Below are 113519 nucleotides of genomic sequence, written 5' to 3' on the forward strand. Positions count from 1 at the left end.
TTTAATCTAAATTGGCTCAAGGCCGGGGCCAGAGAACTTTAAGCCATGTTTACATTACATATATTTAGCATTTTATTATATTGTTTATATTTTTTCTATGATCTTTTATTTATCGTATGTCCTCGTCCTTGTGGGTTGCATCTAACTTCCAAGACGAATTTTCCCCCCCAAAATTAAGCACAATAAAGTTGAAAGTTTAAAATACTTAAATTCAATTTCCAATAGTTTCTTTCTGTCATAGTCTTAAATTCGTTAAACTCTTAACCTTCCATAATAACCTCAAAAGCATTTAAAATTTTATTATATATATTTTTTTAATTTAGCCTTTTAAAATACACGGGTGTGTTTTGGTCCGTACTGGACTCGATCGTCACACAACCTTGAGGTATTCTAGGATCCCCACATCAGTGGTTCGGACTTGTGGCTGTGGCTTCAAAGTGTTTTCCCACACAGAAAGTACTGCTACGGGACTTTTTTATGCCAAAAAATTAAATTAAATTAAACTAAACTGAACTTTGCTTCAGTATTTCTCATACTCAGTTTGACTTTTTGGCTGTAAAATGTCAAGAGTTACCTTTCCAAGCAGACCATGGTCATGACTGTAACCAAAAGGTTTGAAGAGTTGTTAATTATTATGATCTAATTATTATTTTGTGTCCATTGGTTTTCAGCTTGTGCACAAAAACGGGGCGGGATAAATTTAGTTCACTGAGGAGTGGTTTTTTGTCCAAAAAGACAAAAGACGACAGAGAATTTTTTCAATTTGAGAATTTATTTGACAAGTTCACCACCAAAATTTAGTTTTTTCGTTGCTGGGGGAGGGATTTCTGAAAATGCAAATGGTCGTCTACTATGAAAAGACTATAAATTTTCTTCTTTTTAAATTGGAGGGTTATTAAAACTTAGCAAAAGTCATAAAACACATGTCCCCTATCTATCTAGCGGATTTTCTAATATCTAAGTAGTTTTATCTTTGATACAACAAGACTAGGCAAACATTTCATGCTTTTTGTTCATGAAAATTCAGATTTATTTAAAATAATGAAGAATTAACGAATGAGGAGGCGTGAGTTGCCTGCGGTAGATGATTAAAGGAAAAAGTGGAGCAGAGGAAGAAATGTGGCTAAAATAAAAGCTAAGAAAAACAGAATCAAGACAAAGTGAAACAACATTCAAGTACTGATTTTATTATTTCCAAACACCCGCTAGTTCCAACATTCATCTTTCAATACAGAGCAGAGTTTTCCACATCTGTAATTATTGCTTCAGCTGTTGTTATGTTTGTTTTTTTTTCTTCCTGTCTTTAGAAGCTTATTATCAGGAGTTGTTTAGTTTGACAAACCAGGCCACTGACACTCACTCAAGCTGTTGGCACTCAACCGTCAAGTAATAGTACAAATATCCAAGGAAAAAAAAAGAAAAGAAAAAAGAAAAAAACAAAGAGGAAAAAAAAAGAAAGAAAGAAAAAAAACTAAAGTGTCCAAAAAAAACCCTGCTAAAATAATAAACAATAAGGAAAAAAATAATACTTGTAATCATCCATACATTATCAGAATAAACCGTTATTTCCAAAACAATGGAAAAAAAAAAATATTTATATAAGCAAAGTGGAATTTTAGTTCATTTTAATGGGAAATACCCTCAGTTTAAGGATTTGAATTGTTATCAGCTCGGCACAGTACAATCAGCGTTAGAAAACATTAAAGAGTCTCTACACAAAAACTAAAACCTATCATACAAATGTATGATGTATCATCGATTATCCTGCCTTAAACCGACACCAGAACGTACTAACTGCGTAAAAGAAGAGTGGGAAAATCGAAGCTCGCATCATTTTTCATCGTCTTTTACATTTTCATGTTTCTGGAGAGTGAATTTAAACACCGACTCGGGAACAGGAGGATTTCCTGAACGGCAGGCCTGATTTTTTTTTTTCTAATTTGAAAATGACAACAGCGACATCAAGCAAAAGCTAAATTGTGCGAAAAAAAAAAAAAAAAAAAAAATCCCTCACACAAATCCAAAAGTTACTGTCTGTGAAGCGGCTTAAACACACCTGATGGTTCGACTCATGACATTATGGATTCCAGACTACGGATCGGAGGTTTGTTCACGTCAGCCAAAGAAACACTGCTAATCCGCTGCTGGCCAGAGGAGCAACACAGGTGAAACCTTTAAACTGAGCGGTATTCCCCTTTTAGGCCTCCCGGAGGCGCCGGCACACCAACGAGCACTTGAGGTTCCAGTCGGGCCGGGAGGAGAGAGAGAAACAGGAGTGGACAATATATGAGGAGGTCATGTGTGTGAAATGTTCGCTCCTTAGCCACATCTGCTGTAACAGCATTACCCATGGGAGTAGAAAAGTAGATTTCAGAATACAAACTTTCCTGACACCCTGGCCCAGCCAGAAAGTGAGAAAAAAAAAAAAAAAAAAAAGCAAAAACGCGTCAATGAAGAGACTGAGGGACACGAAAGGAAGCTTTTCACACAGTTCGATTGAAGCCCTGGCCCCAAACCTTCGGCTGTGTGGACTGAAGTTTCAGGATTTGACTGGTCTTGAGCAGAAAGACGGGAAATATTTTAAGGCCTTTACAGTCAAATACCGCGGCAGCTGGACGTTTCAATTTCACACGCGAAAAACAAGTGAATAAACCGGGTGAAGACCGTCACTGATGATGCTGTAACATGAAGGCGTTTCGAGATTTTTTATTTTTTTTCCTGCGCGCGCTGGAAGGTCAAACGCAGAGCCAGGACAACAGCGATTCCTCGGTTCAATGACAACTTGGAGCATTCAATCACAGATCGATATTTCTGTCCGGATAAAACCTTTAACTCTGGACTTTCGGGCTGTCGCCCATCTTCGCCACCAGAAGCGGCGCCCTCTCTCCGTTTTGTGCCATCAAGCGAAACAGCGGGGTTTCCCCGTCACGACTGAAAATGCAGCACAGAGGCTCGTTCGTTTGCAGCAAACACGATAATGTCATGTCGTACTGGTTTACTGATGTTAGAAACTACACATGCGACACATTCGACGAACACTCTGCATTGGCGGGTTCCTGAACAAACGGCGTTGAGTCCCCACCGACGGCGTCTGGCGGTTCGGCGGCGTCCGAGTGTCTGGTTCAGGATGCGACGTCAGGGGAGAGGAAAGGCAGCGTGACAGCAGAGAAAAGGACTTTTGTGAAGACGAGGCCGTGATGACGATGCCGGGCACCGTTATGTGCAAATGTGTGCGTCTGTGTTTTGACTGCACTGCTAAATGATCACAGTTTCCGTTGCCAGGTGAAAAACCCCGTCACCGAAAATGTTTTTTTTCATGTTGCCAGACATTTGGAGGAAACTCAACCAATTCATGCTCCAACCGAACAGTTTGAATTATTTGTCTCTCACAAGATTTCGGAAAGCGTCGCTCTCCCCTCGATGGCAACGACGCCGAGTTTGCAACTTCGCCCGTCGCTCTTGTTGTTAGGTTACTGCGAAGATGCATGTCTGCGTTATTAACTACTGCATGAACACGTGTGCAAATGTGTGTCTGTTGTCTTCTAGACTGCCGAGCAGAAGTCAGTAAAGCTCCACTGAAACGTTAATTTGTGACTTGCCAGTTCTACTCTACAGCGATCAGAGTCTTTTATACAGATGTGGATGGAGTCAGGTTACAGTCATCACTCAGTAGCAGATTATCATTACGTTTATTATTGTTATTGTTCTTTTTTAGCAACAACACTCTGAAAACCCTCCAAAAGCACTGTTGACCTTTGATGGTCTACAGGGCCGCAGGGAATGTTGTTTAAGTGGGTCACGTCTCTCCGGCGTTATTTTCCGCATGAGGAATGTGCGATTTCTCCACCTGCACCTCCTCGTGTTTTAATCAGACTGGGTGCCGGTAAAAAATATATCACTCCTGCAGTGTCTCCTGAGCATCTAGACTCCGGCGGAGAGGCTGTTCCTCCAGCGCGATGTATTTTTTGTCTCAAAGAAAGATTTTTCTAAGCTCACTGTGAGTCCAGACTAACTTTGCTCAGTTGAAAATGTACCGACAGCAGCTTGGCAAGAGGACCGCTTGCTCGGTTTCAAAATTCCCCGTTTTTTTTTTTTTTAAAGAACTTTATTACTTGGATTTTGTTTGATTGAAGGAGCCATTCTGCCCCGCATAATTATCCAGAATGTTTTTTCTGTTAAATGTAAATCCACAAACTGTGCCTAGTTGCATAAAAACCGTAGCAATAAAACAACTTTTTTTTGGCCACTTTCAAAGATAGCTGTTTTTTTTGTATTTCTGGACTAGGTTTCCATTACAGCAGGTACATTTGCAGTGGAAATGCCAGAAATTAATTTTCTTTTGTTAAACTCGGGTGGAAGAGTTATTGAAAGAAGACCTGAAAAACGCCAAAATTACTTCTCCAGTTAAATGCAGACTTTCCAGACAAAGCAGGACGCTCGGCAGATAAATGATCACAACGAATCTCACAAAATGTAACACAGAAGCATGATCGACAGCTGCGTTTACTGACCAAACAGGGTTCAGATTTCATAACAGCTCTTACACTTTTAAGGCTTTTAGCATTTGTGTCGGAGGCTTTTGAGAGATTTTAGAATTTTTCAGATGGTGGTTGTCAGTTTCAGTTGTAACCGTGACTCCATCCACTGTTTGCATCTTTAAGGGATCTGAGATTCAAACATCCCCACTGCTCAACCTGCCTCCTCCCACTAATAAAACCCCCTTTCCCGGTTAGGAGTGTTGTTCAAATGTGTTAGTCATGTTAAAGTGACACGAATCTATGATGAAAATAAAGCCTGTGTCCATACCAACACCACACCCACATTAAGTCACTATGGCTGAAGGCACTGTCTAAACATGTGTCTACCCCCCGCCCCCAACAAGCCCCAAACCCCGACCCCGCCCCCCTTCGGTACTCCCTCCCTCTGTTCCCGTCTGGGTTTATCTCTTCCCCGTCCACCTCCGCTTCCTCCTCCTGTTGTGGCGTCTATAGCAGGACACAGCGCTTCTTGGGTTTGTTGTCTGGAGGCTCCAGAGCTGCCAGGATGGCCTCATCAAAAACGTTCTTCAGTCCCCTCTGAGTAAGAGACAGAGACGGAGACAGAAAACAATGATGAGCTTTGTTTGCTCATTAAAAATAAATAAATAAATAAAACACTGGGTGGAAATGCCAGAAATAGCAAGAAAAGACAAAATGTCGCATTTTCCGTTGGGCTGAGGAGGAAAAGTTGGCATATCATAAAAGACAAGCTGTGATAAAGGCTGACGCAAAAGCATTTCACAAGGGCACTTTGACAGTCTCTTCCTCTACTGCAGACAAAGCATTCGTGTCACTCTGCTACCGATCGTCACACGCCTCTTCTCCATTAGCGGCAGATGTGTCAGGTTGGTGCCTAACGGAGGGTTTGACTCCAGACAGGGGCTCCTGTCCCATGTGCAACCGCGCGTCTTTGAAACAATTCGGAAGGGTTTTTCAGTAAATGATCAGTAAAGGTCATATTGTCCAATTTTAGCTAATATAACTAATGATTATTTTAATTATCAATTAATCTGCCAATTATTCATGATTTGGTCTATAAAAAATATGACATTGGTGAAACGTGTCCATCCCCATTATCTAGACTCCAAGGTGACATCTTTGTTATAAAAGGAATATTTTATCACGTATTGGCTTTTCTTATTTGATACAAGATCATTAACAAAAAAACATCCTTGTATTGAAACTCTTCAGAGTCAGAATTGTTTTCCTAATAAATAAAAAAATTCAGAATGTTTCCTGTTTATTCCGACACCGCGCAAAGCAAATAGAGGGTGTGATCGATCGGTCACTAGTAATCAGTTTAGTAGCTCCACATTACCACGCTCACGACACACATTTGCTTTCGATGCCTGACTTATCCGCTTGTTGATTCACAAAGGTGTAATGATTTCTTGTGACGTTATTAGTGATGAAGACGCATTTTTACTTTTACGAGGCTCCTTTGATGACCTGACCTATAGGTGACCGGGTGTAGATTCTTCCCCCTGCACGTACCTGTGTGAGGGCTGAACACTCCACGTATTTGACGGCCTTGAGCTCACGAGCCAGTTTCTCTCCGCTCTCACAGGTCAGGGCTCGCTGTTTGTTCTTGGCCAGTTTCTCCAGAGTGTTGCTGTCGTCTCTCAGATCCACCTGAGTCCCGACCAGCAGGAATGGCGTCCGCGGGCAGTGGTGTGAAATCTCTGGCACCCACTGTGAAGACACACAGTGTGTTTGTTTTGTTTTTCCGCATGTTGTTTTACACGTTGCACAACTCCGCTCCGACATAACACACTCTTCCCCAAATGTTCTCGGCTATCCTGCTTGACGAAGGCAATTTCCCTGGACTTGTACTGAAAGTCTACTGAAACTACCAAACAAAATTCCCGCTCCAAATCTGGATGGTTGAATAGCTTAATGTAAATGGAAAGCTAAATCATCCACATGTGGAGACAGTAATTTGCACACATTTGGACAGTAAATAAGAAAGCAAGTTCAAATTAAAGCTATTTCTGTAACTTTATACAGCAAAACAATTATACAAACAAGGAATTAAAAACGGATTGTGGTTTTACTCCACTTTTTGGAGTTGCTGTCTTTCTCATTGGGGGATTACTCATTTTATTGTTGCCTGGACACAACACAAAACTGAACAGGATATTAATGGTTATTTTTAGTGACTACGTATCGCTGCTCGAGTTGCCAGAAATTAAATGAAAAGGTAACCGGGTGACAGAGACCAACTAAACAAACCTTCTCTCTGACGTTCTCAAAGGAGGAGGGCGATACGACGGAGAAGCAGACGAGGAAGACGTCGGTCTGAGGGTAGCTGAGGGGTCGCAGCCTGTCGTAGTCCTCCTGACCTGAAGGGGGGAGATGCAAAAAAAAACTGATGGACAGCAAACGCCAAAAAAACGCTGAACAAAATATTCAAATATAAAAGCGGCTAAAGCCCTTTAGTGCTGCAAGAAAAGCATCGGGACGTTAGTGGATGAAGGAGATGGGAAACTTTCTCTGCCTTTTCAGGATCTAATCCCACAGCTTTCTGGTACTACAACGGATACTGCTGCTATTATACGAATACTACTGTTACTGCTACTCTTCCTGCTCCCACCGCTTCTCCCGCAAACAGTATTAATCCACACAAGACTTTTTATGAACTACATGCGGGCTTTATTTTTTACCTGCCGTGTCAAACAGTCCCAGAGTGTACGGCTCCCCACCGATCATCACTGTCACTGCATAGTTATCAAACACCTGAGAGAAAGAGAGAGCGAGGGGAGAGGGGTGAGGGAGGGAGAAAAGACAGAGGAATGATAAGAGGGTACAGGTTGGAGAGAGAGACAGAGACAGAGCGCAAGGGTCGGAGAAAGTAAGAAGTAAAAATGTGACAGGGCAGAACAAAAACACTAAAATATACTTCTCTTTTTAAGAGGCTTGTGAGTGTCCAACATGCACAGCTGTTCTTTACCATACTTCTAAGGACCTTCAATGGCATAAAGCATTCCTTAACCACAACCTAAACCTTCAATCAAACAGCCTTTGAAAAAGTGAGGACCAGACCAAAAATGTCTTCACTTTCCAAAAAAATGTCCTCTCTGTCAAGTTCTGGAACTCCTACTGGTCCTCACAAAAGATGGAGGTACAACAGTGTGCACGTGCACACACAAACACACACACCACCGTGGCCCATAAAATGGTAATTTCAAGTAAAAGTGGAAACACCAGCAATATGCTGAAACATATTGCTGGAATACAGAGGAATGCCATGTAACTGACACTCTACCAACCGAGCCGCACTTCTGTTACCGAGGGGAAATATCCTGTTATGATAACATTAGAGCCACGTTGTCGGCCTTAGCAGATTTTTTTGATTGCTGCACAAATATTCTCTCGGAGACTCAGAGGTAATAAAACGGTTGCGTTGACGTTGGAAACCTTTTCCCCCCATACGGAAAATTGATCAGGATTCGGTCAGGGAATCAGACCAGTGCAGTTGTGGTTTAATCACATTTTACCGTGACAGTGGTGTCTCTCTGGCAACATGAACAAAGAACTTGACAACTGTCAGATTGCAATTATAGTCCTATATTCCTAAATTGTCATTGGCCGGTGGAAATAAGTGACGTAACCTGTTACCAATAACGCCCTGCCTTCATCAAACCAGAAATCCTGTGAAATAACCAGCATTATTGTAACTTTTGGACGTAATAGTGTGGTAAAGTATCCCATCGCTTATGGTACAAGGCTGATTACAAGAGAGGGCCTTCAATGAACCAATTAAAAGGCATTTAAATGACAAATTCAGTAGCTAAAATTGCCTTAATCGGATCATAACCATTTTAATGTGCCTGTAAATACTGTCATTACAGAATGATTGGAGAAGCTGCGTTGTGTTGTGCTTCAGGGCATGTAAAAGTAATGTAGACAAGCTGAATGCTCTTGGTAAAGGGAGTATTGTCTTGCTGCTGTTCAGGTGAACAGACTCGTCGTCTGTCAGTTCACTCCTCCCTCCTGTTTCATCACCCTCGTACCTTCAGGCTGCTGCCATGTGCAACGAGGAACAGCACGGTCCCAACATGCCCGCTAACCTCAGCTTTGTGAATGTGGAAGTGAACTGAAGCAGGGAGTGATTTAGAGTCATTGTGTCTGCTTGAATATACGGCACGGCTTCAACATGTCCACCTGCTGTGTCTGCTGTAGCCTGCAGACACAGTTTGATTTTAATGAAGCTCCGTAAGCACGGACAGCTTGCAGATAAACTGAAGGATGTAGACTGTAGGATAGGAAACTACATCAACTACTACAAACATGGATTCAAGCTAGGTTTCCTCCTGCATCGGTTTAGTCTTTATTTAAACAGGCTGGCTCACAGCGGGTGACTGGAAATGCTGGTTGCGTGATATATTCTAGTCTCGGCATCCTTAGTCCAACTGTGTATTGGATCTCAGTATGATGTTTTGTTACAGGCCAAAAGCTGGCATCAAATGCCTGGTGCCACAGTGCTCTTTAGGTATTCTGGGATCACGTAGTCTCTGATTTAAGTAATTATTTTGCCAGTTTAAGACTGTTTTGTTTGGGCAAAGTTCTTGTGCACTTGCTAAATTTGAGTTCTGGACAAAGCTGGATTACCAACTGGGCAAAGCAGGCAACTTACTCCATTTCATTTGGGTCTACAGAATTTGAATAATTGCAAATTTGTTGGAAATTTTGCACCACTGAAGTAGAATATAAACCGTGACAGGTCCTCCATCTTGTTGCCTTCTCTTCTTGAGGGACCCTCCCCGTGTCAGAATCTAGTTTTGCGCTCCCTTGTTGTAAAGTGTTGTTTTATGAAACTACAATATATTTATTTACATTATCAATTATTTTCATTATTAATACATCTAACAAATATTTTCTTTAATGGCTGATCGATTGTTTAGTCTATAAAATGTCTGGAAACATCCACTGAAGCCCAATGGACATATTTAAATGTCTTTATTCGTCTGACCAACACTCAAAAAGCCCCAACATTTTGGTTTTACTAGCATAGAAAACCAGAGCACGTTCACATTTGAGAAGCTTGTGCCAGAGGAATTTTGGCATTTTTTGCTTAAAAAAAATGACAACGATTAATCAATTATCCAAATTGCTGCCAATTGATTTTCTGTCACCCGATAGGCCATGGTATTGGCACTAGTACTTAAAATTTCCAATGCCTTCAAACTAGGCCCCGACTTTTTTAAATCCAATTTCAAAGGAAAAGGTTATCATCGTGGGATATACAGTATGCTTGTTTGCTTTCTTGCCGAGACTTTAACGAGAAGATCCATGGCGCCAAATGTTACAGGATCACTGACGTTGATAAATTTCGTCCTTGGGGACCACAAATATCTGTACTGAATGTCATTTCAATCCGTGATAGAGTTGTCAAGATATTTCACTCTGAACCACAAATGTCAATCAGACGGTGGTGCTGGAGGAAACGTCATGGCATCACAAAAAGCCAGCCAGATTTGCCCTCTGGGGATTTAGAATGTCAGTACAAAATTTCATGACAACACACCAAATAGCTGTTGAGATACTTCAAACTGGACCAAACTTGTTGACCAACTGACTGACAGACAATGCCATCCTTAGAGCCGCAGCGCTAGCATGGCTTAAAAAAAATAAATAAAAAAACTAAAAAACAAACCAAAACATTATAACCACTTTAAATAAACTTACGGGTTTTGTTTTTTTTCAGACTAAGAGACAACTTCAGACTTCACTCGGACAGACTGACAAGACAGTTCAGGTTGCAACACATAAACAGGCACAGTAACAAACCTACAGACGATGGAGTGTAAGTCAGTTCAAGTTTGGACGAAACCATAGTGTGATATGTTGAGGCACGGTGGTGGGGTGAGGCACCGAGGCACACATACAGTCTACACACTGTATTTCAATAAAATACAAAGTGCACAGACATGCTCATTGTTCAAACACACACACACATGCACACACGCACACACACACACACACACACACTCACACACGCACACACGCACGCACACTAAAGCAGATACAGTTTTGTGATGATAATGTGTTTGGACGAAGCTCGGAGTACAGAAGCTGCTGGAAACAGTCTGATCACAACACACACAGTGGTTACTGTGGAAAAGACCTGCAGCCACGCAGAACAGAAGGCAAATACTATTTGTGTTATTTAGAGCAACAATATTCCAGATAAAAAGTTACAGATGTGACAAAAAATTCTTGTAAGGGTGCCTGTTTTTGAGCCATTATTTCCTGGAGGAGACATCATCTGTCCTGATGTGTCATTGTGGTGGTTATTAGCCTACTGACAGGAAACAACACAAGCACACAATTACGTAAATATGAAACACAAAGTTTGTGCAGGTTTATTGTGATAGATCTATTTCCGCAAGAGCTGTTCACACTCAAGGAGAATAAGCGGTTGTACGTGTCTTCCTCTAAAGCTGAGAAAGGAACCCTGATATTTGTGACTGTGCTGAGCGTGCAGACGACCAGCAGAAGGACAAAGAGGAGGACCGCAGTGCGTTAAAATATCAGCTCTTACTAAATACAATAATATTATTTAAAGGGTGAGCAGCTTTAGATTGCAAGTTTTCGATTTCTTTGTTCAGCATCTCTGGTTATTCAGCTTAGGGCTGCACGACAACCAATCAAATCATCAGTTGTGATTATTGGTTTCAAAAGGTTTAAGATAAATCTACAATGTATAGCATAAGGATGTGAGTAACAACGGCCTCATACAGGAAGGAGCAGGACGGTAATGTATGCAATATTAATGCGCAATAAAAACAAAACAATAGGATAATAAGCGATAAACAATTACATCATTTTTGCTTACTGACCAAAATGTTAAGCAGCCTGGATGAGTGGGAGGTTTGTAATCATTAATCATATCATTTGATGAATTCCACAGTTGTTACTTACTATGACAAGTATTGGAGTAGTTAGTTTTAAAAAAAATATATTATTATTTATATTTTGGGAATTAAGTCATCATTTAACAAGAAAAAGTTTAAAATGATTGATTTATTTTTAATATTTCAAGAATAAAGTTGTAACATTACAGGATGTTTATTTTAATACTCAACTCACAATGAAAAATGTCTTAATATTTTGAGGATAAAGTAATAATGCTTCAAAATCAGCTGAAATGTTTTGAGACAGAAGTTGTAATGATATGAGAGTAAAGTCGTAATTTCAAGAAAAAAAGAAAAATCTCATATTACAACTTTATTCTTGAAGCGTTACGACTGTCGAAATATTGCGACTTTATTCTCTAAAGATATGACAATTCTAATTGTTTACTCTGACAGAGTTTCAAAAATAAACATCCCCTAAACCTCAACATCAAACCTTTTTCTTGAAATAACATTACAACTACTTCATCAAAATATTTCAACTAATTTTTTTTAATATTTCAAAATAGTGTGACTTTATTCCTGAAATATTTAGACATTTTTCATTCTATACAATGACAGTATGAAACTAAAACATCCTGTAATGTTACAAATTTATTCTTGAAACTTTTTTTTAAATTATTTATGTTTTTGGGTTTTTTTTTTTTACTTTTTATGGTTAAATCCAATTCAATTCAATTCACCTGAAATGTCATTTGGCAGGTATTTATTCACTATACCAGCCATAAAGACACGCTCCCATCTGCTTATGTTTTTCAATTTAATTTCCCAAAAAATGATTGTATTACAATATTAAGGCATATTGTGAGAAAATGTACTTTATCTAGCTGCCTACCCCAAATAGTATCCCAATAAGTAGTCTAAGTAACATGTAACATGTTTAAATCAATATTTTAATCTATCAAAGGATGAATTTATCACGAATGAATAAGAAATATAAAGCAAGTGTTGGGAGAGCGCTGATACATTTGTACCAAATGGTTAAAAATATCGGTGGGGGGAGGGAGGTGTGAGAGACAGTCGGACAGTAAGAGGAAGATAAAGCTGAGTCAGCACTGTTGGTTCTGCAATCCACTGATCAAACTGTGCTGACTACTGACAGACAGAGCGATGGGCTACCAATAGAAAACAGTAGAGAATTACTCATTGGTTAGCAGCCACCAGCCAGTGAAGCTGCCCATCAACCAGGGATACTTCAGATATTTCCAGCAGGACGGTCCTGCTTGTCAACAGTCAGTCAGCTGTTTTCTGATTGTCCCAAACCAAAAAGTCAGAGGTTGCAGGATCGATCAGGCTGAGGTGACAGTCTGGACTACATTTTATATCAGTCTGCAGAACCTTTGAGACCACGTCCTCATTGTGCTGCTTCAGCATGACACAACACTTCTGAACAGTGAAGAATCAAAAAGGAAATGTAGGGAGACCGACTCGAGAGAATTATTTAACTGGCTGGTACATGAAAAATAAGCGACCACACACGTGCACACAAGCAAATATACAGGACCGTACAAAAGATTTGGGCACTTTAGGTTTTTATCCATCATCAGTACCGTCAGGGAGGCGTCTGATCGGTCCCAGATTCATTCTGCAGCAGGACAACGGGCCCGGACACACAGCCAGAGTCACAAAGACCCATCTTCAGAGACGAGAGGAACAAGGAGTCCTGCAACAGATGGTCTGGCCCCCACAGAGACCTGATCTCAGCATCGTGGAGTCAGTCTGGGACCACATGAGGAGACAGAAGACGCTGGGACAGACTAAGTCCAAAGAAGAACCATGGCAGGTTTTCCAAGATGCTTGGAACAACCTTCCTGCCAAGTACCTGAAAAACTGTGTGCAGGTGTACTGTTTACTGCACTTTGTATGGAGTTAATTGATAAAAAAAAACTCTTCATGGCATTATTTCTGAAAGCATCCTCACTTTCCTTTAGTGCCTAAAACTTTTGCACAGGGCTGTACATACACATACCTATACCCACACAAACGTACAAAAACACTCACAGAGGGCCGCAATCCGAAGAATTCACCAAAACCGCAAGAACCAGATACACTGGGAAACTATCGACAACACACTTGGGAGTACGAAACAAAACAACAACCACCTCTTTTTGTCAAACTGCTGTTTCATAAATGCATGTCTGTGTCAATAGCACTGGCAGGGTCCAGCCTTCTGAAAAATGTAACATTGAAAGGAACAGTTCAACATTTTGGGACATGTACTTAGTCTTGTTTAAAATCAGTGAGCTTTGGAGATGCTGATAGATGTTTTTTTTCTACCTTTGGACAGAGCACGGCTAGCTGTTTCACCCTGTCTCCGGACTTTATGCTAAGCTAAGCTAACTGGCTGCTGGCTGTGGATTCATAATGAAAGTACAGACATGAGGGTGGTATCGATCTTCTCAATTAACTCTCGGCAAGAAAGCAAAAAAGTATTTCCCAAAACGTGGACCTATTCCTTGAAAGGTAAATTCCAGTCTATTACAAAGGGGGTTTTATTTTTGTAGTGCTGTAGTGCTCTAGAGGATTTTATTTGAGGGTGAAACTAAAAGCGAGTGCATCTGAAATGTCAGTAACAATCCCTCACTGAACAGGAAACTATGTGCATGCTGTAAATACAGCAGTGTTGGTACCGCTTTGATTTACTGTAAAGGCCTTTTTTAGTTTCAGTGACAGATCGCTGCTCATGTAAACTCACACTACACGTACCTCTTTATGTCTGTACAGTCCAGACAATCTATAAACAAGCATGAGTTCCTGTGTGAAAGGAAAGAGCTACAGGGGCACTGAGTGTTCAGAACAGTAAATGGAAAACTGAGTGTGTCCCTTTCATGTGAGTTATGATCTGATTTGCTGCATGAAACGAAAAGTGTCAGGTGATTAGTTTGTGTTATTAAAACGTACTGACCGTGGGGACGTATTCAGAGGGAAACTTGTTGGTGGTGTAGGAGATGAGCAGGCAGGTCTTCCCCACCGCACCGTCGCCCACCACCACACACTTTATAGTCTGCATCTGGGGAGGAGGACGGTGGGTAATGAAGGACAAAGGAGAGACAGAGAGGGAAGGAGAGGAGGAGTGAAGGTGAGGCAGGGAGGCCAGGGAAAGAGAAAATCACTGGTTATCAACAAAAACACTGGAGGGTCATCCACACTTTTTGACCGAAAAACTCTGAAGAGACAAAAGTTGTCCACACCTAGGACTGATGTACAACTTCTTTATTTTTTGATTACCGACTGAAAAGCGTCAGTGGTTCAAAGTATCAAAAACCATCAAGTACCAAAGTTGGCATCAAGCGCTCGGTCCCATGCTGAGATAATTCCTGATTTAAATTATATTTTTGCTGCTTTGTGCCAATAAAAATTATAATATTCCTTGATCTAAACTATCAAAAAATCCTTTCTCTGATGTTGATACCGAAACTCAGATATCGCGTTTCTTCTGAGAAACCTCCAACAATACCCTGCCCTATCTACACCATTACTGAACCAACATATATTTTATTTTTTTATTTCATCTAATGTTTTTTTATTTACATATGCAGAATATAAGACACTTGTTCAGAAATACATGAAATATCAGTTATACTGATGAAAATGAGTTCAAGTGAGTACCTGACTAACATTAAAATTCCTAATAAATTACAATTTTTAATGACAAAACATTTAATAATTACAGCTTCACAAAGGGTTGATTTTTCAAGAAAACAGACAATTTCAGTTCTCTGGCATTTGTTTTTGGTTGTTTTTTGTTTTGTTTTGTTTTTTAGGCAGTTAGAAAGAAAAAACAAGATATTCAAAAACTATATTACCTGTAATAGGAATTTTGCTTTTTATTGTGATATTTTTGTAAAAAACAATCAGAATAATCAAAAGGACAATCGTTGGATTAACTGATAATTGAATGCAACACTGTGCCCAGTGTTGTATAGTTTCTGTGTTTTATTTCTTGGCTGTCAAAATATCCCAGACTCTCTCTCCAAATCCTGCAAGCTCATCACAGACAACATTTGTAAGTTTAAAGCAACAGACTGTCCTGCTGTGATTCGACGAAGTCAGCTCCGGCTTTAAGAAACTGTTTTGAGCTTTTGTTAGCATTTTCTTACATCTTACGCACCGAACAATACATTAGTCGATCAAGAAAATAACTGGCATGTAGAAACATGTAGTCTTTAAACAAAAAGAAAAGAAATCCTGCTTTTCCTGGTCTTGTATGTTTCAGTTCCATGTAAACAACCCCCAGCCTTCTGCCTGTATGTATCAAGTAGCAGGTTAACTGGGATGCCATGAGTGCAAGTCCATAAGCAGACTGAGCGTGAGACAGCTGATGAAACAGTGGTAGCTGTGTAACACAGTGTTTACTACACACTGTCTGGAGATCCTGTGACCACTGAGACGCTGAGCAGCTCACATACCCACGCTGCCGCTTCATTAAGGGGGACAATGGTAAAGGGGTATGGTCTGCCACTTCATCACTGGCTCTTTGTTTGGGCCACTTGGCAGTGGCAGCACTCAGCTGAACTCTGATGAGTCATGCACAAGGTAACTGGTCATCTGCAGGGACGATGACACCAGTTATGTCAGGATAATTCACTCCACAGAGATGTTTTATTTAATGAAGCAATTGGTGGTAACCGTGTCTTTTAAATGCACTAGTGTTTCTTGTACACACTGTTGCCTGCATTGAGTTCGTCCTGTTTTGCAAACAGCAGCCTTAAAGATGCAGCAACAGATTATTTTCACCACTGGTTCAGTTTTTATTTGAATTCATGAACCACTTTTATACTGGTTAGGGGGTCAGTTTTTGAGATTGAACAACCACTCTTAACTCTATGAAGTTTCATCTTTAACAGAAGCGTAAATGCTATAAAATCACAAGTTACCAGAGGCTTACTTTACTGCTGTAAAGATTAGTTGAAGAATCAATTTGTGCAATGACAGAAAATGAACTGCCAACAAATATGCCAATTGTTCTAAGTAATTTAACAAGGCAAAATATCGCATTTGTAGTTTTCAGCTTCTCAAATCTGAGGATTTGCTGCATTTTCTGCATGTCTTTGGGTTTTGGACTGTTGGTTGGACAAAATAATGACTCTTTCAAGACTTCACCTTGATGTGAATTTGTGACTGAAATTGTTCCACTCCAAAATCGATCATGAAATTAATTTAGGATTATTTTCTTGATTAATCTATTTGATTGATTTCTCTATAAAATGTCAAAAAATATAATTCCCAGGGTCCGAGGTGATGTCTACACAATTTGTTTTTAAGAAATTTGAATTTGTCACCTTGAGTTCTGCGAAATTTTAATGGGCATTTGTCACTATTTCACAAGAAAATAAGCAGCTGATTAACCGATAATGACAATAATAATAATAATAATAATAATAATAATAACAAAATTGTAAGTTACAGCCCAAAAGCAGTGCATGTATCTGCACCATTAAGGCTGTGAGAACAAAATTCCCTCCTGGAACAATAAAGTCTATCAATTTAAGACCAAGACATATTTAGTCTACAATTATATACAACAGAAAAAAACTGAAAACTCATGTTTGAGAAGCTGTAACCGGAAAAAATGTGGCATTTTTGCTTGAAACATTATTGAAACAATTAATCGATTATCAAAACAGTTGCTGATTAGTTTTCTATCAATCGACTTGTTGAATAAACAACCAAAACATTTTCAGCTCTAATCCGACGCCTTCATTTAGGGCTACAACTAATGATTATTTTCCTTATCAATCAATCTGTTCATTACCTTCTCAATCAATCGATTAATCGGCTAGTCTATAAAATGCCAGAAAATAGCAACAAAGAAAAAAAAAAAAGCCCCATAAAATTTTCCCAAACTCCAAGGTGATGTCTTCAAATGTCTTATTTTACCTGACAGACAGTTCAAAACCTGAAGATATTCAGTTAACTATCATAGAAGACTGAGGAAACGAGGAAATCACATTTGAGAAGCCGGACCCAGAGAATTTTAGCATTTAAAAAAAAAAAAAAAAAAAGATGACTCTAAATGATCAACAGACTCTAGTTAGATAGTTGCTGATTAATTTTCTGATCGATTAATCTTTGCAGCTCTACACTCATTATGAAAACAGGAAGCAAATGTTCACAATGTGAATTGAAAGCAAGCGTTTGGCATACTACTCTCCATAGAAACATGAAACCAAAAACTGGAGACAATCACTTTGCTGTATGGTTCTGCTTATAGGAAACAAATAAATGCTGTCATTCCTACATCATTGCTGCTAACTGACAACTAGCACATCGCCTAAGAAAGTTAACAGTCCCACAGACGGCTTACATTTATTTAATTTTGCTTCTGAGCTAAAAACAATTGTGATATCCATCTAATTTTAACCAAGTATTACTGCTTTCCAGTCACTTCCGCGTAGAAAACTGTGGTAATTATCTACAAAAAACATGATTAGCGTCTTTATCGCACGCCAGTTTATCAGTTAGTTTGTTTGCACAGATTTAAAGTTATTAAAGTCTAATGTCATAACCTGTTGACAGGATTTTTTATAAGGAACTAAATGTTGAAAAGTTTACCAACCTAACTTGGCTAACTAGCTGACGTTAGCCAAGTTAGGCTGATAGCTAATGTGAAGTTACATCCGCCAGACCCCCACCCACAACAAAAAGGCCTGTTTCAAATGAAAAATAACGAGGAAATATGGCAGCAAAATAACACCTTTGAGAGTTACATAACTGCTGCTTGACAGAGAAATCAGCCTTGTAGTTTCCGTGGTTTACCACTAAAATCGCACCGGTAACTTTCAGCAGAGATTTTACAGCCCAGCTAGCGGAAAGTTAGCTAAAGGAAACGGTTTGTTTTGACAGCTGCCGGTTAGCAGAGTTAGCTGTCTGCGGGCAAACGGTCGCAGTTTTTACAATGGAAAGAGTAATTATTATAGTAATGATCGGCGTTTTAGCGGTGATATTTCAGTATTTATCGTCGGTAAATCACAGTTAAATACAGTGACAGCTCCTACCTTCTCCGTTCACAGCCGCCGGAGTGCTAGGTATGCTGTGCAACGTTCAGGTGCTTCCTGTAAAGTCCCACTTCCCCCAGTGCGGAAGTCGGAAATATGACTCGTGGTATGTTCGAGATCCTCGGGTTTTATTGCAGCCAAAAACAAAACAAAACAAAACACAACACAACACAACACAACACAACACAACACAACACAACACAACACAACACAACACAACACAACAAAACAAAACAAAACAAAACAAAACAAAACAAAACAAAACAAAACAAAACAAAAACGTAATGATTTTGCATTTTCAAAATGTTTTGTCTGGTTTCCCTTATTTCTAAAATCTAAACACAAATAATTTTACCTTGTAAATTCTTAAAAGTATTCAAACTTTATGTTTGTTACTGAAACTTCTGACGTTAAAAAAGACTTTAAACAATTTATCCGTCTGCCTTTACTTTGTCTAAATCAACAATCCCCCATATTGATTCTTCTTTCTGTCGACATTATTGGTCAAGTATTTGTCATGGACGATATGCTCGGTATCACTTACTTTAAGTTCCCCTACTAAGCTTTTATAAGCAGTACATAAACATTTTATATTATAGTTTTAGGACCATTTAATGTACATGTTTGTACGTTTGAAAAAAAAGAAAAGAAAAATAGATGCAGATGTAGTTTCTGCCGATACAAAATATAGTCAAAAGTATTTGGACTCATAGTTGCCAGTTTGATTTTCATTTTTTGTTGAAACTGTTTTGGAGAATTATTTATTCAACATTATTACCATTTTTTGAGACCGTAGTTTATGGTCCTTTTGAATTCTTTGACATTATACCTAAAGATGTCTCTAATATTTTGTCCACCCCATTTATATCAACAAGGGTAAACTAAAAAAAAAGAAAAGAAATATAAGGCGACTCGTTGTTCTTACATGATGACACCAGAGCAAGTTCTGTTTACTGAAGAAGGAGGTGGGGTATGGAAAAAGCTAGTAAGGGAAACTTTCCTGTTTGTACATGACAAAAATGCCCCTGTGCACAAAACAGCTGCATAAAGAAATAGTTTTTCCCATTTTTGTGTGGTTGAACTTCCCTGGAGACATTCTGGACAGTCCCTGAAGGCAGCATCAGGGCTGGTGGGATCAGCAGTATCTGAGGGTCCATCTAAGGTTTTAAAGGTATCGTGCAGGTTCACTTAAGTTATTTCAGCCAAATATTTCTGGTTAATGGCTCTGGTTATCGCTCAGCTGACATTGGACATTAATAATAAGCCTTTAATTTGTTTTTACATTATATCAACTATCAACTTAGCAAAACCTGGCATTTGCAATATTTCCGAGACAATCATTCTCATGCAGTATCTACCGAGGACAACTGCAGACTGAAAGATGGGCTCGTCTCTGAATGACCACCAGATGGAGGTGAAGCGCGCCTCTGTTGTTTTTAGGGCTCCTGCGTGGCTTAAATCGCAGACAAAGACATTTCAGTTGCTTAAACACAACCCGAGGTACGTGGCATTGATTTGCCATCGGCTCTGTCCCTCCTCATCTGCTTCGGGCCTTTTTGCACACAGTCAACATTTTTGCACACGACGTAATTTATTTTTGGATTATTGATGATCAGAATCTGCAAAGTCATATAAATGTAGTGCAGTAAAAAAAAAAAAAGTTCAGTGTTTGCCTCTAAAATGTGGTGGGTTAGAAGCAGAGAGTAGCAGAGAATGCAAATGCTCAAGTCAAGTACAAGAACCTCATAAATGCACTTAGGTACGTTACTTGAGTAAATGTACTTAGTTACCTTCCACAACAGAATAAATCTGATAGTGTTTATTGCAGGAAGGCATATAAACATAGCTTCTGGTATATTGTAGGAAATAAAAGCCAAATAAAGATCTGATCCCCTGGTGAGCTTCTCAGGTGGGTTCTTTGGGTTAATATTTATTTAGGACGAGCAGTGATCGCGTGTTCGTCGACCGGGAATCAGTGGAGCCCCATGAAAGGCAGACACAGCGTAAAGAAGCGCCTCTGTATCATCTCTTTCGTAGGGATGAAAGTGCTTGTTTTGGCTGGCCCGGCCAGCAGTGACGTGCCGTAGGTGGAGGGGGAGCTTGCTGAGGGAAAGGCCAGTCGACCTTCAGTGATAACGCAGCAGAAAATGAGATAATTACGATGCAACGCACTTCTCCGTTACCCTCTCCCTCTGGAAGGCTTCTCTCTTTCTCACACTTCACAAGCATTTATTGCACTTTGGTCCACTCACTGTTCGGTTTTTCTTCTTTTTCTCTTTGTTGCTTCCTCCTCGCCCCTTTCTTGTTATCTCTCTCTTCCCCTCTTCCCCCCCGTCTCTCTCTCTCTCTCTCTCTCTGGGTTTTTACTGTGTGTCTCTCTATTAGTCGCTCACCCGTGGCTAACCAGGGGGGATGGATGTCAAGGACGTTGTGCTGCTTGTCTCCCATAGATAATCCCATTAAACTCAGGAATTTAATTATAGATTATCTCACACACTCTCACACAAACAGACACACACACACAGTCACACACACACACGCACACATGCACACCCAGAGTCGAGCACACGGCTTAATTTATGCGCCTGCCTGTGCACACAAACGCACAAGCATGCACAAAAACGCAGAGACTGTTACACCAAGATAATACTCACCCATGCAAAGACATTTTTTTTATCACACACAAATGTAACACAAATGTCAGACATGTAGACACACACACACACACACACACACACACTAAACACACACTGGCTTCATCCCGTTGCCCTGTCAGTGTGTATCAGTGTCACCCTCCAGTGGGCAGTAACAACTTCACCGGTCTGTTTTTAGAGCAGCGAGGGATGCAGCACAACACGATTCTGCAGTGAACAAAGGAGGTGAAACAAAACAGGCCCGAGCTCCACAGAGTTCGTTTGCAGTCTCTGTAAAGTCACTGGCTCACAGTAACTGCAAGTAACTAGTGTATTAGTAGGCCTATGTCATTAGTATTAGTACAGCAAAGCCGATGGGACGTACAGATTTCCAGTGAGATTGTTTCAGGGCGCACCCTTAAATGTAACTCTAGTCAACAGCTCAACCAAAATAGTAAGTCAGTGACCAATATAATGGCCTGCAGATTACCATGGCAACAGTACTTTATTTTCACGACGTGTTAACGGTTAACCGTCAAATGAGTTTGTCCATTGATTAAACTGACAAAACTAATAAAAAAAAACAAAAAAAAAAAACCAAAGCCAGTTAGCCTCTTGTGCTAGCTAGTAGCTAGTAGGGTCTCCTTCATCTGTCCTTCAGAAAAGATAAAACGAGTGTCTGGCTTTTTCTGTCCAAATGAATCTCAACTACAGTACTGGACAGTAAAACCAGAGCCGCTCCTGATCTATGGATCCGTTTTGTGTTTTGTTTACATGAATCTGCCAATGGGCCTGACATGACTTACAGAATATGACAGCTGGGTAGTGTCTGAGTGAAAATTTGATTATGCATATTTTTCTTCCGTGTTTTCTGCCGCCAGGAGCAAATTCTGAACAGCAGGTGCCCAGCTATATCTCATCAACTGTAAACTGTGGTGATCAGTTTCTGAAAATCTAGTGAAAATTTTTAAAAATCCTGACTATACATAAACTATAAGGGCACTTAGGCTGGAACATGCTGTAAAAGAGCAATCTGGGGGTCGTTCAGACAAATCTGCATGGCTCCTTTTTTTTAAATACTTGTATGGGTGTTAAGTACACTGTTAATGTGTTTTTTCTTTTCCATTACAGACCCGCCTCCCAACAGGTGTTTGATCAGCCTACTGGTTTGCTTGACGTTCAGTCTTGCACAACGCGTTTAAGAGATTTGGGCAACAAACGACGAAATATGTCCATTGGCCTCTGAAACGACCCACACACTGTCAACAGAACAACATCTTTTGTCTGCGCCTTCCAAAACTCCAAAATCACTGGTTAGGGGAAAGATTATGTTTTGGGCCAAAATAAGTAGTTGGTTAAGGTTAGAGGACTGTTGTTGTCGCGCTCGACCGCAGTGATGGCGCTACAGGAAAACCAGCGTCGACTGTCAATAGGACACAGGAAAACAACCAGCGGTCTCCTGTGTAAAAGTTTTGTTTGTTTTCCTTTGGTCCCAACAAACAAGAGTCACGATTCCTACGACTTCTTACGAGTCGAGGGCTTTGTCACTTGAACGAAAACATGCTGTGTGTCGTTTTTGTCGATTTTGGGCACTTGCTTAAATGGCAGATGCTCTCGCTCTTCTTGGTAGGACATAGTGGCTCCTCTGTAAGCTCCGGTAAACCCATGAGGTCACTGACATACTTGCTTTACACTACGCGTCCACATGCACATTCTGGCAACCTAAATCCGCGTGAGAGGGTAAGGTCAGCAGCCGTTTTGGAGAGAAACTCGTAGAGCTCTTCCGCCCCACATACTGCCTCCTATGTCGCCACTGTGCAGTGATCTACTGTGATCTCCTCGAGTGCCACAGCGGTTTCCGCGTACATTACGGAAAAGCGGAGGTTCACAAGGAGGATATCCCGTTTTTCGGCCGGGGATCATTAGGCCCTAATCTGCCCCCTAGTGGACGTACTTTCTAATCATCCGGACGAGCACAAAATTGGCAAGCAGGTACAGGGTCAATGGTGCTGCTGTTGCAGGCGTTGTCCATGTCTAAAAAGGGAAGTAAAAAGCAAGTCATATCAATGACCCTCCTCTGTGCAGACCTGCAGTCACATTTACGTGTATATTTGCAGGGCCATAGTTTCAGCATCATGAATGATCCTTTCTGAAGATTGTATAAAGACTGTCATGCTAATTATCACCCTTTTTGGACGTCAGTAGCTCACCTGGAATAGCCAGGGGGTTGAATACCTCGCCAAGGGTCACACTGAGCACGACTGGCCACAGTGGGACTGACAGAGCAGCCTGGCAAACCCAGAATAAATCGATCATTTTCAGCGTTAAAGCACAGCTCCATTTTTCTGCTTGTTGTTTCCAGTGCTTGTGTGGGTAAATGCTCACACACACACACACACACACACTGAACATCGTCATGTCTCAGTATGGTGGAGTAGGATGGTTTATGTAACTGTATATACATCCACTGAACCCCGCTGCAGCACCAGAGAGAGACAGGGAGACACAGAGAGAGAGAACGGGTCCTCCCTTCGTCTATTTTTACCTCCTCTGTCGGGTGACGAGCCTCTGCACCCCATCCTCACGCCTTCATCCCACCCTCCGTCCGTCTCCTCCTTTTTAATTAACCCTCCTCTTCTCCTCCTCTTCCTCTGTCCATCTCCCTCTGAGTCATCTCCCCTCCCCCCTCTGTCAAACATCTCACCCCCTCCTCCTCCCCTCCTGTTCTCCTCTCCCTCTCTCTTGCTCTGCCTCTCCAGTATTTTCTTGGTCGCTGTGAAAGGCAGAGCACACACACAGGCGGCAGGTAAAGGCAGGAAACCCTCTCTTCCTCTTTTCATCTGCTCAAGAGGTTTTGTGTTTTTACATCCATTGTGTTTTTGGTTTTTTTTTCCTTCTTTGATCCCATATTGATCGGTTGCTGCTCAGTGCAGAAAGGATGCAGAAGGATGCCGCTTGTGTGTGTGTGTGTGTGTGTGTGTGTGTGTGTGTGTGTGTGTGTGTGTGTGTGTGTGTGTGAGTGAGAGAGAGAGAGAGAGAGAGAGAGAGAGAGAGATAGAAATGCTTCAGTTTTGGATATTGCTCCTGCATTTTCTCTGATTCCTTTGAAAATGGTCAGGTGTCAAGTGTGTGTACATGTGTGTGAAAAGAAGCAGGAAAGCATACATGTGTGTGCATACATTACATGTGTGTGCCAGTTTTAGGTGTTACTGTGTGTGTGTATGAATGTGATTTTGCTTCCTGGCTGTCAAATGTGTGGTTATTTGTGTGTGTGTGTGTGTGTGTGTGTGTGTGTGTGTGTGTGTGTGTGTGTGTGTGAATGGAGGAAAGAAAAGATATGAGTGTGTGTTTTGGCATTAGTAACATTAGGTGTGTGTGTATGAGTGGATCCTGCAGTCAAGTGTATGTGTGCGTTAGATGGTGGATGTCTTTTAATATGGGAGGCACAGGAACTGCGCAAAGTTGTGTGTGTGTGTGTGTGTGTGTGTTTGTGACTGTGTGTCACACAGATACAGTTTTGGGTGTTACCGTGTGTGTATGTTGGACGGTGGATGGGAACGTGTGTGTTTAAGAGAGAGGGAGATACAGTTTTAGGTTTCACTGTGTGTGTGAGATTTTTTTTCCATGTACTTTCTCGGGTACTTTGGACAGAGGACTGTGTGTTTGTGTGTATGTGTGTGTGAAAGATGTGCTTTGGCTGCAGAAATATCGCGTGTGTGTATGTGTGTGCGAGGGATCATGAAGTCGACAGTGGTCGAGTCCTTGGAATATCAAGTGTGTGTATGTGTGTCTCTCATATGGCAGAAACAGGAATGTGTGTATACTGTATACGGCTCGCGCTGGGATTTACTGTGAGCGCGTGCATGTGTGTACGTGTGTGCGTGTCAGAGAAGTAAATGCTTCAGTGTTTGTGTGAATTAGCTTCATGCATTGTGTGTGTGTGTGTGTGCGTGTGTTTGTTTATGTTTGTGTGTGTGAGCTTGTTTATGTATTTTTTGCTTATGATCAAGCCCCCAGCACCTCTAACGTGTGTGAAGTGGTAGATTTCTTTCAATATGGCAGGCGCGAAAAAACATGTATGTTTATGTGTGTGATGTGTGTGTGTGTGTGTGTGTGTGTGAGAGATTTTGCTTCATTTATTTTCTTCAGTCTTTTGGAAAATGTGTGAGTGTGTTACATATCAGACACATAAATGTGTGTGTTTGATGTCTGCATCTTTGACACTCTATGTGATGTGTGGGTCCACGTGAAGTGTGTGTGTACACAGAATGTGTTCGGTGGGTGTGTGTGCGCGCGGGCGCGTGCGCGTGCGTGACGGTACTCGTGTTAATTTGCGAGTCGAGGCTGTAAGTGTGTGTAAATGTGGACTCATTATTAGCGTCATGGACATCTAAGACTGCTCCACTTCCTCCGTGTGTTTGTGTGTGTGTGTGTGTGTGTGTGTGCTCATGCGCGCGCGTGTTTGCCTGTGTGCGCGCGTGCGTGTGTGTGCCATACGTGCGATAATCAGCCTTCTGTTCCCTCTCTTCATCTTCTACCTCCTCCCTCTCTCCATCCCTCCATTTATCCTCCCCTCTCCAGCCAAACAGGGTCATTTAATTATTTATCTCTCTCTCACCTCATCTCTTTATCTCTCTATCTCTCTCGCCCTGCCTCGTTTCCACTCTCCATTTCATCCTCCATAGCTTCTTTCCTCCCAGTCTTTCTCTATGTCCCTCTCCCTTTACCTTTGTATATATTTATATTTAAATCCATCCCTCATCACTCCTTCCTTCTTTCTGTCTTTTTCTATTTGCTCTTTCGTATCTTCGTTTGTCTCCCTAACTCGCTCTTCCTTTTTCACCACGTACATTGACTAGATTTTCCAATGAGTTGAGATTTTTTACGGAGCCCCCACCTAGGGTCAACTGAGAAAAAAAACAGAGCCATGTGTAAATCTGTAATGTCAGTTTACAAATCCGGTTTATAAACCGTGCCCACAGATTTGTAAACTGTGCAATGGATTTGCGAGCGACTTCTTTCTTTAGAGAACAATGGTGGGGAAATACAATGCTACACAATGAAAGCTGTCAAATGGCCGCTACATAACACAAAACAGCTTTACGTCCGCCCTTAAATCTAGATAAACTGGACTTGCTTGGCGGATGCGGGCATCGTCAAAACGCGCCATTCCTTGTTCTCTTTCCCTGAAGAAAGAAGTCGTTTGCGAATCCGTGGGCACAGATTATGAATCTGAGAGCATGGTTTATAAACCGTGTGCACGATTTGTAAATCGACCCTCGAGGGGGGGGGGTTGCTCCATAATTTTCAGTTGAATGGTCCGATACTGGCTCTTAAAACCCCAGGATTAATCTTTGCATCATTGACCTCTCTCCATTCAGTTTTATATGTAGGCTATGGTCACTTGCTACAAATGGTGCAGTTTTAATGATGGGGTGGACGGAGTCATTTCGGACAACAGGGCCCACAGAGATGAAAGTCCAGTTCATTTTCCGCATCTTGTGATGTTAGATGACGGACAGTTGGAGCATTTCAAGGCTCGGGTAGCCAAAACTGCCCCAGACGAACAACTGATGTGTTGGCACGTACCTGCTTCTTTGATTTAAAAAAACAAAAACGAACTAAAGCTCCCAGGGTGCATCTTGGTAAGAAACATCATCAACACTTTGTCATAAGGCACCAGCGTTTTGACTAATGCCTTGTTTACAGGCTAATAAATCATTTTCCAGTGCCCTCTATAAACCCTCTATAAAGGTTGCCGTTGATAGAGAGCGGCATCAAAACATCCTGCCCCAGAACTTTACACTAGCTGCGAGTGGCAGTGAGGGATTACACTTTTAGGAGACGGGGCAATGCACTCAACACTTAAATACCAGTTTACGTTCAGATTTTGGGTCAGTTTTGGATGCGTTTAGCAACTAGGGCGTTGTGTGTCGTACAAAAAGGCTAAATCATTTTGAGGGACGTTGAGGGCATCATTTAAAAGAAAACGTAGAAATGGAAATCTGCAGTGGGGAAGAAATACTTGTTAAACCACCGGCGGCTCCCAACTCGCAGGTTTTTGCTCTACAATTTCGTACATTTATTAGTTATTTGTAAGTGAACAGTGTATTAGTGAAATGTGTTTACTTTAAGCATTTTTATATTCTAAAGAAAACAACGGGGCTGCTGACTTGAAGATTAAAAAGAGATGGAAGTTCCCAGAACAAATTCGGAGAAGCTCGTTGATGTAACACGTGTTTGTCTGACTCCACTGAGTTATTATTGCACTTTCATAAAATCCAGGGATTTGCAAAAACAGAATGGTCAAAATCGGTGAGGCAGACTTTTCTCCTCTAGTATAGCGAAAGCTCCACACAAAGGGGTCCTACGCTTCCCACAACGCAACATGCTGCATGGAAATCGGCCACATCTTTAAAAACTGCGTGCCCCAGTTTTCTAAGGCTTTCTGCTGTCAAGGTTCCGAGCTGGCTTCAGGAAGCTACGCTCGGAGCTCTCTCTGAACTGTTCTCACGGTCTGAGTGATTCTCCTCGCGACGGGCTAACTTATCTGGGTGCGTAACGCTGGCGGATGGCCCCTTTAATCTTCAGGACTCGAATCAAAACAAATCTGGAGATCAGCGCCAATATCCAACCTTCATATCAACTGCTAAACCGGATTTCATTAGTCTCTCTCTTGCTTCATCTGTGACTCTTTTCCTTTCTCTCTCTCTACCTTTTCACATCATTTTTCTCTACTGTATCGTCATTTCTTTCCCTCTGGGTCTTCCTTCCTCTTCATATCACCTAATGTCCTCACACACAGCTAGATGTTATACTGTAAACGATGTGTTCTCCCCGTTCTTTCTCCGCGTGCCTCCATCCCTCTCTCTCTCTTTCTCCCTCGTTCACTCTCTGCTTGTCTTGCCCGCTCACTTTTTGTTGTTTGTTTTTTTTTGTTTTTTCCCGATGCTGGTACATTTTCTGCTGAGCACTGCAGTCTCTGGTAGGTGTGGTATGGTGCGGTCATGGGCGTCCTCCCTCCCTCCGTCGCTGCTGCCGCCGCCGCCGCCACCGCTGTAGGGCTTACGTAACACACAGCAACGTGCACCAACAGCACTGGGCGAGAGACACGGGCGGAGATGGAGAAGGAGAGAGGCGCTGGAGAGACGGAGGGCTGGAGAGGAGAGTTATGAGATGAATTTATTGAGGGTGGTGACAGATTGTGGAGGAAGAACGACAGGCAGACAGTGCCCTATTAAATTAAAGCAAGTTTTAAAGTAAGTTTTACATGATGATAACACCCTTTTATAACCAATACTGTATTTAAGCTTTAATTTTACCAGACCTTTTCCAGCTTGAAGACAAATACGTCTTCGAGTGCTTCCCTAACCTTTACCAAATTAACTTTACTTGGCCATTGGCACATTTTCAGACTGTTGCACCCAGTTGTTCACGTGAAAAGTGACAGAAATAAGTGTGTAAAGAATGAACAAAAGAGGAATGGGAGAAAGAGGGTTCCAACCCTGGCTCCTTTCTCACCAGCTGGCCACAACCACGCAGAACATCAGCGCGTCGGTTATATCACTGTGAGCGTGTTGGCATGCTGATGTTGACGATGTTGTGCCCGTTTGAAACTGTATCTAACGTACCATGAAGATATTTAGGTCCAGGTGGCATTTAGAGAGATTCTCACAGGCTGTCTAAAGTTTCATTAGTGCAGAGAATGAATGAATATGTATCAGCGTACTGTCAAAGCGCTTGCTTTGATGCTTTGAAGCTGTGGCGAGAAACCAGAAAAAGAGCAGAAATAGCTGATTTTCTGATATGTTGCCGCTGTACCGCTGCTCCACCCTCAGGAGATGCTGTTTGGAAGACTGCAGCACTGCAGGGTGGGGCATCAAAACACCATCAAAAGAGAGAGAAAGACGGAGAAAAAGAGAGAAACTCAAATGAATAGAGGCCGGCAGCGAAAATCACCCACGTATCAATCCCTTGACTCTGAGGGTGTGGATGTTTCTGAGTCAGGCACCTTGTGTGCTCTCTCTTTTGCTGAGCACCATTTACACATTAATGCTGACGCTTTTATCCCCCGTGACTCACAATGAGCGTAAGAACCCAATAAGCACAAATTCGTAGGTCATCAGCGTGGTGATCGACCGGCAGCGAGGGGAACGCGGCTGCTGGGAAAATGGATGGAAAATATCCCTGAGTCGCCCGGAAAGACCTCGTAGTGTGTGATAAGGGAGTGCTGAGTAAAGGTGTCAGAGGACAGGAGCGGAGGCGGGAGGAGGGAGGTGATGCTGTAGCAGGGGGGGGGATTTACATGGAGGAGAGAAACGGTGACAGGGAGAGTAGTGAAAGAAAGAAATGCGCGGTGTCTAATGTCTTCAGGAAGGTTTCACATACGTACAATGTGTTTGCATTCAGGCTGAGAGAAGGATAAACACCGGACGGAAATTATGGAGGAAGTAAGACAACAAAGCAACACAGGTCACGCAGGGAAAGAGAAACTCAAAAAGAGACAAACCCCAACGAGACTGTCATTAGTTTCAGGTCACGACAACGCTGTTTTAATATCCATAAATATGCGTATGTCTTTGTTGTTAGTCAGGTTGAACGGACCAAAAAACATCTAAGAGACAGAGAGAAAGGAAAAAAGAGACGGCGAGATTACGTAAGGGAAATATCTTGCACAAGAATACAACCCAAGTTTAAGATATTTACGTAAGAATGTACACTGCACATTGGCTCAGTAAGGATTTTAATGGGTTTAGAGCATGTAAGAACAAAATGAAATGAAAGAAAGTTAGGAGAGATGATTTCTTCTGATAAAAAGGGACACGTACTTTAACCAACTGAGAGCCGATGTGAAGTTCAAGCACATTCTGGCTTTAAATCCTCTTATCATCGCAGCTCAGACGTAAATTCAGAGGCCAGAATAGAAACGAAAGCGACGAGGAACCGATGTCTTAAAGTCACTGAAGAAGATGGAGGAATTTCAGTCTCTTTTTATGAAGTGGCCAAAAGTTTGTCATTCAGAGAACAAAGTTTTGTTCAAATTGGAAGCTTCTGTCCTCTCAGTAACCGGGAGTCACAAAATCACAGCCGGACCTGCAACAACTAATGATGCTGCTTCTCAGATTTGAATATTTGCTGGGTTTTTTCGTCCCCTGCGACAGTAAATCCAATGTCCGTGGGTTTTGGACTGTTGGACAGACCAAACAAGATACTTTTAAGATGTTGTCTCGGGCTCTGTGATGTGCGTTTTTTTTCTATTTTCTGAGATGATGATCCGGCACAGCTGAGCACGATGGGGAAATTTAAGAATGGGGCTTTCTTCCTGGTCACTTCCATGATAAGCTAAACTGACTCGGCCTGGTCCTAATGACGAGGCCATCCCAGAATGGCCCTGTTGCCGAGCAGGACCGGAGCGGTGGCCAAAAACCCAGAAACATTCAACCAACAGACATCTCAGCCACATTTTGGTTTGTTTTGCTGCTCAGTGATAGTGAGGGGGGGCAGTATAACGTGAAGAAATGGAACTGAACCATTATTAATAAACTACTGTTATTATCTACAGCTGCGCTTCATAGATCGAAATGCTGAGAAATGTCTTCAGAACGCTCTAAATCGTCACCATCAATCACCATGAATTAATCGGCCTTCTTCAGTCAACGCAGCACAGAGCTACACCGATGAAATGAAAAAGAAACATCTAAAGCACGCGACGCACCCTCTGCTCCGAGTCTCCATCTCTCCCTCGTCGTATATGGAAAGGACAGCCTCAGTACCGTGACAGGTTTTCTGCAAGCTAGCAACGAAGCCAGATTTAGCTCCTCACAGATCAATAAAATATTCATACGGCACGGAGACGAGGATGGCACAAAAGGCCCTTTTTTGACATATTGTTGCAGCGCTGCGTGCCTGGAATATCAATGAGGAAAAAGAGGGAAAACACCCACGGAGTAGATTAGCATGGATGATAGTGAAATGACAATGAGGATGGAGCTCCTAATGCTTTGAGTGTAGGCTTTGTCGTGGCGCCCCAGACATTTAAAATGCATCTTCAAACAGGACAAATGCATTTTTAATCCCGTGATGTGGAGACGTTCAGGACTTGAGAGAGAGAAAAATGAAAGAGAAATGCCTCCTTTCATGTTGTAGAGAAGAGGAGGTTGTTTAGGACATAAAGACAAAGTCGACTTCGGAGAACACATCATCTTCTGCTCCTGAATTTAGACCAGCATGTGATTCCTGGCCAGGATTAGGTTGCACCACTAGCTGGTTCTAGATTGACTAAATCAAGCCGCACCGTCACAATGTGAAAAGATGTTTATTTATTATTGTGTAAAGTAAAAACATCAGTGGTGCTGTCTCATCAAAACCAATCAACTGCATGAACAGAGGGTCACAGCAGCATCACAAGCTGTAACGTAACTGCCGAAACTAGCAGTTTTAGGGGGACAAACATCATAAAAATCTTAACCATGAGTCTGGAAACGTAGGTGTGACTTTGTTATACTTAAAAAAAAAAAAGCCGACTCAAGCACAAACACGGAAATGCAGCTTAAAATGGAAAGGTTGCTTAAAAGCCCGTAATTGTTGCTGCTTGTCGGGTGGTTTTTGTTTTTAAAAAGGCCGAGCGCTCGTGAGATTGGTGCTGCCGTGCACTGGCCTACTTAGGGGAATGCGCCTGTGGTCGAGCTGTTTTTCAAAGGATCGAATGGCACCCGGAGATGCATCTTTCCTGCGTTAGCGCTGCAGGATTTTTCCGATCGGTCTCTCCTGGGAGAGGAGAAGCAGCAACAGTAAACAGCAGGGATAGAAAGAAGCACCTGCAATGATTGTGAAAGCAGTACCAGGGTCAGGCTGATAAAACGTCGCCTCAGAAACTCTCTTCTCGAGTGCTTTGACTTTATTTAACCAGAAAGAAAGTTTACTTTAGAGAAAGACCTGGTCAAGAAGGCAGCCGTAAGAACAAAGACATCATAAACAGACCAAAATAACCATCACATACTGCAAAAGAGCATAGAGAATAAAGGTGTACATGAGTATTTGAATGTATTCTTGACTGCAAATGAGGGTTTGCCCCCAAGCACAACAGATACCTAAGGTAGGGACCATACACTGATGTAAGAAATACCAATGTCAGGTAGGTTTATGTATATGAAGCAGTTCATGCACGGCCCATTTCAACATGTTTCACATGACACAAAGGGGCTATAACTTCTAAGGAAAAGACTTTATAGGGTGTTTAAGGGTCCAGTTTGCTCACAAACTACTTCATTGCTTCATCTAAAGCGCAACCAACCACGTCTAAAGGCAAAAGTTTTTATACCTGTCTGCGGTGGGTACAAAGCAAGCGGTGAGACGGGATGAATCGTACAAATGAGGGTGATGACGCAGACTTTGGGACAGTCATTCGTGGTGTTGCCCTCGGTCGAGGTCATTAAAATAGCCGTACAAAGGCTTCAGAGAACAGCTCAAACCCGGGCTACCTTCCCACTTACAAACGCCTAGCCAGTCGCCGCCCGAAGAGGCCGTGATTGCTGCTTTCCGAAAGTCATAAATGTTGTTGGACGGCGCCCCTCAGCACTGGTTGAGGTGGATGGGGGGGGGTTTCAGACGCCGGGTGGCGATCTGACAAGCACTTAGCTGTCGTGTAACTAAAAGGTCACTGGTCTGAGTTTGTAGCAACAGTCCCGTGTCCTTTTCTAGCCAGACACTGACCTGTTACTGTAGCTGATCATTCAGCGCAAGAGCTGCAGGGGAAATTCTGCAGAGTCATAAGAAAACAGCATTTTGACAGTTTCATCCACCCCTAATCCAGTATAATCCCTGTTTAGACACGATGTCTGGGTTGGGACCACAACACAGGCAAGAACAGTATGAAGTGGTGAATGGAGAGGTTGGACTGTAAGAAAGAAAGAAGGCTGGTTGGCTGGTTTCTACCTGAGGCGAGAGGGAGCAGCGGTGGATTGTTTCGGAGTCTGTGCTGGTTTTATTCGCTTCTCTGGCGCAGCGTGTGAAGATACACTGTTGGCCCGAAGGACAAGTTACAGTACATTTGTTATGTAAGACAAAAATACAGATAGAAAAGAAACTATTTTCTGAATAAGGGGAATGTTTACGACGTGGAAAAGTAGCCAGCGAGTGAAAAAACAACCAAACAAAACAACGTATTTTTGTTATGAATTTTAAGATGCACTCCGAGCCCCTTGGTTTCTATTGACCATGTAAATCTAAATGCGGCTGATGGATATATGGTTTCGTTTTTAAGGGTCCGGTCATTTCCTGGAACAGCTGACCGCTGTGGTTTTTATCAAAGGCTACTCAAAAAGGACTAAACAGTGCATTTGCTGGGGAGTATCTTAAGCGGCCCATTAATCCACATTTGGTGCTCAGTGAGTATTTGGGGCAGCAGGACGGTGTGTGTGTGTGTGTGTGTGTGGGACTGAGTCAAGATAAACTACAGTGTGTGTGGGAACTTGTCACCCAGCGCAACAGTGAGGCTCATTGACGTGTTTTTAATAGTTTTCGGAAACAATGGAGCTCTGAGGCCCAGAGGAATGAGATTCATCAGGCTTTGGATACACACACACACACACACAGCACTCGTTAACAGGACACAGTCGTTGTTGGTTTAGTTGACAGTAAGAAAAATGGAGACTATTTTAAATGCAGACTCACCATATCACGACCAACTGCAGATTCCAGTCTGGATGAAAGCTGTGCCAAACTGATGCATAATTTACGACTCTCTGTTGCTGAAGCCTTTTACTGCAACCTGCTTCCAGAAACAGCAAAGTAACTGCAGTGTGTGTGTGTGTGTGTGTGTTTATTTGTACTCTACATGTGTGTGAGGCAACTCAGTCCTCTGTGGTGAGCTTTGATTTTCAGAGGGAGTCTGCAGTGATGTTTTCACAGGTTTTTCTGTGTTTTCTGTGTTCACCCGTGAGGTCTCTGCTGTTCTCGCTCCCTCTTTTTTATTCCATCTGAAGCTGACATGACCACGATGACGATCAAAAACTAACCATATTTCCAGCAGAGTCCACAGCGGTGCCATAGCCTCTTTCCCTCTGTGTGTCTCTGTGTCCCTCAGGATGTCGATCGTCAGTATCGTTGCCAGGGAGATCTTGGACTCCCGGGGAAACCCCACTGTGGAAGTGGACCTTCGCACAGAGAAAGGTGACCGCCGATGAGCCTCTCTGCAAATATCAGAGGGAAAAAAGCCCGCAGCCTTCGCCACGAGGACGTCTGTTCAGCTTCATCGTGTCAGACGTTTGCCGAAAAAGTGTTAAGAGAGCTTGGAAACGCAACAGCGTCTCTGCTGTAATTGTAGATTGTTTCTGACATCAAACGACCTTCATTTGACCTCTGTCCAGATCGACCGAGTCTCCGTTGAGGGAGGACTGGGGCTTAGACTCTTCCTGCAGGCCGACAGTATACAGTATAAAGATGCTTCCATAACCCCAGCGAGATCAAAACAAATAATTATAACAATACTAACAACAGAAAACAGCCACAACGAACTTTCAAAAGAATTAAATCAGTTTTCCTTTAGATTTTACTCACTAAAAACCACATTACAACTGGTGTAGAATCAGAATGAATACACAGTTGAGGATGAAATCGCTGCCACTGCCACGCAGGGAATGACAAAACAGCCCTGATCCCGAACCGTCATATCACGATAATGATGACGATACTGGCTCAGTGGGAGGGAAGCTGTCCTGCTAATGAGCCTCAAGCTGCAACAAGGCAGGTGTACAGCAACAAAAACACGATTCAGACAGAGAGGAGTCTTGCATTCTTGTCACGCTAGGCTGGTTTGAAGTAATTACATTAATTGCGAATTTGTTCCCCAAATTCTGAAATCTGTGCCACTCATCGCACAACATCGACTGAGAGAACCGCCTCTCCCTGCAGGGGGCGCTGGTGCCCTGCAGCTCTGCGGCTAACGTATACTTCAGTGCACAGAGGGTGGGGGTGCTCATATAGCGCTCAACTTTTTTCTACCATTTTGAAAAAAAGGCGCTAAGAAAATTGCCTCCGCTGAGCTCGAAGTTAATGGGTCTGGGTTAATTACACCGGCGTAGATGGTCGCACCAAAAGCAGCCAAAGCTCAAAAAATGACAAGCGATCGTTTCTGGTTTCGGACACTTCTGTGTAAAATCCATTCCATTTTTCACGCGTGAGGAGGATGTTGCTGAAAATAGCTGGCGTAGCCAACGTAGCCAGTTGCTGGAGAGAAATCGGTTCACAGCGCGGACACGTTGACGAAAACAGGCGTTGATTTCGCATATAGCTTTCAACAGAGATAACCGGCAGTGGAAAGAAAAACAGGCAAAAGAATGGTTAAAACAGCTGTAAGTAAATAAGTAAGACTTTTAAATAGAGAGGCAGTGTGTGTCCTATATGTATGAATAACTGATCGCAACATGTTGGCAGTCAGTATTATATTTGTTGAGTGGGTTCGGCCATTAAATCAGTGAAACAAGTGTTGTCTGCATCAGTTTGAACGTTGTACAGTAAACAAAGGATTCGTGTTTACTTCATAAACATCACATTACTTCAAAACACCATAACGATCTATGATTTTATGATTACCACAGATTAGCGCATGGAGGTTTACTCTTGACTAGAGCTGCAATGACCAGTTTATTTTAAGCAAAAATGTTAATTACCAGTTGTCGGGGAAAATTTCCTGGACCCAGTGTGTGGGTTCACAAGAAAGGTTTCGGATCTCTGGCTTGTGCTAGCTTGATTTGACCAAAAAAAAGAAGACAAACCCTGGAAAGAGGAACATACACTTCAACAGGCGCTTAAAAAATTTGCTGAACAGATTCTTCGCTAGAGGCGTTGTGTCATTGCAGTCTTTCATATTTCTCAAAAATCGTGGGTTTAATGTGGGCGGATCCCTTCCACAAGGGAGGTTGGATGTTAGAGGGTACAGCTGTTCCCACTGAGCTTTGATTCAAACAGAGAGAAAGGAATTAAAACTACTTGCTACCGTCTTGGTTTCTGACTCTCCCCCAAACTTGCTGTCTTCCAGGTCTGTTCAGGGCTGCGGTGCCCAGCGGAGCCTCCACGGGGATCTACGAGGCGCTGGAGCTCCGAGATGGAGACAAGAGCCGCTTCAAGGGCAAAGGTGCGAGGACAAATCAACCGTGCGGGCTTGGACATTTGCATTCTTTAGAAACGTAAAGCTGAACGTAAGGAAAAAAATCCGGCTTTTTAGCTGCTACGTGTTCCACTTCCCCGACTAGTCGCTGACTTTGTCTGCTGTTTGGTGCTGGGCAGGTAGTGTGCGGCGGGAAGGAATCATGTCATACTGTGGGACACTGGACAGAGCTGGTCTTTATGCTAAGATAAGCTAATTGCCTGCTAACGGTAGTTTAATATTTAGCGCATCGTAATGAGAGCGGGTATCGATCTTCTCTGCCAGAAAGCGTACAAGCATTTTTTCCCAAAATGTCAAACTATTCCTTTAAGATAGCTTGTCTGTTGAAAATTGCTGCGTATGCTGTAATACTCGGGATTAGCCAGGGACAGAAGGAAGCTGAAAATCCAAAACATTTAGCTTTGAGCTGCGGAGCTCGTTTCAATTCTTTGTGGAGTCTCCGAATGCTGGCTTAAGACAAAGAGTCGATGTACATGACCAATGCTCAAACATAAATGTCCGGCTTTACTACACTCCCACCACATCTTTGTTTCTCTCTTCTAGTCGCCGCAGGGTTGTTGTTTTCCTCCTCTGACTCACTTCCTTTCATGTGTTCCCTCTTCTAGGTGTTTTGAAGGCAGTTGGGCACATCAATGATACTCTGGGTCCAGCTCTTATAGCCTCCGTAAGTCACCAAAGGTCTTCGTTCACTACATTTGTCAACAACCATATTTAGAGCAACAGTTTCTCTGCAAATTCTGAAGGAGTCTGAGATTCAAAGAGGGAAACGGGTTCCGAGTTGTTCCCGTCAAAGGAATAACTTTTTGGAATTGGCGAGTTTTCTTTCAGGCTGTAGCTACAGGTTGTGAAACATCGGCCCACACAAAACTATAGTGTTTGCAGTGCTTCTTTCCTTCTCGGTCAAAAAGTGATCATGCAAGTTTTGTTGGGAGCTAAACATACCAGAGATTCATCGGGGGACCGTGATCAACGTTTCCAATGTTCCCTCTGCGAAGTCAAAAACTTTTTAGTGCCTTAGCAGATACAGATAGATGCTGCATTCTGGCTAAAGGAAAAGAGGCCTTTCACCTGATGACACTCAGTCCTGGGGGTTCCTCTTCCCATCTCAGCTCCAGCCAGGAGCGATACACCAACACATCAGACTCCAAACGTCCCTTTAGAAACCTGTGGTTGACACCTGGGGTGTTGCATCGGTGTTGCTTTACCGTCTATGGTCAGATTGAAACAGCTGCATCGGCTAGTGAGGCTGAAAATGTCCAGTTTTGACTTAACATGTGAACAAAACAACCTTGCGCAGCACGAGACACGAAGCCCGGGTTCAGTTGATCAATGTGCAGGTGACTATCACATCTGGATGGGCAGACAGGAAGCTGTGAGAATAAGATGAAGTCTACTCAGCTGTCAGACATGATGGAGAAAAGTGTGTGTGTGTGTGTGTGTGTGTGTGTGTGTGTGTGTGTGTAAGGATGTCGTGAATGAAAGATGATGACAATGTGTCTGTGTGAGAAAAAAAGTGTGAGTGAGTGAGAGAGGAAAAGTGAATGAGGCGTTCTGTCGTAGCGCTTGTGTTCCCGCGTGCGTTGGTGCGTACAAGACAAATTGTATCGTGTGCGCGCGGGGAACTCAATGGCATTAATCAGGTATCTGCAGCAGTGCAGTATGGGTAATTTCCTCCTTTAACGGATGCAGGGAAAATGTGATCAGTGAGGCGGGAAAAAAACCAGCTGAAGGGCTCTGAGATCCTGAATGTGACGTCAGAGCACATCAGAGAGACGGACCGCTACGGCTGCACGGGTGTGTGTGTGTGTGTGTATGTGTGTGTGTGCGTGTGTGTGTGGGTGTGGTGCCATAATGTTGATAATCACACTACGAATTTTATCCATAGAGCACTCGTCAAAAAATGAATAAAAAGATACTTCACAGACCAGAAACAATAGAAAACAACCAGAAACTTGAAGATCTGTCAAAATTGAAATGCAAAGATTAAAATCCTTGTAGATTTTTGCCATGACTTTATAATTTGTTTTCGTTTAGGATATTAACTTTTCTCTCACCTCCAATGAGCTTTTTAAATTCACATTTGCACAAAGAGCCATTTCTGTTCTCTGTGCCATGTCCGGGATTCAGTGGACTGCGGCTCCACATGCAGTTTCCTCTTGACCCCGGATCAAGAAGCGACATCCAGTCAGGGTTTGAGGGGAATTTTAAAGGATCCGTGCAGGCGCTACACTTCGAGCAAAGAGGCCTACAACGTGAACATTACGTGTGAGAGTAAGAGTTACACAAACAAGCAGTTTTTACATCCAAACCTGAGTCTAGTTCCAACTTCAATCAACAAAAACAGACGCAACATTAAACCAAGTCGGCGTCTGGGAAAAAAAATGTAAATAAATGAATTTAGAGGAAAAATAGTGTCAGGACATTTTGGGAATTTCATATGAAAGATTTGCTTCTCAAATGATAACTAACTTTATACGTTGCCCCACGTGTGTGTGTGTGTGTGTGTGTTCTTACGGCGTGTTCCTGTGTTTGTGTGTCTGCAGGGCATCAGCGTGGCGGAGCAGGAGCAGTTGGACAACATGATGATCGAGATGGACGGCACAGAAAACAAATGTGAGTCCAAACGGGACGGGAGCAAGTCGCGATGACTAACGCCGCACCGTCACAGTCCACCGGCCGGAAACGTTTCCTAAGAATGTTTCTCACCAAAGGCTGTGACAAAGGGGCGTAAATACAGGCGGAGCAAATAGGTCGCTTTGGCAGGATCCAAGCCAACTCACATCCTTAATAAATAAACGCCCTGTTCATTTATTTCGATCGACGCTCATGCCAACTAATCGTTTCAGGCAGGAGGGTAAACAGCTGTGGAAGTGATGGTGCCGCGCTGACGGTGTGAATTAATTTCAGCCAGCACAGGAAGCCTGTGAGACTGAACTGCAGCTGAATGCGTTGTGAGAAGACAATGTTTAATTCACTCTCTGCCCGTGTAGAAATATGCACGATCTTATCCAGGTTTACGCAGACTTGGATCTCTTTTTCAACTGGCAGAGAAAGTTTATTCTCTTTTCTTACTAAACAGCTTTTTTCATTTTTTTCCCCTAAATTTTCTTTCTACAGTCACAGTAACACGTTTTTATCTCAGTTTATAATTTGAGGTATGAATGGGAAAATAGCAAGTTACCGAACAACCAGTGTGAAAAATCCTCGATAAAATTAAAAAAAAAAAAAATCTTCCTTGTCATTAATTTAGGTGACTACAATCCATGGTAACAAGTTCAGGATGGTTAAAGAATTTCTCCGTACGGGAAGATTAGTGTCCTTTATTACCACTTTACAACTTAAAGGAGAATTACAGGAAAAAAACTGAGCTGCAAACTGTGTTGTCTGGTTTTAAAGATAAAATAGATTTTATTACTTCTAATTAACATAAATTCTGAACTATATTTTCTCTTTAAAAAAAAATCACTTAAATAAGAATCACACAGACACACATTACACATCTTTTCTGAACATCCATTGTGGCAACTCTTGCAGCTCCTAGAAAAAGGTTGAAATTAGACCTGACACTAAGCAAATCTGATCTGCAAAATCTGCCTCATAAGTTAAATCAAACTGGAATTGAAATAGATAGAAAGAATGCATTTAAAAATACCAATAAAAGTCCAAAGTTTTACTAAGACAGAAAAAGGTAATTGACAGGAGGGGGAAAGAAAAAAAACAAACTAACATGAATCATTTCCTGTATTTTGATCTGTCGAGCAGCTCAGTTTGGGGCCAACGCCATCCTGGGAGTGTCTCTAGCCATCTGTAAGGCCGGCGCAGCAGAGAAAGACGTCCCCCTGTACCGCCACATAGCCGACCTGGCTGGAAACACAGAGCTGGTGCTGCCGGTTCCCGTAAGAACTCAAACTCACGGCACAACATCTAGGGACGGTCCTGTCCGAGTCCCTGTACGGCTACGTTTTAGGCGCAGTCAGTTCCAAAAACAAGCTATTTCATTTCCCTGACAGAAAGCGGTGAAGCAATTGATCAAATAATCAATTGCTCTACGGGCGGAAAATTGGTAGCTATTTTGATTATCGGTTTTTGAGTCGTTCTTCAGCAAAAATGCCAAAAGTTTGCTGGTTCCAACTTTACAAATGTCAATATTTTCTGCTTTTCTCTGTTTCTTTTTTGTTTTTGTTTTTTTGGAAATCACGAATGATTGGGGGTTTTACCTGATTCTGAAAATAACCACTCGTTACAGCCCAACTGACAAATACAGTAAACAATGTTTCCTGTTCCAGGTAACTAGTAAAAAAAAACTACAATTATGCCTTTGAAGTGATAAAATCCACATTCACGTTGGGCGTGTACATATAAAAACACCATCAGGGGATATATCTGCTAACTGTGACGATGTAAATGTGGCGCTCGCGCAACGACTGCAATCCACATATTTATTAAATATCACCCTTTTTAAAAGTTGTTTTTTCAGAGTTGGAGTTTCCTTCGATGAAATGTCCGACCCGGATCAAGCCAAGCACAAGCTTTTCATCAGACGTTGGTTTTTTAATAGGACTGCGTCTAAAATAAGTCTGATGATCTTTTCTTTCTGAAAAATAGTTGATCAATTCATGTGATAATTCTTTCACATCCTCTGCAAAACGACCCTCAGGCTCAGTTGCTTCATGCTGCGATGAACCCAGTTTCCATAAACATATTTACATATGTGGAGTTGTTCACTGTCGTTTCCTTGGCTTTTTAGGCTCTTTCGGGTTAATTAAAACATTATCACCTGGTCATCCTTTCTGCTTTTTTCCTCCTCTCCGCTCCTCTTCAGGCCTTTAACGTGATAAATGGAGGATCTCATGCTGGAAACAAACTGGCCATGCAGGAGTTCATGGTCCTTCCTGTCGGAGCCGAGTCTTTCAAGTAAGAATTCATCTCCAAAACAATTTTACAAACTCCAGCTCCACTCTGTGAACCACTGACCTTTCGACAATCTGTTGTCCTGCTTCTTTTATCCCTCGTCATTTCTTTCTGTCCTCCCCTGTGTTTCCACCCTTCTTGACCTCTCCCCCTTCCTGTCCCTCAGGGAGGCGTTGAGGATAGGATCGGAGCTGTACCACACGCTGAAGGGCGTGATCCAGGAGAAATACGGCCAGGACGCCACCAATGTGGGAGACGAGGGAGGCTTCGCTCCCAACATCCTTGAGAACAGCGAGGGTGAGGAGGAGGAGGAGTGTTCTTGATAAAACATAAATTCCAACCTAAGATCCTCGGTCGCTGTTACGTGTCACCGCTGGTGTTCTGCGTTTACAGGAGCTGTCGTGCGCTGAAGTAAAATTCACATTTTAGGTGAAACCAGACAACAGGTCGCTGAACAAGCTGGATAATATGTGGAAAAAGAGAATTAGCACATGAGTCTGGAAGAGAAGCTTTGTGTTTAAGAGCCTGGCGATAAAATCTGACATTTCAGCAACGGAAAACGAGATTTTTACTTTGCTTAAATACGTCACCATTAGTTTGCATAATGAAATCAGTCATTGCAAAGATTTGAGACTGAAATATTCATAGTCACCAGAAATAATTTCTTGTCTCAGAAACACTGTTTTATGACCTTTCCCCCCAATAAACTCGTGAAGTAGGGTTTTTTAAGCCCCCGCCAAGCTCCACCAATCAGAGGGCTAGGGATGCCTGTTTGTAGCCTGAGAGACAAAGCCCAGGGCAACCTCTTTCATTTCTTACCTTGCCTGTCCTTATGACTCCACCTCTTCTCCATCCTCCTCGCTCTGACGCCTCAGCTCTGGATCTGCTGCAGACGGCCATAGAGAAGGCCGGCTTCACAGACAAGGTGGTGGTCGGGATGGACGTGGCCGCCTCAGAGTTTTACCGCGAGGGCAAATACGACCTGGACTTCAAATCCCCGCCGGACGCAGCGAGGCACATCACTGCGGAGGAGCTGGCCGACATCTACCAGGGCTTCGTCAACAACTACCCAGGTGGACGATTTTTGTTGCATTTGTTAATCTTCAGCCAGAGACACATGATGATAGTTCTTCACAAAAACATATTTTTTAACTTTTCCCCTCCACTCCCCCCTCCCCAGTGGTGTCCATCGAGGACCCGTTTGACCAGGACGACTGGGAGGCCTGGTCCCGTCTGACAGCCCAGGTGGGGATCCAGGTTGTTGGAGACGACCTGACGGTGACCAACCCAAAGAGGATAGAGAAAGCTGCCGAGGAGCGAGCCTGCAACTGCCTGCTGCTCAAAGTCAACCAGATCGGCTCCGTCACCGAGGCCATACAGGCGTACGGCTGCTTTATTTAAAAGTTGTCGAGGTTTTAAGATGCAAGGAGAAGGTTCCAGATTAGAGTCTGGACAACTGACTATCAAGTCTTAGATGTCGGAGCAGTTAAAAGATAGCTGAATGGAAATACTCAACATTAATTCAAAAACAAAGGTACAAAAACCCATTCTCCCTCACCTCTAGAGGTATGTAGCCATGCAGGTAGTTTTGGTTTTATTTGAGCAGGTTCCTGCTTCCACCCCCAGAAGGATTGGAAAATGAGATTTAAAACACAGCTTCAGCAGTCATGGTAGAGACTACTCACGCTGCAGACGGTACTGCCAGACAAACTAAATCTTGGGATTACGCAAAAGTCCAGTGAGACATCACTAAAGTGGGTCTGTTGATATATATCACCCCGTGTCACCTCCGGGCTGCTCAGCGGCAACGCACAACTTTTAAAGTTTGGTGTTTGTTCAGTATTCACAGGATACACGTCGCTGAGGGGGGATTTCATAGTGTGCTGAGAAGAATGTTGCAGACACCTCTCAATACAACGCAGTCCAGCACAAACTATGGATCACTATGGAGTTGTACTGGATTGTATTAGACTGCACAGGTTTACCCAACAGAGTGGCCCCTGAGCGTATATTGAAAGTTATATAAATATGATTGGAAGAAAAGGTTAATTCATTAAAAGTAATGGAGGTTCGTATAAAATGGTTTGAAGCGCACAAGAAGCACCAGCACTGCCTTGTAAAGCGAGGTTTTGTGACTGCTGTGACGCGCCCTTCCATCCAGTCCTGTTGTGCGAGTGTGAGTTGACTGGCTGACGGAGATCAACAGCCGGTGGAGCCGGTTCTCCGGTCGCTGCCCTTAAACCAGTGCAGAAGAAGAGGTCACTGAAAGAGCCGCAGTCGGAACTCAAACGAAGGGAAACGGTGCGGAAAACATGAGGGAAATCGGACATTTCTGTTTGTCTCACGTGTTAATTTGACGGTTAGAGGCCCCTCGTCGCTCCGCGCAGATTTTCAGTTCTTGTCACGGGCTTCGCGTACGTCATGATTCATTCACCAAGTCTGTTTCCTGATTTTTCTCATTTTGTTTGAATTGATATATCAAATTCTCCGTCTCAGTCAAACGTACAAAAAACTTTTTAAGCACTCTTTTTGACTTTTCCAGGATGTTTGGAGCGAAAAAGTGCACAAAACCACTTCATGTAGAAAAAGGTCAAATATATTGCTAAAGTGATGAATCCGCCTCATTAGGTGGCAAACAGGCTTTACAGATCTACAAACACTCACCGCCGTCAATCCGACATGAGGCGAACACAGCTCCAGTGCTCAAAAAGAAGGACTTAAAAGGCACTAACATGGCCGCCTAGCGCGGGCCGGTGGCCTTGGACTGGCCAGAGAAGGTCGTCCATCTCGGTTGAGACGACAGGGAGTCCGATAGGGAGAGTCAGAGAGACACGGCCGCCCCGTCATCGGTCACACATGTGGAAACGCACACACACACACACACACACACAGAGGCAGTCAGCATGTTGTCAGTCACAGCAGTCGTTACCTGTCAGCCATGTTGACCTTGTGCCACGGACGAGGCGCGATAAACGAGGAGCAGGAAGTGACATATGAAGATTAGCTGTCAATCACATGTACTGACTGGGAGCGTCGTGTGCACGCATCTCATGCGGTACTCGTTGATCTCTCTGTGCCGAGAGTGTGCGCTCCGGTCTTGAACGTGTGTGTCATCGGTCTCCTACTTGACAGAAACGTCACTCAGGGTTATGAAGCTATCGGTCACGACAGTGTAGCTGGATTACAGCGGGAGGGGAGGAGGAGGAGGCGGGAAAGATTAATTGATAGAAACAGAGCTGACGACCGTAAAGTTGATGTATTGCGTCCATCACATGAAAAGCTTCCCGGGTCGTTAATTTGAATTATTAGCTTAGTAGCTACGAGGGGACGGGTTCCTTTTCTAACAGCTCACATTTGACCCGAGGCATCAACACGCGTCCTCATTTCCATGTCGTAAGCAGGTGAATGTGTCAGGTGAGCTGCCGTTAGGAATAAATCACAATCAGACGAATGAACTTGTGCGGTAAACATGCAGCGATATGTGCACGTCACCCAGAGAGCAGAGGGAAGACGAGTGTGTTCCCCCGACCTTGAATTTCACTCAGAAACGCAGTTATACATCTTGTTGCTGCCAGTGCTACGGGCTGATGTGCTAGTTTTCAGGGATTTATCAAACTGTCGGACTCTCTGACGGTGGTAGAGTCAGGTTATTTCCACCGTATTTTTATCTCAGCATTGGATGGCTTATTTGGAAGAGAGATTCACGGTCCCCGGACGATGAATCCCGGTGACTTCCGTGATCCCTTGACTTTTCTTCTAGCGCCCTTGTGGCGCTGACGTCTCAGCAGCTACCGGAGGGTCAGAACGTACACAGGGTTTTAACAAGCGTCGGCGCATCCTCGGGCGCTCCAGCCCCGTGTCCTTGGCTCATCTGTCGGTGCGCCCGGTGTGGAAATGAACTCCACATTCCCCCCAAACGGCTACGGCCCGATCCACCGCAATGTGCAGCTCGCATACACCTGACCGTCGCTGTGATGTCATTGCGGCCTCTCGCCTACCACTGCCTGCACTTCATTTTTGCATGCTATTTTATTTTGTGTCACTCTCTTTATTATATCCTACGTTTTGTTTTGTTTTTGGTCTTATTCTGGGGGTATTTTCTCAGCCTCTTGCTCAGCTGCTGTGAAAACACCCGAATTCCTCTCTGCCTCTGTCTCTCAGGTGTAAACTGGCGCAGGCGAACGGCTGGGGGGTGATGGTCAGCCATCGCTCAGGAGAGACAGAGGACACCTTCATCGCTGACCTGGTGGTGGGACTGTGCACTGGACAGGTACACACACACACACACACACACACTGTCTTTGAGGACATCATATTGACCTACCTTTGTTTTCCTGGAGGCTTACCCAAACCATAACTGTAACCACTACATACTTAATGTAAAAGTATCATTTGGGCTTCAGATCAGCAGAAAAGAAAGTAGCATTCAACACTTCTTTTGTTGAAGGTTCCCTGTGTCTCTCTGTTGCAGATTAAGACCGGCGCCCCCTGCAGATCCGAGAGACTGGCCAAGTACAACCAGCTGATGAGGTCAGCGCACTGCAGGCTTATGAATCTCCCTCCCTCCCTCCCTCCCTCCCTCCCTCTCTCGCTCTGAAACGCTTGCGTAAACTCATCCGTTCATTTCGCTTCAGTTCTTCAGCTCAGCGAAGCTTTATCGGGATGACGTTTTGGAACGACTGACCCACTGGTAGGTCAGTGAGGTTTAAGGGGTAAACGAAGCGAGAAACGTTCAAAATGAGAGCGAGGGAGAGTGGAGTGTATTTCGGTAAATAAAGTGAAGAAGAACGACTAAATAGCAAATGGACGGACAGGCGTGTAGCCTCCTGTCTGCTCCGGTAGATCTAATAAGCTCTTCTGTTGGAAGGGAAAATTGAAATCTTGGGGCTTTAATTTCTTTTCTAAATCTTTCAGTATTTGGCCGTTCTATATGAAAATTGGTGTCTCTCTCCACATATTGGGTTCATTGGGCACAGAATCCTTCGTCCGGGTCAAACCTCCTTTGTCAGCAGGTTTTTACTGTTTTCAGCCCATTCCAATAGCCACTTTACCTTTACACGTTCGTTACTTCATGCTTATCTTCTGCTTGCTGTTTTCTTTGCCTCGTTACAAACCCCCCACACACACACACACACACACGATTTCCTGTTGCCAATTCAATTTACCAAGCGAAGAAAATATAATGAGGTACTGCGAGGTGTTCAGGGTGTGAAAAACAAGTGATTGGCATAACCCAGGTGAAGGATGAGGAGGTTGTCTAGAAGAACCCGGGGCGGCAGGCCTCAGGTACCCATGGCCACTCCCCTCCGTCAGGTGCAAGCAGTTGCCTTGACGACGCAGCAGGCACAGCACAGGTGGACAGAGACTGCTATTATATTAAAAAGAAAGGAAAAACGTGACAGCAGGTATATATTCTGCCACGTGACCTTTTTGATCAAACCACGGCTCGAATGAGTTCTCCTCTCAGAGGGAAACGGACGACTGGGTAGAATTTAATCTCTAAATATTTTAATTCGGGCATTCTGTGAGAAAATTGTTCTCCAAAACCAGTTCTGGATCAGTTTTACCCAAATCCTTCATGTTTTTATCCTATTATCCTTATCACATTAGCCTTATTTTTTTCTATCATAGAAGACGTTGTATGTACTTGAAGTCCAGGTTACAAACTTTGTCTTCACAGGATCAAGACTCATTCAAACTTGTTAAACCATTAAAAATCTTTTTCATCCATCAAAGGACTCTCATTGGAAGCTTGGTATTTCTAAATCATATCTTTAGCGCTATTTTTGAAAGTACCCTGCCAGATTTAATATATAATTCTCACTTTCTTGGGTATTCAACATTCTCTCTATTCCCTTTTGGCCCCAAAACCTGGCAGCAGGCGAGCTACAAACGTGCTCCTCAGGTGCCCGCTCGGCCTCAGCGCTTAGCACCAGAGAGCTAATTGACGTGACAGGCGACGGCAGCGCCGGTGTCACCCCATGTGTCCGAGCCAGTCAGCAGCAGGGAGAGGAGGAGGAGGTGGGATCAGCTTAGCGGTGTAATCCTATCGGACTGCCGAGGAGATGCAGGAGAGGTGGAGGGTGGGGAGACTTAACAGGGGCATTAACCAGCGATAAGCGCTAATCACTGCAGTCAAGCGCGCGCACACATACATGTGCACAGGCACATGCACACACACCAGTAAGAAATGTACAGTAGGGAGCTGTCATACAGTGGCAATTATGTGAACACATATTAAAAAAAAACAATCACTAAAAGGGATGAAATAATCTGAAATTGACCAAAATGTGACATTTAGCGCCACATGGGCAGGTGCAAACAAAAGGTCGCGGGAAGAGACTGAAAACAAAACCAATGTCGGCTTTATTCTTGTGGTTCTCGCCTCCTGGGGAACAGTGATATTCTGTATTTTGCTTATTGTCAACAAATCCCCTGAAAAGAACCAAACTAACAGTGACTGTCTCCTACTACCAAGTGCTGCCGGCTGTGTATCCAAAGCCAGATCATTCCTCTGGGCCACAGAGCTGCACTGTTTCCAAAAAAAACCTCTTAAAAACACATCCGTGAGTAACACTGTCACACTGGGCGACACGTTCCTTCATCACCGTGAACTCAGTCCCACACACACACACCGTCCTGCTGCCGCAAATACTCACTAGGAAAACAAATGTGGATTAATCCGCCGCTGAAAATAGTCCCCGACAAATGCACGGTTTCTTCCTGTTTATGTAAATTTAATAAAAACCATAGTGACGAGCAGTTTTAGGAAATTACTGAGCTTTTTTCAAAAATGAAACTTTATAATTGTGAGCCCTTTTTCTAAGGATTTACGTCTTCGGTGGGAATGAGTGGCCTTGGAGCTGAGAGCCACAGACAGACTAGAGAAGTCAGAAAGTATTGAGAGATGGTCTGACATGAAGTATTTCCACTTAAAAACGTCTCGCACAGCATTGACTAACTTCCCCCCCCCCCTGTCTTTTCGTCTCTGTAGGATTGAGGAGGAGTTGGGCGACCAGGCTCGCTTCGCAGGCCATAACTTCAGGAACCCCAGCGCCCTGTGAAGCCAACGGACGGACAGACAAATGACCCGAGCACACATGCACGCAAAACACACAAACTGACGGGCACGACAAACAGCGAACGAGCCATGTACAAAGAAAAATCACACAGAGTCATGAAATGAAAAACACACTGGAGCAAAAGAGCCAAGCCAAACAAAAAAAAAAAAAGACAAGAGTAAAATATGCACTGGACTTATAGGTAGGGAGATGATGTTGTATGCACACACACACACGCACAGAGTACGCAGATGCAACGCTCACCCACATGCAGGGGAATATTATAAAAATATAAGATTTATAAGCCAGACATGCACTGTTACCGTAGTTTTAAAGGAATAGTTCATGTACAGGCAGAGGACAGACCTGCAGAAATAAAGGTTGCTGCTGTAAAAACAGAGAGATTAATAAGTAGAGATATTAGAGAATAATGTAGACAGAGAAAAAAAAAAAAACACCAAAAAAAGGACAATGCATTTGCAGAAAGAAACACAAAACGGCAGTTTCGGGGACTGAGTGAAGAAAGCCACAAAAACTACACAAACACCTAAAATACTCACACACTCACCTGGACTCTGTGGTACCTGCACTCCCCCCCGTCCACTTCTGTCCTGCTCCCTCATTCTTCTTCTCCCCTTTTTCTTCTTGTAGTGTCTGTTTCTCAGTTTCTAACTCACTTTTACTTCCTGCCCTGATGCGGTTCTGATTATTTGTCCTTCATGCTCAAAGTCCCAACTCTGTCCTGAAAAAAAAAAAAAAAAAAAAAAAAAAATCTAACAGTCCCTTTGTTCCTTCGGTTCCTCCTGAATGTCCATAGAATAGCTGTGTTGAACGAGAAGAAAGAGAATTTTAAAAATGAAGTGACAGAACGCTTGTCATTGAATATAATGTGGAAATATGTGAAATAAAAAGATGCTAATTTACAATTTCAATCACAGTTAAAAAAAAAGCTCTTTGTCTTTTTTTGTGTGTCTGTGTTTGTTGTTCAGAAACTTTCCCTACAATGCATCCAGTGACACCTCTGCAGAAATCCAGGAATGTGGGATTTCCTTCCTACAACCTAAACTGACTGAGTTTGCAGCTGCAATTCCCAGATTCTGTGCAGATTGAATGTTTTTAAAAAAAATTGTGGTCGTACTTTAAACTTGCAAGTCAGAATTTTAAAAAACTACAATTGCTGAGGAAACTTACTGGCAATCACAGAATGCAGCACATAAAGTCACGGTGAAAGTGAAGGAATTTGCAAATATAAATGTGTGCAAATATTTTTCCCTCCGAAAGTTTATCTGCTGGACACAAGATGTCTCCTACTTCACTGAAAACTCTATTCTCAGTGTATTTGCCCTGGAGGTTTTAAGTGTCCACATCACACTTGTGTAAGTTGCATTTTGGGACCAAGATAGTTGTAATGTCACAAATCCTGCTCATACACCCACATGTTACACTGAGATTTAAAGGTGCTATACGTAGGTAAAGCCTTCAAAAAGCAACTCAAATTATCAACAGATTTGGACTAAATAAGAGTTTTGAGGCCACATCAAAGACGTTTGTGTATTGTGTTGCAGAGAGATCTACTGAAGTTAGCGTGTCGACCAGCCAGCCCCGGCCCCGTCCCGTCTCGTAGTACCACTTCGCACCTAGAGGCGATAGTGAGTCACCGTAGCGTCCCGCCTGCCCTCGGTCCAACATGAGAGGATGAAGGGGTGGTAAACCCGTGTTGCAGCCGTCCTCCCGCGGAGAATTCCTCAAGCTCATTTCCTTGTTTCCTAAGATAGGGGGCGGACACCCCAACTTCCTGGTAATATGCTGCCCCCTGCTTGTCCGGAGTAGGACTCTTGACAGTTGGCCGAATTCTGCACTTGCGACTTTCGTCACTCTGCACAGTGGAACTCAAAGATCCAAGCGAAGTAATGAGCGAAACCCAGTTTTTGAGGGGATTTGAATGTTCAAAACTAGGATTTGTCTGTAGCGGCGGCTTCATGCTCATGTTTTATAGTGTAAAACACCTGTCAGATTCAGGGCTGCTGTAGTTACACGTCGTGTCAATTAGCAGTGAAGTCGCTTGCATTTGATCTCTGGTTTCATAAAACATTCGTTTCACTTATTATTTGTGGGCTTCGCCTTATTTATTGGGACAGTACTGGCCCTTTATTTTATCGATATTATCAGCCATCGGTGTCGTCCACTGACGGTATGAACAACATATAAACCAGTGGTTTCCAACATCTGGGGCAGGGCCCCGAAAGGGGGTCGCGAGTGAGTTCCGAGGGGTCACAAGATGATTAATGGGACAGAACAGAATCAAAAACATCTTGCTTCTCCGACGCAAAATTATCTCGTTTACAAAAACCTTTATATAATAATAATTGGTATTTTCTAGATTCTCTTATCTTGTAATAGTTTTAGACTTTCAAGCCTGTAAAAATGACATAAACAAAAAGTTTTGAAACGTGAAAATGAATCATTAATTATAATTATGAAGACTAAAGAGAGAGATACAAACAGCCAATAAAACAGAAAGAAACTGTACTTTTTCCTCATTGTATTTATTTGTTTACATCGGTCAGACATCCCGATCCCCTCAGTAATCGGATGAGCAAACATCAGCCAGTGTTAAACATTCAGCAGCGGAGAGAGCAGCACGAAATTCTGTAGTGCCCATTGTGACACCTTCACAATAAAAGCCCCCGACACTTCAAAACTGAGTACCAGCGGAAAGACAGATTTTGTACACGTGTTATGCTATATATTTAAGTACATTCTGTCCAGAGCTTTTATTGTCATGGACCCTGAAGTAACAGTTAGTGCAGTAAGGTGAGACAGACTCCATCGGTTATACAACGTGACAACAGTGTTATCATTCTGCTGGCGAGCACACAAAACCACCTGGGCTGACTGATCCTCAGCTGGAAATAATAGCTGCTACTTTGCCCCGAATTAACGGCAGGTAACAGGCAAGAACGGCTGACTCTTCACTGGTACCGAGGTTTCGTGTCACTCAGACACCTAAACATCAGCTCCTCTCTGGTCCTGCCCTGTTTGTCCCTACTACAGAAAAGGTTCAAGATGTTTACTGACGATCTGATGCCTCTTAAAGCCTGAAAAATCAACGCCGATAATAGCTGCAAATGTATTTAATAACCCAACAGTGTTAAAAGGAGAAAAAAAATAGTAGTTTTACTGTATCATGTGACAAAAAAAGGTCAAGCGAAATTCCCACAGATTACGGCAAAACAAGACAATATCTAATATTTACTTAGGGTGAATTCTAACACCCTGTGTTTTGTAAAACGTTTTTCTATTCCGACACACGTCTGTCTGGGGATCAGTCGGCCCAGGCTGCAGACACATGGTGACACACGACGATCTAAAGGGCAAAGTGGGTTTTGATTGGTCCTGTTGGAGCTGTTGTCTGTGTGCGTTACGCACGTGCGTTGATGATGTCCACAAACTCCGGTTTCAGAGAGGCTCCGCCAACCAGGAATCCGTCCACGTCGCCCTGGGACGCCAACTCTCTGCAGTTAGCTCCCGTCACTGAACCTGGAGGACGGGGAGAAACAAAGGCCGGTTACGTGGGAAAGAAAGCCTCAATTCAAACCACCTTTTCGGGTCAGGTCAAAGTAAGAAATCAACCAATTTCTTTTCATGACACACGTTTCTTTTGATAATGAATTTACCACAATTTTGACTTGAAAAAAACAAAAAACTAAATACAAGGGCATAGTTTCTGCTGGGACCAGGAGGACAAGCACCTTTACTTGACAGAATTCTACTACTGACATACGAGCAGCGGACTTGAAAACACTGAATCTATTGAATCTTATAATAATACACTGTCAGCTGTAAATAACATTCTGCTAAAAAGATCCGAGACCTAAAAAATTAGTCAAAATAAGCCAGTGAAGGACTGTTTTCTTCTGACGCAAAGAAATGCGATGAAACTAAAAGAGATTTCGATTAGGGCTGGGAAAGCATGATGTCACGTCAGTGTGTTATTTGCTAGATACATATAAGTTCATGCCTATAAATGCAGGAAATATCATTCACATAGTTGCATTTTTTTTTTTGCTGAAGAACCCATAACCTGAACCTCCAAAACCAAACCTCCCCCACAGAGCAAACGTCCCATGACATCGCGAAGCTCATTAAACACCAGAAACATGAAAGTGTTGAGTAAATTCTTGAAACCACACCAGGGTAAGGAAAAAAAAATACCGGTATAAGTGGCTAAGAAAAACGACCCAAAGACAGACATGATACAGAGTCACCGTCGTTTCAATCCTACACACACGGGGGCTTTGAAAGTATAACTGAATCACCACCGACCTCCGTAGATGATGCGCACAGAGTCGGCCACGTCGTCCGAGACGTTGGTTCTCAGCCAAGCCCTCAGCTTCTCGTGGACCTCCTGAGCCTGGACACACACACACACACGATTGACACAATGGGGACTTGCTTTTTGACCCCCACAGCGTAGGAATGGGTTGCGATAGAAGATCCCCGGATGCAGCCAACGAAGGAATCGCTCATCGAAGCTCCCGTACGCATTCCCCCGTTACGTCTCTTTTGCCTTCTGTGACGCTACGGGCACGGGGGCAACGAAAAAGACGGGTGACGGACACAAATGCACGATAGCTCAATGATGCTGTTTGCTAGCAGCAAACATGGCAGGCCAGCCATTAAACGTTCCAAAGTCAGAGTATCTACCACTCCAACATGTTAAGGTGAGGATGAGACTATAAACTATCAAATCTGACAGTTTGCGTGAGCGACAACAAACAATCTCTGAACCTGATTTGTGAAACCTCTACACACGCGCTGGCTGACCGTCCTCTTTTGAGTCCCTGAACCCAGAGGCTTTGTTTGCCGTGAAAGTGCAAGAGTCGCCAAACCTCTGGGAAGGACAGCGGCCGAGCGTGCAGCCGGCGGTTTCCCGCACGTTTTCGGGGTTGCGGTGGAGGAAGTGGTGGCAGCCGCGCCGAGTTTTTACCGGAGACGCTGGATCTGCCGGACTCAGGTCTCTCAGCGGTGATACTGACAGGGATGACCACAAAAATACTGAACACACCCACTGTCACAGAAAACACACTGCAATGGTCGTCCGAGGACAGTCTCTTAAAGTCTGTCAATATGATGTTATTCAAAAGATTTTAACAATAAAAAATTATGTAGAAATAAGTGAAAAAATGTGTTAAAAAGCCTGGTGTTCAACTTCTGACCCTGTAGTTTTCATTCACTTCTGACAGGCAGGACTAAAAAATGGTGGCCGTGTGTGTGTTGCTCTGTCTTTCTTAGCTCGAATGACCTGGGTATCAGTCCAACTGTGAGTCATCTTCTTTTGATTTATGGCTATTTTGGCTTCAACCGCGTCGCAGTAAAGCTCGGCGCTGCCCGCCTGCCCGACCGGACCAACCGCGCTTAACAGGGGAAGGCGTCCGCGTTACCTGTTCAGGTGAGGCTGTCTTTCCGGTGCCGATGGCCCACACGGGCTCGTATGCCAGCACCACTTTCCCCCAGTCCTTCACGTTCTCTGGAACACAACAACATCCCCCCATCACATGAGAAAAACTCCGAAACTCTCATTAAATTACACGGTTTACAAACCAAAAAGCCATTTCCCGACACTGAGGTTAAGCGCCCAAATCAATGAGGAACCTCTCACAGGACAACAGAGAAACATTTGGACTAAACAGCTAAATACAAGCTCTAGCAAAAAACCTCTCTAAGCCTTTCCCATCTAACAGCTTCGTCAGGACAAAGCAGATTCGGCTGAAGCACAAAATAAGGGCGGAGCAGCGCTGCAAAGATCTGTCAGGTCTGCAGGTCTCTGTGGCCTCTCAGACCAGAAGATCCCGCACTGAACGAGGAACACCGACCCACCGCCGACCCGTAGCCTACTTCCAGTCCAGAGGGAGGCTACGACAGGCCAAGATGTAGCCATGGAAAAGATCACCAGTAAAATCTTGGATGCAGAAGCAGCCTGAACGCACTTTTGCAGATTTATAGAAACAATATGGCCACGATACGACCCAGTAGTATGAGGACTGAAGAGCTGGCCATTACTGTTGTTTTCATTATCCATTATTCTGTTGATTATTCTTTTGATTGACTGATTTAATTTTTTTCGGTCTATAAAATGTCAGAAAATAGTGAAAAAAGGCCCGTCACAATTTCCCAGAGCCCAAGTTGACGTCTCCAGATAAACTTGTCTTTTCTAACCAACATGATAAAACCCAGAAATATTCAATTTACTTTCACAGAAGAATTAAAAAAAAAAAACCCAGCAAATAGAATTTGGCATTTTTGCTTTAAATGACGCAGACAGTTAATCAATTTTCAAAATGGTTCCTGAATTTCTTTTTTCTTCTTCCATTGATTAATCGAGTTATTGCGTTAGTTTCCCCCCAAAAATATGTTTAGGAAACAGGACGGCAATTCAATAATAATGAAGAAAAATATTTTTAGGAAACTTTATTTGTAACCAATAGATGAACAAATCTTTGAACACGCTTTGGTGTGAAGCTAAAAGAAAAAACGAAAAGAAAATAAAATCATATGAGATCATATAGAAATTCTATAAAATGAGAAGAAAAGGAAAAACAGCAACAGTAATAATGACGTCGATGATGTCGCTGTTTACCTGCGATGACCTGCGTCTGAGCGTACACGACTTCCTCCGTGGTGCCCGACTCCCGCTCCTCCAGCTTCTCCCCGATGCAGGCGATCACACCCAGCCCGCTCTCCAGAGCATGAGCCACCTGAGGATCAACACCAGAACTTCACCGGCATCTGAACCACCGGGCACGTGTGCAACGCGGATTCGGTTTCCCGGAAAAACACCAATACCTCCCGCAGAAGCTAAGACACGTTCGAATACCGACACTGACGGGTCATTTGTGATCTGGAACTTTAGTCCAGGTTGCCAGAAGTGATGGACCGCGTGTCGCCGTAGACTTGAGACTGGAAACTCCAGTTGCAAAAACGAGGCGTCGCAGCTCGACTGGGACTCGTCTAACGTGGCGGTGAGGGTAAACAAGCGGAAGAGGCCGGACCTCAGATCAATCGCGGTGCCTGAACACCGGCAGGCGCGGCGGCTGCTGTGTTCTAAGTGGGACTGGAGATGAACGTGGCGGGAGGAAGCGTCTCACCTTCTGGCCGATCAGCTCGTCGCTTTCCCCGAACACATGGCGGCGCTCGGAGTGTCCCAGGACCACCCAGTCCGCTCCGCAGTCCTTTATCATCGCCGGGCTGCAGGGAGACGAAACATGTTAAGTCTGACGTTTGAGAGGCTGCGACCCCGAGAATTTCCGCATTTTTACTCAATAACTGACTTCAAAAACGGATCGATTGTCCAAACTGTTGAGAGATTCATTTTCAATTTACCACCACGACGATACATGTAGGCATTTATCCTTATATTTGGTTCATTCTGTCGATCCCAAACGCAAATTCTTCGGATAATTACCTGTCAGGCCAGCCTCAACTACATGCACGGTTTCCCAAGATTGTTTTTGTTGTTAAGTATAACTGGCCTCACAGTTCTTTGTGTGAATTTCCTTCAAAGCCTTAAAATGAAGAATTGTACAACGCAATGTCCTCAGTGACAAAAAGGTCTCTCGTTATGCATAAGTCCCCGGTCCAGTTAATAAAACTGGACCGGGTTCTAATACCTGATCTCCCCTGTGAACGCTCCCTTGGCCACTTTGTAACAGTTCTGGGCCGCGACGCCGATCCTGGGATCCAGACTGGACCGGGCAAAGTCCAGGTAGATGGAGGGAGCAGCACACACCACCTCTGAAAATGGGAGAAGAACGGTTTATTTCTGGCTTCTGAGCCGAGTCTCGTTCTGTTTGCGCTTTTTTTCCCTTCTCCTCCTGAACCCCGACCGGTCCCGCCGTGATGCCCCTGTACCATCTTCATCGTCGTCATCATTTGGGACCGGATTTTTTAAAGCAAACCTTAATTCTGCGTTTATTTACCTGTTATCCTTCCTAAATCTTCAATGCAAATTTTCCCAGCGCTGCCCTGAAAAAAGCAAAGGTGCATGACCCCTATTATGATGCACTTGAAGCTAATAAGAGACTGTGTGTGAGAGTCAGATCAATGGAATTGAATGAATTGAATAGAAATTTAATTGGGTTACATTAATGTTGAGGGGAGTTCCATCGCTAGCAGTTGCAGTGTGGCTGTAAAGCTTCCCCCGGTTTGAAACACTGGAACAGCACGTTTTACGTTCTCCTGGTTCCAGAGTCTCCCTGTGCTCATTTTAACCGTTAAATAAAAGTTTCAAGTGGTTTTCCGCTCAGCCTCGTGAGCCCGATGACTTGATTTTAAATAAGCTCTCCGGCTGCAGCTTCTCGAATGTGCGGATTTGCTGCTTTTCTCCGTTTGATATCATAGGAAACGATAAATCTTTGGCTTTCGGGCTGTTGGTCGCACTACGCCGAACGTCTGAAGACGTCACCTCGGGCTCTGAGGTACTTCGGGGTTTTTTTTCTTCTTCTTCCCATTTTCTGCTGTTTCATGCTGCGCCGCATTCCAGAGGCGAATATTTTACTTTTGACTCCAGCTCCAGCGACGCGGCAGTTTAAGACTTTACATCATAAACTTTATTAGCCTGTGAAAGATGATAAATTAGGATCAAACCACCCAAAAGCAGGTTTTAAAGCAGCAGCTCTCCGCCCCGACCAGTCACAGCGGGAATAACGACGCACGTGTGGGAATCTAGTAAGAAAAGACGTGATAAGAATAATAACACTGACAGTTAGACCTGTCAATATACCTGCTGAATAATGAGGAAGAGTTCGTTTTGCTGCCACAAATCAAACTGAGTAAAAATATTGAATGCAGGACTTTTATTTAGGAAAAGTGCACGGACGTGTAAAGATACTCCAGCAGTACAGAAGTATTAGGTTATCGGCCAAATATGCTTAAAGTATCCAAGTAAAAATACTCCCTCTGCAGTGAAATGCCCCCTGGGCCTGATACGTTTGAACCTATTTTACATAATTGGATTGTTAACCCTGAGTCACCGAAGCTCGCAGCTGTTTGAGGCGGAGCTGGTTTTGACCACTTTTATATACAAAGTTAGCCGGTTCAGTCCAGCGGGTCCCGGCCCCGGGGGCCTGGCCCCCTCCAGATGGGTCCCCCGGATAAGTCTGAGGGGGCGCGGGGATGATAAACGGTGAGAGGAAAAGAGTTCTGCGACACAGTTCTTTATTAATTCATCTGTAACGCGTGTGTGTGTGTTTAATATCGGAGAGTTTCAACCCCTTTGGGCCTTTGGAACGGTTTTTTTTTTAAAGAAACTATTTGAGGGCAAACCAGTCTTGTATAGATTAAGTAGTTCTTCCAATCTTGTTACTAAATGATGAATAACCCCCCCCTTTCTTCTTCTCCTGTGCAGCCATGGGGGCACAGGCGTGGGCTGTAAGGGGAGCGGCGGGCGGAGGCCTTTCTTTGATACTGTGAAACGCTGCGACGGGTGTTGTGTGTCAGGTCTTGATGCGTCCGGTCTGTTTTTTTTTCTTTTTATTCTTTCATGAGACAGTCGGTCGGCCTCAGTTGTGTTATAATCCAAATAAAATGACAAGGAAATAAAGAAAAGTGTTTTGTTTTGGACATCTGAGACGCGACGGGGCCCCGGCCACACACTTATTTTGTCAGGGGTTGATGGATAAACTCTTGTTTTGAGAAGTGACCTCTGACTAGGGCTGAGAGACAGGAAGAGTATTTGCCTTCAGAGACGCATAACGTGGCACGAGAGGGGAAAAGCTCGAGAAACCCCCGGGCCCCTCGGACTCCTGCTCAAACACAGTATTCGAGTACATGTACTCAGTTACTTTCCACGGTTGAGACAGAAACGTCAGAGGCCCTCGTGCAGCTCATCCTGATCGCGGGACTCTCAATGTCACCGGGTCGTTTGAGCATTTGAACCCCCCCCCCCCATCCTCCGTCCGTCTCCATCCCGGATTACCGATTACATTACACTACAGCCTGCAGAGTCTGACGGTCCATCTGCAGGCTGCGTCATGAAGGGACTCGGGGACTCGGGGGTCGCTCGGTTACCGGTCTGGTCGTGCAGGCCGGCGGTGTTCAGGGCGCCGATCAGCTCTCGCAGACTCTCCTTGCTCCCGTTCATCTTCCAGTTCCCGCCCACGAAGAAGCTCCTGGACGCCATGGCCGGACGATGGAGGCTGCTGCCCGGTGAGGAGAGGTGGCGCAGGTCCGGAGGAGGATCAGCTGCTGCGGGAGGAGTCCGGCGGGTGTGTACGTCAGGTGCCGTCGGAAATGCCAACACCGGAAGCCGGGGAGCGACGCTGCTTCTTCTTCTTCTTCCGGTTTTAACGTAGCTTTAAGACGCACTACCGCCCCCTGCTGTCAGGAAGGATGACTGAAAGTCATTCAATCCATTTATTCAAATACTGTACTTTTTTTGGGAATAATTTTGAGGAACCTTTTCCTTACTTCAGCAAGTCTGTGTTTCACTTTATACCTTCACCACATTTCTCAAGGACACAATACTTAGTTGGAGTTAATTGTTTGAAATAATACTTATTTCACACTCTCTTATACGATATAGTACGTGGTCACCAGTTACTTTGTAGGATTTTTACACAAAACATGATGAGGGTCTATGTTACGATGGATAGGATGAACTATAAAAGCGCATTCCTGGAAAAAAAGCTATTCATTTATTCCAAGTATATTTGGTTATGTATAAAAAAACAAAAAAAAAGAAGGAAATGTAGCTTTTTCAATAGAAACATAAAGATACAATATTTTTTTAAAGATGAATATGTAGAATGAAAAATATGGCAGCACTTTATTTTAAGTCTATTTAGCATTTGTAAGTGGTATATACACGTGTAATAAATGGTTTATCACAGACTTTAATGCTCCTGCTCGGTGGTCCGCAGCTATGAGGGCAGGGGTTACCAAACATTTTGAAATGTTCAGATTAAAGAAACCAAATGGTTTTCCTCTTCACTTGGTTGTGCACCGCCTCCGTGTGGGAGCAGTGGGTCGTGCACCCGTGTGGTCGTTGTCATATTTGTCTCGTATGTGAATGACCTGCCCTCGGAGACTCGTTCCGTCAAGCAGGCGCTGAGTCAGGGATAATGTTTGCCCTAACACGTGAGGCTGCGCAGACTTTTACATAGATGGTGATTAAAGGGTCGTCTTTGAGCCAAACCCGCGTGTATCTGCACCGGGGGTTTGTAAATCAAACCCAATGAAACTTTAAATCGAGAAATCAGACTCTCCATGAGCACGGGAAGCGGTTCTGATTGGCTGGCTGAAAAGGGCACGTCGAAAACCCCCCCTCCAGCTGAGCTCTGGTCAACACTTGGGCCATCAACCTTCCCGGTATATTTCACAGCAGCTGCCACAGCAACACTAGTGAGGCCTCGTGTCCTGTAACCGGTGGATTTAAACACGGTAATAAACTCAAACTCAGCCGAGGGAATAACAGGATAAGTAATTCCATTCTTTTGCTCCATATCGTCCAATGATTTCTTATTTTGGGACCTCACGCTCAGAAAAGTTTGACCAAAAAATAAAGACTCTCAAATAGTTTATTCGGATTTTTCACATTTTATTTATTGAATTAACTGTTAAGTGCGTTGCCTATGAATTGTATTTCCCAACTTAAAAAATGCTGTTCAGGGGGAAAATATATGATTTGTGTATGTTTATTTCGAGTCAGATTTATGTAAAATATCCACCAGCTGCCAGGTTTTGAAATGAGCTCCCAGGGTGCTACGAGACCCCCGAATCCCAGAAATAAAAAGCGAGCTAATTTTTCTCCGTGGTCGGCACTGATCTGTGAGCGTGTTGCTTAACGTACAAAGAGACGGATTTGGCCGTGTAAGATTTCCGTGTCCGTGTTTTTGTCAGTTGGCGCATTTTCCATTACTCCCACAGAACGTGTTGCAACCAGAGACTGGTCCAGAAGATAAACACTAACGATCGGGCTTCGTTGAGTGGAAAAGTTCACGATGCCGCCACGGTTTTGCACCAACGTTTGTTTTTCCCCCTCCCTGCGGCTGTGCCCAGGTATGACTCATGCGACTGGTGTTTGTTGACCTTGTGAACGAAGCTTCCCTCCCGGCTGTTTTTTTCCTCCGGAGCTCGAGAGCTGCAACTGCAGGGACAAATTAAAAAAAAAAAACCATGCACACCATTTTCCAGCAGCAGGTCGGAGGCCTGTGCACTCATAACAATATCATTTATTATAGTTAAAACCCTTAAAAATCGTTTTGAAGCTCAGTCCTAGCCATTAATGCACACAAACGCACAGACTCCGACCTGGTGTCAATGCAGAATTCTATGTTTATTATAAAGATTTTCAACAAACAGTTTGTCTTTTTACAGAGGGACTGCACACGTGTAAAAGTACTACAAAATGCAGCTGAACCCGTGGGAGTAAAATCAAGTTTACAGGTCTTTACAGAGTGTTTCACAGGCCAGACCGCCACCCGGCAGCCGGTCTCACATCCTGCCAGCCTGGCTCTCCGCCTTTCAACCTTCGTTCACCCGGGTACATCGTCGAAAACTTTTTTTCACGGTGGGAGGGGAAAACGGCAGCGGCCATCTTGGATCAAAGTCTGCGGGTTGTTAGCAGGGGGACCCAAGACGGAGGCCCTACCATACACACATACTCTGAATATGTGCAGCCAAAAAAAAAAAAAAAAAAAAAAAAGAAAAGAAAAGAAAAGACGCTGTACATCAACTCTTCATCCTAATGTGTTAAACTATAAAATACAAATAAATTTACATATCAATCTTTCATCTAAATAAGTGCAGGGCTCTTTTACAGGTCAGAGATCTCACAGACAATAAAAATAAATCTGTAATGCTACAGTCTTATTTTCAATATTCACGTGTTCTTTATTTTTTATTGTCAAAAATCTATGTGTTTAATTGACATTCTTGATAAGAGCTTATTTTCTGCTCAGTAAGCCTTTTGAATTATGTGCTATTTTTTAACGTTTTTTTATCTTTTCAGTGTTTAAGTCCTGGTCTCGACATAATAAAACTCTCTTGTACATACAGCCGGATGCATCGTTCACTGTTTACCTGATGCCATTTATACCACGTGACTCACTCGCAACCTCGCATATTTTGCATACGTGAATGAGGAAGAGGTAGAGGGGGAGAGAGAAAGACAGGAAGGTCTGGGCTGAAACATCCTGCCCCAAATCTCCTCCAACCTCTCTTCATCTTCCCTATCTTCACCCTCTTCCTCCCCCTTGCCTCCCCTCCCTCTCTTCCTCCTCCTCCTCCTCCTCCTCTTCCCCTCCTCCTTCTCCTGGTGTTCTCCTGCGCCGGGATGCCTCAGTTCCAGAGTTTGAGGAAGCTGTCCCAGGATCCTGTGCAGACTCCCATACCGTCAGCGGGGACGCCGGTGCAGCTCACCCTGTTGTCGTGGCCGGACAGCACACCTGGGGGGAGGGGGGAGAGAGGAGAGGAGAGAAGAGGAGAGGAAACCAGAGGAGCGAGCACAGAAAGGGAAGTAAAAAGAGCAGAGGAAGAGGAGGAGAGGGCATGTAAAAGGAATGACAGGAAAGAATAGAGAGAAGAGGGGGGAAATGGAAGAGCAAGCAATGAAAGTAGAGGAAAAAGGACACAAAAGAAAGAGAAAGAAAGGAAGGGGGAGAAAGGAAAGGAGGTAGCATGAAAAGGAAAAAAGGAAGAGGAAAGAGGAGACGAAAGGAGATGAAGAGGAGGAAATGAAAGGAAGGAAAGGAAAGAAAAAGACAGGAAGAGGAGGAGAGGGCATGTAAAAGGAATGACAGGAAAGAATAGAGAGAAGAGGGGGGAAATGGAAAAGCAAGCAATGAAAGTAGAGGAAAAAGGACACAAAAGAAAGAGAAAGAAAGGAAGGGGGAGAAAGGAAAGGAGGAGGGGCAAAAAAAAAAAAAAAGAAAAGAGGAGAGAGGAGAGGAGAGATGAAGGAGGAAAAAAAAGAAAGGGAAGAAAGGAAAGAAATGGACAGGAAAGAAAGGAGAGGAGACAAGAGGAGAGACCTTTATTCACCCAGTCAGCCTGATCTCTTGTGATAATGCACTTACTGCATTTGTATGTAATTTACTGTATTGTTTCATCATTACGTCTTTGAAAATGGCAGGTTTCCTCAAAGCTGTTCAGACAAAATCTGAATTTTTCCCGCCTCCCTAACCTCTCGTTTCCGTATAATGTGCATGGTAAAGTACTACATTCATAAAGCTGGTAAGATTTGATAAAACGCGTTAACATAGCTTGTGAAATCAGATATTTCAAAAATACAAATCTTGTTGCCTGTTGTTGTCTCATTTTCTCTCATGATTATAATGATGTAAACCCAGCTTTCATCTTTCTCGCGTGTTGTTTTCTCCTCCACTGCAGCTTTTCACCACCCTCTTGTGACTCCTGCCATCTTTTTCTACCTCGCTTCGATGTCGATTCTGTTGTTCGTTCTTCTTGGAGCAGTTAAAGTAATAAAAAACAGCCTGTTTTCTTTTTCCCTCTGCACAAAAGGAACATTTGCTGTTGTCACTCACCAACTTTCTCTCCCTTCAGTGAGTCCCAGATGTGGCAGTTGAAGTCGTCGTAGCCGGCAAAGATAAGGCGGCCTGAGCTGGAGAGAGCCAGGGACGTGACGCCGGCGTTCAGGCTGGAGTCCTGGTAGCCAGTCACCTCCTGGTCGGAGCGCAGGTCGTACATCTTGCAGGAGCAGTCGTCGGAGCCTGTGATGATGGCGTTTCCACTGGGGAAGAACTGAGGCGGGGAGAGAAGAACAAACGATCGGTGTTTATCAGCGTGTTTGGTTATTTTTGAGCGTCTGGCTTCACGTGTTGCAGGACCTGCCCCCCTCCGTCACCGGAGTTGCCACCCGACCAAGATTAATATCATCACGGGCAGATGTTCTTCTAGCTTTTGCGGCGCCAGAAACTAGACTAAAGTTACCTTTGCACATTCAAAGTCTAAGTGAAGGCCACAATTTTCAAAAAGGTCACATTATTTTTTATGGGAAAAGTTTAGCCAAGTTATTAATTTTATTTATGATAAATGATCAATTTATTGTATTGGTTTGTTGGTAAGATGTTGCCACCCAGTTACCTCGATTTCTGCATCTTCCCTCCGTTTACATCCAGTACCACAAACCCAACGCAAAAATGAAGTCATCCATAAGGAGCACTGATCAAAACAAAGTACTACTGGAGTCTGGTCACGAACGTGGGCAGGTTTTTTTTCCTGTATGTTAAAGCTCTTTTCTGGTCAAAAGACAAAAATAACACTGGTGGCTGCATCTTCAAAACCCCTCAACCTGCTTTAACAATCAGCAGAAGGGTTTTTTTCCTGCGTGTGTGTGACGCGACGGTTTGTAGGATCCTCACAGAGATGGCGTTGATGTCGCTGGTGTGTCCACTGAAGGTCTGCTTGCAGGACCCTTCCCTCAGGTCCCACAGCTTGGCCAGGGAGTCGCAGGCTCCAGAGATGAAGGTGTTCATGTCGGGGGAGAGAGCCAGCGACATGCAGTCTCCGATGTGGTTGGTGAACATGACCTTCTGCTTGCCAGTCTCCAAGTCCCACAGGCAGCTGAGAGGAGAGAGGAGGAGAGGGATGGAGGCATGAACCACGGCGAGGAAAAGGAAGAATGGAAGAATGGAAGCGTCAACTGCATTTTGGATTGGGTCTAACTATCATTGGATCTGTTGTGGGGATCTGGCCTGACTGTTTTGGATCAGATCTCTTTTCTTGTAAAAATTAATTTATGAATTCCAGTTTTGAGGGAGTCCATTTTTGCTTCAGGTCCAAAATTCTGGAAGTTTGAAGAGCTTTCACTTTTCGAGGCTAACACACTGGAGCAAGCGAGCAAATCATGGATTGTCATGAAAAAGTAGCTCCAACTCTAGCAGCACCAAGGTCCTATGTAAAGATTCATATTTTTATGTATTTACAGATAAATGCCAATCTTTATTAAAAAATGGTGGTTTGGAAAATCTCACAAAACGAGATATAACAGATCTTTGGGAGTATAAATAAAATTGATTTTAGAAATTTTTTGGAAATTTGGAATTATGTTTTTGTTTGAAAGTCACAGTTTGCTTAATGTTCTTTAACGTACTCATACAATTCTCTATGAAAGTTAAAAATAGGTTTATTTCTTGAAGGCTGTGCTAATCACCAGCAGAGATTGGATTCATAAATGTTGCAAATGTCCTCAGTGACTATGTAGTACATGCGACTAACAAGACGGCTACGAGGCAAAACGATAAACCCACCAGGTGGTGTCACCAGAGGCTGTCAGGATCTCAGTGTCACTAAGGAAACGGCAGCAAGACAGGTAACCTGGGAGGGAGAGAGACAGCCGAGCATTTAGTCTTCAGTTCACCGTTTTTCATTTTCAGCGTTTTAGGGAAGCAAAACGGCCCCTGACAGCATCCTGCTCACCTGTGTGTGCATCCAGCTCCCTGAGGGTCTTGGGGCTGGCGGCCTTGATGTTGTAGACTGTGCAGATGTTGTCCAGACCGCCACTGGCCACCAGGTTACCAGAGGGGGCGAAGGCGACGCTCATCACCCAGGCTGACTTCAGTGGGACGGCAACCAACTGGGCAGCAAAGGTTTGGCTGATTTAAAACCTCCTTCATACATTAGGGTGTAGCCTCTATGGATTGACTGAGCCCAGTGGTTAAGGGCTGTACATATTCAGTATATCTACATTTGAACTTTTCGCTGTCACACGTTAAACAGAAGTCGAACGATCACTGACTACTTAACCCGCCACTGAAATCCAGACTAACGGAGTTATTTGAGGATTAGAAGCTCCTGCAGGTGGGGTAAACAACTCCAACCAATCAGAGGCTCAGCTCAGATCCTTCAACTAAAGAAAACTGATTCTCAAAAAAAAAAAAAAAAAAGAGTAAAGAAAGTAGGTTGTATTGTTTGCTAGCTGCATCATACCTCAACATTGCCTCACCAACACAGGATAAAATACAACATCAAGGCAGATCATTGAATCAGTCTAACTCTGCCATTCCACTACGACAACTGAACATCTGTGAGAGGCCTCCGATTCAACACACAATGCCATGACACGTATTAAAAACCCTGCAGTATTTGTACATTTGTCATTATTGTCTTGTTTTGTGTGCTGCTTGAGGTCCAGTTACACCTTGTGCAGCACCGGCACGATGTCAGAATCTCTCTGGGAGAACGCGCCGATTGACGTACGCCATAGATAAGGCATTTGTGACTGAGATTTAATAGGGTGCATAGGGTGTGTGATCCCACCTTGTTCCCTGTGAAGGTGTCCCAGACGAGAAGCTTGCCGTCCTGTGATGCGCTGACCATTTGCCTGTGGGAGAGACGAGATTATACTGGGTTTGAAGGAAGATTAGTAAAATATGCATCATTTTAAATACAGGTTTTTTTAATATCAGCGCACTGACGGTGAAGTCGGCATCAGCAGCACTTAATGATCCCTTTCCCGCAGAGAGAACGACGAGTTTGTCTCGGGATTACTGATTCAATCACGCATCAACATCCGTCGGTCGCTGTTGCCTGTTGCAGTGCAGCTCTCTCACGTAGCAGTAGCCCTAACTAGGAAACAGCTGAAGGATCTTTCAGAGACATACAAAGACTGGATGCCTGTTTTAAATTTCAGCTACACTCACGTTTAAGCTCCACAAGTGTTTCTTGGAGACAGACCTGCTCGTGTTTGAACATGTGTCCAAGCTACATGATGTAGATTTAAACTCCCTAAACAAAACTTCTCTCACCACACAGATGCTTCACTGAACCAGCGAGATGACTACACCTGCGTGAGTAACACTCTGGTGCTCCCTGCCGGAAGGGGCTCCTCACCTGGAGTCAGCTGACCAGTGCATGGCATAGATTTTGGCCAGGTGACCCTTGAGCGTCTTCCTGAGCTTCAGCTGGACTCGGCCCACCGCGGCCACGCCCCCTGCAGCCGATGACATGCTGCTGTCGTTCACAGCCTTGCGGGCCGCCTGGTGGTCGCGAGAGAGAGGGACCACAGGGGAGAAAACAGAAAGGAAGGTAAACTCCAGTTAGATGTTCAGGGTCTAAAAATCCCCACATTCCGTGGAGGCTCGGCTTTCAGATTTTCCCGGGGAAAAGCAGAAGATTTGTCGGTTGGGTTGTAGGTCATTTCGTGGCACGTGCCGCGCTGGCGGGGGCGACAGCAGCGGCACCAGTACTAGTGACGCTGCCGTTCTTGACTAGTGGCGGCAGGGGAAGCGTCAGCAGCAGCAGACGGTAATAGCACTGGTGGCAGTGAAACGGTAACTAGGACAAGTTTATGTTACTTATCGTCTCTGTCCGGTGAAAAACATGTGTCTCCAGTTTCGCTTATTTTGGACACACTGATGGACTAACTGTACCTTTGTTCCCTGTCCACTGAGAACCACGTATCTGCAGTTTCGGCGATTTTCAATATTTCGACTAAACTAAAGGATTAATTGTTCCTCTCTCACTGTCCAGTAAAAACCACGTATCTCCAGTTTGGGTGATGTTGAGGTAAACGGAAGGACTGAGGTTTCCTTTGTCGCTGTCCTGTGTATTAGAAAAAGAATTGAAGGACAAGTGCGCGTCTATGGGATGAGAAAATTCTCCGACAGAGCTAAATAAACCATTCAAACATCCAACTGGACTAAGTGAAAAATGCATTTTCCTCTTCGCCCATGATAAGATGCTGTTTTTGGAAATACATTGACCTCATGTTGTTTGGAATCAGGCCTCGTGACGCTTCCGCATATTTCGACACCCTGCAACAGGAAGTACTGCGCGTTTCACCTGCGGGGGGCGCTCACCTCGATCTGTGCCCGGAGGCCATCGCACTCCTTTTTCAGTGCATCCATTTCAGCTTTCTCAGCCGCCATGGTGACAGTTGCTAGGGGATGTTACTGACGGACGACGAAACTGTCACTCTGCAACAGAAAAAAGAGGGAAAGAAGAGAGGCGGGGAGGGGCATAAAGAGGGGAAGGACGAAAATCAGTTCGTTCATGATCTCTCGGAACAGTGCGATACAATAAACTGAAGTAACTTTTAGTTGTGTATGGATGGAAGTTATTTGCAAACACAGGAGATTAGAGACATTGTGAGAAGATCTGTTTCTGTTCTTGCATTAAGTCGATTTTGGAAAATACCAAAAGGTCAGCACAACAACCCCACGAGAATGTGCCGCCCTTTGGTGAATCACATGGCTCCAGTTTGGAAATAGGAACGCTGCTGTCAAAATCCTCATGTCTGACCCCGACAGCTTGACCCTGCAGTACGCTACAGTGCTGTACAGGTACACAGAGATCCACCGACCAGTCTGTACATCACTCATTGGCCCTGATAGCTTGATCTGGATCGCTTGGGTCGCCGTTACACCATCAAGTCTAGAGCAAAGATTAGACACATACCTGACAGGTGTAATCCCTCCCTGAGCCAAAGGTGTAATACTGTAAGCTCTCACACTTGTGCAGGTACGATGTGCAGAGTGTGAAGGAAGAGGGGGGGGGCGGGCGAGGAAGAAAAAGGTGAAAAAGACAAGGAAAACACTCTGAGTGGTAGGAAGGACAGAAGGAAAATGGAAGGCCGGAAGAAAAGAATAGGAAATAAAGTGTAAATGTAGCGGAAAGAAAGGAGGAAAGTGAAGAAGGGAGCTAAAACCTCATAAAGTTTCTTCTCTGGATCTAAACTGTACTTAATACATGCAGCGTGTCATGAAAAGGCAAAATCTGGTCGGTGTCAGTACATTTCTGAATTATGCAGCTGACCCGTTGTGCTCATTAAAAGAGTTGGGATTGATTCAACATCATTGGAAAATCCAAATAATATATCCCCCCTTTAGTTTTCATTAACTGTCTTGAGCAATACACTTCAAGTTCTCTCATTGGAGGTGCTGCGTCAGAGTTTCCCCCCATGAGGGATCTGTGTCCGTCTCATTTTTGGTGTCAGCCATTTCAACATTATTACGTACAGTAAAACATTTTGTCCATAATATTTCCGATTGAATTCAACCGCGATGATCGGTCTCAGGTACTACTAATTTCGGAACTACGGGGGACTGGTTAGCTGGCACTCACAGCCACGTACGTTGATTTGAACAGTATAATAAGCTTAAAGTTTTCCGTCACCAACATCACAGTCAAGCAACAACGAAGACCGAAGGGTCCGATGGCTTTGTCTTTAATATGTAATTTCGTCATTGTCCTTTTCTACCTGTGTGGTTCTGTTAGTTCAGCATTATAAATTATATCCCAAAAGCCTTACGTGTTGTACTTCAGTGTATGTGGCTAATGCTCTGTAATAGGATACTGACGTCTGACCAATATAATGCCGAACTTTGTTTAATGCCAACCAAGACAATTCAAAGAGTATCATTTGATAGCATGGTGTTTAGATAAAAAGGTCATAGGCAATGCGTGGTGGACAAAGGGCAAAAATGAAATCTGTATTTTACAGGAAATGAACAAGGAACTTCAACCACTTGCTATTTAAATTGGCTTTGCAACAGCTGAAACTCTTTCTCCTATAATTACAGTAATATTTGCTAGTAATTTGCAACAGCAAATATGCAACACTGTAGTTTGCAGGGGCACAAGTTGGACAGGGAAAAAATCTTTTACAGAATGGATGAGATGATCTGAAAACGAAGCCTCACCACTTCTGAAAATTAGTTATTTACCGAGCACAGTCGCCAAACATTCACTGATTCCAGCTCCTCAGATGTGATGATTTGCAGCTTCTTTTGTTTTTTAGCTCTGAAAATTAAATCTTTTTGGCTTTTGGACTCCTGGTCAGACAAAACAAGCAGGTTTAAGACATCATGCTGGCAATTTGTGATGGGTATTTCCACTATTTTCTGACCTTTCATTGACTAAATGCTTAATTGATTAAAAGAAAAAGACAGAATCATTGAAAATGTAAGCTAGCGTAAATAAGTCCTGCATAATAAGGTCAGCAGATCCATTTAACAGCACAGGTGAAGGTTCAGGGCGTGGCCGACATGCAGCGCAGGTACCTGTGTCGGGATGCAGGATGAAGGGTGGAAGATACAGGAGGGGCAATGGCGGTGGTGACGGTGGTGGTGGGCTTCGGGGTGGGTTGCTACTGGGCTTTAAATCCCAGCAGGAGATCTTAAGGGAAGCTTTACCGGTCAAATCTCCTGTCATCCGATTACTGCCTGCTCTTTACTTTGGGATCAGAGAGAGAGGGAGGGAGGGTGATGTGGACGGTGGGAGATGTGGAGGGTCTGTTATAGTCCAAACATCAGGCAGCTCCCCCTCTACTGATGATGATGATGATGCTGCCTTTTCGTCTCCGTAATTGTATCTACTGTAAACCTCGATCGAAATGATTTTTCCAGAGCTGAAAATTGTCAGGAAAATTTTTATCCTAGAAAGACACAAAACCTTGCAACAGCGACCCAAGAAGAATCAAACGTGACAGAGGAGATCTGCCAACAAAGTGAGCTGGAGGAGGTTTGGCCTTGTGTGACAGATCAGGCTGCAGCTTACTGCTGCTACACCTGAGGCACCAATCCTCTTTGGCAGCTTCCCCACAATCCAAAGATCACCTTCAAAGGGTTTAAGGAATCATTACATTGTACGCAATCTTACACTGATAAATCATTCTGTTGTATGCAAGAAGTCGCTCCGAGATGCCTCAAAAAGAATATTGGGACAGTTTGGCGTAGAGAAGCCTTCTCGCATGAGCGACGGCGGCTGGATTTTATAAAACAACTCAGAAGTGACGGAGGGAAGCTGGCGCCTCTCCACAATCACTGCAAATGCAAACAGCTCCAGCTGGAGCTTGAGTTCATGGTTTGCGGGCAGCCATGTGCAGAAGATTCCCAACTACATACAAGTTTCCCATAACTTTCCTGCGTTGCACACTGAAGCAAAAGTCCACCTCCTGTTTTGAAAACTCACGAAAGCAAAGATCCACTGTCTTTCTTTTAAACTCTCCCAAGAAAGAAGTTGCTTCAGAGCAGCTCACTGCAGCTGCAAATGATCTCCACCAGCAGAGGAAGCACCTGAAGAGAGTGCAACTACAAAAGCCAAAAAGAAGCAACTCACCGTTTCCACACACAATGTGGTCCCTTCTCTTCTTCTGCACCTGTGCAGCTCCTGGTCCCAGACCCCTCTGAGCTTTATTAGATTCCACAATCCAAGGGTGCACAACCTGCTCGCTGGCTCCTCCGACGCTCTCCCCCAGCAGACTGCTATCAGCTTACTTGTGAAAAACTCTCTCTTTCTCTCTCCCTTCCTCTACAGTGAAGAACAGATGAGGATTGGAGGGGATGAAGGAGATAAGGGATGAAGGGATAAAGCTCAAAGATGGAAATAGAGAGGGAAGGAGAGAGAGAGAGAGAGAGGGAGAGACAGGCAGAGGGGAGCATGGCGAGAGGAGGTTGGTAAACCGATTGGAGGGAGAAAATCAGGTTATGAGGTCAGAAGACAAGAGCGGGTGAAGAAATGAGAGAACAAGGCAGGAAGAGAAAGGGAACAGGTGGAGATGAAATGTGAGAATATGAGAGAGGAGGAAAAAGATTGTGAGAGTTTGCAGAGAATTTGCACCTGTTGCACAAAAATTAGGCACTGAAGGAAGGAGACCGACACATCAGCCATGCAAATAATGAAATATGAAAGAATTTGCTCCTTTTTTATACCGTGACCAGCCGCTTTGAATGAGTTTCAGTTGCAATGAAAGCAAACTAACAGCCTGAATAGAGTGAGAGAGCAAAATTAGCCACATTCCGACAGGCTTTGACTGACGCAGGGACCATAACAAATAATTGCAAGATCTTATTCACAGTGCATGTATGTCAACAGTGTCCTGGCAAGGTGACATTGTATCCCGGTTCCTGGCATTGCAGCGCATGCTTTTTGTCAGGTTGGAGGAGTGCTGATGGATAGTCTGAGGTGCAGGTGGACAGGGGTGAATTGGTGTGTCAGAGCTAATGAGCTGAGCCCAGTTAATCAGGGGACTAATGGGATATCCGGGGACGGCCAATCTCATTAGGGAATTAGAGCGGGTCAGGCTAAACGTGCGTCACACCTGACACACAGTGAAGGCAGCGAGGAGAGGTTGATCAAAAGTCAAATGCAGAGTTTTGCCTCAAAATGAGACGAGAACTGTTCGAGAAACGTGGCGGCTGCTCTTTTAAACGATTGCTGAAAATGAAAAGAACGAGTCAACACATTTTTCAACTTTTAAAGACCGAATCGTGCACCCTTCCCCGCCGACAATATCTCCTCCACAACGGGCACATGAAACGGTCAAATCAAGCGTAGGGAGTCGTTTAGAAACACGGAGGTCAGATATATCTGGGTGCCAAAAGTGAGATGGAACAGGAGGGATGCGATGGGCCGAGCCGCGACACGAAGGAGAGCAGGTACAGGTCTCTGGTGTGACATGATCGCGTTTGGTCCGCCCCCTTGGCATCCTGTAATCTGATTTGTGGCTCGAGGGGCGATTTCCATTTTTTTTTCCTTCTGGGGAAGGTGAGAGGTGGGGAACGCCCCATGAGTAATAATCTGGCATAATGAGATATTAATTGCATCTCCAAAGGAATCGTTTTTGTTTTTTTTCTCCGCCCCCTTCCAAGAGTGTTCATTTCGTCAAGGAAAACTACGACGAAAAAATTAAAACTAGATAAAAAGTAACCTTTGAAACCAAATGAAGAACGTACATAAAAACTAAACAATAATGTGAAAGACGGACAAATGGACATGTTTTAATGCAAAGTCTTATTCAACAACCTTCATATGTGGAATCACACATGCGGGTTTCGTTTTAGTTTGCTAAACTTGCAAATCTAGCTCATCCTAATTAAACTTGTTTTTTGATTTAAACTTGTCTAGATTTGTTGAACTCCATTGGTAATTCTTTCAATTTAAACTTCCACGTCAACGTAACTAATGTCATTTGTCGTGTAAAGCTCGTCCTGGTTCATTTCATCTCAGTCTGAAGAGTTAATTCTTCACGTTCTTCGTGTTCTTCACGTCGAATGAAGAGCCAACTTTCAGCTGTGGCTGCTCGTGTCGAGGCCACTTTGTGTCAGAGTCAGTACAAAGACAACAAGGCTGCTGCCAGTGACTCTGTCAAATTCCAAGTGTACGGGAGAAGGGGCTGAATTCGATGCCAACCTTTGCTGTGGTTGGCTTTGTTTGGATTATCGTGAAAAGAAACAAACATGACTTGACCTCGTGTTTATTAAAAACACACGGCAAGTTTCCATCATGTCTGTTTTCTTCAAACTTCAAAAAAGAGGGGTCCATGGAGAGTTTTAACTCATCTAAGGAGTTGAGTGATCTTTCATCAGTTCATTCATTCAACTCATCATTTCAAGTCAAAAGACCTCATGTTGGAAAGGCTCATATTTATGAGATCTGACAATAAAAAGGACGATTGACTTGAACAAAGGGGTCAGAGGTCAGGATCAGCTACACAGACGCACCCTAGAGCTGGTTGAGATCCAGTGTCTTACTCAGTGACACGTCCGCAGGGTAAATGCTGAAGGTTTGAGTCCTGGAGTTTTTCTGGAAGACACGTGGTCTTCTAATGCAACCTTACAACTAATTATGAAGGGGGAAGCTTGGGATGGTGCAGAGGAACGTTTCATTTACTTAGAGAGGAGCTCTAGGAGCAAAGAAAAAGGCTCAACCTTCTTCTTTAAATTGGAGTCTTGAGGACACGGGGGGTAAATCTCATATCTCTCTGTACAGTATCTATTATGTTAAAGCTACACTGATTTTTTAAAAATGATTTTTTTTTCCGGCCACCTGAGGATGGTAGAACAAGCTGAAAGACGAGACCGAAATGACCACGTTATGTTTCTGGCCACCTGATGAATGTAAGTTTTCATATTCACTCTTCCTCTGTTTTTCTCTCCACTGACCCCTGAGGGAAGCAGCAGTGTTTTGTTTTGTTTTTGTTTTTTATACCTGCTGAATGCTCCGCGATGTTCAGCAGCTAGTCAGTAACTCTGTCTGCCACGTGGTGTTGGGCAGATAGTGTGAAATAGGTTTATCGGAGCTTGTTTGCTGAAAAGAGTTGTCTGCTGCTGCTGGAAATGAGCAGCATGGAGAAGGAAGGGAGACGGGCCTAAGTTGAGGGCCAGAAGAAACCAAAACAATCAGCTGAAAGGAGACTTGAGGGTAAGGACTTTTGCTGGACAAATCACTGACAGTGGAAGGTTTAAGGTCAAGTGATACAAAGAATGACTTCTGCAGTTCTGTGTTTGTGCACATCAGGACACTGTTGGAGTAAGGTGAAATTGTTAGATGAGCTTAACTCTGTCTTACTGACAGCGTGCCAGTTGGCTGTTTGTCCGCTTAACATGCTAAAACACTCGCGAGTGTAGCCTGGTGGCTACATTGCAGATCTAAGCCCCAAATCTTGTCCTCATTGGTTCAATTTCCTGCTCCCCCACCCTCTGCCCTCATGCGCCGTGAGCGCACGCTGAGATCATCAGTGATGTTTGAAGGCCGCCTCCAACGGGGACTCTCAGGTTAAGCCTCTCCCCGGGCCGTGTCTTCTTTTGGCAGCGGGTTTCGGCTCAGGCCCGGTGACGCCATACAGCGACACCGGTGTTACGCAGCCCCGTTTGGTCTGGTGACTCATCCTCCAGTCGAACAAACACAGGTTTAATGTCTGCAGGGTCCATTATGAACCGGTTGTTCTGTTGAAGTGTCCTGAAGCGAGGCCCGTATCTCCGTCCCGCTCAAGTTTAATTAACTCTTTGGCACTGCATTTTTTCATCCAGTGTAAAAAAACAAAACAAAAAAAAGATAGAATCAAGTCAATAAATTACACTCAGTATTTTGTAGGTACATTTTTTTATGGATGCTAAAGTTGTGTTAAGTTGAAACCACATAAGTCTAGCGTCACAGTGGTCCGGGTGGTCTGAAACATAACATACTGTACCTGCAGTCTCTGGCTCGACCTTTACTGAATGTCATTCGTGCATGTTACGTGAACGGGTGTTTATTTTACTCTGATTTACTTTGAGATTGTTTTGAATTTTTCTCTTTTTTCTTTTTAGTTTTTTTTTTCGTAGGATCTTTGATGTTAATGTTTTTTCAACCATTTCCATCGTTGGAAGGATGAAACCAGTTATTTCTAATCCGATATTTCAAACCAGTCAAGCAGCTTTTATTTGACTCTTCTTGACTCTGCCCGGATTTGATCCAAAGTCTCCATGTCCTTAACATTTTGGGGCAGGTTTTCTGTCCCACTCCACTATTTTACCATTCATCATGATCTACTATTGAGTGGACTTCTGACCTGAAGGTTGCCGGATCGATCCCAAGACTGGCAGGTTTGGTAGGGAACGTGAAAGAGCAGAACTTCTTCCTCATTACCACCACTGAGGTGCCCTTGGGCGAGGCCCTTATCCCTCAAACTACTGCCGCGAAGCTGCTCAGTGACCAGCTGCAACTGTACTGGGCAGCTTCCAGGTGGGACTGTACGGACCTACGTGGGTGTGAGCAGAGCAACAGGTCCTCCAACCTAAACCGCCCTGTTGGTTTGTTTGTCCCCACCCTCAGATACAGCCCACAGGAGCGCACCAGTGGCAGGTGTAGCGGACCTCTGTCATCATGGTTACAATCATAAACACACGGTTAAGGTTGTGGAGCGGCCATGAATGAAAGAAACAACGCTGACTATTGGTTTTCACGTGGGACGTGAACAGTGGACTTTGCCGCTCTATGTACTACGTCACCTGACTTCCTCCTCTGCTCCTGCCATAACGACCGCGGCCACTAGAGGTCGCCCAACAGCGGGTCGTAACGAGGTGCTTGCGCAGAAGACCGATGGGGTTGTTTTTTTTTTACAGGACAGTCTGGAACAGGGCCATTCTAGGAAAGGGAGGTTTGCTCTCAGCGAAGCATCCCTGGATAAATAAGGATCAGGAAAAATAAATTTAAATAAAAATCTAATTATATCTAATGATTCTTTGTGTGAGAGCTGTAGCTCAGAACGCCCTGATATTCAGCAGGCCAAGAGGCAGGTTGGGTAACACAGCGGTTTTGCACTTTGTGCTGGTAGTGTGCTGAACGCCCCCATATTACATCTGATATTTGTTCTCGTAGTTTGTAAATAATATTTCTATATTATTACAGCTACGGCCAGAAAAAGAAAACAATGTATTCATTATTCTACCAGGATTCTGGAAAGCTTAGTGTTAAACACTGCAAGTCATATTTTACAGATGAAGTTAATTAAGTAATGATGCACTCACAAGACGTCAGCCCAGGGACACAAACAGATGAGCTTCCTCTCAACCAGCAGTTTAACTTAGTTTTTTCTTTCCTTTTTTTGTTTGGCGCTGTATTCATACGGTAAATTGTTACTTTAAAATGAAGCCGCTGCCATTTCTCTGACCAAAACAAACATTTTTCGCACGGAATTTATGAACTAATCTTTGAAATGTTGAAACGAGGGTGCAGATCATTTTATGTTCTACGAAAAATAAAATTTTTAAAAAGCACCAAGAAAAAGAAGAAAAAGAAAACAAATTTTTCTTTAATTTCAGAGAGGAACAGTTACAGGAGACAGTTTGGACAACTGTAGCAACTAAAGTACTCAAGCACCCGTCTCATGTCTTGGTTAGTAGTCGCTTTCCTCTGTGTTCTTTTTACTGCATTCTCTGCTCATAGGTTGCCGCTCACTCTGTCAGCTGTGTTTGTTGTGCTTTTCATACAGACATTCTCTGTCTCCGATGCAGTTTCTTTCAGGGTAACCAAAAACCGAAAACTCAAATCTGTCTTTACTCCTCATTGGTTCATTGTTCGACCTGTCGATGGAACATTATTACAGAGGGTTACTAACGAGCCCGAGTGTTTCTCCTTCTCCTAAGTCTTGGCCTGTAATCCAGGCTAATGGACTGTGACAGAAGAGGTCTAGCTGACTTCCTGATAACCTCCTGCGGTAACGAGCTCAGGGGGGAAGCAGGAGCATAAACCGTGCACTCGACAAACTCCCTCCACCTTTGGCCTCGTCGTTCAGGGACGCTCTTAGCCCACTTTAACAAGGCAGGAAGTGGGCGAGATGACCTGGAAGACTGAATGTAGGCTTTTCAGAGAAGAACAGATGACATGTCAGGGGGCAGATTTGACACATTCTTGGTTTGTATGGGTGATGTACATTAATACTTTTTAAAAGAAATCTAATTGACTAAGTGATAAAGGAGAATAAAAGCAGGAATCTACATGAGAAAAGCTGAAGTTGAAAGGTTAAAGTACGGTTCCCTTTATAGATCGTGTCTGTTTTTTGACTGCGTGTATGTTTTTGCTGCTTCTGTGTATTTTGTTGTACTCCAAACCAATGAAATTCCCTATTTGAATAGTAGAGTTAAATTCATTTCGATTTTATCGGGGGCTCCACATTGCCTGTCAAGGTAGAATAGCTCCATCTACGTCAGTTCCTCTCCACCTCCCCTGTTTGTCCGTGTGACCTGCAGACTTCCATCACGTCGTCAACATTTTGACCATAGGTTTTTTTGTGTTAGCAGTGCCACCTGCTGGGCAACAACAGCGACAACAACAGCAACGACAATGCTGAGAGGAGACATTTCAGGCAACGAACCATCATATCAGGTTTCATGAGCATGAGTTGTGCTGTCCATTAGAGTCACACTTCGTGGGATGGTTTATATCTTTCAGCATTTATTATATTATTTATTATTTATATTATTTATTTCCAAATGGGTTTTTTAATTAATATCGGCCATTTTCAGTTTCATATGAAGACGGAAAAAAAAAACTGGCATTCATAAGCAAAGAGCAACGAGACCGTGAAACTTCAGTGCACTGCAACGAAAGAAAACAAGCAAAACAGACAAAACACAAGAAAACATCTTCAATCTGACGACACGTACATCACATTTAGCCTTTACCCTTAATCACAGGCACATTTATCAGTTGTTAGTGTCTCCTGGGAACTCGGTACAAACCCATCTGCATGCAATTCATTAAAATGTGAAATTTGTTTGTCCTGCAATTGAGGGGTTCAGAACTTGTGTAGAACCACAATGTGTGCTAGACCAAATGCGCGTCTATTTAAGTGTGTCGGCTAAATATATAAAATTGTTTTTAAAAAAGTGCAGGAGATTTAAAGAAAAAACAAGAAAAAACTAGACAATGAAGGAATTTTTTTTTTGTTGTAGTTGTAACTGATAAAAAAGCAAGTGTCACATTAAAGCTGCACTATGATTTTTTGGCCTCTTGGGGGCAGCATAACACGTTGCAAATGCGCCACATTATCACCTCGTAAAGGTGTTAGGGTGAACTTGTTAGTACTTCGTACAGCTGAGGTGAACTGCACAGTCGGTGGATCCGTTTTCCAAAGACTTTGATTGAAGCCGTAAAATACTTCATAATGTGTGAAGAAACATTAGTCAAGTGCAGTGAGACATTACAACACAAAACAATTTTGTTTATTATTTATTTACAAGATCCACAGGACACATTTTTCTGTAATTTCAAATATTTGATTAATTAAGACTCAATCAACTGAGCAAAAGTGCATCAAAAAATTCAGACTGATCATTTTTACTGAGGAACGTCACCAACACACTGGATCAGATAATAATACTCCCACATATTTACCATCATGACACTTCAGCAGTGTGCAGATAATACAAACCTAACGCTATTCATTTCTAAAAATCCCATTTCACATGTAAGAAAGAAGTGAAAACATTAATAGTTGTCTTGAATCCGCGATCTAAAAATTCTAAAAACAGGAGCATTTAAAAGTAGGAATTATTAATGTGGTTGAAGGCAGAGATACACTGTAGTACCACAACAATGTCACACCCCTGGTCACATTGAGGCGTAGAAGCACTGCAATCCTCCATAAAGGCTTCAGAAAGTGACTCATTTGAGGTTTCCTTGGATTAAGAAGCATCTCATATGTTAAAAAAATATACATACATATATGCACATGAAAAATTATAACTAGTGAACCAAACGTCCACCACCTGCAAGCACTGACTTCCCCCCTTGCATTTCTTATTCATTATCCGTATTCAATCTACCAAATAAGAGATTGTAATGAAATTGGTTAGTATTTAAAATTGGTTGCTTTTCATAGTAATGGTGGTCTATAAAAAAAATACAAACCAAAATGCTTCATTATTAATGCACAAACTTTACACAAACTGAATTTATTGCTCTTATAAGAGAGCAGGATTGGGTTGGACCAGCAGTTTGTAAATCCACTGCTACGTTCTTTCTGAGTTCTTAATAACAAGCAGTTTCAAACAGGGCTTCACTAGATCAGGTCGCACCATGAAACTTCCAGGACGTCTTAGCTAGTAGCCGGCTAGACCTCGGTTTTGTGTCAATCAGCTACAAAGAAATATCCAAAGTGTGGTTCATTCAAAAGGAATCAAATACGTAGCTCGACTGCAAATTCAACTACAGAAGAATAGAAATTAATGAAATAACCTCCAGCAATAACAGTTGTAGTGGGTCAAGAGAAAAGTTACACTTATATGCCAATTCTTTGTAAAATTGCTTTGGTTTATATGCGTCTATGGAGAAATGTTTGATTTAGTGTTAGTAGTATTCATGCAGTTTAGACTGAGTGAGACTGAAGACGATTTGTGGTGTTCTCTCTAAACTGGAAATGAAATATTGTTCAGAAGTTTGGCTTTCACCTTCTGTCCAGTTCATGCCAAACCAGCTCCATGCGGTGTAGGTCTGGAGACTGTGCCGGTCTGGTTCTTTCCCTCCAATGTTTTGGGTCATCTTCTCGCCGTAGCATGAATCCCTGACCAGCCAGTCTGTCTTCCTCTGTTCCTTGTGTTTTTCTCACCGTTCTGATAGAAATATACACGCCTACTTCCTGAAGTACAGTACTGTCCTAACAATGCATCCGAGGTTGTAGCAACACAGTTTGTTCCAACATCTAACAAATGGGTTTTTTTTTTTTTAATTTTCAACTTTAGCAGTTTACCACTGACCTTTGTATCATTTGAGGTTGATCACTGGACTTGAACTGCTTAAATGTCTATAAAAACTAGAAAAATGGAGGGTGCAAGCTAACGTCACCATCAGGTGCTTTAGTTAGCTACACGTAGCAGTTACTGGGTGTAAAGATATAGTAACAACTGATCTTTATGTAAGAACTACTCTATGTAAGAACCAATGGCTGTATGCGTAAATTCATGAATTGTAACTAGAGGCTAAGTTCAAACTTTCAAAGAGCTGATGCAACCACGTCGTAACAGTTGATTTCAACATTTACTACGAAAAAAAACCTTTTCTTTACCGCCATATCTTCGATTAATATTCACCTATAGCATCAATATTAACTGTGAATGACAACAGAAATTAAATGAGGTGGAAGTACGTTTTTCAGCCCTGCCGCCTGCCTTTAGTTTAATTCTGCATACAGCCCCAAACACCTCCACCAGGAGGATAGTGCAGCGAGTATGTTGCCTGAGAGGCCAAAGCCAGGACGCAAACAATCAAAAAATGTATGTACCCCCATCCCCAGTGGAAAGCTATGCCCTTCTAATCCCTTGTGACAAATAAAATAAAATAATTTGATTACTTGTAGTTATTTACCAAGTTTTTCTTCAAAAAACAATTTTCCTGCTAACACTACTGTAGGCCTCTAAAATATGGTTTAGTGGTTCACCGTGCAATCATTACCTTGAGTGATGTGTTAAGTCAGGTTTCCACTGTCTTAAAATTGTTTCTTTGTCACCTTTAATTTCAATTTTGAGTCAGTTCACCGTATTTTGAGAGGCCTCAAAAGTAGCAGTCACAATCTTTTCATTGTGCTGGAATGCAATGATAATGGTAAAATTTCAGCCCAGGTTTTAGGAGAAAATGAAGAAAAAGTAGCTGCTCACGCAGCAGGTTGTTGAAACCTGACAAACTACCGACTGGTAAAGGTCTTCCCCTTGTTTTCCCTTAGATGATCCGAGTGATGTTGACGTCTCAGTGTGGTATGGCGGTGCTGGCACCGGCGCCCATTTCCTTCTCACAGATGTAGGGCCAGCTCATTGTGCAGGGGGCGTCGTACCAGCTCCTTATCGCCACCCGCTCCAACACGCGTGTTTTCACAATGTAGCCGCAGTCCTCGTCGATGTGGTTGTTGGGCTCGCCGACCTCCCAGAAGCTGAAGAGACAGAGGGAGAGAGAATTCACTTTGGTCGACGTCATATCTAAATTCATCCACAGATCAGCCACAACATTAAAACAGTTACAGTTACACCTCTGTACATGGTCCTCTGTCGACATTTTTGCTTTTCTAGGAAAACTGACGTCCATTGGATATATTTGTCAAGAATATGGTGCTGACATTGTGTGTAGATAATCTTCAACAACAACATTGATGCATGTTATACATCAGTGTTAGCATGTACCTTAATGCACCACTGTAGAATCATCCAATATGATGGCTTTGGTAATAGGTTGGTAGCATTCTTTGCAGCCCTTGACAGGTAAGTCACTTTTTTAAAGCATGTATTTTGAGGGAAAAATGAAAAGGCTGAATTGATTTTTTTTTTTAAACAAAAACAAAAGTTCCTCTTCACTTTTATATCCATACTGACAGCACTCTCATATATAAATGCACAGAGGACAGCAGGTTTTTGTGAGAAATGAAAATCAGTGTGCAGCGGTGTAGTTCCAAAAATAAACCCTTAACTATACTGCACACGTTCAAAACTGGCACCAGTGATTTCAACATACATACAGTTCGTCAGGAAAAGCGGTCCGGAGATACACGAAAAAGTTGCAGACAGCGTAAAAGTGGACGAAGGTTAAATATTAAATATCAATGTCAAGTCATCCAGACACATCGGAGCAGAGCCAAGTCAGAACCCCAAGGGGATGATATAAAAACATATCTCAGCATGAAAAGAGGAAGGGAAGGAATGAGGGGGTAAAAGAGGAATGACAAAAGGTTAGTCATCAAGAAATATTTCCAAAATGAGGAAGAAAAATCAGATGGTTATTAGAAAATCTGATTTTGCACAACTAACTGATCTTTCCACTATTCCCTCTTTTGCGCTAACACCTTTGTTTTTCATCAGAAGTCAGAGGTCAGAGTCACCTGCAGAGCAGTGCCATGCAGCAGTGACATAAGAGCTGCTGTTTGCAGTGAAATCAGGCAGACATGATCCTGGCCTCCCTCCAGCTGTTATCTCACATCTGCAACTTGAACCTTTAATTCTTTAATGGCTCTGTCCTCTTCATTGTTTCTGTAGTGATCCTCTATACTATGAGTACAATATATTTATATTTAAATAAGGTGTTGACAATTAAGTGAATCGATCAATTTATCTATCAATCAATTCATTAACTAATTGTTTTATTACAAGCAGAGGACTCGGGTCATTTACCAGAGTTATAGCTAATGCTGATCAGCAGATCTGTGACCAAAAATTTTAAGGAATTTGTCAGCTGCTAGCAGCTCTGTGAGGCTGTCCTCAGGCACAGCGGTGCTTCGAGCTAAATGCTAACACTGGCATGCTAATATACTCAAAATGACAATGCTAACTTGCTGACGTCTAGCAGGTGTAAGGTTCACCATGTTCGCCGTCTTACTTTAGTGTATTAGCATGCCAACATTTGCTAAATAGCGCTAAACACAAAATCAACTGAAACTGATGGGAATGTCACTCATTTTGCAGGCTAGTCTTATTGGAAAAATTGAAATTTTGACCTGATGGTGGCAGGATGGTAGAGGAAAAGTTAAGGAATCACCAAAGTCAGTAGGATTGACTGTCTGGGAACTATGTATGTAGCTGTTGAGATACAGTATCTCAGTCTGGACCTAATGGTGGACAGACCAACGCGGCCATTCCTCACGGCATGGTGCTAACATGGCCAAAAATAGGGGCCGCATTGGTTTCTAACCCAAGATAGTTTTGAAGAAGTTACATTTTTTCCAGAGAATCCAGGAACATTTTTGGAGTCCAGAAACTTCCTGTTCCTGTTTTGGGTCCTGCCCTCCAGAAATTTTCCGTACCCAAGATATGACTATCCAGTGAAACAGGAAGTATTGGGTTGAAGTTTGAAAATTGTTTTTTCCTTCCCCTTTTCCCAACCAGGCCAGCAATTGTCACTGTGCATCTCAGAGACCAAAACCTGTGGCAAAGTCTGTAGGTATGTGAAAGGTCATTGTTCAACAGAGGTAAAAGTCCATTGGTCTGTTAGTCTGTGTATGAGTGTGTGTGTGTGTGTGTGTGTGTGTGTGTGTGTGTGTGTGTGTGTGTGTGTGTGTGTGTGTGTGTTTGTGTATTTAAGTCTGTTTGTATCACAGACAATCTGGAGCCAGAGTAGTTGAGTTACAGTTTGGGCAAAAATGAACTCATTTCAAATCGTCAAAGCTCCTATAAATTTGTCCACCAACAGAGTGTAAGTCCTCCATATTTTTTAAAGCTACATTACAAGTCTCGTCTCGTCTTTTTTAATCCACTTACACCTGATCAAGTTCTTCATATTGATACTGAATGAGTAACTTTTATTTATTGTATACTTTTGTGTGTTTTGTAGGTTTTAGTGGTAACTGAGTATTGTTTTCATGGCTTCCTTCCCCTCTTCCTCATGGCCCTTTAATTGTTATGAATATTAGCATCGATATAATTTTTTTCATATATACACAGTTTTGGTGTACAAACAGTCTTCCTGTATACTGTACACAGTATGTCGCTCGACATCTATTCACTCCTTTATTCATATTTACAAGATCCTCCTCAGTTGGCTCCCAGTGTCTCCTGAGGAAGAGCAATGAGCTTGATATATGTTACGTAACAATCTGCGTTTTTTTTTTTCTTTTCTTCTGCTCTGGACTGATGAATGTGAGTCAGATATTCACTCTCTTTAAGCTCTGTTTTCCTTTCCACCAACTGCTGAGGGAAATCCAGTCGAGACTGGAAGTATCTGGACAGTTACACATTTTTTGCTTTTCAGGCTCCGAGCTTCAGCACATTCAATTTTAAATAAAAGAATGGAGGCTCCATTAAACTGTCGAGTCTCAGCTTTAATTTAAGTAGGCTCACATCAATATAGAATTAACTGTATGGGAGATATAGCCCTTTTAACACAGTGCCCAAATTGCAAGCGTCCACAGTGGCTGGACACGTGGCTACTAAATGTTTCTCGGGCAGCTGGGTGTCGTTTCACCGGTAGTTCGTGCACAAAAAAAGCTCACACGTGGCTCAAAGTTGACCGAGAGCTGAGAGTTGGTATTTAGATTGAGGTGGAGTTGTCTGTCGATGTGAGCAGTGAAGAGGCGACCATGTCAGTGAAGATGATAATACTGAGGCTCTTAGGAAAAGCTAAAATCCAAAGGTAGCTGGTTTGCCAAAATCAACAGTTGGGTGCATACTAGAAAAAGCAGGTGTGTACAAGAAAACTAGAACATGGCAAATGACCTGGTAGACTGAGGAGCACAAGTCTTGTGGATTAGCAGAAAATCATTTGCATGGTGAAAAAAAAAACGTACAGCAAGTAAAAGGAGGCTGTACAGGATGTAGGCGGACAAGTTTCCTGGTCAATGATCAAGAGATGACTTCCTGACCACAAGATGCAAACCCCTAGTGAACCTCAAAAACAGAAAGATAAACTTCTATCAAAATGGTGGAGAAAAATGCAACAGTTTATGACCCAAGGCCTCCACCTCATCTGTCAAACGTGGTGGTTCTGTTACGGTTCAGGCTGTCGGGGGAACTGGCACACTGGCATTTGTTTATGATTTCACTGCTGACGGAAGCTGCAGGATGAATGCAGAGGTTCACAGGAGAATCCTGTGCTAAGATTCATCAAATGCATCAAATGCAAAAATGCATCAAAACTCACTGGACGACATTTCATCATTCAGAATGACAACGATCCTAAACGTACGGCCAAAGCAACCACAGAGTTTTCCAGGGTGAAGAGGTGGAATATCCTCGACCGACCAAGTCAATCGCTGGATCTAAGTCCACTTGATCTACAATCCACTTGCAGGAGACAAAAAAAAAAAAAAAAAATGTATAACTGTCCAAATACTTATGGTCTGGACTGTATCTGCTTCCTCAGCGGTGAAATGCTCCACTATCTTCACCAGCTGGCCTCTGTTTGTGTCTGACTGTTGTTTGGTGTTGAGCAATGGGTTTTAAGAACTTTTTTATATAAAATGACACTGACGAGACCGGTGGGATTGAACCAGAACAGTAAAGTCGCTAGAGCTATGAGCAAGAAAGATGCTAAAACAGTCCATAGAAGTAAGAGAAACTGCAGAGTTTGTGATAATTTTCGGAGTCCTTCACAATGAATGACCTCTTTGACAATTCGCATAGTTTTTCGAGCCATTGTTTATATAAAAGTATTGAGTGGTTTCCTTGTAAAGTCATTCAATGCATACTGATGCCATCCAGATTCTGAGAAAATATCTCAACCTTGTGATGTTTTGTAGTATAGTGTCTTAAACCCAGATTCCTCACCCAACATTGCATGTTGTATCTTATCTTTAGCTAAAATGGGCCCAAATTCTCTGCCTTTTTAAAAGTCCCCTATTTTTTAAGACTGGTTCAGACCAGCTGATTTGCTTTGCGACACAGTATGCAGCTTGGTTCTCAACAGGTTGGGAGGCAGGTAGGTGGCGACGGAAGTGAACCTACCCTCCGACCAGTGGAGTGCCGTCCACCCATTTCCACCGGTCCTCCGTGTGTTCGTCAGTGATCCCAAACCAGTAGGCGTTCCAGTGGCCTCTGGGAAGAAGATCCCACAGAAATTTCTGAGAGGAAACACGCAAACACAAAGAAAAATATTCATCGGGCACATTCATCGCTGAATGTTTTTGTACAGTGGGGTGATCAGAGAAACAGCTCAAAGCCTGACATACGATTAATATACCAACCCCGTCACCAGACAGGATGTTGGCGTTGGCTGGATGATTCCGCGAAAACCCAAAATATGTTCAATGAATGTGTTCTTGTAAAAAAACACTGGGACTAGGAACAATCGTGTTGAAATGCCTGATGCCTGATTATATCCTGTGGGCCACAGAGCTCCATTGTTGTCCAAAAAACACACCGACGAGCCACACTGTTGCACCGGGTGACAACGTCGTTCATTACGTGAAAACACACACTGTAGTTTATTTTGACTTAATCCCAAATACTCAATAGAGCCCCAAATGAGGATTAATCCGCTGCTGAAAATAGTTCCCAACACACGCACTTTTGCTACATTTGCTAAAAACACACAGTGTCCAGCTGTTATATAGTTCTTACCTTTTTTTTTTTAGTCAGTAAAGTAAGTTAAACTATATTTTTCTGAACTTTTTTTTAAAGATTTACGTCATCAGTAGGAACCAACCAGTTTGGTAGGGAAGACAGAACACATGGGATTTGCTGAGAATAAGAAATGTACAGAATATCACCAGCCTAATCCTTCAATGTCCAATGATATCTTTGTGCCTTATTGCGTAAGCAACAAACAGAACATCATCTTCAAGTTTTAAATTGTGTTTGTTCACACAGTGTCACCTTTGAAGTTCATTAACGTAAAGTTGCGAAAAAAAACTTTCTTGGAGCTGTTGACATGTTGGCGTGTTTTTTGAAGTCAGCAGAAGAACAGAAGCGGCTCTTCCCGATAAAATGCTTTCCTCTGTGTGAGATTCACTCAAAATGAACTCCAGCCGACAAAGAAGCTAACGATGTACCGCGGGATCAACATGCTGCGACCGCGCAGCGCGTCGCACTGTACCTGCTCCTCGGCCGTGTGGATGATGGCCAGGTGAGCTCCTTTGCTCTGGCAGAATGACTGACTCTCTGGCCAATCCCTGGAGACTCTGGAGATGAAGTAACAGCTGTTGTTGAAGAGATGCCAATCCATGGGGCAGACGATACGGGCCGGTGCCACCTCCGTCGGTTTGATCACCTCAGAGGCTGGTGAATTACCGGTACACACACACACAAATGAGAGACTGATGAGGAATAATTTTTTCGTGATTGTGGTACAATTAAATACTGATAGTGATATCACAAAACCTAATTCCACTGTACAGACTTACTTTTCAAAAGAAATCTTTCTATGAATGAGATCAGAAAATCCAGGGAATAGGTTTGTTGTTTTCAAACAAGTGCAATTACTTTCCAGGATACTGCCAAATACATACATGGCCGTATTTAGGTCCTAAGAGGCCCTGGGGCAAAAGTTTGTTATTAGGCCCCTATTGACCCCCACAGTTTCATTATTTCTCCAGGCACCCAGAAACCAACCAGTATGCTAAACTGAAATGATTGAAAATTGATTAGTCGACTGACAGAGAATTCATAGATACATAATTGTTGATGTTTACGTAATGTTTTTAAAGCAAAACTACCAAACTTTCACTGGCACCGGCGTCTCAAATGTGAATATTCACTCGTTGTTCCAGTTTTCTGTCATGAAAGAAACTCAACACCTTCGCCATCGCGCTTTTTGGCTGTCGGTCAGACAAGAAAAGCAAGTTGAATACGTTCACCGGGGCTTCAGGGAAAAACGATGGCCATTTTTCCACCATAAAATGAACTATTCTGACATTTTTTAATCCAAACAATCAGTCAGTTACTAAAGAAAGGAATTGTCAGACCTGCTGATAATGACAATATCCAATATCTCCAATGTCCAGAAATGATCCAATCTCAATGCATTTCGCAGCTCTAACTCAGATGCACCCTTTGCTCTCGTACAGTGACAGCAGCACTACGTGAGAACGAGCACACATCCGTACACAATTGTAAAGCTGTGTACCTTTAGTTGCCAGTTTGGCCAGCAGCTCCTCCTTCTCTTTCTGCAGCTGCTTTCTCTCCTGCTGCAGTCTGTCGATGGTGGCCATCAGAGTCGAAACGTTTGCATTCTGCGTCTGTACCTGTGACTCTGAGGTCGCTTCACCGCCGCCCTGAGGTTTGCTTTTATCTGTGGAACACGTGGAACGACGGAATAGTCAGCTAACACAGGACACCTAAATATCAGTTTTAACCTCACTCAAAAACGACTCAACACCGGACAGGATCAAAACAGTCCATTTACGCTTTTCCTCAAAAGAGTTGCATTTCAGTTGTGGACTCTTAGAGATGTTAAATTTAAATGAAGGGAATAATAATTTTAATTGTTTTTCCCAGGACTTCTATCTTAAGTGTGCCGATTCATCTCCAGCCCAATTATCACATTTAAAAGCTTTTAAAATCTTCACTTTAAACCTTGACCTCTTCGCCTCTGTTGTCTCACCCCGGCGTAGGACGTAACGCCTGTACACACACACACACACACACACACACACATGCACGTGTGCTAAATGTGCATGAAACACAGCCACGCTACGGGCGGTGATTCCCTCGTACACATGTGTTGCAAGGCTCAAACCACATGATCCTCTTTTCTGGCCTGAAACTGTTTATTCGGCAGTTTTGAAATGTACTGTTCCACAGAGTGCGGTGATAATGACCAGCAGTCATGTACCAGTGTTTGTTTCATGTCTTCACTGCTTTGTGTCTCCTGGGTAACAGCGATATATAGACAGTTACTAAATGGCTTATAGCACATAATAATGCAGTTGTACACAGCTGTAAAGACATGTTTGTAAGTGTTTACTAATAGACGGCATTTGTCAACGTTTTTAGCATTGCGACTTTGCCCACTAAATTACCAGTCATCTGCTGTTTATGCAGCAGCCTCCACTTATGTGTGTCCACAGAAGGAGATAAGAGTTGTCAACAAATGCGTTAATAAACACTTAGATCTGCTCACAGCCACGTTACAGCGTGTGTTTCAGACCAGTAGGTGAATGTCAAGTTAAAACGTTTCTCAACGGTGCCACTAGCGGACGGACAATCAGAGAACGGGGGGAAACGAGCGCCACGGGCACCCGACGGCTGTGTACTCACTGCGCTGCGCGGTGACCGCTATGATGGAGATCAGCAGGATGGCACACATGGTCGCCAGGCAGACGGTGGCGAGGCGGTAGGGCACGGGGCCGCTGAGCCTGGGGGTCGGCCTGACCGGGCAGATCGGTTGAGCTGGAGGTGGCAGCGGGGAGAGACTGTTAATCACGGGGATACACCAAAGTGGCCTTTTCTCTGTCTGTTTCTGTCCGGATGGATGAGACGCCCGACGGAGTCGCGGCGCCTCATCGCCCTCGTGTCAAAATGCCGCAGAGCCGGCAAACCCGGACCCAAGGCCAGCAATGGGCTGATATAGCCCGAGTTGTTTAAGGGGCAAATACCCCATTATAGACTGGGGCTGGGGCAGGATTACAGAAAGCATTCCCCGGTTTCATCTCTTTAAACCTGAGTACCTGCTGCTTTTCTCTGAACATTTTCTAGTTCGGGACTTTTGGTCGGATAAGACAAGAAATTTAAACATGTCGCTTTTCACTTTTAGGAATTATAACATGCATTTTTTTCTCTAATTTCCGACATTTCGTAGACCAAACGATTAATCACAAAAAATAACCATCAGATTAATCAACAATACTGATCGTCGGTCGCAGGCCTAGTGTAGACAGTGAAGCAAAATGTGCCTCCTCTCACGGTATGCAGTGGTTTGAAACTCAAACTTTCTGTTGCCAGGTGTTTCATCCGTCTTCACTTTGATAGATAGATAGAGCTGTTGGGGGGGGGGTTCATGTAGGCCAGCTCTCAACCCGTCGCTGCGGGACAGGAAGTGTCGGGTCGGCTGAGGGGTGTGACGATCCGTGATGGGACTCGCACCGCTGTGCCCCCGAGCGGTTGCACTTGCAGTTTATCAGGTGGCGGTGATGATGTGAAGAGGACGAAGGAGGCTCCGTCTTGATCGCACGGGAGGGTTTGTTTCAAAGGGGGTACAGCGTCGGATCAAGCACCTGCAGGTCTGCTCGTGAGAGGGTCTGAATCTCCAACTCAGCCTCGACCACCGACTCTTAAATAAGGCCGTTGTCTTCCTAGGACACGTCTCCAACATGTGTTTTAACATTAAAGTGTTACCTCCCTTTTCAGATTGCGAGGCCCCTCTGAGCCTAGGGCCTCTGTGATAACTCATCAATCTATCTCTGCATATTTATCCGTACACCTCAGTCTGAAGGAACGGAAACAGCTGTGGTGCGTGAATTACGAATACCAACAAGTGCTTTTAGAAAAAAACCCAACCACAACCGCTCTATTCGAAGGTCTCTGGATTTTTGTAGGGATGCATTTAGGACTGCAACGGAGCCTTCAAGCCAAGGAGGAATCTGCTCCGTTCAGACTTGTAAATATCAGACCTGTCAGACCAGCTTTCTGGGGCATGGGGAATTACCCGAGGGAAGTGGCCTCGATTTGTTCGGACGCGAGGCCGCGATCGGGCTCATTCCCACGCAGATTCGGGACCCGTTGCTTCCGTCATGATCGTCAGCCGTCTTGTCAGTCTAGGCCACATCTGAGTGGACACATGGGCATTTTGGCGGCGTAAAAAAAAACCCCTCGACTGTGCTCTCCGGTCACCTTGCCCCTAGTCTGGCGTCTCTCCACGGCAGTTGGGTTTTTTACCCATCGCCCGGCATTTCCACAGATACCGATGCATCTGTAGCAAGCAAACACGGACCCATTTACTGGGCTGGCTCTTGACCAGAGTTAACAAAACCCAGCTGCTGGCACATCTGTGTTTTGTTTCGTGCTGTAATGCACTTTTCAAAACAAAAGTTAAATATTATTACTAGAGTTTGGAACAAGGAGTCCGATTGTCAGTTGACAGGAAACGAAGCGCTTCAGTTATTTCAGTCATTTTTCGAGCAAAACTACAAATCATTTGCTGGTTCCAGCGTCTCAGTTGGGAAGATGAGCTGCCGAAGCAATCTGGGTTTTTGACGATTCGAGTAACCGGAACGCGTCGCTTTAAGCTCCGAGAAGTCGTGCTGGGTCTTTTTTTCTTTTCTTTTCTTTTCGTCCACATTTTAGACTTAGCAACTAACTTATGAAATTGGAAAAAAGCTCCTGCCTCCCATCACTGCGAATGGATTATCCTCGGAGTCTGGACTGTTGTTCGGACCAGATGTGAGCTGTGATGTATATCAAGTCCCTGAAGCCGATTAACTGATCAGCAGAAAACTAACCGATAAACAACTCGGTCCCGAGCAGCGCACACATTTCCTGGAGCTCCTGCTTCTACCGCCTTTCAGACTGCGCCCTCGGAGCCTAAACGCAGCGGGCGAAAACAGGCGAGTTGAGGGGAGAGAAAGACCGAAAGCCGGGAGAAAACACGACAGCTGCTTTTCATCCCCTCCTCCGGACGCAGCGGCTCGATTCGACTCCGCGGCGACCAGTCTTACCGCCGTGTCCCGCATCTGGCCTGCGGTTGAGCTCGTCGTAAGTGCCCTCGTCCTCTATCAGTTGGGAGTACATCCCCTCGAAGACCGGAGAGCTCCCGGGGGCCGTCATCTCAGCGCCGGAGGGGGGGAAAAGGGCCTCTGAAGTCTCAGTCTGAAGAGTGGGAGTGGGCAGCGAACTTCAAGTCCGCCTCTGACTCAGTTCTCCCTCTTCCCCGGGGTCCCCTGTTTTTAACCGTCCCTGGCGCCACGCAGCGCTCGTACGTTCCAAAATAAAAGCCCTGGATTCGTTATGTGGCCAAGAGAGAAGACGCATAACAACAAAACAAACAGCAGCGGCAGCAGCAGCAGCAGCAACAAGAAAACTTTCCACAACTGCTGAGTCAAGCGAAGCGAAGTGGGTGGATGCCCAGGAGGCTTTAGGCTCTGCACAGTTTACCTTTAGAGCAGGGAACCTGACATTATTGCATAATAGCAGAATCGTTTTCGATTTGTTGTGTCCAAAACAAACAAACAAAAGATTGACTAACAAAAAGCAGAGAAAATGTAGAAATAGATGAATAATATTAATAAGCGCAGAAGCTTTCATGTACAAAAAAATTATTCATTTTTATCAAACACCTCAGAAGATGCAGTATGAGATGCTTGAGCTTTGATTGAATTCATCTGCCAATTAACTGGATTAATCAGTCACTCATTTGGCCTATAAAACAAAGGAAACAGTGAAAAATATCCATCACAATATCCCAGAATACAATGATATTCAAGAGGAAGAGAGCTACAGTTCAGGATGAGGAGGGAGATCAGGGCGACGATGAGGATGAAGATGTACAGTGGATGTTGTCGGTGAGGATGGATGGGAAAGATGATGATAATGTAGCGTTGGAAATAGAATCAGTGACAATAGGAGCATTGATGAAGATGATCTCCAGATGACTGAGTTAACGCTCTTTTAACGAGGAACAGCGGCTGAAGACGCTGGGAAATTTGGGTTCAAGTTCAAGGTCCCTGACAGGACGTGGGCCATTAAAATCCAAGAAAGAAAACTACTTCCAACTCTGTGAAAGAAACTTTTGCTTTTGATACTTTTGATAGATACCTCAGATTTGTCCCGATTTCCAAACTACATACTATTTGTATTCAGTATGCATTATAATACTAACCTTCATAATTCCATCTTTTTGTAGTTAATATATATGTATATATATATATGTATGTATTTATATATAATCTACACTGTTCACTGTTTTATACTAAGAAGAAGTGATGCGATTTGGACATTAATCAAACTGTGACTTTTGAGTGCAACTGCCAACTAAATGTCACAAAGAGACATTTTTTTATAAAAATTTTATACATATTTATTTTTTCCGGAGGTATTTTCTAGGCATGTGTCACCACAACCTGCAACTTGTTTTATTTTTTTGCAGAGGAGCCTCAAATTGACTTATGCACGGACTTTTTTTTGTTGTTGTTGTTGAGATTTTAAGGGAATTTTTCTCATTTGAACACGCTCACAACCTGCTGAGTACTATACCATATGGATTTGGGACGCAACTCCTCTCTGTGTAGTTTCTTTCCACTCCAGTATGAGAGAAAACCTTATTTTTTTATGTATCATGCATGAACACCCTTATGTGGGATTGTTGTTCTCATCCAGCATGGAGTTAAAATAGGCATTCAGAAAAAAGTTTTCAGTCAGAGGAAGAGGAAGTCGGAAAGTCGCACCAAACTCCATGCAGTAAACCTCAGCTTTTGGACTTCACTCTTTCCCCTTATTTGCTTGGTTTATTTGCACCATCCCCTCTTCAAATATTCCCAGGATCTTCTTTCACCAAAACACACTCATGGTGTGTTGTGTGAATTGAAGGATTTTACCTAATAAACGAGATTAAGAGAGATTGAGTGAGATAAAGTCTTATATGTATGACATTTTTATATTAAGCATACGTGCCTTTGTGTGTGTGTATGAGTGCGTGTGTCTCTTTGTCTGTGTGTGTTTGTGAGTGTGTGTTCACCTTTCCTGGGTGTGTCCTAAAAGAAGGAGGTTGAAGTGCAAGGCATGAATCTTCCACAGCGGATCTGCTCATGAAGTCTTTTCTGTTTCTCCTCTCAATTCCTGGTAAAAAACAAAACAAAACAAAACACTTTTATTCACTCGCTTTTCAATTAAACAACTGTTTTATGTAAAGTTTGGGTTTTTCCTTTGCTAATCTACGCAATTTGTTTACATAAAATGTATTTATTATGACTAAATTCACACAAAGTAAAATATATATTTTGTGGGAACTAAAAAAGACCGGAGAGACTTTAAAGTCACACAAAACTAGTTGTCAGAGTTAGATTTTAGATTTTAGAAACTTGTAGTCACAGTTAAGACTTTTAAAACATTTTAAATATCTTCGGGTTTGCTGACATGGATCTAATGTTCTTATAGGATTGTTAGTGCACTTTGGGTTCTGTGAAACCCTGGAAGCAAAACCAGAACCTGCCGATGCCATTAGAGGCACCAGAGGCAAAGGTAGTTTGTCACTCGAGCCTCTTAAATGTTGTTTCTTTCTTTCAGGATACTGTGCGTGTTAAGATAATCTGCCGGTCCAGTGGAGGAACCAATCCTGGTTGATCTCAAAGATGACTTCATCACCCTTTGTCTGGTATTTCAGCTGTGGGAGTGAGCTAGAACCCGTATCACTGTAACGGCAACAGCGGAGACAGCGGCCGAAGGTTATCAGGGGAGAGTGCGGGGGAACTGGACCAATGGTGTCTTGACCCTGGGGCCAGTGGAGGCGAAAGACAGGGGGTATTATTATGCGACCATGGTTACTCCTGAAAGGATAACGACAGGAGAGACCATGCTGTCCTGAGTCCCGGGTAGGTCATTTTTTTTGTTATCAGTAGCATAGACCTGGTTTTACAGCCTGTAACATTGCTGTTTTGGTTCACTCCAATCCGCAGCATTTCAAGCCACGGCAGGCACCTACGGTCAGACAAAGTAATAAATAAAAAACCTCTAAAAGTCCATTTTACACTACCCCCAAACTGCAGACAGACAAAATGATTGACTAACTGGAGAACATAGCGGAGTATTTAGCAGCTAAACAGCCAGATATTTCCCTCAGTAGTTGGAAACCAAACCATAGCTATGAGAGTGAATATCGGGCTTATTCACTCTCCTTCCAATGTTTTGTTTACAGCTAATTTACACTGTACCAGAGTGACTAAAAAAACCCAAAAAACCAATAAACAATCAGTTATTTCAGGTTTAAGGGCTCAACTAAGTTCCAAAGTCTCCCCTTATACATGTAAATTGGGGCACACAAAACATCAGTAACACCTTTCACTACCATCCAATAAAAGATAAACCCCTAACGTCATCCTGAAAAATTGCAACCGCGCTGTATCAAGTCCTCTCTGACAAAATTTCAACAAGCATTTCTGATCACCTAATCTCCTGAGTCTTAGGTATTGGCATAGTAAATACCCGTATACACACTGGTAGATATCCATTTATTCTAGGCTATGGACAGAAAGCCTCAGTCTCATGTTTAGGCTTATCAGAGAGACAAATGAAAGAAAAGTGAGAAGGGGCGGGAATTCAGCTTTCCGTGAGGGTGGTGCAAATATTCTGCAGAGACTGCGTGGATCATGAGATCAGGGATAAATCCACGCTGAACAGAAGAGGTTATTTGCTTTCAACCAATCATTTCCTGATAAGCAATGCGGTACAGAGTAGAATTGGACTTATTTTTCACATGTGACAAATCAAACCTCAACCTGAGAGCTGGTGTTCTTTACTTTAGGATGCCATGAATCTGAGGCTCCAGTGGATGCAGTCGAAGGGGAAAAATGCGACTTTCAAAACCCTGATTGATCCAAAAAAACAGTTCAATGCCATAGCCCAGCACTGTTGTTCTCACCGGCTCTGCCAAGGGCTCTTTCATCAAATTCTCCTGTCTTCTAGTCACTTTCTATCATTTTCGCTGCAGGATGGTACATCCAGTACTCTGACTATCCATGGTATTCAGGCCTCAGACCTGGTTGGCTCCATCTACTGCACAGCTGGCAACCATCTGGAGGTGGAGAAGAGTGCCCCCTTCGACCTCACGGTTCCCCGTGAGTACTGCATCTGTAGCAGTGGTTTTGAATAATGATCGATAAAAGACCCCCAAAGGTCAGATACTTTAACGGGGGGTGGCTTGCATACATTTTTTTATTTCCTTAGTATACTGTATGTGTAAAACCCCAGATTTATACACCTTATAATGCAACTTAACAAAGGCTGAAAACCATCTTCTTCATCTTGCTGAAGTGATGCAGAGGTGTACTCCAGTGTGTGTCAGTACAGCCTGACAGCACTGCTGGGTGTGGTTACAGGTGAAACAGAGCACGACTTTGACTCCACACGACAACATGTGGTCAGAAATGTAACAACCTTGACACTTTCAACCAGAGGAGGCAGTGAAACGTTGCTTTTCAGCCTGTGGTTAAACATGTTCCAGCTTTAAACAGAGTCTAGTGTCTCGTGTTTAGTGCTGTCTCATCAGTATAAAATTTCACCGTTTTGGTGTGGTTGTTAAGATACTGTAGATTTAACAGTTCCCTAACCAACTGCATTCACAGCTTGTTTATTTCTCAAGTTTTACCACTGCTGGTACTTTTGATGGCTGGTACAACTCAAGGTCTATTCTGATTTTAAAAAAAAAAGAAAGCTGTCCTGCTTTCTTCAGTGCGCCCTGATGAAACATCTGCAATGATACTTTTGGACCACATGATGTCACCATTAAGACATTTATTCAACAGAGCAGCTCCAGCGACAGACAGCTCGGTCCAAATTTGATTCATATGTGATGCACTACAGAGTGAAACCTTCGGTTGCATCTGGTAGGGTGGAAACATTTTGGTAATCACATATAGAATGCTACCTGAACTCCCTCAGAAGTAATCCAACAGAACTGTTGTGCATTTGAAGCAAGATAAATACATAAAGTAAGTAAGTGTAAAATGACTGCAAGTATAAGAATTTGTGCTGCAGCAAACCCTCCAAACTTCTTTTAATTTTGTATCCTCAATCTAACCCTTATCATGACTGTCACTCAAAAAATAATCCATCTTTTTCTCAGGTCATGGATGTCATGTTTCTTTTTCTGGTACCTAATATAAAACAAACACTGTCACTTGGCCTACTGTTTGCTTACAGTAGTTCATTCACTCAAGATTAAAAATTCAGAAATTGCTTAGACAAATGCAGAGTGGCAAACTCTTGAATCTGTGCTAAAAAGGGTAGTCTGGAGGATAATAATAAAATACACTGGATTTTACTACTTCAGGTTTGACATGTGTGTATTTGTCTGCAACATGTACAGTTCACTAATGCTGCAAATTAAAGTTTGAACTTTTTCATTTGAATATATGTCTCTGTTTCTTCATCACAGGCCTGACTGCCAGCATGTAACCTGACTATGTGACAGAAGGACAAAATGTGACTCTAACATGTGACGCATCCTGAAAACTGTCCAGGCTGACCCCATTTGTGTGGTTTGGAAATGGGCAACCAATGGCCAAACCACCCCATTTCCAGGCCGGTGCATTGGATGCTGGTGCAATGTACATGTGCTGTTGAAAGCCAGGAGTCAGTGTAGAGCAAATACTGTGTTTCTGGATGTTCAGTGTGAGCATATTAATGAGACAATTTTATTCTTTTATTTCATTTATTCATTTAATTGAATATGCCAATTTAATCAAAGTAAATCTGTTTGGAATCTGTAGAAACTATTTCACTAAATTTTTCTTCATTATTGTAAGATTTCACGTTTTCAATCTGGTTGGCAAGAGATACATTCAGTTGTCAGTTTATTAGGAACATCTAGCTAAAACTGCATAATCATTTTGGAAGCTGAAATTTGTCGTGCTGTTGAATTGTATTGCATTATGTTGACAGGTGTTCTTAATAAACTGACAATTGAGTGGCAATAGAGGATATCTGCTTGAAACCATGTTTCTCTTTCATTATTACCAGCCCTTAGGCTTGATGAACTGCGCTATTCACACTTAAAATCTCATCGTAGTGTACTGTACTGTATATGCACTATACTGTAGCAAGTAAGCAAATATGTGTGAATGTACTGTCTTTAAAACTTCAATTTTTAAATGACAGTGGACATCTTGTAAAAGACATCGAAAAGGTCGACCAAAACCAGGAGATTTCAGCCTGAAACAAAGCTGGTTAACAGCATGACAAGTGTATAATATGGTATTAAAACGGGCCCACATTGGAGCCAATTGTAGATCAATATATAGCATTTACTGATCATTTTTCACCAATATTTTGTGTTGTTTGTCAGTAGTTTGGGTATTTTGGTACTCTAAATATTCAGTAGACTCAGTGTAGTTTCCTGCATTTCTTCTATACCAGTTTCAGAGCTGCAGCTCAGACTTTGTGCCCCCCCAAAAAGGTATGCATTTTTTAACTTGTATAATAAATACAGTTAACACCTGAATGTGTGGTAACAGCAGTCTCTGATTTTTGTAAAGATGCGCCAGTGAATGTATTAGTTAAGGTCAGTCTCACAGGCAGCCTGGCAGAGGGCAGTAGAGTGAACCTGACCTGCAGCAGTGCTGCCAAGCCAGCAGCAGATAGAAAACAGCTGGTACAGGAGGAATGCTTCCAGTACCCTGCTCCAGTTGGGCTCAGAACAGGTGCTGTCTTCACCCTCTCTGGAGCTGTCTCATTCTGGACTCTGGCCTCTGTCAGGCCAGGAACCTGAGGTAGTGAGGTGCTGCTGAAGGTGGAGGTTTTAGAGCGTGAGTACCTAAGGCAACTGAAAGAAAGCGAGTGGGGAAACAACATGATATAGGGCAGGTGCAGAAATGTGGAGATGTAGAGAAGGGAGATAAAAGCAGAGTGCTGAGACATAAGACATGTTAAGAAAAAATAATTAAAACTGTGAGGAATAGATTTCAAAAACTGTTCAAATCAAAAGGATTTGCTTAAAATTATATATTTTTCTTTGTATGTTTCACATAAATAGGCGTTCAAGTGAAGGGTTAAGTAATTCATAACAGTAAGCGCTATGAACTTAAAAAGAAAATTAATAGCTTAAATTCTCTCTAATCAGACCATGGTTCTATCTTTGGGAAACTCAAGTTGAACTAAACTAGAAGAATAAACATCTTCAGTATTTCCATACACTGTACTAGTGCAGCCATAGATCTTGAGAAAGAGATGAAGTGAGGGTGTTGCTGGAGTGGCTTAAATTAATTATTGTCAACAGCCATCAATGGAAATTGCACATCAAATTTTGAAGTATTTATAGTAACATCTGTATGGTTGAAAAAATGAAGAACCATCAGACCTAATTCATGATTCATTCACATTTTATTCATTATTAAAGCTATATTCTGCTCAAGTACAATCCAGGCCAGGTACCACTACAGACAGTACATACTGTATACATATACTGCGCATGTTCTGAAGTCTAAATTTCAGAAGATGGCACCATAATTCTCTTGTTCAACATCCTGGTCTAAATTATATTTTCATGTGGAGCACCACTAACTAAAACACTACAGTGTGGCAGAGGTGTTATTATTAAAAATATATTTATTTACTAAAAGGTTATTTCTTGTGCTTTTTTAAAAAATCACTTCCTTCACCTCATCATTATTGAGTCTTCCAAGTGACCCCTCATTCACCCCTCAACCTGGTATATTTAAAACTTTTATAGTCGTCGAATAATTAATGCTACTTTGTCTCCCTCTTAAGTTACACTGAAAGGACTCCAACTGACCTCTTTCAATCAAGGTAAATAAAAAGAACAAAATTCCAAAGGAAGTTTTAATGTGAAGAGTAAATTTTATCCAAACCATTACTATCAGAGTACAGATAACATTGTAAGATGAGTTGACGCACACAATGACACAAACTCTCCACAATTGAAACTCTTAAATTATGTATATGAAAATATTTACACAAACATTTACAATATTTACATATTTACATTCACAGTAGTCTGCTTATTTTATCTTAAATGCCAAAAAATAAATCACTATATCACAAATTCAGGATATGATATTGACACAATGACCAAATATTCCTGTCAGCTTCACTGGCACCCACAGGATTACCAGTGGAGGATGAGGAAGTTGGTGAACTAAGGACATCTTCATATGCGACCACGTTCTCATGTACCACCATGCCCTAATATACCACCGTCCTAACATGCCATGATGTCCTCACATACCATCCTGTCCCCATATACCACCACATCTTCACATACAACCACGCCCATATATACAACCACATCCACCTTCAGGTCCTCCTTTACCACCACGTCCTCACATACTACGATATCCCCATATGCCACCACATCCTCACATACGACTACGTCCCTATATACCACCATGTCCACTTCAGGTCCTCCTTTGCCACCATGTCCTCACAAAGTAAGATGTCCCCATATACCGCCACATCCTCACAAACCAACTCAAGACAGAGGGTAAGAGATACAAGGCTTGACAATCAGGACTTCTTGGGTAGTCAGAGGGCCTGGTTTGAGAAGCTGCAGGTGGAGCTGATAGAGATGGAGCTGAGCTTTGAGAGGAGCCTCCATCAGATGGAGAGCTGAGGTCTGAGGTTGTCATAACTAATTGCGAGTAGATTGCTTGAAGTACTGGAACAATTTTGACTGGACAGACTCATCTAGCCATACATGATGACAAATATCCAGATTATCCTTAATTCAATTTCCAAGGGGATGTTTTTACAACTTTATTTAAATTAGGTGGTATGTTGATTGCAGAGTCTGCAAAAGACTTTGCTGTGCATATGAGAGGATACTGGGGGTAGCAACACAGCTTGAGGCCTGTACTACGAATCAGGATTTGCGGTTCGCAATTCAATTTTTAGGCTTAACCCCAGGCTTTACAGGTTTTGGGCAGATAAAGTTCTGGAATTGATTCCAAGTGTTGAATATGCATTTGATACCTGTTTATGGGAACTCTCAATATGCGGTCCAAAGGGATGTCAATACAAATGAAGGAGGCCATCATTAGGTTGAAAAAAAAGAACAAAACCTATCAGACAGCAGCACCAAAAGGCCTTGAAGACCACAGAAGAAAACTAAATTGTATAATCTTTCCCTGGTGAAGAAATACCTCTCACAACATCCAACCAGGTCAAGAACACTCTTGACTTTACCTCTGGACTTTACCTGTGAAGCAGCAGCAGAGGAGAGTCCAGATGAGGACGGAGGTCAAAGTCATCTTCATGATGAGGAGGACTTCTGTGGCTTCTGTTGTCATGAAAGACAGCTGTCAGTCATCCAGTCTTCAACTCTCAGGACTATAAACTCTCCCAGAGCACTGGAGCATGGTGCTGCTGATGCAAAGTGGCTCTCTATGGAAATGCTCTGACTGACTCCAGCAGGGACTTGGATCACTCTGATCATGCTGTTTATCAATGGATCAATCAGTTTATCGGGGTATTGATCAGGATGTGGTAATACTTGTTTTCATGAGGTTTGGTTTTATTTTTTTTGATTTTTCATAATGTCTTTTCTGACATTTAATTGTTTTGCTATAAAAGCTTTATCTTTCTTTAAAAATAACATACGTATGAAAAAAATGACATTTTTTAAAATTGTGTTACTGTGTTATTGTTGGGTTTAAAACCATTTGACAAAGTTTTAAAAACAGACTCAGTTTGGAGAGCTTGTTTGTTTCAGAGCCAGAGAGCCGTGTCTCTCTACAGTGAGAGGTTTTTGTACGACGGCTCAATGAGTTTGTATCACTGTGGTGGACTTTTGGTGGAGGAACCAGACTGGATGTTGGAAGTAAGTCAAATGTTTAACAACTGCTTTATTTCAGGAACTATTTCTATATTTATTTTGTTCATATTTAACATGCCAGGAAAAATAGTCTCCTTTCAGTGTTAATGTGTAATTTTTGAAGAAGTATTTTGCATGAATATAAAGATCTTTGCTTTAGCAACAAGAATTCGAAAACTAAAAACTAACTGTAATGAATATAAAGGATTGATTCAGAGGAGAAATCGTTATTTCCACATTTAAATGTGAAGTTGAATATTGAGGGTTGGTAGGTTTAGTTCAGTCTGACAGAGCCAGAGAGCCGTGTCTCTCTACAGTGAGAGGTTTTTGTACGACGGCTCAATGAGTTTGTATCACTGTGGTGGACTTTTGGTGGAGGAACCAGACTGGATGTTGGAAGTAAGTTTCTGCACAAACACTAAATACAATAATGTAAGGTAACGTTGTAAATCCATTGTTTAAATGTTTGCAGCAGATAAAATGTTCTTGTAAGGTTTTAGTGTTTATGTTTGGATTTCTCCTCCGTCATCATGGAGGTGAACTCAGAGCAGCTTTATTCAACTTTTCTTTACACATTCCTGTCATGCTGAAGTTTAAGCTGAGCTGTAGAGAAGATACAACTTCAGTTCTCTTTTAAATATATGTTCTAAGATTCATTTTTGTTTTTCAAACCACATCGATGACTAATATTAAGTTGAATTAAGATTCACTTCATTCAGATGAAATAGAACCGAATGAGGACGAAGATGGGGATTTGAAAAGGTTAGAAAATCTGTAATCCCTTTATTGTGTTATACATTGTTTCCAGTGCAGTTTGAAATCCGTTTCTCGTTTGCTAAAATGTATTGTATTTTTAAATGTTTCCCTTGAAAACTAAAGTAATGCAAACTAAAGATTTGTGATAATTTTTGATAAAATATTTGAAATGTTTCCCTGTTTTGTTTCCAGTGCAGTTTGATGTATTTCAGGTCAAACTGTACGATGGTTCTCTCTGTGCTGATATGCATGAGAGGCTTCTTCAAGGGAAGTGAAACAATGTGTGAGTGAGTGACTGGTGGAGCAGAAAAAACATCTGGCAGAAACTCCTTAAAGGAGAAAATCAACTCTCACAAAGAAAAGGTGTCCCAGTGTCTGGTGTTTGATTGACAGCTGTGTGGCCCCTGTCTAATAAGCTGATTGGCGTCTCCTAGGTGATGCCCGTCCCACCCTGACCGTGCTGCCCCCCTCCAGCGTGGAGCTGAAGCAGGGGAAGGCCACGCTCATGTGCCTGGCCAACAAGGGCTTCCCCTCAGACTGGAGTCTGGCCTGGAAGGTGGACGGCAGCAGCAGCAGCAGCAGCAGCAGCAGCTGGGAGGAGAGCAGCAGCCCCGGGGTGCTGGAGAAGGACGGCCGCTACAGCTGGAGCAGCACCCTGAGGCTCCCTGCAGACCAGTGGAAGAAGGTGGGCTCTGTGACCTGTGAGGCCACCCAGGGCTCCCAGACTCTGGTCTCAGAGACACTGACGAGAGACCAGTGTTCCCTGTTCTGACCTGACTCACTTGGACCCTGCTACTGGTTTTACTCTGCAACTGCTCTCTCTCTGAAACACTCTCTCCCTCTCTCTCTCCCTCTCCCTCTCTCTCTCTTTCTCTCATTATACATCTCTACATTAATGTGCTCTTGCTTGTTGTATTGATGATGGTTTTAATAGTTCTAGACAATAAATATTTCTTCAAATACTGGTTTCCGTGTGGTTTCCATTCTTATGACTGACACGTGTTACGTCCTCTTTTCTTTGCCATGTATTTTATAGCAGGAACACTGGTTAGAACAACACATGAAGCCACAATATGAAGAAATGAACCTTTTTTTAATGCACTTCTTCACACTTTAACGACTGGGAAAATCTTAGGTATTGGATTAGAAATGAAAAGCGGGACATCGTCAGCATCAAGTGATAAACCGTGACTGTGAGTGAGATTTTAACATCAGGAACATTTAAATGACAGAGTGTTTATTTGCCAAGAGGCTCAGTGAAAGAAATGACAACACAGTCTGTGTATGTAGAAAAAAAGAAAGACGTGTTCATCAAATGACTGGTTTCCATACATGTGATCACAAGAATAACTGCTGTCGTAGGTTGCCATGTTAACTGTTTCTTCATTGACCTATTAAATCCCCAGAGACCAGGTTTATCTCACAGTCCAGTCACTAGTGTTCTCTAGCATTAGGTGATGTTGTTTTTTAGGGATCATGTTGACATCACATCTGATAGCTGTGTCAGTGCAGCCTCACAGTGTCCTGTTTAGCTGGGGTATCCTAAAGCAGGTAGGAGGTGGTGTGAAAGGACGTCTGTCCTTTCTGTCCTGCTCCGCTACGATCACAGCTTTTTGGTTTCGCATCACATCAGGCTTCAAAGGTAAAGGTCACTTTGCCTTTGAGTTTGTACCTTTAAAACGTTGGAACTCTTTGGACAAAAGATCTGAGGAAACTGTGGTAAAAAGCAGCTGAAGACCAACATCTTTAGAGGGACTTTTATTCAGTTTGTAAATTCTTCTACTGCGTCTGAATTTAATGTGCACTGCTATTATTCTATTAAAAACCAAAGGTGTAGTCTGACCTGAAAGAACGCTACACGTGAAGCGTTGCTTGATCACTTACTGCCAAGAATGAAGAACAAGGGTTCATTGAAAAATGCTAATGGAGATAAAGAACATTTCTTTTCTAAAGAATCTGACGATAAGTTCATTTGTTGTCTACAGATAGAGAAGAACGAAAGTTATCTAACCAATCAATTGTGTGTGTGTGTGATTGTGTGTAGTTGAGATAAGTAAGACTGAGGTCAAAGGTCATGAACAAGCCTCTTGTCATTAACTGTACCAAGTTGGCTTCTCTTGATTTATTTACTGACCCAATGACAACGTGATTATAACAGGATATGAGGGACTTTTTATTTGTTACTGGAACCATATTGCTTGTTCATTGATTGATGTGAAGGGGAAAAAAAAGGTTCTGAATTCAAATGCACTTTTCCTTTCTCATGAAAATGTAATCAGTAAATCGTGAAGAGAGTAGAGCCGATACTTGGTTGAGATTACATCTGTGTGCAGTGGACATTTGCATTTTGTGATGGGACCTGGAACCTGGGACATGTTTACTGGAATTAACAAAGTTTAAAGACACTGTTACATGTTGACACTCTTGGTCATGGTCCATGCATTTCTGATTTTCTGATTTATTTACCAAATCATAATATAATATAGAAGAAAACAAGCACAGAAAGTGATTTAAAACATGTCTTTACTTATTGGTGTAAGTAGTAGAGTATAATATTAATGTAATATTCACATGTGATCACAGGTGAGAGATGCAGACTGGGAATATTGTCCTGGTGTATATGTCGCAGAGGATCTAGACAGGAAAGGATGAGGTGACATTTCATCACAAGCCGATCATACACACAGGTGTGTGTTCACTTCTTTACCTGAGGAAGACCATGTGTGGTTGAAATGATGTCAGTCATATCCACAGCAAGTAAAAGACGAGGGAAAAGACAGTGGTGTGCTGGTATTTTTTCTCTTTTGTTTAATTAAATTACTCGATACTCAAGTCGTTTTTTTCAGTCCATACTGTCGTACTTTACCTCAAGAAGATACTTTGATGAATACTTTTACCTGAATGCTTGTTTTGACAAAGTAACAGGACTTGTACTTGAGCACAGCCTTTGAGTAACACTCGGTCCAACTCTGGGACAGAGTAGAGATGATGGAAATCATCATCAGTCGCAGTTGGACAGATTTCTTTGTCTCAAGTCCGTGTAGTAACAGCTGTGAGCAGTAATGTGAGTTTCCTGAAGGTTTTCATGCTGCACTTCAAGAGCGTCTCGTCCATGTTGACTTAAAAGTTGAGACTGAAAGTTCAAGCTTGACCATCAAAACCATTTCAACTCAAGCTCCACTTACTAGCAGTTCTGGAGCTTTGGACCAAATTACATGATCTTCCTCAGCAGATGGAGTTTGCCCTGTTGATTTTTTTAACTTCCAGGTCAACGTGGACAAATGGGAATTTGAACATGTGCATTTCACTGACAACCGGACAACTCCGTCTGCTGAGGAAGATCATGTGAAATGAACTGAAAGTTCCACAACGGATACTGAACGGAGAGAGACTGGAGAGATTTTGTCAACAGCTGTTTCCAAGGTCAAGACTTAACTTTCAGTCTAAATGTATTTGTTGGGTTTTTGAGTTGCATGTCAGGGGGAATGTGTTGCTGCATATGCTTTGGCAGTTTATACACTTGTAGTTATATATACATGTAGATATAGTTATATCCAGTCAGTCACTTATGTCTTTTGCGTTTTTCTGATTTCAGTTGATGCTGAGCTTTTCCTCAGATACTATTAGTTCACATATTTAAGACAATGTTTTGTGAGATCTGACAGACGTTTGGGTTTTGTTTGTGTCGTCTTTGATCATGAAGGTTTCTGATGCTGATCTGTGTCGTCATATTTTCTTCTCACAGCCTATAGTTGAGATAGCTGTGATCCAGTGTGCAGCTGAGGTCAAAGGTCATCACAAGGCCTTTTGTCATTCACTGTCTCAGGTTGGCTCCTCTTGATTTATTTACAAGTCAGATAAGAACATGTGACTAAAACTGGATGTGAATGGATGGAGAGAAGCTGTGATGAAGAAAGTTATTTGATTTCCACCAAGATCAGTGTTTTGATATTAAACTTGTTTTGATACATGTTGAAACCACTTCATGAAATTTTCTGTGTACGGTGTGTGTGTGTGTGTGTGTGTGTGTGTGTGTGTGTGTGTGTGTGTCCTCAGTGAACTGTATCAGTCTCTGCAGTAGCTTCCAGCTGCAGCAGCCAGTTCAGTTTCTCTTCAGTCTGACTGAGGGAGGTTTTTGTACGACGCTTTTTCACTGTGTCAACAACCACTGACTGTTGGGATAGTGAAAACTCTGACAGTAGTAAACTGCTGCATCTTCAGCCTGGACTCCACTGATGGTCAGAGTGAAGTCAGAGTTTGATCCACTGCCTGTAAAACGACCTGGAATCCCTGATGCTCGAGTGGTAGCATAGTAAATAAGTAGTTTAGGAGTTTCTCCGTCTCTCTGTTGGTACCAGGCTAAAATTTGGTAGTTGCTAGCCACATAAACATCCTGACTGGTCCTACATTTGATGGCGACGGAGCCTCCCAGAGCAGAGCTCACTGCTCCAGGCTGAGTCACTGTGACCTGGCCTCTGGACTCTGAGGACACAGAGACAGAAACATGAAGCAGCGTCACGGTTTTGTCGGCTTGATTTCAGAGGGACGGACGTTGATAGAGGAGAGGAGTTTGATTCTCTGGACTTTACCTGTGAAGCAGCAGCAGAGGAGAGTCCAGATGAGGACGGAGGTCAGCGTCATCTTCTTGATGAGGAGGATTTCCGTGGCTTCTGTTGTCATGAAGGACAGCTGTCAGTCATCGGGTCTTCAACTCTCAGGACTATAAACTCTCCCAGAGCACTGGAGCATGGTGCTGCTGATGCAAAGTGGCTCTCTATGGAAATGCTCTACTTAAGATTCGTTTAAGTTTAAAGGACTTTTATTTTAATTTAAGTTGTAACATTCTGGCTGAAGAGCTGCCTGTATCTTTTGGGTCAGTGTTCATGTGTTTCTTGATCTCTCTCCCAGAATAAAGTTTATTAAACCAGTCCACATTCTTATCATGAGAATTTCAAGTAGTTCAAAGGTTGACAGTATTCATTTGAATGTTTCCATAATGAAATCCAGCTGGTCAGTGATGACTCCCACTCAGACAGAGAGAACAAACACAACCCATCACTTATGAGGTTTTGCTTTGAAAATAAAATATTTACGATACCTCAAACAGTAAAAGCCTCAAAATCCGCATCTTATGTTTAATATTTTATGAACCCAGAACATTTTGCTTGCAAATATTAAAACGCACGGATCAGCCACGAGGTCAAAACCAGTTACCGGTTTTAACCTTGTGGCTGATCAGTGTATACGCTGGAATAACAGAGTGCTAGTTTTAACTTTCTACCTTCAGTACTGAAACCTGTCTGTTGTCACGGTTCGGCAGTGATGCCTGCCTGTTGCCATGGTTACTGAGCTCAGAAGTGAAAAACTGAAGACCAGTTTCATACAGTCTGAGGAAGACCAACAGAAGCAGTAGCTTCCTCTGCTGCAATCCACAGGAGGGAGTTTAGTTTACCTGATATAAACTTTCTCTCTTTCCATTATCAGACCCATTCAACCCTGTTCAACTCCAAGTTGTGATCTTTTCATTATTGTAACAACGCTGCTGTTAAAGCTTGAAGACAATAAAAAATATCTTCTTCAAGTTCATTTTGTACCAACAACAGATGTTTTATTCCATATTTCTGCATTTCCAGGATTATGACTCATGTTAGAGTCCGATTCTGTCATTACTGCTGATAGTTTTCTTAATGAACTATGGGATTACATCATGTACTTCCACTTATCCACTAACTGTTGGAGTCTAATCTGACAGTGTCTGTGTTGAGCAGCGGTTTCCTGAAACAGGTGGAAGTGAGGTGTGAATGGAAGGATGAAGAGAGGGCCATTTTTATGAACTCATTTCAAAATATTGTTTACATTAAATACTGAACAGAGTTTTGTGGATTAGCATAACATGATATCACATGGTTCCTATCTCACATGTATACATCTCAGTCTCATTGTCAGTTTTTCCTATTTGTTTAAAACCACCAAAAGAAAAACCACTAATGAGTCATTGTTTAAGAATAAAAAACGTTCTGATATGTTGTTATATCTAAAGGCTCCTATCTGCAGAGAAGAGACGTCATTATCTGTTACCTCGCTTTTAACAGATGTACGGTTTTCTTTTTGCTTATATTTTGGGTGTTCTAACACGTGATGGGACCATTTCGTGGGAAAATCATCGAGACATTCTCGACCCTGAGGTAAATAAGTAATCCTATTTCGTAAGGCTTTTATTTGCACCAACCCAATATGAATAATCCTGTCAATCAAACTACAGAAGTGTGATTTGTTCTGTTTTTGTTTTATTAAAAGGGTTTAGTGTAGAGAGTGTCATTGAAATATGACTTTAAAACTTGTAACTTGATGGTTTTTACGATTTAATTATTATTGCTGTGGTTTGATTTGGAATTTGTTCATTTGATGAAACATCCAGTATGATGGTTGAATTGCTTTTAAAGAATTTTTCAAGACCCTGAGAAATATTCTGTAAGTTTCCTCGTCTTCTTTTTGAAATTGATCTCAATACAAAAGACAGTCATTTGACTTTAAATGCAAAGTTTCAAAACTTGTCTAAAGAAAACTATCAACTAATGTACTTACGTTATGAAATGTATTATTTCTATGACTGTATCATACTTTTGTTGTACTTTTGTTTCTTATACAGTGTATTATTGTTCAAATGTCTGGGGTTTAGTTTTTGTGCAGCTGTTGAGTCAGATCACTTCCTGTCCAGCTGAGGGAGGTTTTTGTACGACGCTGTACCAGTATGTGGAGGGGAGGCTAGAATCATGCTGACAGTGATAAACTCCTGATGTGATGATACTGAACGGAGAGAGGCTGGAGAGATTTTGTCAACAGCTGTTTCCAAGGTCAAGACTTAACTTTCAGTCTAAATGTAATTGTTGGGTTTTTGAGTTGCATGTCAGGGGGAATGTGTTGCTGCATATGCTTTGGCCGTTTATACACTTATAGTTATATATACATGTAGACATAGTTATATCCAGTCAGTCGCTTATGTCTTTTATGCTTTTTCTGATTTCAGTTGATGCTGAGCTTTTCCTCAGATACTATTAGTTCACATATTTAAGACAATTTTTTGAGATCTGACAGACGCTTGGGTTTTGTTTGTGTCGCTTTTGATCATGAAGGTTTCTGATGCTGATCTGTGTCGTCATATTTTCTTCTCACAGCCTATAGTTGAGATAGCTGTGATCCAGTGTGCAGCTGAGGTCAAAGGTCATCACAAGGCCTTTTGTCATTCACTGTCTCAGGTTGGCTCCTCTTGATTTATTTACAAGTCAGATAAGAACATGTGACTAAAACTGGATGTGAATGGAGAGAAGCTGTGATGAAGAAAGTTATTTGATTTCCACCAAGATCAGTGTTTTGATATTCAACTTGTTTTGACACATGTTGAAACCACTTCATGAAATTTTCTGTGTACGGTGCGTGTTCGTGTGTGTGTGTGTGTGTGTGTGTGTGTGTGTGTGTGTGTGTGTGTGTGTGTGTGTGTGTGTGTGTGTGTGTGTGTGTGTGTGTGTGTGTGTGTGTGTGTCCTCAGTCAACTGTATCAGTCTCTGCAGTAGCTTCCAGCTGCAGTAGCCAGTTCAGTTTCTCTTCAGTTTGACTGAGGGAGGTTTTTGTACGACGCTTTTTCACTGTGTCAACAACCACTGACTGTTGGGATAGTGAAAACTCTGACAGTAGTAAACTGCTGCATCTTCAGCCTGGACTCCACTGATGGTCAGAGTGAAGTCAGAGTTTGATCCACTGCCTGTAAAACGACCTGGAATCCCTGATGCTCGAGTGGTAGCATAGTAAATAAGTAGTTTAGGAGTTTCTCCGTCTCTCTGTTGGTACCAGGCTAAACGGTGGTAGTTGTTATAGACATAAACATCCTGACTGGTCCTACATTTGATGGCGACGGAACCTCCCAGAGCAGAGCTCACTGCTCCAGGCTGAGTCACTGTGACCTGGCCTCTGGACTCTGAGGACACAGAGACAGAAACATGAAGCAGCGCCACGGTTTTGTCGGCTTGATTTCAGAGGGACGGACGCGATAGAGGAGAGGAGTTGGATTCTCTGGACTTTACCTGTGAAGCAGCAGCAGAGGAGAGTCCAGATGAGGACGGAGGTCAGCGTCATCTTCTTGATGAGGAGGATTTCTGTGGCTTCTGTTGTCATGAAGGACAGCTGTCAGTCATCGGGTCTTCAACTCTCAGGACTATAAACTCTCCCAGAGCACTGGAGCATGGTGCTGCTGATGCAAAGTGGCTCTCTATGGAAATGCTCTGACTGACTCCAGCAGGGACTTGGATCACTCTGATCATGCTGTTTATCAATGGATCAAAGAGTTGATCAGGACGTGTCAGTGTTTATTTTATGTAGTTTTTCTTTTACGTGTCTCAAAAACTTTCATTAAGAATTTGTTTTCACATATTTTGATGTGTTGTTAAAAAAAATGTCTTTAATCTTTATTCATGAAAATAAGATGAATTTCATAACTTTAGTAGTTAGTTATCAGTTTTGACTTGAATTTTGATTGAAAAGTTTTCTTGGAGGATATTTTTGTAAATTTCATTAATTCACTAACAGACATCATCATTGTTATATGGGACATAATCTAAAATAAATATGTGTCTGTGATCATTATTTACATTTTGCATGATTTATTGGGTTTTTTTTTCTTTAAAATTTTTTATTTCAATTTCTTTGATTAAAAGAAAAATAAATTTTGTAAGTTGATGTTTAATATTTCAGAAAAAAACTTTAAATAATTTGTCACAATCTGTCAACCAATTTTAAAAACTTAAACCAGTTATTACATAAACTGGGAAACTGAGAATGCGTTTTTTTGAGGTAGTTTGTGTCAAAGTCAGAGAGGTGAGAGGTTTTTGTACGACGGACAGCCACTGATCAACACTGGCCTCTTGACGTCTGGGAGCAGAGAGGCAGGACACATATGCAAACACACAGAGTCAGTGAACTGTAGCTGTCCTCAACATATCATGAGGTGTTTCCCCCTCAGTACTGAGAAAGTTGACTGTTCAAATTATCGAAGATATAAAGGGGCATGAATGGTAAAAATTTAGAATAGAAAACTTCATTTGATTTCCACCAAACAGCTTCAAAGGCTGGTGTGAATTCTGTAACGGGAGAATTTCAACAATTTTCATTGTCTTACCAAGTCTAGGTTTATGTTTACAGACAGTACAGAATGTGCAGTGAGTAATGCAAAGTCCCCAAATCCACGTGTAGAAAGAAGTACAGATGTTCTCCCATTAACATATAATTTATACACTGTGAAATAGCTACTCTGATTGTGAAATGACAGATATAATAACAAATAACAAATTCATTCTGCCAAAGATAGAAAGAGCTTTGTTTATCAACTCAGACATCTGGAAAATGATTCCAACTTTACAACTTGTCTTTTCCTTTCCTTTACAAAGGCTAAAAATCTTGAGTTTCAACTATATTACTTGAGCATGGTAAAATGTGGATCCAAACAATGTAAAAGATTTGTTGCACATTTAAATGTAGGGAGAGACAGCAAAGCTGCTTTAATCTCTGATCAGTTTAATAAGTGAAAGAAGGAAAGATGAGGGTTTTGTGATGTACAACAGGAAGTCATCGGGTATAGAGGCTGATTTGTTGAAGGTGTGAATGAAATTATCCCTGAGATGCAAACATGTCTAATGGACATTTGTAATTAAATTTAGATAAATGTATATTAACTTGTGTAAAGTCAGATACACTGACTGATCTATGTAAACTTTAACAAAAATCTTGGGTGTGTGTGTCCTCAGTGAACTGTATCAGTCTCCTGCAGCAGCTTCTAGCTACTTTGGGTTTTTCACAGGATCGACACGAGAGCAAACGATTAACGTGTCAATCGCCTGCTGTGCTGTGGAGACACCTTGAAACAGAAGTGTAATTGGAGGTTTGAGGAATCTGATCAGATTAGTCCATGACCTAAAAAATATTTCATACTACATTATAGGAGAAATGTGTTTGTTTTATTTTTACATCTGTGTTTGTGGGGAATGGTTCAGGAATGAACTTTGCTTTTCTCTTTAAGTCACGCTATGTATTCAAAAATTTTTCAAAGTGATTATTTGCGGCTTTCATTCTCTCTCTCTGGATCAGGAAATGTTAAATTCAACCTGAGAAGAGTTTATAAGTTTGAGCACAGTTTTTTCCTCAGTTGTTGTTTGTGGGGTTTTTGTGTTGTTATGGTTGTTGTTGTTTAGTTTGTTCTTCTGTTTGTTTGTCATCATCAACCTGATGAAGACAGCAAGGTCTGGACATAAAAGATATTCTTATGTTACCAGTGTTGCTGGAGCTGCCTCATCACACTTTTTTACACTTTTCTCCATGCACCTTGGAAGTAGGGGTGAAGTTAGTAGAAAGAAATCCCTTTACTTTTGCTTCATATTCTCTTTTTAACAGTGGAAAACCTGTGATCCACTAAGGAGGTCAGCAAGGTCATGAACAAGCCTATTTATCTTTAACAGGTTAAGGTTCTCATGATTAATTCTAAGTGGAAATCTAATGAGAACATGTGATTATAACTGGATGTGATAAGATGGTGAGAACATGTGATGAAGAAAGTTATTTGATTTCCACAATAATGAATTTTTGTTGTTAAATTTGTTCTGATAAATGTTTTTCTTTGGTCTTTCAAAGAAAAAAATGGGGAATGTTTCTAATCCACTCCATGTCACTGTATTTGGATGGTGTGTGTGTGTGTGTGTGTGTGTGTGTGTGTGTGTGTGTGTGTGTGTGTGTGTGTGTGTGTGTGTGTGTGTGTGTGTGTGTGTGTTTGTCAGGTGTAAAGGTCCTCAGTGAACTGTATCAGTCTCTGGAAGCCAGGAGAACCGTGGTTCTCTGGCTGGTGAGAGAGGTTTTGTAGGACGGCTCAATGAGTTTGTATCACTGTGGTGGACTTTTGTTGGGGGACCAGACTGATGAAAACTTGAAAAGCGGTGTTTTCAGTAGATGAGGAATATAAAGCAGGATATCATCAGTATCAAGTGATATGCGTATGCCTTCCATCTGAGATTATTCTGCAGGTATATTCGATTCAAGACGGATTCAACAAAAGAACTAATGAAAGAGTTTATAAGGTTCCAAAAATCAGTAAACACCAATTTATCAAATAAGTAATGTCTGAGAGTGTAAATTATTAACAGAGTAACTGTTGTCACATGATTTTCTGAATGGTTAGACAGGAGATCTATTTAATCTACAGAGACAGAGTCTGTCCCAGTGAGACACCAAGAATGTGGTCAAGTTTTAGCTCATGACTTTATTAATTAATGATGCGTAACAATTTGTAATCAGGGTCACGCCTGAAAACTGTGCCGCAAAGCTCAACAGTGCCTCTGTTTTCTGTGGTATCCTAAACCAGGTGCTGGTCTCACACTGAATCACAGACTATGTGGGTACACTGTTATCGTGTTTTCTCCCTAACCGTCACCAACAGGCACATTTTAGATTAACTCCATCTAACAAATCCACAATTCTGACGCTGAAAAATTTTCTTCAAATTACCAATATTGTCATGCTGTTTCTGTACAACAAAAGTGACGGGGAAAGATTGTGAGCTGCTTTGGGTTTTTCTAAAGGATCGACACGAGAGCAAAACGTGATTAACGCGTGACAATTCCGCTTTCTGCTGTGCTGTGTGAGACCTTGAAACAGAAGTGTAATTGGAGCTTTGAGGAATCTGATCAGATTAGTGCATGACCTAAGAAATATTTTCATACTACATTATAGGAGAAATGTGTTTTATTTTTACTTCTGTGTTTGTTGGTGTGAATGGTTGAGGTATGAACTTTGCTTTTCTTTAGGTCACGCCATGGTCTCAAAAATTTTCAAAGTGATTATTTGCAGCTTTCATTCTCTGATCAGAAAATGTTAAATTCAACCTGGAGAAGAGTTTACAAGTTTGAGCAACAGTTTTTCCTCAGTTGTTTGTTCAGGGTTTTCCAGGGCTTGTGTTGTTATGGTTGTTGTTGTTTATTTTTGTTCTCTGTTTGTTTGTCATCATCAACCTGATGAAGACAGCAAGGTCTGACACATAAAGATGTTCTTATGTTACCAGTGTTGTTGGAGCCAAGGCCATCACACTTTTCACTCTCCATGCACCTTGAAGTAGGGGTGAAGTTGAAAGCAGAACCTTACTTTGCTTCATATTCTCTCTTTAACAGTGGAAAACCCAGATCCAGTATGAGGTCAGCTGTCATGAATGAAGCTTCATTTATCTTAGTCAGGCTGGGTTCTCAAGGACACTTGGAAAATCTGATAAGAACATGTGATTATAACTGATAAGAAAGAGCTTGGATTTCTACACAAAAATGAATTCTTAGTTGTTAAATTTGTTCTGATAAATGCTTTTTCTTGGTCTTCAAAGAAAAAATGGGGAAATGTTTAATCCACTTCCAT

General features: G+C 42.7%; 5 protein-coding genes, 1 long non-coding RNA gene and 3 gene segments (V, D, J or C); 3 read left to right on the top strand and 6 right to left on the bottom strand.

The window, feature by feature from the left end:
• Positions 1-4911: 4911 nt before the first annotated feature.
• Positions 4912-18547, bottom strand: LOC120786424 (cell division control protein 42 homolog). Its single transcript, XM_040121868.1, has 6 exons — positions 18454-18547; positions 14361-14465; positions 7202-7274; positions 6771-6880; positions 6033-6230; positions 4912-5075 (listed from the first exon to the last, which is right to left on the bottom strand). The coding sequence occupies exons 2-6, from the start codon at positions 14463-14465 to the stop codon at positions 4986-4988; spliced, it is 576 nt and encodes a 191-aa protein (XP_039977802.1). The 5' UTR covers positions 18454-18547; the 3' UTR covers positions 4912-4985.
• A 5318-nt stretch (positions 18548-23865) lies between these two features.
• Positions 23866-48445, top strand: LOC120786334 (gamma-enolase-like). 2 transcript variants are annotated; one of them, XM_040121753.1, is made up of 13 exons: positions 23866-23892; positions 34171-34256; positions 36124-36219; positions 36858-36916; positions 38796-38865; positions 40015-40148; positions 41075-41166; positions 41330-41460; positions 42039-42236; positions 42344-42545; positions 45325-45433; positions 45635-45693; positions 48158-48445. In XM_040121753.1, the coding sequence occupies exons 2-13, from the start codon at positions 34172-34174 to the stop codon at positions 48225-48227; spliced, it is 1305 nt and encodes a 434-aa protein (XP_039977687.1). In that variant the 5' UTR covers positions 23866-23892; position 34171; the 3' UTR covers positions 48228-48445. The 2 variants fall into 2 exon arrangements, with proteins under 2 accessions (XP_039977687.1, XP_039977688.1); XM_040121754.1 differs by lacking the exon at positions 23866-23892 and adding an exon at positions 32366-32382.
• Positions 48446-51530: 3085 nt separating this feature from the next.
• Positions 51531-58537, bottom strand: tpi1a (triosephosphate isomerase 1a). Its single transcript, XM_040122454.1, has 7 exons — positions 58293-58537; positions 55895-56018; positions 55373-55472; positions 54865-54982; positions 53669-53754; positions 52551-52638; positions 51531-51764 (listed from the first exon to the last, which is right to left on the bottom strand). The coding sequence occupies exons 1-7, from the start codon at positions 58402-58404 to the stop codon at positions 51646-51648; spliced, it is 747 nt and encodes a 248-aa protein (XP_039978388.1). The 5' UTR covers positions 58405-58537; the 3' UTR covers positions 51531-51645.
• Positions 58538-61550: 3013 nt separating this feature from the next.
• gnb3b (guanine nucleotide binding protein (G protein), beta polypeptide 3b) lies at positions 61551-66211 on the bottom strand. 2 transcript variants are annotated; one of them, XM_040121859.1, is made up of 7 exons: positions 66075-66211; positions 65502-65565; positions 64662-64818; positions 64493-64559; positions 63605-63806; positions 62768-62984; positions 61551-61669 (listed from the first exon to the last, which is right to left on the bottom strand). In XM_040121859.1, exons 1-7 carry the CDS (start codon positions 66188-66190, stop codon positions 61563-61565), a joined length of 930 nt encoding a protein of 309 aa, XP_039977793.1. In that variant the 5' UTR covers positions 66191-66211; the 3' UTR covers positions 61551-61562. The 2 variants fall into 2 exon arrangements, with proteins under 2 accessions (XP_039977793.1, XP_039977792.1); XM_040121858.1 differs by lacking the exon at positions 66075-66211 and adding an exon at positions 65660-65795.
• An 11457-nt stretch (positions 66212-77668) lies between these two features.
• Positions 77669-90948, bottom strand: LOC120786297 (CD209 antigen-like protein 2). Its single transcript, XM_040121659.1, has 6 exons — positions 90508-90948; positions 88112-88243; positions 86979-87143; positions 85950-86131; positions 84860-84975; positions 77669-80367 (listed from the first exon to the last, which is right to left on the bottom strand). Exons 1-6 carry the CDS (start codon positions 90614-90616, stop codon positions 80187-80189), a joined length of 885 nt encoding a protein of 294 aa, XP_039977593.1. The 5' UTR covers positions 90617-90948; the 3' UTR covers positions 77669-80186.
• An 846-nt stretch (positions 90949-91794) lies between these two features.
• On the top strand, positions 91795-96985 carry LOC120786298. The gene is made up of 4 exons (XR_005706693.1): positions 91795-92626; positions 93071-93375; positions 94491-94617; positions 95937-96985. It is a non-coding gene; the product is annotated as an uncharacterized LOC120786298 (long non-coding RNA).
• A 3309-nt stretch (positions 96986-100294) lies between these two features.
• On the top strand, positions 100295-101966 carry LOC120786569 (the record flags this gene model as incomplete). The annotated part of the segment is given in 2 exon segments: positions 100295-100334; positions 101519-101966. Coding segments are annotated over 2 exon segments (378 nt in total), but the record flags the coding sequence as incomplete, so codon positions are not given.
• Positions 101967-105252: 3286 nt separating this feature from the next.
• LOC120786880 lies at positions 105253-105725 on the bottom strand (the record flags this gene model as incomplete). The annotated part of the segment is given in 2 exon segments: positions 105253-105566; positions 105674-105725. Coding segments are annotated over 2 exon segments (366 nt in total), but the record flags the coding sequence as incomplete, so codon positions are not given.
• Positions 105726-108736: 3011 nt separating this feature from the next.
• LOC120786867 lies at positions 108737-109214 on the bottom strand (the record flags this gene model as incomplete). The annotated part of the segment is given in 2 exon segments: positions 108737-109056; positions 109163-109214. Coding segments are annotated over 2 exon segments (372 nt in total), but the record flags the coding sequence as incomplete, so codon positions are not given.
• Between the last annotated feature and the right edge of the window lie 4305 nt (positions 109215-113519).

The sequence above is a fragment of the Xiphias gladius genome, chromosome 24 (assembly GCF_016859285.1).
Source record: "Xiphias gladius isolate SHS-SW01 ecotype Sanya breed wild chromosome 24, ASM1685928v1, whole genome shotgun sequence".
Taxonomy (NCBI): domain Eukaryota; kingdom Metazoa; phylum Chordata; class Actinopteri; order Istiophoriformes; family Xiphiidae; genus Xiphias; species Xiphias gladius.

Bases quoted from the DNA above. Each gene is read 5' to 3' on its own strand.
- LOC120786424 (XM_040121868.1), bottom strand. From the start codon at position 14,465: ATGCAGACTATAAAGTGTGTGGTGGTGGGCGACGGTGCGGTGGGGAAG. The intron at 7,275-14,360 runs GTCAGTACGTTT...TCTTTCTCTCAG, and splicing joins CCTCTGAATACGTCCCCACG to GTGTTTGATAACTATGCAGT. The intron at 5,076-6,032 runs GTACGTGCAGGG...TCTCTTACTCAG, and splicing joins AGTGTTCAGCCCTCACACAG to AGGGGACTGAAGAACGTTTT.
- LOC120786334 (XM_040121753.1), top strand. From the start codon at position 34,172: ATGTCGATCGTCAGTATCGTTGCCAGGGAGATCTTGGACTCCCGGGGA. The intron at 40,149-41,074 runs GTAAGAACTCAA...GCTCCTCTTCAG, and splicing joins AGCTGGTGCTGCCGGTTCCC to GCCTTTAACGTGATAAATGG. The intron at 45,694-48,157 runs GTCAGCGCACTG...TCGTCTCTGTAG, and splicing joins AAGTACAACCAGCTGATGAG to GATTGAGGAGGAGTTGGGCG.
- tpi1a (XM_040122454.1), bottom strand. From the start codon at position 58,404: ATGGCGTCCAGGAGCTTCTTCGTGGGCGGGAACTGGAAGATGAACGGG. The intron at 53,755-54,864 runs GTAAACAGCGAC...GTTGTGTTCCAG, and splicing joins TCAGACGCAGGTCATCGCAG to AGAACGTGAAGGACTGGGGG. The intron at 51,765-52,550 runs GTCGGTGGTGAT...CCCGTCCTCCAG, and splicing joins TGTGCGCATCATCTACGGAG to GTTCAGTGACGGGAGCTAAC.
- gnb3b (XM_040121859.1), bottom strand. From the start codon at position 66,190: ATGTCATCGGCTGCAGGGGGCGTGGCCGCGGTGGGCCGAGTCCAGCTG. The intron at 62,985-63,604 runs GTGAGGATCCTA...TCCCCGCCTCAG, and splicing joins GCGACATCAACGCCATCTCT to TTCTTCCCCAGTGGAAACGC. The intron at 61,670-62,767 runs GTGAGTGACAAC...CCCTCCCCCCAG, and splicing joins ACTGAAGGGAGAGAAAGTTG to GTGTGCTGTCCGGCCACGAC.
- LOC120786297 (XM_040121659.1), bottom strand. From the start codon at position 90,616: ATGACGGCCCCCGGGAGCTCTCCGGTCTTCGAGGGGATGTACTCCCAA. The intron at 84,976-85,949 runs GTACAGTGCGAC...GTTTCCTCTCAG, and splicing joins TCCACACGGCCGAGGAGCAG to AAATTTCTGTGGGATCTTCT. The intron at 80,368-84,859 runs GTAGGTTCACTT...CTGTCTCTTCAG, and splicing joins GGCACTCCACTGGTCGGAGG to CTTCTGGGAGGTCGGCGAGC.